The sequence below is a fragment of the Patagioenas fasciata genome, unplaced genomic scaffold (genome assembly GCF_037038585.1).
Source record: "Patagioenas fasciata isolate bPatFas1 unplaced genomic scaffold, bPatFas1.hap1 Unplaced_1, whole genome shotgun sequence".
NCBI classification, from domain to species: Eukaryota; Metazoa; Chordata; class Aves; order Columbiformes; family Columbidae; genus Patagioenas; species Patagioenas fasciata.
Window position 1 is genome coordinate 3,116,631 of NW_027288510.1, and position 143,865 is coordinate 3,260,495.

General features: G+C 54.4%; 1 protein-coding gene, 1 long non-coding RNA gene and 1 pseudogene across 3 annotated transcripts; 1 reads left to right on the forward strand and 2 right to left on the reverse strand.

Moving 5' to 3' along the window:
• Positions 1-5,436: 5,436 nt before the first annotated feature.
• On the reverse strand, positions 5,437-57,835 carry LOC139826693 (dynein axonemal heavy chain 9-like; annotated as a pseudogene).
• A 232-nt stretch (positions 57,836-58,067) lies between these two features.
• On the reverse strand, positions 58,068-73,467 carry LOC139826717 (dynein axonemal heavy chain 9-like). 2 transcript variants are annotated; one of them, XM_071803121.1, is made up of 9 exons: positions 73,226-73,459; positions 68,745-68,941; positions 67,933-68,091; positions 66,320-66,450; positions 64,476-64,687; positions 64,049-64,282; positions 61,373-61,540; positions 59,376-59,492; positions 58,068-58,651 (listed from the first exon to the last, which is right to left on the reverse strand). In XM_071803121.1, exons 1-9 carry the CDS (start codon positions 73,376-73,378, stop codon positions 58,493-58,495), a joined length of 1,530 nt encoding a protein of 509 aa, XP_071659222.1. In that variant the 5' UTR covers positions 73,379-73,459; the 3' UTR covers positions 58,068-58,492. The 2 variants fall into 2 exon arrangements, with proteins under 2 accessions (XP_071659222.1, XP_071659224.1); XM_071803123.1 differs by lacking the exons at positions 58,068-58,651; positions 59,376-59,492 and adding an exon at positions 59,808-60,199 and having other exon boundaries at positions 73,226-73,467.
• Positions 73,468-83,397: 9,930 nt separating this feature from the next.
• On the forward strand, positions 83,398-118,437 carry LOC139826711 (uncharacterized). The gene is made up of 2 exons (XR_011736865.1): positions 83,398-83,793; positions 117,850-118,437. It is a non-coding gene; the product is annotated as an uncharacterized lncRNA (long non-coding RNA).
• Positions 118,438-143,865: the final 25,428 nt, after the last annotated feature.

Sequence of the window (143,865 nt, forward strand, 5' to 3'; positions counted from 1 at the left end):
ACTGCTTGTCTAGTATAACTTATAAATAAATGCTATTTATCCCGTCTACATTCTTGTTTGTAGTTACCTACCAAAACAAAAAGGACTCAGAACCCGCAGCTAACTTGACTTCTTGCTTTGTGTTCCTTGGGGACTCCTCTGGGGACCCCAATCTAATTGAAATAAACCCTGTCATCAGAGGAAAGCCCTCAACTCCTTTTTCTGTTGCCCTGATGGATCACAGTGTTCAAATGCCAGGGTAAAAGGAATTTCCAATTGTACGACGTCACAGGTACCTTCCCAGTGGGGGATAAAATGGAATGAAGTGTCATCTTCCCACAGTACCACCAAAGATCCACTCAAGAAGCATTTGAGGACATATGAGGACCAACTTCCCGTGTCTCTGCACACCTACTCATGTTCCTAGGAACTTGGTATCATTCCTGCCGCGTCGTGAGAGACAGGCAGTATGATTTCCAATTATTCCTGAAAATGCCAGGGGAATTTTGATATTTTTCCCTGCAAAGCTGGAAACAGTAGGGAGAGAGTACGACACGACTTATTTCTCCATGCCGTAGAGTCTTGGCATAAGGCTAAGACGCACTCCATCCCCTGTCAATCTTCGCTCCACCCCAGAGGGAAGGGTACCACTTGGGCCACAGGCCTTCCTGCCGCACAGGCATAGCAATTGCTCGTTTAGGCTTTGCACCATATATTTGATCCATTCTACCCAGGCATTTGTACCTCCATATATTTTGAACCTTCCCAGGGCATCTTTTCTACTAATGTCTATTTGTGATCCATAAACCCCACTTACTGAATCATCTGCTCTCTGTCTTGCAATTAGCAAAGGGTTGCACTGCAGAGACTCACATCCTGGGAGAGACTGTCCTTTAGATAGGGTCATTTTTCTTTGCAACTCTATAACCGTTCATTGCTCACTGTCCATCCCCTAAACTCTGTGCTCCAAATAACACTGTACCAGGAGGGGCAATGAGAGACAGTAACAAAAACTGTGCACTTATTTAAATCATCCTTAGACTCAGGCCCCTTGGACACGTTTCTTTTCATAACTCTATTCTTTTTAGCTCTGTACATCCCCACAGTTAAGGATGTGGCAATCATCTACTCAAATTGGTAGGGAACCTTCAGTTTCAGTGACGTTTGTTAAGTAACCCATTTGTAAATTCTACATACACAGGATTAACAATCCCCAAAGGTTTCATTTCATTTTCATCTCTGTATCTTTAGTCGAAGGGGGTCATCAGTTGTCAATACTTGCCACTCGTCATTGTCCTTTGGAGGTTCGATTGGCTCTTTAATCCGTGTCTAATGAGTCCACCCTTTCTCAGCTGGTCGTACCACTGTCTCGGTGAGCAGCAGAACTTGAAATGCTCCTTCCCAATCTGGCTGAAGCTTCCGTTTCTTTCCAGGATTTGACCAGGACCCAGTTTTCAGGCTGAAACTTGTGAGCTGCAAACTCTAAAGGCAGAGTTTGTGCCAGAAGGCCTTGTGCCTGAGAGAAGATAGGCAAGACAACCCGAGTATACAGTTTTTGAGAAATAAATCCTTAGTTTCAAACTGTGGAGGTCCACCTGTTATTAAACTTTTGCTACCACTGCTGCTGCGGCAGTGCTCAGGAGGAAAGCTTCTCCCCATCTGGCAAGGTGATCAACCAACACTAGTATGTATTTAATTCCACCAGCTACAGGCAAATCACCTTGAATATTTTGAGAGAGTTGTAAACTTGGACCCTGCCCTCCTGCAGGCTGCTTTTTAAGTGCCTTTTTATTTATTCTTTTACAAACCACCCATCTTTCACAAATTTGCTTGGCTATACTATAAATTCCCGTATTACGTCACACATTGCTTGTGTTCCCCAATAACTCTCCTGATGTAGAATCGCTAATACCTCCCTCATGATTTGCTTATTTAACATTTCTCTACCATCTGGGAGTACCCATTTCCCACTCTGTTCCCTGGCTCCTCATTCTTGGAGGACTTCTTCTTATTTTTCATCAAAAACTGGAATTTCCTGTGAGGCCAGGACCTCAAGCGTGAGATAACTTACAGTTATCACTTCAGGTTTTAAGGCTGCTTCTCAGGCCATTTCATCTGATAACCAATCTCCCCTGACACAAAAGGAGTTTCCCCTCTGATGTCCCAATGGACATCATGCACTACAGCCACTTCTATTGGTGACATCAGATTATGTAACACTTGTCCAACTGGTTCTTCACAAACCAATTCTTTCCCTTTGCTATTAATTAGACCCCATTCTTCCCAGATTTTCCCAAAGGTGTGCACTACTCCAAATGCATATCTAGAACCGTTACAGATGGTACCTTCTTTTCCATCTAACATTTGCAGTGCCTGATTGACAGCGTATAGCTGGCATGTTTGAGCTGACCAGTTATTAGGTAACCTGCCCGTTTCTTATTTCACCACTCACACCTTCAACGATGGCACACCCATTGTGTCTTTTCCCCTGAATTATCCCTGAAGTCCCATCTATGAGGAGGTGCAGCCCATTGTCATCTCTCCTCAGGAAAGCAGCAGGGTTTAATTTCCTGCTTTCTTTCACCAGAAGAGCGGTGACTGCTGCAGTTTGCACACACTCAAGACACTGGCTCTAAGAGCTTAGATAAGTGTGCCACTGGCTGTCGCTTCCCCCCAGCCCACTTGCTGGTGGAGCAGTGTGGGAGGCAGAACAGGCCACCCTGTGCAAGCATTGCTCAACAGTACCAAAAACATCTCTGTATTATCAACACTGCTTTTAGCACGAATCAAAAAACATAGTCCCATACTAGGTACCACAAAGAACATTAACTCCACCCTGGCCAAAACCAACACAAACTTCCAGGTAATAGAATAGCTCTCAAATTTTCTCCTTATCACCCCCCCAGGCAGTAACTGTGCTTCCACACCCAGAGCCTGTAAAACGTTTGTCTCTAATAAATAAGCTGGGGAATCTTCCACTAATATATTCCTTCCCCACACACTTTTAATTCTTATTATCACAGATAGGGCTGGAGCGCCGCTCCCCGCGGCCGCCGTCCTGTCCGCGCCAGAGACCGCCCCGCCGCCATCTCTAGTGAGGGCACAGCGGCCGCGCTCTCCCCGCCCCGCCACAGACACCTCATCAGCCACCGCCCGATCGGCGCCGGTACCCGAGGAGGAGGACTCGAAGGACGTTAACTCCCCCTCCTCGGCGGGGTGCGCCGCCCGCTTCCCAAGAGCGGCTCCCAGAGCGACCAGCTCCCCTCCTCCCCGGCGGCACGGGGCACGGCCTCAGTGCGGCGGCTTCACTGCCCGCGCCCAAGATGGCGGCGCGACGGGAGCGGGAAAGCGTGAGGCGCTGCAGGCGTCAGGCCCGGCCCGGGAGCCCCCAGCCGCTCCTGCTCCCACGCACCCCCCCCATTTGCTTTACATTTGTGTATCGTATATAAATGCAGGGACAAGGAGCAGCGGCACGGAGCAGGCTGCTGGGTACGAGGTGTTCCCTCAGCACACACACCCACACCCCCCCGTCCCGGGCCGGGCCGCTCCGCGCGAAAGGGAAGGTGAGGGAAAAACAAAAACTAAAGGCACAGAGGCGTCCCGGCTGAAGCCGAGCTGTGCTCATCTACCCTTTGAATGACAATTCCAAAGGCACATCCCCACTCACGAAAGCTGGCGGCTCCGCAGGGTCCCCAGCAGACACAACCACCGGCCGGCGGGGCGGGGGGGGCTCTGCCCGGGGAGCTCCCGCAGGGTCCGCAGTCTGAGAACAACGCTCCGCCCGCAGCCCCGCACCGAAACCGCCGGAAGGTCCCACAGCCTCCTTGTCAAGCCCAAGGGAATTCGAGCTCGGCCCGTATACGGTCAGTGCTCCAGAAGCTTCTCCGCTCCCAGGCGTTTCACTAAACGTCTGTCAGCCGAGGGCTGTGGGCGTGACCAGAGCGCCCATCAACCGGAAGTGCCGGGCGCTTTCCTGCGGCTGCAAAGTGCTGCGACATGGGGCTGTGGGCCCCCCGGGGCGGGGCGCGGAGCTGCTGCGTCCCCCCAGTTCTGGGTCCCCCGACCCAGAGCAAAGCGCTCCCCTTCTCCGGCTGCCGACAGTCAGCCCGGCTTCTTGCACAGCCCCCTGGTTACCCCCTCACCCCGTCCCCCCAGTTAGTCCCAGGGGGTGTTTCCCTGTACGTTGCTGCATCCCCCCGCACCTCGCTGCATCCCCTGTACGTTGCTGCATCCCCCCGCACCTCGCTGCATCCCCTGTACGTTGCTGCATCCGCCCGCACCTCGCTGCATCCCCTGTACGTTGCTGCATCCGCCCGCACCTCGCTGCATCCCCTGTACGTTGCTGCATCCCACCGCACCTCGCTGCATCCCCTGTACGTTGCTGCATCGCCCCGCACCTCGCTGCATCCCCTGTACGTTGCTGCATCCCCCCGCACCTCGCTGCATCCCCTGTACGTTGCTGCATCCGCCCACACCTCGCTGCATCCCCTGTACGTTGCTGCATCCCACCGCACCTCGCTGCATCCCCCATGCCTCACTCCATCCCCCACACCTCGTTGCATCCCTCTGCGCCTCACTGCATCCCCCTACTCCTCGCTGCAGCCCCTTGTGCCTCCAACGCTCCCTCGCAGCTCCCTCACCCTCTATCTGCCTGACTTCCCTGACACCCACAGCCCAAGATTTCTGCCTCCGCTCCACTGTCTCTGTTCCTCGGAAGCTTTTGGCAGAGCTCAGGCATGCACACAGCTGAGGAGAGTGGAAATTGCAATGCGTCCCTGCCCTGTATTCCCTGTGCAGAGATGCAAATATTCATGTCCCACACAGAGCTGCTGGCTAAAGTGTAAAACACACCAATCTCCTTCCAAAACAGTCACTGCTTTTCCTTCAAATCCCCTCTGCCTAGATAATGGTTGTTTGCTGCTGCCTGACAGAAGACAATGTTAGGTGCTCACAGCAGGGGGGTTCACCCCAGCTGAGGCCAAATCCACAGCCGCCTCTGCTCTCAGCGTCGCGGGGCAGCAAGGCCGAGCATCGCGCTCCCCTCGCAGGCTTTGCACTGGGACCACAGTCACAAGCCACAGCAAGAGCAGAGCAAAGCTCCTCTCAACCCAGCTATGAGTAAGCAATCAAGCGGTATTAAAGAAGCGATGGACAACGTCCTCGGACACACGGTGTGAACTGTGGGGTTGTCCTGTGCAGGGACAGGAGCTGGACTCGATGATCCTTGCGGGTCCCTTCCAGCTCAGGACGTTTTGTGATTCTAAGTGAATTTGTTTGCTGGGGACAGGGGAAGCCCTGAGGGTGCTCAACTCTCAGTTCACCCAGAGCCTCCCAACCAGCTCTAGCCCAGCAGTATGCAATGGGAAGAGGGACCCACGCTTTGAGATTCTCTCAAACCCACTCCCCAGCACTGGAGCTGAACAAAAAGGTCTCCGACAACCAAGCCCAAGCAGGCTCCTACCAGTGGCCGTAGTCCAGGTGCTGCCGGATCAGCGTATGGGGCTGCACTGTCCCGTAAGCGTCCACCTCGGGCATGTTGAGATCATCAATGAAGTACACGAGCTTCTTGGTACCTGGAGGGCCATAATTCCTACCAGCCTTTTTCTCCAGAGGTTTCTCAAGCATACCTGTAGGGAGGCAGAGGTGCAAAGCTCATCTACTGGGAGAGCAACTGCTGCAAAATAAAAATGATTTCTCAGCCCAGCTCAATGCTGTGCTGTGTGTAGCTACAGCGGCCCCTCAAGGAGCTGAGATGTCCCCCAGCTGCAGCTGTATGAGGAGCAGCTGAGGGGCCTGGGGGTTCAGCTGGAGAACAGGAGCTGAGGGGAGACCTTCTGATCTCTGAACTGCCTGAAAGGAGCTTGGAGCCAGGGGGGGTCGGGCTCTGCTCCCCAGGAACAAGCACCAGGAGCAGAGGAAACGGCCTCAAGTTGCACCAGGGGAGGCTGAGGCTGGATCTGGGGAACAATTTCTTCCCCAAAGGGCTGTGGGGCATTGGAACAGGCTGCCCAGGGCAGTGCTGGAGTCACCAGCCCTGGAGGGTTGGACAGACGTGGAGATGAGGTTCTCAGGGACTAGAGTGCTAGAGCTGGGTTACGGTTGGACTCGATGATCCTGAAGGTCTCTTCCAACCAAACTGATTCTATGATTCTACAGTGCAGCTGGGAGCCCTGCAGGGACCCTTGGTCAGCACTTTGGTTTGACTTAAATCAGAAAGCTCTCAACTCTTCCTTCCAAACAAAAATACAACAAACTTCGTCTGCTACAAAACATGTCTACCTCAGAGCAAACAAGAGCTTTTCATGCAAGATAAAGCCTTTTGAATCTCTTCTGCATAATTTTTTAAACGAAATCTTGCTTGCAGAGGTGGCTGTGCCAGAGCAGTGAGCATCCCCTGCTGCCTGCCCCGGCGATGCGGCAACTGCAGCGTGGCCAGGGCAGCAGGCACTGGGCGCTGCGATGGAGAAAGGGAGATGGATGCTGTGGGCACAGAAGCCCACGAGCAAAGCTGCTGGTTTTGTGAATATATGCATCTTTTACCCTGTTAGACAAAAATAGGCGATCTCAGGGCCAAATTCCTGGACATCTTCAGAACAACCAACATGACACTTTTATTTAAATGCATCAAATAATCATAAGTTCCCTGATCTTCTCACCAGCGTTACCCAACCCTCCAGATAACGTGACAAGACTTAATTCCAACACGAGCTGTCAAATTACCACCTGGTTTCAAGTAGGGTCACGCACACGCAAAGGAAAGCACGGAGAGAACAGTTTCGCATTTCAAAGCCTTGGAAGACTTTAATTTGTTTTAGCAGAAGGCTGGGGTCATATGTTGCTCTAGCTCATAAAACGTGGGGAATATTTATAATCCTGGGCTGATATTTAATAAAAATCACCCCACGTCGCTGCACATCATGTTCTATAGGTTATTGATTCCTCTGATTGCAGCCCAGGCAACCTTTACTGTCTCAGTAAGTGGAAAAGCAAACGGAAGCAACGCTCCTCTGCCCAGACCCCGGGTGGGTTTTCTGCCCTGTGCTTACTCGAAGAATTTGTTTCATTAGCAGTTTTGGGTTGGCAACAGACCTATAAGGTGCTATAAAGCAGCACACGGTAAGTAGCAATTCTTTGTAATTAGGGAAGACTGGCAAATGTAAACGGGACTGGGAGTTTTTTTAAGCCATTTATTATCACGTGCAAAAGTTGTTAAGGAAGATTTATATTCCGTCGGTTTGTTTCAGATCACAGACCTTTCAAAACGCTGGGTTTTTCCTGCTTGGGTGCACTGCAGACAGCTCGCCTTGCTCACCACTCAAAGTGCAGCTGATTTCTTGTCACAGACAGCTGCTGCACAAAGGAATGGATTGTGCTACGAAAAATGATGAATCTTTCCTCAGCGGAGCCTCTCTCCCCGTTCAATAAAACCACAATATTTGAAATTTCTGGTAGCAAGTTAAATTAAGTGTTTCAAATAAGCATTTAATTTAAATTTAATTAGTCCCTAATTAACATATAAAATCAGCCCTTTTTGAGGTTAAACAAGTATGCAAGAGATTCATCACACTGAAATGCAATTACTGGGGATCAAGTGACATGTTCGTGGAAGTGGTATTTTAATTCAAAGCCGTATCTCACAATAATAATAAGGGGCGGTGTGTCTGTGTGAGATCCTGACACATACTCAAACCAGCACCTCAAGGAAACAGTCTGGACACCTCGTACCTTCTGGTTGGTGAGCAAGGGAGAGGGAAAAAAAGAACCCAAACAAAAAAAACCACAAGATTTATTGCAATTTCTCTGAATGACAGAAGTCAGGGCTACATCTGATGGAGGGGCAGAGGCCCAAGAGGGCACGAAGCAGAGCGAGGCCCAGGGCAAATGCCACAGAATGTGGTATTTAGTCACAATAAACTACAGAAAATCCCCAAACTGGCCCCAGGTTCAGGCAGAGAGAGTGTTGGGCTCCTTTTAACCCCTGTGCACATGGCGCTTCTGGAAGCCACAGGATGCAGGGATGGGCTGAACAACAACTCTGCTTCCCCTAAGGGCTGCATCTTATACATCTCTGCAGCAACAGGCACCTTGTCTAAGGAACTACTGGAACTCAGGTTAGGATCTTTTTTAAGTAAGAAAAAATCCAAAATTACTTTGTGCCCATGTTTTACAAATTTAAAGATGTGCCTGCTGGGGAAAAGAATAAAGCAGCCAAGTGACAAACTACACAAAAAGGGACAAATTAACTCTAAAAAATGAGCAGCAGGGATCCAGGCCAAGCAGTATAAATCATGCTTCTCAATGCAAATCTCACCACCACATCTTCATCCACACACAAGACAACTTGCTCCTCTGTGCAGGGGAAGAAAATCACTGACTCAGCCCACAGCTCATGACCAGGGACACGGTGCCAGGTCTGCCTGTACAAATAACACCTGCACACACTCGCCCATCCAGCTGGAGACAAACGGCTGCACATTCACAGAATCACAGGATCCCAGGCTGGTTGGGCTGAAGGGACCTCTGCAGATCCCCCAGTCCAAGCCCTGCTCACGCAGGGTCACAGAGCAGATCACACAGGTGGGTCCAGGCGGGTTTCAATGTCTCAGAGAAGGAGACTCCACACCCGCTCTGGGCAGCCTGGGCCAGGCTCTGGCACCTCCCAGCAAACAAGTTTCTGCTCATGTTCAGATGGAGCCTCCTGTGTTTCAGTCTGTGCCCGCTGCCCCTCACCCTGGTGCTGGGCACCACTGAACAGAGTCTGGTCCATCCTCTGACAGCCACCCTGAGATATTGATCCCATTGATCAGATCCCTCTCAGCTTCTCTTCTCCAGCTCAACAGCCCCAGAGCTCTCAGTCTCTCCCCATAAGAAAGAATCTCTAGGTCCCTCAGCATCTTTGTCCCCCACCCAGGCAGCTGGACAGAGAGACAGACAGACAGACAGACAGACAGCCAGACAGCTCAGCCCATTTAGCAGCTCAAGGGCATTTTGCAGAGACCCCAACACAGGGAAAAAAGCAAAGGGGCACCTGGGAGGGAGGAGGGAGACTGCAGCCATCACACACTAGCAAGACCCAAAACCCTTCAGACCTGCCCCAGAAAGCTGCCGTGACTCCACGACACAGCCCCAGGTGACACAGCGTGGGCTGAGCCTGTGCTGTCACCTCTGCGAGTGGATCAGTCCCACAGGGCAACTTTAAACTCTGACACCTTCCTTAAAACATCTGCAGTGTCGGGAGCCCAGCAGAGCACAGACAGGGGCTGTGATGCTCATGGCCGTGAGCGTGTTCGCCCCAGGGCCACCTGGCCAGGAAAAACCCACATGGTGAAGGTTAAAACCTTGGTCTCACTGGTGCTGGTCCTGTAGAGGGAGTAAAGGGATTTCAGGACACTTGGGTCAGACCAAACTCCATAAAGGAAGTTATTTTGGTTTACAGTGACCCACAGCTGTTGTTCAACTCAAAACAAGCAAGGTTGTTTCATTCCTGATTAATAAATACATGTAGAAAATTATCCTCTCTCTTTAGGTCAACTGAAAGTGAAAATACCATTCCAAAATGAGTCACTTTTCAACAATTCCCTCTTTCTCTTCATCTGTGAAAAGACTACACAGCAGAACTGACCTTATCCTGGTCTCAAACTTCATCTTTCACTGATGTGCCAAAATCCTCATCAAAGATATTCTCATGGGCTTCCCCAGGTCAGAGCCTCCCAGGGTCAGCAGCCGTGTCCCCTGGGGCGGTGGGATGTGGCACCCGCTCCGTGGGAGCACACGGGGCTGCATCAGGATGCGGGGGACAGCCCAGGAACCAGCAGCACCTGCACATCCCCATTAGCACTGTCCTCACTGACAACTGGGATGCAATTCCCATCATTGCACTCTGAGGACAGCTTAGATCCCAGCCAAGCAGCCCATTCTATTCAGCACGGGCTTAAATTCAAGCGTATTAAAGACACACCTCAAGTCAAGTACGAGCTGTGTGCTGTAGAGAACAGCAGCAGATTTAAGTGTGTGCTTTGCACAGCCCTGAACCAGAGTCGTGGTGTTCAGAATTCAATCCCTCATGTTGGGAAATGCCATTTTCCATAAAACCAGGAGTCTGCGGACCAGTGAGTTTCACAGTGGGATTTAAGAGTCAGTGGGTGCCAGTGCAGTGCCCACAGTGCACACCCAGCTCCAAACCCCGACGGACACCCCAGGAATTTGGTGACCTGCCAGGCAGAAGTCCCACATCTCAGCCATTGTCTTACCTTGCAGCATGGCAGAGGTGGTGTAGTAGTTAAACGGGACCTTCTTCACCACATAGGCATCTGTATCCAGTGAGCAGAGCTTGTCCCCCACCAGCACAGACTTCCCCGTGCCGGCGTTGCCCACCAGCATCACGGGGCGCCGGCGCTCCAGGAGCCTGTCCATGAAGTACCGCACACGGACCGTCTCGGTGGTGGGCACCAGGCAAGCCTGAGAGGGGCAAAACGAGCAGGTAAGTGTACCCATCTGTGGCACCACCCCACTGCCATGTTCTGAGGAGACATCAAACTGGGAGAGCCAGGAATGAGTGCGGTGACCTGAGTTTCTAGATGGCGCTAGGAAGGGAACAATACACTGCTACCAACCATTCAAGTCAAACTATCTGTACAGATGAAACAATGACAGCGGGATGCTGAGAGCAACATCTGGATCTCCCCGCAAACACACATTTTGCTAAAATGGTAACAATTTTTACAAGTCATCTGCTCACTGTGGCACCTCTAAAAGGAAAGAAAGGCATAGCTGGCAAACGCAATTCACTACCTGCAGCAACTCTCATTTTTCGTCCAAATCATATAAACAACCCTATTTTCAGCCACGCAGAATGACGAGATGGTGTCTCAGGGACTTTGTCACTACGTTGTCCCACATCCTGCTTCTCTCTGCAGGCCAAACGCACCTCCATCCCGCACCCTGGGCACACCAGCCCTGGCTCATAGGTGTCTCTGAGCCTGCGCCTCATGTACATCACTCAGCTCTGGAAGATGGATGGAGGATGAGTCTTCACAGTCAAAGTACAGTAAAGAAAGATGGGTAATTGAGTTGTACTTCATAAAGAATGTGTCAAGGGTTTTGATTGTGGGGTGACAATACAACCATGGCAGATGTGTTGTTAGCCCCCTCTCCCCCACCTTCAGCCCCTCTCTCTCCCCCATTCCCACTCAGGACAGGTGATTGGGAGGGAAAGAAGGATAGATAGAAGAGAATTGGAAAAATTAAAAATGTTTTACTAATGCTACTAATAAGAATAGAGAAAATAATACAAAATATACAAAACCAATCTTGAAAGCCCCAGGAACTGCAGAGCTGGCACCTGAAGTCCTGGACTGGACTGTGCAGCCAACCGGAGCTGGATTCAGTCTGTCATGAGGCCTCAGTTCGCAGGGACGACCAGCAAGGTCCTCTCCTAATCTCGGCCATAAGCAAAATGGACGAGATCCTCGTGATCTCCCACTTTTATATGAAGTGTTCACGTGAATGGGATGTTATACTCTGTTTGTCAGTTTCTTGGTCACCTGTTTCTCATTGCCCCTCTCGCGAGATGCGAATCTGTCCTTATCAATAACCTCACATTCCATTGCTATGTTTACCAAAACATGGATCTGGTTCTCCAGGAAAACGCAGCTGATATGAAGGTTTTACCTGACAGGCAAATTCACTAAAAGAGAAACTTGTTTTTAACAAAACCAGGACGGAATGCCATTCTTATTATGAAGTGCTTGACCTCGAATGAGACTTCAATTGAAATGCCTGCATACAGTCACTAAAATGCATGTGCTCTTCCCAGACAAAACACGTGCAAGGTTCACATACCTGTAAGGGCATTTCTGGATCAAATTCAAACTGAGGAATAAGTTTAGACCAAGGTTCAAACTTCTTCGTTTCTGGATCAATGTAGAAGTCAAAGACTGTGCCCTGAGAGGGAAACTTGATAGTCTTGAATTCTGCCACCCACCACTTGCTGAACTCCACTCTGTAGTCCACAAGCTATAAGACAAAAAGTGGAGAAAATACACTAATCTGGATCAATTAATTAGTAATGGAGAATGTTATCTATCCCAGTCCACCAGAGCGGGATTAGTCCTTAAAATATATTCCACAGCATAAAGTTCTTATCATTTTTCCTGCTATTAAGCCTAATTTTTCATTTTCTTCATTTCTGCTCATCAGTCCTATTTATTCATCTAAATAATTCATCCTCTGTGTTGATCACTCTTGGTATGTCTGAGACTAGATAGATGGATCAATTTGAAAAAGAGAAATACGTGCCTATGACTAAACAGACCACTTGATTGATTCTTGGTGCCTACTTCTTCCAACAGACAAGGACACAACATCCGTCTACATCTGTGCTCATGGTCAGTCACAGCATGCATACCAAAGCCTTTCCTCATCAATCACACCACTCTATTCAGAGTGAGTTGTTGTCTTCTGGCTTCTTTTCAAGCCACAACGTTTCAGACAAGCAGGACTGCAGACACCAGCGTACCAAAGCAGCAGCGAGGGTCTGCCCCTCTGACCCCGCCGTGATTCTGCGCTGCCACATTCCCCTCAAAGCACCCGTTTCCTTGCTTTTCCCCATTGTATCTTTCTACACATGGAGATTTTGGAGCATCTGAATTTTTTCAACTGGGGTGACAGTTTTGCTTTAGATGCTGGGTCAGGACTCACCAAATGTGCTTAGTCCCCTCCTCTGCCCTAGGTCTCCTGTATGACATTGGGCCAGCCATTCTGCCCAAACACCTTCCCATGTGGACAATGGGAACTGGAGAGAGGTGGAGGGGAGGAGGAGAGGAAAATTGCTGTGAGAAAGATGTTTGTGAAATACCGGACGCATCATTTAGCCCGTTTTAACAGCACAGTTTCTTCCTGGGGTGTCTGCGGGTCTCTCCTCCCCATAGCCATACAATGTGGGGTCACCAACACATTGTCCATAGGCTGCTCGGCCTCCATAAGGAAACCTGGGTTTGTTGCTGAACTGAACCAAGTGTCCTCCATAAAGCCTCCTGAGCCACAGTCCCTCAAAAGACCAGTGGATTTGAAAAACACATTAATAGTATCCACGATTTTGCAGACTCATGCTATTCAGAGAGGCAGGATCCCTGTAATTCTCCATTCTCCTGTTGTTATAACTCCTCAGCAGCGGCAGCAGAGTAGCCCGCAGTGGAGCGGGACGTGCGTGGCTGCTAAAAGCTTTCCCACAAGGGTGCCCTTACCCCGCACAGCCAAACCGCCTGCAAGCGCGCTGTGCCGCGCTGCCCGCCCTCCCTGACCCCGTGGTTAAATGGAGCCACTCCAGCCCCAGCTCTATTGCCAGAACGGTGTGGAATTCAAACCACTTCCTTAATAAAAACCCCATATGGATTACCGCTAATTTCAGAGCCAGGAAATGGCGAATCTATCATCTGTTTTTATACAGGGGCCCCGCTACCCACCAACAAGCACCGAGTAGTGGGAAGCCTCCCAGACTGTTTCTCCTGACATTTCGGCCGCGAAAGGTCAGCGCGAAGGGCACCTTCGGTGGAAAGCAATAAACAGATTTTATATTGGATCATTTTTCATCAGGCTCCCCATTGCTCGGACTGCTGTATCCTCGCACTCTCAGCTCTGACATTTACAGAGCATCGCGGGCAGTAACGCACAGCCAGGCTCCCGGCGGAGCCTCCCGGAGGGTCGCTGTGCCTGCAGCTGCTCCTGCAGCCCACCCAGAGCCACTACCGCAGGCAGGAGCCCGGCCTGATGCACCCGAGACTGACTGTGCGGCATGGGGAACACAGCGGCCAGCTGCCACAGCACCGCACACCAGCATACTTGCGCTTGTACTGCTGAAGCAAAGACAAGTAGTGCTTCCCAGGCTTTATTGTGCTTTGTTTTGTTTCTTTAAGTCATCCTAGACTGGCAACACTAAGGCTGAGTATTTCCCAGCTGGCACATGGGAAATGGAGGCTCCACAAGGACCAAGGAAGCTGGTCTCGCACAGCTCATTCAATGGTCACAAGGTGTGATGGCACCAAGTGAGCACCCAGCTGAGCTTGAGCTGTGTTGTTCAGCACTTCCTGAAGCATCTGATCCTTGGCATGGAGCAAATCTGAAGAGACCAGCAGACACTCTAGGTCTGGCGTTAAGGTACATGAAAACACACAAAGAGACCCCTGGGAGCACTTGAGCAGCCATCAAGAACGGCAGTGCCTCCACCCGAGCTGGGGAGGGGTGTCTGGTGTTACATTCGTGGAGAGACCTCCCGCATAGTCCAGACAACACAGAGTTTGACACAAGCCCAGCGGAGATCAGACGTGGATCTCCAAGCCCTTGACAGCAGTGCAGTGTGGGCAGACCCAGACATCAGGACTACACACTTTAGATCTGAGGATAAGGCGTCCTCTGACTAGGGGATGCAACCACCCAAGAGTAGGTGTGCCCCTGTGGCCACGAAAGTCAATGGCACCTGGGGTGCCTTAGGAAAAGTATGACCAGCAGGTCAAGGGAGGTTGTTCCTCCGGCTCTGCTCTGCCCTGGTGACAAAACACCGGCTGGTTTGTGTTATGTAGCACGTCTACCTGTGCAGTCAGAAGGCTGAAAGACTGCTCCACTGATACATCCATCTGATAAATCAGTCTTAATTTGATCACATTATGCACATCCACAGGCTTCTATAAGTTAACCTTATGTTTCTCCCCAGTGAAATGCATCTGCATAAGCAAACATCCCTCCACCTTTACCACTGACCCCTCAGCTGTTCTCCGGTGGTGTTACACCCTGGATAACGAGGCCTTTCGTAAAAGGAATTGTTGTGTTTCTAGTTTATTATCACCTATATGAGAGCCCCAGGAAAACAGCATTACTGGCATAGCACTATGTTTCAGAAAGTATGAAGAAATCAAAACAACACAAAACCACACAAACAAACTGTGTGAAAGATGCTGAAGAGGCATCTTCCGTCTTACCTGATCTCGAAACATTGATCCACCAAAGGCCCAGACGGCAGCAAAGACAAAGTAAAGTTCATAAAGCTCCTTGGGACAGTCAGGAGGTGTGTTCTCCTCTGCCAGGAGACGTTCAAGGAGGTAGCACAACATCTGAACCATACTCTGTTCAGGAATGGGAATAATCTTCTTAAATCTAAGGGATGGAAATTAGAAAGCAATACGTCCATCACAACCCAGGAAGACTAGAAATGCTCTTTCAGAATACTGGCATTCTGCTTGTCAGCGGTACGTGTCCTATTCCCAGGTACAATAAAGAGAACACCCATTCTCACACTCAGACCCGCTGGCACCGGCACATATACAAGTAATAACAATAATCAGAAGTTTCAAGCATTTTAAAACTTTGATCTTCTTGAAAGAAGCAGAATGGAAGACTTGCTAAAGGCAATGATTTCCTGCGAGCACGATGAGTTCAAAAGCGGTCAAATAGAGGAGTAATAAAATAAACCCTTTCATCTTGCCACTTTACATTCATTTAAGCTACACTTACAGAATTCCAAACTAATATTGTAGCTGCACTGAAGTCCTCCATACAGTAATTATAGCTATTTGAAAGGTTGGTTCTACGATTTCTGAATTAAGCAAGCTACCAAAACACTCAGCTCAGGGTTGCCTGCAGCTAATCCCGTGGATTTCACGCTCTGAGACAATGTTCAGCAAACAGAATGGGAAACGTCCGATTGACTTTGCTACCAACAGTCAAAACCAACTTGGTCCCACAGAGAGAAGTTCCCTAGCACAATGTTTAAGTCCTGATTCCAGACCCTTCTGACACATCCCCCTTTTGGCTGACATCTCCCATGCTCACTGATTTTTCTTTTGTTTTTAAAGGAAAGTGCAACTATAGGAAGCAAGTAGAGGATGGGAGATGCTCCCTTAAGTTTTCTGGGACTCTACTTTGGCCAGTCCTCACCACAGTATGAGAAAGAGAATGGTTTCACATGATGATAAGCAAGAACCACATGACTTCCCTGTGGACACTGCTTTAAAGCCAAATCAAGCCAAGAAGCACTAGGACCCTTCCAAATACCCAAGTTCTTAATGAAAAATAACTTGTGGAGTGGGCTCAGGTCTAGCCTGACACATCAGGAGGCTGAAAAGCTTTCTCTTTGGGATCTGCCGGAATTATTTTCCAAGAGATAGAGAGTTGATACAGGAAATACAATAAAAATCAAATCAAAATCAGATGAAAACCAGATCTGACCAACACGATACAGGCAGGAGCGTCACTTTGCCCACCTCGCCCTGCTGGTTCTCTGAGCTTAAGCCAATGATGCTCAGGGCTTCCAGGGGCAAGGAGGATCATGTGCAGCACAACCCAGCGCAGCACAGCTGGGCTGGACAGTGGCAGGTGTCCCCATGCCCTCACCACGGGTGACACAATCACTCATCAGATGGTACCTTGTTCTGAGGGTGTCCAGGCAAATGGGCAGGTACTTATCAAACAAAACGGTCAGGTTGGCTCTTTCGGACTGGATCTCTCGCCTGTCGATCCAGCTGCTCACTGGAGGATTCCAGCCCAGATCCGACGGGTTGATGTACAGGATCCCTTTAGGCCCAGGGTAAGAGAGAACATATAGTAAAGACATAGCAGAAACTGTTCCTTTCTTCCAGCAGAGTTTACCAGGTACTTTCACACAACTAAAACCCTATCAAATATGACGGGACGTCCCATTACCTGCCCCCTTTTCCTGCCCCACTGCAGAGTAGAAACATGAACAGTGAAGAAACTTCACCCTTGAAACCACGGCGCTTTTCATGACCTTGCCCTAAATTCAGAACATTGTCTTGTCTGAGCAGTTTCATTGCTCTGGGCCCCATTTCCCCATGTGTAAAACTAGGGGACACCTCCATTCCCTTCTCCCATACTTCATGCACTTCTTCAGAAGATCAAGAACTCTTTGAGACAGATACTGTCCTTCTCCTCATAAAGTCCATCCAAAGGGCTTTGCACAACAGGAGCACTCAGCAACGCTGAAGCCATGATCACCCACCAACAGTCAGAGTGCTCTGGGTAAATCTCCAGGATGATGACAGCTCCACATGTGCATTTGGGGTCAGGATCCTCAGTTTGTCTGTCAGAAACCTGCCCTGTCCACCCACGGCCGCTGTGATCTCAGGTTGGGTACTTGCAACAGGAGTCAAGTTGGCCAACAGAAGACTGGTTAATGGCACTAGATCCTCCTGGGTTCACGGCAAATCCCAGTGCGGAGCTCAGGCCAGGACTCACCCGCTCGGGACACGGTTGCTGGGGTGGCTGTGCGCAGGTGGCTGATCTCAAACACCAACCGCATCGTTGGGTTCAGAGGGATTCTCTCATTGCTCGCCAGGGTCAGCACCTGCATTGGGCAGACAGACAGACAGAATGACATCTTCCCCAGGAACAGGAATGAAAAGCATTCAGCACTTTGCACTAAAAAGCTTGGTTGCTGCCAGCACAGTTCCTTGAGGGAATGCAGCTGATTTCCAGCAGGTAGTAGAACTGTCTTCCATGACTCAAAGGAACAGCACTCCCTTCGAGCGGCGGAAAAAGGTGTGGAATTATGACCCCACCCTATTTTTGAAGGGCCTGGAGTTACAATCAGGACATCTGTGATTATCCATGAGCCCAGTTCCAGGAAGGGAAATTACAATGAAACCATGATTTGAGCTATTTCCCCTCATGCACCATTTTCTATATGTGATATTGTTTGGTGTATCTGAAGAAACACAACCGCATTATTCTAGGAGGTGTTATTTCAGCATCTGCATTTTTAGGCTGAACCATGCCATGCAGTCAAAGAATATCTCCTTCTTTAACTTATATTCATTACCTTATTATCATCCAGCACAGTATTAAGAGACTCAATCCACATTGGATCAATATCTCCATCTAGTACCATCCACTTGGGACCGTCATGCGTGATGTTGGCCAGCTCTCGCATGATTGATGAAAACAGGCCTGGGAGGGTGACAGGAAGATGGTGATGAACACTGAACTTGACACCTGCTCTAACGGTTTTCTCCAGCAACACAGTAAAAATTACTCTAATTAATGCTTTCCTCTCAAACATGCAAAACTCTACGTGCCTATACGTAAATATTACTATATCACAATACGGTTCTAGTTTGCTTTAAAGTGAAAAAAGGGTTATCAGTTATCACTACTGAAAATGATTGCAGACCTACGCACGAGCTTCATTCCCACCGAGAATCATAAGGGATAAGAAAAATGTAGAGTAGCTACTCAAAGGCAAAAGGCGGCATGAGTTATACAATGCAGAGAAAACCACCTGAATATGCCTAGGAAATCCTTATAAATATTTTTTTGTGGCTCAAAGTATATCAGGGCAATCAAGATGCATTAAACGCTGGGTCATGGCTTTAGTGAGACTGAGGGGAGAACAAGCACAGAATGACATTGAATGACAGAACAAAATGTTGGTAAAATCAAGGAGAGAGAGGATACAGAGTCTCAAGGGGAGTAAATAATGAATGTTAAGAAGACCACGAAGGCTGGGAATAGAGCAGCAGCACTGCAGAGCAAATGAAAACTCCACAAAACTATTGCTCTCCTCTACATGTGAAAATACCTCGGGAGACGCTGGTCTTCATGAAAAAACATCAGGCAAACATTAAAAAAAAGCCTCTCTTCCAGTGAATTGTGACAAGAACTCTTTTTTTTTTTCTTTTTTTCTCCAGGACAAGCTATTTCTTTGTGATCCAGATCAGGAACAGCTGGTGGCACCATCTGACTGAAGACAAAGCTTGTGCTCAGCAAATGCAGAACGGCTCACCTGGAACAGGTGTGTGATCCCGAGACTGGGTCAACAAAAATAACGCTTCAGCGCCTCTGCCTCCAGCCAGTTCCTTACGTGTTGGACACACGCCTTGGGAACCACTCCGACATTATTAGCATCAGAAACAGTTGCTGTCTCAGGGCATCAGGGCTTCCCTCGGATACACCGCGGCAGCGGGGAGAGGAAAGCGCCTCTGTCCTGACCTTGTGCATCCACAGCACACGGCTCTCTTGGGGTTTAAAAGAAGAGTTTTGTTCTGCAAAGAACACTTTTGGGATTCCCATATGGGACCTTTTACCACCTAACATGTAGGACCTTTTCAACTTCTGATAATGTGACAGGATAAAACTGGGGAGCGGAAAAGCAGGGGCTGATCTGTAAGGGAACAGGTCACCTCTTGCTAGGCTGTGGTGAAGATTGCCTTGCTGGTCTTTGACAACATGAAACAACATTTTCAGGAATGGTTACTGCAGAAAATATCTGCCTTGAAAGCTCAGGGAGGAGTGCCACTATTTCATTTAAACCATCGCAGGCCAGAAACCACTGGACAGTCACCTGTAAAATGTCCCTCCTGCTGTTCGGTGTCACCGCTGCCCTCGATCTGCAGCCACTGCTGCAGCCAGTCTGCACAGTTCAGGCTGTACCCTGCACGTCCCTCTGCCACTTTGATTTAGGCTCCCTAATTACAATTAGAAAGAAATTAACCTGGCATTGGAGCAAAGCAGGGGGTCGGGAAGGGTCCATGGCGGGGCCAGGGGAGGTGGGTGGCAGCTCATCTGCTGCTGTGGATGATTCATGGTAATGTCTTCCCTCACCTCCCCCACACCTCCCAAACCCGCCGCACACGTAAATCGAAGCTGCCTTTATGTATCAGTCACAACCCAACATTTCCACTCCAGATTTTCTGTAATCTTCCAGCAAGTTTGAAATGTTCCTCAGGAGTAAGCAGGATCAACAGCTTGGCAAACGCTGGTGTGCTACAGAGATCGGGCAGCCATACTGAGTGGAAAAACTGACGTTAAGGCTGCTGTGCATGCTATCAGCAATGAAAACCTGGGGATGGGACATTTTTTGGGGTCCCAGTGCACACCACAGTGCAGGAGGGACATCTCTTCCATCACTGGTCCAGCCAACTCCCAAAAACTGCCTGCCCCACTTAGGAACTGGTAAGTGTTGGTATTAATGGGCATTAAAATTATTCTTAGGGCAATAGGATCAAGTAGGCTTATGCTATATTTCCCATTTGAAGATCAAAGAGCTAAAACATCCTGTGTATCCTTTCAACAACAAACTGTCATGTGGCTGTAGGCAGCAGACAAGCACCTGGGCTCTCAGACCTGCACATGAAGAACCAGTCACCCTGCTGCTGCTCGGGAAATTCATTAAAAATACCCGTCTTTATCTACATATTTCAGACATGAAATGACATTTACCGTCTTTCCATTCTCTTGTTGCTGGGTTAATGATGCCAAAGAGCTCATCATTGGTGACTGCCTTGGGGTTGAGGTCTGTCCAGACAGGACGTCGCTTCATTATCTGGTAAGTCCTGTTCAGGGATCTCATCACCTGAGACTTGCCCGTGCCCGCGTTACCCACCACGAAGACAGAGTGCCGGACCGTCAGCAACTCCTCCAGCTGCACCACCTGAGAAAAACACTCCCAAATTTTAGACAAAGATGCCAAACTGAAGTTCAGGTCTATAAAATAGGTCCCACTGGGCCACCTCTTTAGAAAGATGTGACCCTGAGACACAAGCAGATTTGACAATTGAGTTTGGTCCAGCCACTCTAATCACAATGGGTGAAATCCTCAGCCTGCAGATAAACTTTCAGCGCTGTTTATACTTGACAACCACCACCTGATGAGGCCCTGCTCTCCAGGGGCTACACTTTCATGAGCCTACAAAAGTTGGCCCCTTTGGAAGCCCAGAGACTGATCCAGTGCTGACTTCAGGAGCAGGTGCAACTGCCTCAGACCCAGCACAGCTGACTGCCCTCCAGCGAGATCTGCCTGCAAGGACAATGCTGTGCAGAGCTCTCTTTGTAGAAGCAAAGCTGTTTGAGAAAACCCAAATGATTTGATGGCGATGTGGGTGTAGCAGAAGATCTCTTGGTCTTACTTTGAGCACAAAGTTGTCCTCAGCCTGCAGCCGGAGGTCCAGCACAGCCTGCCTCACAAACGACTCAAAATTCAGGTCACGCTTCCGAGGCACATCCAGTGCAGGGAATAGATCCCCAATCAGCCCCATAAACACCGGCACATCATCCGTCACAATCTTGGGGATGTTGAAGTCACGAAGAGAGCGCATCAGAACCTGGTCTTCGGGTCGCTCTGGGTCATCTCGCTTGAGGGAGCCAGCAACAACTAGCACTGACTTAATGGCACGCAAGCCCCAGTCGTAGTGATCCTACACCAGAGGAAGAAAAAAAAAGAGGCATGAGTTTATGCTTAGACAGCACCATGTAGGGTGAAGAACCACCATTCCCAAACTGCCAGACTAGTAAGCAATGAAAATACATCTAAATCTGTTATTTGCATTGTGGCCAGAGACCTTCTCCAGCCTGAGTGACCTGGTTTCCATCTCAGTAGGTGAGATTCCCGTCAGGGACAGTATTAAAGAGTCAAATAATTCAGCTGTTCAGACCATCACATGGGCTCACAGTTGGCAGTAAGACAGCAGCAGGATTTGCACTCCAGAGACCAAAGCAATTTGTTTCACCTAAATCATAAAGCACCTATAGCAAGGCCAGCCAGCCCCCTGCATCTGCAGGAGCCACCAAGGTGAAAGGCTTGTTAGTCCATTATGAGGCCCCAAAGACCCAAGTTTCTCCACCCTGCCCATCACAAGATGACAAGCCTGTTTGGTCTCAGAGGAGGTCCAGGAATAAGGGGTCAGTAAAGACATTGCTGAAAAAGTACCACAAAACGGCATGAGAAGAACTCTCAAGCCAACAAACAACTGTTCATATTTCTGTCCTGTTAACACCCTCCAGAGCACAGCTCGACAGCTGACTGCTCTGTGTGGGAGGCCATGGCTTCCACCAGGCCCCTCAAGGCACAGCACCAAGTTTCTGCGACAGAGCATATCCCACCCAGCCTCATGCTGGCACAGCCAAGATCAGGTTTGTATCATCAGGAATCCTGATTCAGGTCTCCTCTGGACCCAGCTTCGATCTACACAAATAATGACAAGGAAAAATCTGATTTGCTTTGCACTGACAGTAACTCTAACAAGACCTGGAACCAGCCTAAGGCTGAACTCAGAGAGGGACACCATAAACCCTTTGCAGGCAGGAGAATCAATAGGAAGAGACTGGAAAGCAAAAGGTCACTGAATACTACCCCAAACATGGTGTCATTTAAACTCACTGAAAGGTCTCCCACTAATGCAGCTGGTCAAATGCTTTTGTCCCTGCAGATGCTCCAGTAAAGCAGTCTGAAAATTTTATTGCTCCGATGATCACCAACCCTCTCCTCCCCCAGCAGCCAGTGCAAATGCAGTCATTAAATAAAAGCTGTGAAACGTTAGCCATGGAGCTGAGCAGCACAGTGCCATGTTTCTGCTGATTTTGGAGATTCATCATACCACTCAGCCACAGAATCAGGCTCACCTGCTTGGACAGGAGCTCTTTGCAGAGTTGGTAGAGAGTAATGAACTTCCTGGCTAACACCCGGGCCTCGATGAATCCCTCAGCCACCAACATAATTTCACAGATCAGCTCAAAGTCTGGCACAACCATCGCACACGGCCTAAAATGACAGGTGAGGAGGCATTGCAGAACAAGTATTTCTTGACTACAGGCCTTACAGGCAGCGCATTTGCAGCTTCATCTTCTAGGCCTTCTTTTATGAGCCAGGTCACCCTCTGCCTTCCCCACGACAAGGGACAGAGCTCCTTTGCCCTGCCTGTGCGTGCCCAGACCCAGGCCTGTTGTGCAAGGCTTAAACTACCTGCGAATGCCCTATGCAAGTGAATTCCCCAAGGACATGAGGTCGAGCCTGGATGTTCCAAAAGACAGTTTCTGCCAGGTCACAAACCCTGACCTGGACTCACCTGAAGAGAGCTTTTAAATTCTCAGGTAGCTCTGTTCGCCCTGCGTAACCAGGGTTCATGGTGATGAAAATGCCTACTGATGGTACTAAGTTGATGTCTTCTCCAAGAAAATTGAAGGATTTCTTCTTCTCCCGTATTGCATCCTGCACGCTCTTCACCTAGAAATCAAGACAGTACTATAGTATCAGCGTTCACTTATGAAAAACACATCAGACAACGGTGCTTCCTTCGTTACTCTTGGCCCCGTGACAAATGGGGCTAATCACTGTTTTATTTTTTACCGGCAGCATAAAGCTTTATACACTGTTTGGAGTACATCAGCATGGCAATATCAATTTCCCATCTCAGTCAAACTCTGGCAAAGCAGAAAAAAGAGCTGAAGAGAGCGGAAAGTCAAAATGCAAAGGAGTTGCAAGACTTCACACCTTTGCTCCATGAGACAATGATGAACGTGGGTCAGGAAGAGCAACTCAGGAGCGGGAAATGTCCCCAGCACTGCCTGCATTCACCTTGGCTTTTGACATCACCTGTGGGACACTGCTCAGCACATCTCACAGCAAAAACACCACCAGAGGCTCCACCATCTCTGAACCAGCCAGCCCAGCAGAGGTCTGATGTGTGAGAGAGACACAGGGCAGTACAGGTATCCACAACACAGCCAACACCCAAACGCACTCCCCAAAGTCTATCACAATATGGGCCCATTATTCCCTTTACCCATCTCACCTCTCCCCACACAGCGTTGCTCTTCAGGACATCCCAAAACCCTCCTGTGCCTGCTCCGTTCCCTGACCAGGCCCAGAGAAGGGGTAGCACCTCCCAATAAGCTTGGCCTCAGCTCAGTTGTAAACTGACCACTTGATATCACTTTTAAAGATTTTGGGACATCAGATGTTTGATTTAAAACCAAAACCAGAAGGCAGAAGCTGTAAAACCTCTCCTAACACCTTCACTCACTAATATTATATTGTTTTTTATATTTGCCTGATTGCAGCTTTGTTCTGCTCATTCCTCTCCTTCCGAAGAGTTCACCTCTCTGCAAACAGCACCTCAGCGAGGGGCAAATCTCTCTCTATTCACCGCTCTAACCTCACTACTGTTTGCCATCTCAAAGTAAAGCAATTAATCGAATTTTTCCCTGTAAGGAACCATATCGACATCAGCTGCATGAGTAAGACAGCCAATTAAACATCGCCATGCTAACACTCCTAATAGCAGCCAGGAGACACCATGACGGAATGACGGCCGTGCCGCTTTCTTCAGCTGCCACGCTCCAGCCAGGAGCGAGGGAACCATCAGCAGTTGAGTCATTCCTGGGCTTCTTTTGTTCAGCTTCCCTTTTTATTTCAAGATCCTCAAAGACTTTTTTTCAATGACAACTTTAAACTAGGACCTGACGGAAGAGAAATTGAGAGGGAATGATACATAAACTCTTGTACCTGCCTGGGGCTTCTCTGGGATGCCACATAAGGTACCAATTATGAGTGAAACAGATGAGAAGAATGAGGAGTTCATGGAGGGGTTCAGAACAATGTCTTTGACCGAAACATTTACAGAAGTGTAGAAACTTCTGAGCTTTATATCTTTCTATAACACTGAGCCCAAAAGGGAGTCCAGGAACAATTCAGCACCTCAATCAGATATTAGGATCCTAAAACACGCACTCAGCTGACAGTTGGATCCTGAAGAACTTGGGCACTTTGGCACCTCAGTTTTCTGCACTGAAGCCCCCCAAGGCTTCCCCTGTATAAAATAATGCCAGGTTTCCTCATGGGCTGGTAAGAGGAGGGGAAGGAGGACGCGAAGTGACAGATTATATATATAAGCACGAGAGCACAGGACTTTCTGGCACGATGGGGAGGCCAGTCTCCCTTCCAGCCCTTCTCCAGGGATGCTGCTGCGCTTCACACGAGACTCACCAACACAATGCACTGAGCAGCTAAACTACAGAGGAGATGAGAAACCATTCGCCAGGGGAAACACCCATGCCCAGCTGGGCACCGCTCCAATAGCTCTGTCCCAGGTTTAATCCCACGGTGTCAGGGTACCCTGGGCAAGCGCGTCAGCAAGGGCCGCAGATCTGCCCCAGATTCCAGCTCCCGAGTGTCACCAGCTGACACTGGCTTTTGGGAGCACCACGGGGCTGCACACATTCCTCCAAGGAATGGTGCCAGTTGGCCAGGAATACCTTCCAAAGCCACTTGGCAGAGCTGTCGTTACAGACACCAGAACTAAATCCACAGCCATATAGTTTTGGAGACAGGTTAAGAAAATTAATCCTGAATGTATTCCCATTTCCTGAGTATGACACACAACCTGTGCCTGACCAGGGGTGATAAGGAACCCCCAGAAGTCCAGCGGATCTGCCCCAAACACCCCTCTTCCCCTCTGTGAAAATTATTCCCTACATTGCAGACTGAGCAGCCGCAAGTCAAGGCAGCTTCTCTGTCTTGAAACGATGTGCTGCAATTATCTCACAGCAGATTAATGACACGAGTGCTTTCCTGAGGAGGAACAGGTACAGAGCCATGGTGCGTAGTGGTCTGGGAAAAGATGCTACAAAGAATTGTCTTGGCACAAATGCTGTAACTGGGGCAAGAAAAGTGACAAATATCTTTGCAGCACGTAACTGCGACATCTTGGCAGTGCTGTGATATTCATGTGATTAATCTTGAGATCTAATCCCACACCTGCCTATACACAGAACTGAAACCGGCAATATGCAATTGCCATTTTTACCCTTGCTCCAAAGACTGCAGAATGGCTCTGCTCTGTTTGTATTTATTTATGAGTGTTTCTCCACTCACCTGTACAGCAACCACAGAAAGGACCTCAACTGAGATCCTGTTAAATTCATCAAAACAGCCCCAGGCTCCCGTCTGGGAAAGGCCTTTGTAAATATTCCCACAAGACTGGAAAAACAAAACAAAAACAAAGATCACAAGAGTGAAATCATAAATGGAATCAACTCCAGCAAAAAATTGATTTTATTTCCCAGCCTGTTTATTTATAGCAATTTACAGTCTATTGTGGGTATTTAGAAAAGTGCATGGAAACAGCAGGCACAACTCAATTATAATATTTATAGCTCTGCGCAGCTTGCCACTTTATCTGCTAATTGCACTTTCTCGATATATCTGTGCACCAGTTTCATTTAAAGGTCACTTGTGCTGAATTACTGATGGTCCCGTTTCCTGGGAGAGCCCATAAGCTAAATGAAATATGATCCGAGGCTACCAAAATCACTGTACCGTGCCAGACTGGCAGAGAGCAAGACTCAGCCTAATGATTCAGTGCTCTGTAGCGGCTGAAGGTTCACTATGTTTTGGGTTTATTCTGGGAGAGGATCCTGAGAAAACCAGGACAGGTCCCTCCCCGTGCCAGGGGCTGCCAGGTCGCGAGCACGCCGAGAAGAAACGACCAGGGTCCAACTATCAGCACAGCCTTGGTCTCAACTGAACAGACCAACATTTTTGAAGAATTGCACATGAAATCTAACTCCAGAAAGGAAGGGAAATGCATAATGAGGCAGAGAAGATAGTTCGGGTCTCTGCCTCCTGAAGAACCTTGTGCAAATCTTAGAGAAGGAACGGGAGGAGAAGGAAAAGGCATTCAGCTTAAAGGAGTGTAGCAGGGATTTGGAGAGAGGTGATCACAGAATCCCAGCCTGGTGGGGCTGAAGGGACCTCTGCAGATCCCCCAGTCCAAGCCCTGCTCACGCAGGGTCACAGAGCAGATCACACAGGTGGGTCCAGGCGGGTTTCAATGTCTCAGAGAAGGAGACTCCACACCCGCTCTGGGCAGCCTGGGCCAGGCTCTGGCACCTCCCAGCAAACAAGTTTCTGCTCATGTTCAGATGGAGCCTCCTGTGTTTCAGTCTGTGCCCGTTGTCCCTCACCCTGGCGTTGGGCACCACTGAACAGACTCTGGTCCATCCTCTGACACCCACCCTGAGATATTGATCCATTGATCAGATCCCTCTCAGCTTCTCTTCTCCAGCTCAACAGCTCCAGCTCTCTCAGTCTCTCCTCACAAGAAAGAAGCTCCAGACCCCTCAGCATCTTTGTAGCCCACTGCTGGACTCTGTGCAGTTATTCCTTCTTAAACTGGGGAGCCCAGAACTGGACACAACTCCAGATGTGGCATCACCGGGGCAGAGCAGAGCGGAAGGAACAACCTCCCTTGACCTGCTGGTCATACCTCTCCTAATGCACCCCAGGTACCATTGGATTACTCTCATCCTTCAGGTTTGCTCGGGCCCTGAGCATCCCCAGCCCCATGTGACCGCACTGCAGCCGAGGTGGGAGCCATACCTTGTAGTCCATCTGCTCGGAGCAGTTAAACACGTACACCATGATGCCCAGGGCTCGCCCCAAATCTTTCGTAGTCTCCGTCTTGCCAGTGCCCGCAGGGCCTGCAGGTGCTCCGCTCATGGTCAGGTGCAGTGACTGGGTCAGGGTGATGTAACATCTTTCACAGTGAATGATGAATGAAAAAAGGAAATATGTCCAATAGGTCAACTGTGGGCTGCAGGGCAATAGCACTAGAGCATTTCTGAAAAGCTGTACGTGAGCAGGGGTCATGTCTGAGCTGAAAGCCTTCTTGGCATTAATTACCACCTCTGCTCAGCTCTGTTTTCTCCAAGAGATACTCATCTTCCACCAAGGTCTGCCCAAACCTCTTCATGTCCAGCTTGTGTTCTCTCTGGATCCTCATACAACTCATGGATATTGGGCACATCTCAGGCAGTATGAGAAAAGGACAGCTTTTCTGGAAGACCTGTCACTGACAGAAACCTGCTCAGGTGGCCTATGAGTGAACCCAACTCAAAGCTGCAGCAAGTCCCAAAGTTTCTCCATCATGTTGATGATGGACACTGGGGTGGTGTCCACATGTGAGTATCTATACTACCTGTATAAGCCACAGAGGTGTAGTCAATATAGCCAACAAAACCTGATGATACCTGGGGGCTTGACGCAGCTGACTAACACAGGTGACTAGAGCCACCTGAGATGCTCTTGGTTGCTGAAATGTCACATAGGGTGGAGAGATATGACAAGGGGTCCATAGGAGACTTTTACACTTCTGGATTGGCAGCTGGAAGCCAGGTGGGACAACACAGAGTATCTCAAGTAACCCTAGGTGTCCCCACTGAGGCAACCAGGTAGATGTCTGCTTCAAGATGGGATGAAAGCTCTCTAGACTCACCAGCTTTATGGACTGTGGACATCTTGTGCACAGGAAGACACCCACAAGTGTTTTAATGTGTGAGCTGAATCCCACCCAGGGATCTGATGTACAAATTCCCCAGAGGGTACCACCAAAAACCAGATAAGAGTTAGAGCTCGACCACTGGAGTGCTGGGACATGGAGACAGAACAAGAGGGATACAGGTGTCTGAACTAAATCCATCTTTGGTTGGCATCTCTCTCTCTACCTGTGTGGCAAAGCCCAGCTATGACATTGTGTCCCAGGGACTTACCTGTCGGTCAGCGGAGTGATCACAAGCCGAGGGGTATTGCCAAGGTATTCATAGGAGTACAGGAACTGGGCGTCACAGATGTTGGCAAAGCAGTGCCGTTCCTCATCTGACCATCTGTGCCGGAGCTGTGACAGCCAAATGAAGGCCTGGGCATTGTCCACCTGCAACACACCCACAAACACCATCACAGGAAGGCCGGGGATGCCAGACACATGCAGCTCGGGGGCCAAAATAGCGACTGCTATAAAATTTTCATGGGGGATGACTGGTCCTCACTGCAAGGCAGGTGTGGTGAGGAATGCGGTGAGAAATGTCACCTCCCCATCTCCCATCAGTAAAGGGGAGGAACCAAATTAGTGACCACATTGGTGGGAGAGGAAAAAATTAATGGCCAAGAGAAAGAGCCTTACAAAAAGACTCCTGAATAGATTTAAGAAGCAGCAAGTCATGAAGAAGGTCTCATAACGCAACCAGAGTGAGAGAAGGAGCAGAGGCCATCTAGACAAGGAAGAGGTTGCAGACAGCACCAAGGAAACAGACTGGGGACAGGTGGACAAAGACAGGCATGGCCAGCGCTCTCTGCACAACCAGCAGGCAGGTCCAGATGCATCACTTCACCCCAGGCTGGACCGAGGCACCACTGAGCCCAGCTGAGCCTTGAAGACAGAAACCCTGTGAGCAGCCTGGCTGCCTCTGAGATGACACAGATGAGGGAAGAGCCACAACCCAATACATTCAGGGCATCTTCCCACCCACCTGCAAGGCTAAACACTTGGCATGGTGTCAGGGACAGGGGAGTAGTGTGGGAGAGGTGTTGCAGGAGAAGGGAGTCCCACATAAGTCCCTGTGGCCCCACACCAGACAAAGGACGCTACAAAGAACAAAGCTTGAATGCTTTTTCTTACTTTCTAAAGTCAAAACTGAGACTGAGTCCAGCAGCCTCCCAACACACCACCATCATCCACCAGCACATGTCTTGGCACCAGGACGCAGTGCCGCGCTCTCACTCCTGGTGTGAATCTGCAGCAACTACAAGTTGGTGTTGCAGGGCCATGACACAGCACAGCTCTGCAGGCTTACAGGGGCTTTCTGCACACTTACTACAAACATTGTAGAAATAAATTTAGTCATACGTCTCCCACTGAGACCGGCAGTGATCTGAATGGCCAGTGGTTGGGCCCCCTGAAGCCCCCTCTCCAGCACCCACAGAACTGTGCTGAACTGCCAACACCAACCTTCTGTGCTATCATCTTTGCCACCACATCCCGAGCATGCACGTCGATGGTGCAAATGGTCATGATTTTCTGTCTGTCGCCCTTGGAGAGCTGCCCGATCAGCATGGTAACGAGGGTGTTCAGCTGGGTCACTTGCTTCTTGTGCTATTCCTTCATCGCATTCTCGTAGCCTTCCTCCACCCTGGCAAAGGCAATCCCAACCTCGGTTGTCCACCAGATCTGGGTGCAGCAAAGCGCCACCTAGGGAAATAGGCTGGTTCAGTATCAGGGAAAATACCAAAGCTTCCTTATGTTCAAGAGTGTCGGATCCACAGGGAGATCAAGGATGAAACATCCGTGACATGAAATTAAGTATTTTTTCATACAGTAGTCACAGCAGACAGTACAACAAGGATCTGCTCCATGACATCCATTTAAAACACCATATCAGTGATAGACACATTTAGCAGCTAGTTATAAGTAAATCAGCACCTTTCACATGCCTGACACAGCAGAGGAGGAAGAGCTGGAGACCACGAGGTTGTCAGAGGTGCATCTGAGGGGCTCTTCACTCTTATCAGGCCTCACCACTTTGCCTTCCTGCTGCACCTCTCACTGCTCTGGCTGTACAGACTGCACTGCCCAAGCCCCTGGGCTCTGTCACCCAACCAAGAGCCCCAACCAGAGCATGGAGCTCAGCCTGAAAACTCCATCAGGAGACCGCCAGGATAAAGGACAACTCATCCTCCCTCTCTCCTGGATAGCAAGGTGGAGGCCAGAAACATGCCTGTCCACAGCTGCTGAAAGAAGGGAAGGGCAGGACTGATGGGGAACCCAAGAGCTACCTTTCCACGAGCCAGCCTGAGTGGTGATAAGAAGCAGTGGCAGATACCTGGGCAGGATAGTCAAAGAGCCATTGTTCCCTTGGTTTTTCCTCATAAGCCATGACGGCTTCTGTCATCTCATCTCTCACAGTAGCCCTCATGCTGTCTAGTACATGACTGAGCCAGACTTCAACCTGGAAAAGAGATTAAATCCCAGTAACACATTTGCTCTTCTTAAGTGCCTTTGGTAATTAGTGAAGATAGGAAATGAGGCAAGCATCTCAGTTCTCTTTAGACTGGACATGAGGGAAAGGTTCTTCACCCAGAGGTGCTGGACACTGAACAGGCTCCCAGGGAGGGGTCACAGCCCCAACCTGACAGTGTTCAAGGAGAGACTGGACAACGTCCTCAGACACACGGGGTGACCTGTGGGGTTGTCACTGCAGGGACAGGACTTGGACTCCATGATCCTGGTGGGTCCCTTCCAGCTCAGGACATTCTATGAGTTAACCAAACCTCACAGCCTCCTTCAGACTGGGTAGATTTGGCTAATTCTGGTACTGTAGGATTAGCATCTACTTCCAGACACCAAGAACAGAAGACAGATTTTTTTCTTGAACTCTAGCTACAGGAGGAACCAAAATGAACTCCGTCAATGAATAATTTGGTCAGGTGTGTTCCACCTCCAGGCCATGACAGAATCCCTGGTGGGATGTGGGCAGTCTGCCAGCAGCAGAAGAAAGATGCTGCCAAACTTGGGAACACAATTCCTGCTGAATTTCATATTTCACAGGCAAAGCCCTCAACAAGAAGACAGACTGAACGCAGCAAGCTCCATTGCTGGGGAGCTCAGTAGCCGGTATTACGTACTTTAGCTTCCTGTAACAGACCGTGCAGAAAGGTGAAACTACCAGGATAGATAAGCTGAGCAGTAGCTTGATTCTTACATTTCATACTTTCACTCGTGGTATGAAATAATGAAGACTTGAGAAACAGGTAAAAGGCCTTCTCCTGCCAAACACACCCGTGCAGAGGTACTATGGAATAGCTTAGTCTCTTTTCAGTCTGCATCCCCTCCCTCACCGAGGATATTTGTAGCAAGCTTTAAGACTAACCTTCAAAAGGTCTTAGAAAAAATCAAATTAAAAACCTAGTCAGAAAAATGGCACAGCTCTTTCTCTCACAGTGGACTGCGACATCCACGTCCCCCCTTAGTGAGGACCTATCCAGAGTGACACGAAAGGTTGCGGTGTAAGGAGGTACTAAATCACCACCTCTTCCAGCTTTTCTCATGCACCAAGGGAGAGCAGTGAAGCTCTGTGACGTCTTGGCAAGGGATCTCACACGAGGGGCAGGGGAGCAGACTCCACCGGACAGTTCTGATAGACAAGGACTTCCCTCTCACCTGCCCACTGCAGTCCCAGGGCTCGCTGAAGCTGACGTACTCCTCCTCTCTACTGTACATTCCCAGGCCAACCTTGGTTGGCTTTTGCTCAGAGTCCAGCTGGAATTTCATCCTGGCCAAGCTGTCAAAGAGTTTGGAAAGATGACGTTGCACCTGCAAAACGGGTTGTATAAATAAAGCAACCGAGATCGGACGAGCGGAATGAAGATCACTATACATGTCACAAGCAAAATCATGTTAACAAAATATCTTGGATATTTAGGTAGCACCACATCTTCTCAAATGTGGCCAACATACTGCCAACAAAAGCCTCTTGCTGTCTCTTGTAATACTTCCACCTATTTCTACGGAATTTAGAAAACAGACATGCCTTAATAAATCATGTTTCTCCATTGGGAAATCTTCCATACAGAGCAAAAGCATAGAAAACATTGAAACACCTCATGACTCCTACCCCAAATTTCCCTACATGTAGTGATGAGAAGTCTGTAGCCATTTCTCCACCTCATCCTATTCTCAGCACAACGTGAAGTTTTCTTCACTATGAACTTTCCTGTTTTTCCACTACTAGAAACTGATTTTGTGCTAGTGAAATATCCTAAATTCTCTTTCATGGAGAAGAAAGATCTTTATTTCTGCCTAAGACCTATGATAAACAGCCCAGACCTCCTATAGAACAACCATGTTCACCAAAAGCACTCTTCCAGAAGGAAAAGAATAATTCAGTTCTTTCCTGTTCACCTCCATCTGAGTCTGCAAAGCCAACAGGGAGATGCTGTGGGCTCTCAACATCAGCATCTGCCTGCTGGGAGCTGAGCAGGTCACCAGCACTTCTTCCAGACCACTGCGTAACACACAACTGCATCACTGCGCGCCCCACGCCAATGAAGGTGAGATTCTCCTAGGATTGACGTCCCCACAGAAAGGGGAAGCTCCCAAAGCAGTCCCAGACAGGAGCTGCCTCTCTCAATTACAGCAGAGAGGTAGAAAAACTCCCATAGGGGAGATGAGAAATGAGGGAAAGGGACCTGGGGGTCCTGGGGACAGCAGGGTGACCACGAGCCAGCACTGGGCCCTTGTGGCCAGGAAGGCCAATGGTACCTGGGGTGGGTTAGAAGGGGGTGGTCAGTAGGTCAGAGAGGTTCTCCTGCCCCTCTGCTCTGCCCTGGGGAGACCACACCTGGAATATTGTGTCCAGTTGTGGCCCCTCAGCTCCAGAAGGACAGGGAACTGCTGGAGAGAGTCCAGCGCAGCCACCAAGATGCTGAAGGGAGTGGAGCATCTCCCGTGTGAGGAAAGGCTGAGGGAGCTGGGGCTCTGGAGCTGGAGAAGAGGAGACTGAGGGGGGACTCATTCATGTTTACAGATATATAAAGGGGGAGTGTCAGGAGAATGGAGCCAGGCTCTCCTCGGTGACAACCAGTGATAGGACAAGGGGGAATGGGTTCAAACTGGAACACAGGAGGTTTCACTTAAATTTGAGAAGAAACTTGTTCCTGGTGAGGGTGTCAGAGCCTGGCCCAGGCTGCCCAGGGAGGTTGTGGAGTCTCCTTCTCTGCAGACATTCAAACCCGCCTGGACCCCTTCCTGTGGAACCTCAGCTGGGTGTTCCTGCTCCATGGGGGATTGCACTGGATGAGCTTTCCAGGGCCCTTCCAACCCTGACATTCTGGGATTCTGCGTGAGATGCCCAATGCTCTGATGCTTTCAGAGAAGGAAGGGTGGAGGTGGATTTGTCCATCTAATTCTGACTCACTGACTCACAAAGAACTACAACCCTCCCTCTCATGAGCTGTGCTGCAAGTGGACGCAGCTTCTCACACACATACAAGCAGGGCCAAACCCTGGGAGGTGCTAAGTGACTCTGAGAAGCACAGGGCACTCAGCATCCCCCCAGATCACAGAATCATTTTGGGTGGAAGAAACCCTCAGGATCAAGTCCAGCCATAGCCTAGCTCTGGCACTAATCCATGTCCCTAAGAACCTCGTCTAAATGTCTTTTAAACCCCTCCAGGGATGGTGACTCCAGCACTGCCCTGGGCAGCCTGTTCCCATGCCCCACAGCCCTTTCTGGGAAGAATTTTTTTACAATATCCAATCTGAACCTCCCCTGGCACAACTTGAGGCCATTAAGCGTATCTTGAGGCCATAAGCTTATCTCTTTTCAAACCGTAAGTAAACCGTAGAAACTTTTTCTTACATGTAGAAGCTTCTGGTCACAAATCCCCAGCTGCCCCTTCCCAGACCCTGTCCAGTCTGGAGGGTTCGGACACAACCCCAGCACTTGCTGCGATCCTGCTGCCAGAGCCCGAACGCACCTGAATCTGCACAAGTTCAGCACCCAGTTCACGAGGATAATGTCATTGTGTATTTAATCCTCCTTTAGGAATCATCAGACTTTGAAACTACATTGGGAAGGCTGAGAGTGTATCTATGTATGATACTGCTTGACATTTACTTTGATTTTACTGCAAATACTTTTGAATAACAGAAAACACCAGGAATTTCTTCTTACTCAACAGAGCATTTCAACACAGTATCTTTGCTTCCTGTGTTTTTTTTTTCCTCTTCATTTTAAATATCAATCAACTATGTATTTATGATACTCTGTGGGCTGAAATCACCCAGCAGCAGACACAGATAGAAGCAGCGTTAAAGGTTAGAGGTAAACAACAGCATTTCCAAATACACATGCAAACCTGCTCCATTCCTGTGCTCACACCAATACTGAAAATGGTGGAAAGCCTGAAGAAAGTGAAAATACTCGCTACCAAAAGACAGAATTAGGACTTTGTTCATCATCCAACACTCGCCTTTTGCTGTGAACGTTTTGACTGGTTTTATGCACCAACCTCTGAATAAAAGATGCATCCCAAACAAGGCCAAGCAGAGCTGTGCAGGGGTGGGTGGCAACCCAAGGAAGTCCTGCCTTGGCCACAGCCACTGTCTGACCACCAGCTGTCTTACCTCTTCCAGGCTGTGTTCTGCTCTTCCCCTGTAAACAGGCCATCCCAAAGACCTTTGCATGGGGGAAGGAAGAAGTGGCTGACTAGCAGATGTCTCCTCTGCCTAAAAACAGAGACGTCTCCAAGCCCTCAGTTGTCAACACTGTCACATTTGAATGATCGGTCTGTGGCTCTTTCAACAACAGATGCTGTTTGCTGGCATCCCAGCTTGGGGAACCAAGCTCAGCAACAAGTTTTGGCTGAGATCCTCAAGAAATGGTTTCCCCCAACCTCACTGTATCCCAGCAGAAACAAACCCACTGTTTTTATGGTATCAAGAACATAGCTCTGCTCTGTGCAGTGCTTTCAGAACCATCTGCAAGCATCACCAGGGACAGATGGGACAACATACAGTGTGCGCATTGCCTTTCAGAGACGACAGATGAAGGCCAGCAGTGAAAGAGTTATTGTTAATCCAAGTGAGGGTGGGAGAAAAGGCACTCAAGAAAGGATAAGCTACAGCTGAGTCCCTAGACAGCATCTTCCACCCTGACATTACTGACAGCTGGAAAATGTGAAGGTGACATAGTGCAAGGCTTACCAGCTGTGGGGTGGTGCCATTGGAAAGAATATCCAATAAATCTGCTGAAGAAACAAAGTAAAATCTGGGAAAGGCCAATCTTTTCATGTCCAAATATTCAGCCAAAGCCTTCTCACACAGGGACAACCTGGGGAGAAGAGCAGAAAAATAGAGCCCAGGACAGGCGGGTGAATATCCTTTAATGTGTCGTGCTACAGTTTGGGTTATCGAGCAGATTCTCCCCTCCCATGGGGAAATGCCAGACATGAGCTGAGCCTGCAGGCTGCTCCTTTACAGCATTTTCCAAATAGATAACAAAGCACATAGTAACTCATAGATCTCTCTCCACTCCCAAGGGTCAAACAGACAAAGAGTCAGAGAATCCTCACCAAAAAGCAGAAACACAGGTGGAAGAAGAGGCTAGAAAGGCTTTGCAGTCTGACTTACTGTTTTAGACAAGCTCTCAACTGCCACAGGTGATTTCACACTAGGATGAAAGTTTCCAAAACTGCTTTTATTCTAATGAGCACATTTTAAAGTCTGATTCAAACCTACTCAGCTTTTTGTGCTTGTGAAGCCTGAAAAGAAACTTGTTTGCTCCGTTCTAAAATGAATCTCTCAGTGTTTACATGTTAAACTGCTGCTGAGCTTTCAAAGTTCATAAATAACATGCAGTTAGTCCTCTGTGGGGAACACGGGCCTTATCTGTTTAGGAAGTAAAATTAGATCTCTATTTTAAATGGATAGTTATTACTGACACAACAGCTCTCACGTTAACTTGTTAGGTGTGTTCCAGGTAGAGTAGCTCATATGTTAGGTGAGAACTGTATCCATCTCTGGACATTAAGGTCTTTCTCAGGGAGTTTAGTTATACCATCTGTGAAGGGTACACACACAAAGATAATTTTGTTAATTAAAGCACATGGGATCAGCTCTGCTGCAGATATCCCTGCTTGGACTGCTAAATAGATATTTAAGACACCAAATTTGGGGTGGCAGTGAGGCCACATGTTATTAAAACCAACTGAGTGCCTAGCTTTGTATGTGTGCAAATCAATATTCAAGATAAGAGTTTGCACATACGCAAAGCCAGAATCCACCTTGGGGGCTTCAGGGTGATGGATCATGAATAAAAAGACTCAATGTGTGAATGCAAAGAACGCACAGTCCAGAAGGAAAGCCTTGGAGCACAGGTTAAACCAACTTATTAGAGCTGATCCCAGTCTCTGACAAAATCCTGGGACTGAAGTTGTACCTACCTACTCTGAATGTCCTCCAGTTGTTGGGACAGACCTGGTTTATTCGTGGCCTCAACCACATTTGGGGTTTTCTGAGTTTCATAGGCCAGTTCTTTAAAGTCCGCATCAATCCCTTCAAAGCGTTTGGAGTCCTAAAAAGCAACACAAACATGCTCATGGTAAAACATGGATTTTGTGCTAAAGGTCTCCATCCTCTGGGTGCTGTCTTTGGGTTGAGGGGAAAACCTTCTGTCCAGTGCAGACAGGGACCCCTCCACCATTCCAGAATGGCTCTTCCACTGACTTGCCTGAAACTAGTCTGCAAACAGGCACTTGCCTTCTTGTCACTGTATCCCAAAGGGGTTGTGGATAAAGTGCTCCATGCAGGAGGCAATGTCTAGGACCAACCATTTCCATGGGATTTAATTCCCCTTGGAAAACCTCATAAATCTCTCTCTCCCATGTCCAGGTGAAGTACCAAGTTTCCCTGGCTGCAGCAGCAGGAGATGCTCCCACACCGTGGAAAGGCTCCCAGCCTCATGTGAGTGCACTCCTCCCCTCCTGCTACAGCACAGGAATCCCAACACCCATCCACAAAACGGGTATGATGACTCTTGTAGAGGAGAGCCCTTCCTTGCCTTCAATGAGGGTATGGAAACCCCATGTCAGCACCGGAGGCCCACATCAACAATTATGCTCCATATCTAACAGGGACTCTGAATTTCTGGAGCTAAACACTGAAGAATAAAGCAAGCTATGTTCAAAACATCTCTGCTCCTCCCTTCTTCCCAGGTCAGGCCTCCTAAGTGAGGCGGGACACTGAACAAGTGTTCCAAGCAGTCCAGGTAACACTTCCACGCTACCCTGTGTTCAGCCCCAGGAGCAAGGCTCCATCTGGAAGGTTGAGCCCTCCCTACACTCACGCCACAGATCCAGCTCCAGGTGAGCATCCCACAGCCTGTCAGCACATCCCCCCAGCCCTGGATGCATCCTGAGGGTGCTCAGCTACAGAGACTTTGAGCTTCAGTCTTTCTTTTACGGAAGAGAAGCTGCTGACTGAGCCACCTGTGTCCCTGGAGCCAAGAGGGCCCCGTGTCCTGGTGCATCCAGCACAGCACGGCCAGCCGGGCAGGGAGGGGATTGTCCCGCTCTGCTCTGTGCTGGGGCGGCCTCACCTGGAGCATTCACTGTGTGCAGGGCTGGGGACACAGGAGAAAAGGAGATAAAGCTACTGGAGAGTGTCCAGAGGGACATGAACTTGGTGAAGGGTTCGGAGGGGAAACCGTATGAGGAGCGGCTGAAGTCCCTGGGTTTGCTCAGCTGGAGCAGAGCAGACTGAGGGCAGAGCTCATGGGGCTGCAGGTTCCTCAGCAGGAGCAGGAGGGGCAGGGCTGAGCTCTTCTCTGTGACAGTGACAGAACCCCAGGGAATGGCAGAAGATGTGCCAGGGAGGGCAGTGGGACATGAGGAAAAGGTTCTTCACCCAGAGGTGCTGGACACTGAACAGGCTCCCAGGGAGGGGTCACAGCCCCAACCTGACAGTGTTCAAGGAGAGACTGGACAACGACCTCAGACACATGGGGTGAATTGTGGGGTGTCCTGTGCAGGGACAGGAGTTGGACTTGACAATCCTGATGGGTCCTTCCAAGTCAGGACATCCTATGGTTCTATGGTTCATACCACTGCCAGACAGCTACTGAGATGCAGACAGCTGCCCAGCAGGATGCAAATGTAAATCATGATGCAATTTCATACATGACATTAGATAGCTCCTGGATATTAAGAGCTTGCTGGCACATGGTACAGCCTCAGGGCACTGGTTATCAGCACCTGTATATATTGCCCAGTGAGCGAGGTGTGCCCAGAATCATAGAATCATTTAGCTGGAGGAGACCATTGAGATCACTGAGTCCGACCATAACCTAAATCTAGTACTAAACCATGTTCCTCATCTATACATCTTCCAGGGATGGTGACTCCAGCACTGCCCTGGGCAGCCTGTTCCAATGCCCCACAGCCCTTTGGGGAAGAAATTGTTCCCCAGATCCAAGCTCAGCCTCCCCTGGCGCAACTTGAGGCCGTTTCCTCTCATCCTGGCGCTTGTTCCTGGGGAGCAGAGCCCGACCCCCCTGGCTCCAAGCTCCTTTCAGGCAGTGCAGAGATCAGAAGGTCTCCCCTCAGCTCCTGTTCTCCAGCTGAACCCCCCAGGTCCCTCAGCCGCTCCCATCACACTTGTGCTCCAGCCCCTCACCAGCTCCGTTCCCTTCTCTCAACTTGCTCCAGCACCACAAGGGCTTTCTTGGTGTGAGGGGCCAAAAACTGCCCCCAGGACACTCAGCACAGCGTGCTCTCTGAAGCAGATGGAGGAACAGTCCAAGCAGAGCAGAGTGCAGGGTTGGAGACAGAACAGTGTGTTGTCCAGGGGTCAATGGGCTGCGCACATCCCCTCGTGGGTGTTCGTCCCACAGTGGTGCTGTCAGCGATGCTGCTCGTGAACAGGGACGGGGGTCACACAGCCAACTGTGGGTCACTCGTGAGTGAAAGGCAGGTTCCTCCACAGGGCTGCGAGTGGTCCAGCGGGGCCAGGAACAAGCTTGGAAGATTTTCTAAATAATCAAGAGAATAGGGAATAAGACTGGAAGCTGGACTCAAAGACAGCCCTGAGGAGGTCACAACCCTGAGGAGGGCATCAGTGACAACTCTGCTCAATTTTCTGAAGCTGAAGTGGGAGAAGAGCTGCTCTCCTGCTGCACCAGCACTGGAGGCAGGGAAGCGGATACTGCAAAGCTGCCTGGTCCAGCTCTGATTTGACAATTTGCACCATCTGAGTAATTATCTCCGTCTTCTCCCCTCCAAGGAAAGAGGGAACATGCCTGTATCACTGAAGGAAGCCAGCAGCCTCCTGCTCAGCCTCCAGGAACTCTGCATCTGCTGTGCAATGGTGGAGGGGAGGAAAAACAGTTTCTCAGCAGGGTTCAGGCACAACCAACAGTACAAAAACATCCTGGGGCAACACTGGGGAAACTGCTGTAGCATTAAGGGAGCCTCCAAGAAAGCAATGCAGCAAGAGAACAGTCCTGCTTGGGGGAACACGGCAATATAGACAACCTTCTTCTGTGTAATGGAGGCTCTTCTTCAACGCTTTCCACACAGGAAAAATAGGATTTGGGATTTCATACCTTAGGAAGCTGTGCCCGTATATCTTCTGAGCCTATGAATATGCTCTCCAAGTGAGACCACGTACGCTGCACTTCGAACCAGAGAGAAATGACGGAATCTGTTGTGGACAGCTTCCTCTGCCATATGGACACTTCCTCCAAGAAGAAAGCAATACATTTGGATGTCATTAAATTCTGCAGCTGCACCTGGTTGTCTTCTAAAGTTTCTATGAGTTCCTCGTCTGACTTCAGCAACGGGATGTTCGTCCGGGGGTGAGGCTCATACTGAAACTCCATGGTGCTCCAAGTCATTTTTAGCTCCTTCAGGACTTTCTCCATACTCATTTCTCGTACCGCTTTGTCCACAATGCCACGAACCTCATCCTCAAAGTTATGGAGGTTGAGCTTCAGGAGGTCAGCCAGCGTGGTGTCCGAGTCCATCACAAACCTCACACCCGTCACCTGCATCAGCTGATTCCAGTGCCTTTCCCTAATGGCGGGATTTTGAAGTTCTGCCACAGCTTTCAGGGCCGTCAGCATGTTCTTCACCTTGCTGTCCAGCCCAGTGAAAGCATCCCACGCCCTCACCTCCTTATCCAAATTCCGAATCTCTCTTGCAAACTTTTTACACTCCAGATCCATGTTTTCCACGTTAATATCCGCCCATTTGGTGGTCTGCCAGTCATCAAGGCAAGTGCCCACAAGGGAGATCATAGCCCAGAGCTCTTTGAGAAGACACAGCTCCTTTCGGCACTGCTTCAGTTGTTTATAGTCTGGCACTATGACTTCAAACAGACCAGCTGATTCATAAATCGAGGTCATGGCTGACTCCATTTGTTTAATCTCAATGTGCTTTGTATCCAGCAGTTGATAAGGCTTTTTGGGGTCAAACCTAGAAAGAAACGTTTATTCTTCGTAAGTGATATTGTAACAACTTCTAAAGAAAACATAAAACAAATGGTGCCTCTGAGACACAAAGCAGACATGATACATCTATAGTACCCATTGATGGTGCAGCCACATGGCACTGCTGACAACCCCTTTAAGCAATATTGTGCACTCAGCATCCAGATTGAATCTCTTGCTAACACCTTACAGTGTTTGCAGGGACAAAACACCCAGGGCATAACAGATACAACACCGTGAGCAGGTAGGAAATGTATGCAAGGGTTCAAGAACACATCCTCAGGACACTCCGAGATGATCCCATGAAGCTTTTCTTCCTCAGGGCTTCTCTGATGTTATAATTTCACTGTACCTGAATGGTGCTTCTTTCCGAAATCGCTCTCTGAATCTGTGTTGCTCAACATCAAACGCCGCACAGCTCTTGCGCACAACTGTCATTTCGTTCGCCTGCAGAGGAGCCACATGCTGCTTCACAGCTATCGCCAGCTTCTTTATATTGTTCCATTTTTCTGGCAGCTCCTGCAAGCAAAATTTAAATGACGGTAGGCAGTATTTGCTATTTGATATAAGATGTGACTGATCTGTTTATGGACAATCACAGAACAGGAAAAGCAACAGATTCCATGCCTAAAACTGCTAGGAAGTTTTGTTGTGATGCAAAAGCTAAACACAATTTGGGATAAAACTTATCAGTTATCCACAATTTTGAAGACGAATGAAGACTGAGACTTTAAAACTGACTGCTCTGATTGCAAAAACATGTTAAATAACTTCAGAAGAAGGGTCCCAGACCAGATCCTGGGCTCCCAGGATGGCTCGGTGGTTGAGAGAGCACAGTTCTCCTGACACCGAGCCCAGCGGGACCCAGAGCTGGCTGGAGGCAGGAGGGTGGGCTGAGGATGCAAGTTCATCAGATCGTCCGGCTTCCCAGAGCTAATTAAGAAACAGAGCCTGGGAAATTTCCAGCCAGCTCTTAGAGCAGAAGATATTATGCCAGAAGGACTTCTACAGAGCTTTCTGGGGCAAATCCCTCCAGCCTGCCTGTATAATATTAGTACTAAATAAGACAGTTTCTTTCTCAGGACTGCATCCAAGCTGCTGGTGCACAGCACTGCTAACAATCCACCCTTTGCACCTGGGATTTTATTTAGAAAGAGATTTGATTTCTTCTCTTCTCACTAGACTTCTCGAGCCAAATCCTCACCCCAGACAGTGACACCAGCCAGGGCTCTGCTGTCCTCAAGTCCCACAGCTTTGCTCTCCCACTTCCCCAGGTACTGTGCCAGCCTACAGGAAAGACTTTGGGCTTCTTTTCATCCCAGTGCACATAGTTGAGAAGACTAATGGAGATGCACCAACACTATGCAAAGAAGCGAAATAACCTGGAGGCAGCAGAGGCGGCCAGAGCAGGGCCAGTCCCTCCTGAGGGGTCTCTTTCTGGCACTTCATGTTCCAGTCTCTGTAGAAATCACTATCCATGACCATAGCAGGGCACACATGGAGCTGCTTCCTTGTCCTTCTCATACAAACTATCAGCTCCAGCCCATCCATCTTCATGGCCATGGAGGGAGCGGTACCTGGAGGAACTTACTTTGGTTTTCCTACTGTGTACAGCAGTGAATGAATTATTCAACTATGTGTTGCTGTCACTTGCCAGAAAGAACGAAACTGGTTTGTTATCTCCTACATCTGAATGGCTGCCCTGCATACCTCATTTCTTCTGTCAGAAAAATAAATCAGTTGTTCAAATCTACACGCACAAACAGGCACCAAGCAAGCAGCTCTTGGGCAGAGGAATCAGCAGAGCTGGGTTCCCCATAGCACCATTTTTTATGCTGAACTGAAGCTGCTGTAGCAGCCAAAACATTCATTTAATGCAGCTCTTCTGTTTTTCAGGGTGTCTGTAGGAATCCAGTTATCTTTAGGACCCTTACCCGTGTCAGATTTGGTGATACAACCATCCGTGGATCACGGCTGCACCAGCAGAAAACTGGGGGATTGCTAAACCCCGCTCAGGTCCCATCCAAGCCTGCAGCAGAGGGAGGAACTTCTCCCCAAAAAGCTCTGCCTTAAACCTGGTGTCCTACACAGAGCCCTCTGCACACAACGCCCCGTGACTAAGGGGTATCCATCAGTATGCAGCCACACGCTCCTCCACCGTAACATGGTGACTGCTGCCAGTTCCCCAAGGCTGGCTGGGCATCCCACAGGCTTTTCCAACCTTCACCTCATGGTCCCCTGTCCAGAAATGAGAAGAATTCCCCAAAGAAAAATTGATTCATCAGGGCCAGATGTGGAAAGGTGCTGAAATACTTTCATAACGTGCTCCCAGTGATGTCCTTTGGGTCAAGCAGATTGGGTGTTATAGACCTAGTGGAGGACTGAAGTCCTATGAGAAGGCGACTCCTCTGCCAACATTATCCTTCCCATCTCCACAGTTGCCAAGAACTGGCTTATTTAAAAATAATTATAATTCAAACTAATTAACAGATGTATTTGAAAATGCATTAATTTTTTTCAAGAGTAATCGCTGAGAGTTGGAGCAGGCAATTCTATGTTTTTCATACATAACAAAAGGCTTAATCTCTGCTTTAAAAGAAAAATCTCAATATAACTCCAAAATTTAGAGCTATTAAGGCACATCCCACAATAGTAAAATACTATCCACTGAGGCCCTCTAATGACAGGGAGTGGGGCTTTAAATATTCCTGCAATGCTCTTAAGCTCATACTCTTTGACGCTGGCTACTTGGCAAACCGCCGTGTCCACCGCAGCTTTTCACCCACCTCCAGTTGCTTATAGACTTCCTCCGGCAGCTCTTGCTCATACGTCTTCAGCAGTTCGACGGTTTGCTTCAGGGGCTCGAACATGGCATCGGTGACACTGTGCCTTTCCTTAACGGCCAGGAGATGCCCCATGATCTCCACCAAACCATCATAATCGCCTTTTTCAACCTTTTTGCTCAAACCTTTGTCAGCAGTTTTTATGAACTCGTCCAGGTCAGACAAGCTGTAGAACACAAAACAGGAAAGCACCAAATGAGAGCAGTTCCTACCGGAATCATCCAGGCAGCTGGACTGGCACGGAGAGGGAAAGGCCTGGCTAACTCTGCCCATCACATGGCAACATGCTGAGGGCATCAGAACCACAGTTCATGCTCACAGGGATCCATAGATGTGGTACAGCTTCCTGTGAGGAACGGATAAATGGGTTGGGACTTCACAGGTTGGAGAAAAGGCATTTGAGGAGCACAAGTCTTACGAGGAGCAGCTGAGGGAGCTGGGGCTGTTCAGCCTGGAGAACAGGAGATGAGGGGAGACCTGATCTCTGCAACTGTCTGAAAGGAGGTTGGAGCATGGAGGGGGTTGGTCTCTTCTCTCAGGTAGCAAGTGATAAGATAAAATGGCCTCAAATTTCTCCAGGGGAGGTTCAGATTGGGTATTAGGAAAAAAATTATTCACAGAAATGGCTGTCGGGCCTTGGAACAGGCTGCCCTGGGCAGTGGTGGAGTCACCATCCCTGGAGGGGTTGGATAGACATATAGATGAGGTTCTCAGGGACATGGGGTAGTGCCAGAGTTAGGTTATGGTTGGACTCTGTGATCTTGATGGTCTCTTCCAACCAAACAGATTCTATGACTCTATCCTATGATTCTATAAGGGAGACCTGTGAGCTCGGGTCTGTGGTCTGAAGAGAGTGAATTTGAAAGGACAGTTTTCATGTCATCTCTTCCAATACAAGAATTCAACAAATGAACCTGGCAGGTTGTAAAGCTACAACAAACAGGGATTCTTCTTCGCACGCTGCCTTATTTCAGAGGGTAAGTCTCTGCTGCAGAAGGATGCAGATGTTAAAAATTCACAGCGGTTCAGAAAAGCAACCGAACATTTGTGGGAGAAAAAAAAATCCATCCAGGTCTTTAGATACAAAGGTACAACCCATGACTCTCAAAGTCCTCAGGTATGAATGGTTAGAGACAAGGAGACTATTTGGGGGAAGTTTCCCTACCTGCTTCTTGATCTCACCAGCTGCTGGACACTGTTAGCAGAGCTTGATGGGCTCCTGGATCTTTGGTCCTTTCCATTCTTCCCTTCTCAAAACGCTTACTTTTGAAGTGCCCGCTTAAATTCTGTGGATGCTGCTGGACCAAAACATAGCCCTAAACACTTCACCTATTAAAGACTAAACTGCTGAGTCAGGAGCTCTTAATAAGAACTCCTAAATGCCTGTTCTAACCTATGCAAAAACCTCTTTGCACAGGAATTATCGTGCTGAAAAGAACACAAGAGATCACAGCAGCCACCACACGCAGCAGCCTTCACTAGTACATATGTCTGTAAATATTTCTTCGTAAGCATCCAAGCCCTGTGGCATCCTTCAGCTGCTACTACTCAAATAAATCACCTAACACATCATCCTGCAGAGACCAGGCGGCTGAGCAGCTATTCAGAGCAGGGAACACATGTTAATTCAAAACTTACATCCAAAGCTCCTCCTTTTTGTAACCTTGAAACTGCCTCCCCATGACTGCTCATGCCAGGCAACCCAAATTACTTTTTTTACAAAGAGTGCACTCAAAAGAGCACTGCATTTAGAAACGGAGCAAGTATCTCATGGCATTAATGCAGCTTTACTGATGGCAAATTCAACAAAATAAGCATAGAGCCCTAGAAGAGATTAGATTAGTTGGACCAGGATGAACAGACAAACAGACATCCTGTCCAACACCACACAGTAGGTCGTAGGAGCATCAGCTCGCAGGATGTCGATGGTACCGAGTTCGTGGAACTGTTTGCACTTTACACACTCAGCTGGACCAGCTGCTCCCAGCAGAGACGAGGGGATGAAAGTTAGCAGAGATGCGATGGAGCTGGCAGGGGGTGTGTGCCCCCTCCTCTTGCTCCTGTATTAGCCTTTTGCTTATCAGTGTGAAATGATAAAGCCCAGCCAACACAAGAGAAACCCACTTTGGTTCTGGGAAGAAGAGGTAGAACGGTTCCTACCTGTGCATGACGTGGTCCATGAGATGCTGCTTGAACACCAAGCTCCACCGTTTAATCACATTCAGCAGAGACGCTTTGAAAGGCCGAGCATCAACTTTCATCCAACTCTGGAAAATGCTGATGGGCTCGATGCGATTCACCTCCTCATAGATCTTCTCGTAGGAGTCAATCTGCTCTCGGAACTGCTGCAGCGTGGGAGGTGACTCAGGGACCCCGTTCTCTGCATGGGCCTCGATTTCTGCCGCAGTGAGAATGTGCCCGTAGAGGAGGAACTGGCGGAAGAACTCCTTTCTGTCCTCCCCGTACAGGTAGGAGTAGTGGTCGAAGGCACTGCGGTAATCACAGCAGGCCGCCATCACGGCCTGCACACGCCCCATCAGCTCATGGCGCATGTCGGCCAGGTCAGCCATGTCCTCCACGTCAGCCTGGAGAGAAGAGGAGAGGAGCTCGCAGTGATGCGGGGGCAGCGTGGCACCTCCTCACTGCCACACAGCGTGAGGGAGCTCCACAGCCACGGACCTGGTAGTGGAGGAAGCCGCTGTGCTCAGCCAGCCTGGGCACCAGCGATGAGATCCGGTAGATGTCGTTGAGAAGACCTTCCACCACGTCGTAGAAGCCATCGTTTGTGCCAGGGTCCAAGGAGGGTTGAAATATCAAATCTGGGATCACCAAATCCAGCTGCACCTCAAACAGGGGAGGAAGCCCTGCCTTGGGATCTGGTAGGGAAGAACAGAGGTGCCAGGTTATTTTTGAAGGGGAGAAAAGTGATCTAGAGCCACCACTAACATCCCACCACAAGACACACACATGCCCCACAGGGACACCAGGCAGGTGGGACACCCACTCGCTGGGTCCAGTGACATTGTGTCTGCATACAACGCAGAGGGGAGGCTGCCAAACCAGCTGGTGTTCTGGTACCCACAGGAGATACTGGAGAACAGATGAGACACAAGTGATTTAAGGACCGGAAAAATGCTGTGGAGGGAAGCCTTAAAGAGACCAGGCTCTTCAGCTAATCAAAAGGGAGTCTGAGAGCTGAACAATTACAGCGCATAAGTACTTAAAGAGGAGAAAAACAACAGGAACCAAGAGGCTCTTTAATTTAGTGGAGAAAGGCATGAAAAAATAAAACACCAACTGGTTTCACAAATGTGAAATTATGTGCTTGTTTTTAACAAGATGGTGAGGAACTGGATGCAATTCTCCAGCTCAGTGTGCCTCCACATCCAGGAGGGAAGCGTTCTGAAGATGTGCTTTAGCTGGACACAGCTGCTCTCAGCAGAGTGACCCTCCGTGGCAGCCTTAGGCAGGAGCTCTGCTTTGGTGACCCCTCTCCTCACTCCTCAGTGATGGAGGTTTTTCTTTCATGTCTTTCATCCACAGAACCAACTCTTGAGACTCTCCACAAACGAAAGGTTGTGTCACCTTGATGCTTTGTGCATGGGAGGTCAGGAGATGGCTGATGCCCAAGAACAGACTGGGAATGATGCCTCAATTTTGTCTGTTCACAAATCCCAGCAAATGGTGCACAGTCATCTCTGTCCCTTCCCTTGAGCAAGGCTTTGCTCCAGTGACCAGGGGACAGAGTTACCCTCTGAGTCTGGAGGCTCCTCCAGCACTTGCTGTAGACAATGCAAGAGGCAGAGTAGAAAGACCACCACAAGTCAAAGCACAAAACAGAAACTTCCTTTTGGTGAGACTGAAGATGGTATCACGGCCAGAGCTGAGGAACCAGCAGTTACCTGTGTTTTCGAGGAGGTACTTGAGTGAGCACTCAATGGCAGTGAAGAATCCATCCAGAACTATCTCATCCACGTAATCCACATAGGCCTTCCAGATGTCAGATGCTGGGTCTGCAAGTAAGAGGCTCTGGTTTTCCTGGAAGAAAAAGACGACACTTTGAAATACAGCGGGGCTGAGTCTGTCCTACAAGAGCTGCCCACAGCTGAGGACTCATGGCAATGAGCACACAGGTACCAGCCCTGCGGGGGGTGAGAAACCAGACAGACGGATGTTGCTGCTGGTAGCATGGCCACAATTTTCTCCTTCTGTCAAGGGCTGCTTTGTCATCTGAAGCAACTCAAAATAATCACAAGGTAAAAATGGAGTGCGTGAGAGACTTAGCAGCCCTGCAACCTTCTCCTCCCTCTTCTCTGAGGCCAAAGGGCTCAAGGGTGCTTTGCAGACCTGGGCCAAAGGCTCATCCCAATGCATGAAGCCTCAGTCCTTGTGGCCTGTATAATGTTACCTTGGGTGGATGAGTCCTTCCAAGTGGACTGCTTACACCTCTGCCCTACAAATGGTCATCTCAAAACAAGAGAACTTTAAAATTCAGAAAAGGGTTTTTAAATAAACCAAGTGAAAATAGTTAAAGATTGGGATCAGAAGACAAAGGGTTGGCTTACAGCCTCCCTTCTCAGCTTATTGCGTTCCTTACCTCCAGGCAAGTTCACAGTCAGGAAATTCACGGTTTTCTAGGCCACAGAATGGCCCCATCCTTCTTGCGTCTCCTCTTCCACACCCACAAGACCAGCCTGGGTATCCATCCCCTGCACCTCCCAGGCTCTGCCGTGATCCTGTTCCGGCCTTGCTATGCCCTCTGAGGGCTCTTTCTCCTAAGCCTGCCAGGGGCTCTCAACACAGGCACGGGCTCAAAAAAAACGTAAGGTCCAGCTTGCAGTCTGCTGCCAGGGGTTCAAAGCTGGCTGTATTTCATCTCTGGGGACACAGGAGAGGGTGCCATTCCCAGTGGCATGGCAGCTTGGCACACATGAGATCATAGAATCATTCTGGTTGGAAGAGACCCTCAAGATCATCGAATCCAACCATAACCTAACTCCACCACTAACCCATGTCCCTAAGAACCCCATCTGTACATTTGTTAACACCTCCAGGGATGTGACTCCACCACTGCTCTGGGCAGCCTATTCCAAAGCTTCACAATCCTCTCTGTGAATTATTTTTTCCTAATATCCAATCTGAACTTTCCTTGGTGCAACTTGAGGCCACTTCCTCTCATCCTATCTCTTACTACTTGGGAGAAGAGACCAACCCCCTCCATGCTCCAACCTCCTTTCAGACAGTTGCAGAGAGCAAGAAGGTCTGGCCTCAGCCTCCTCAAGATAGAGTGGCATTGCCAATTGGGCTTGAGTCAACCCAGAGTTGCTGCTCCCCAACTTTACACATCAACGCTGAGTGATTAAACTGTTAACAGAGCAAGCCAGGGCTCTGGTGCCTTGCAGACTCACCTCCACATTTTGCTGACACAAGAGAAAGGGGAACTTCACAGGACTGAACACTATGGGAATGCCCATTTGAAAGCACCACCCCCTCTTCACCGTCCCATGCCCTTGTATTTGACAATGCCCCCTTGTCACTGGTGTTCTACTGAACCTTTACTCCAGAGGCCTCATCCTGGTGCAAAAGGGCAATGCAAGCCAGCATCTCACTGTCCTGCCTGTGCTTGTGGGTGCACGTACCCAAACTCTCTGTGCTCTTCTCTCAGCAGCCTCAAGACTCACCTGCTCAAAAGAAGACCTGAACACCCAAGGGAAACACAGCAGACCAGCTCTTGGCCCCTTTGCTGCTGTTCCTCCAGGTTTGACCAGCACAGCAGGACAGAGGCATGGGGACATCCTATTTTGGGCCACGGTGCCTTTCCCTCCCCAGGACCTTCATGCTGCTTTGCAGTTGGTCCTGCCCTGTGAGCCACCAGAGCAGCGGTGCCAGCCCTTCTGCCTTGGCTACAGCCCCATGTTCTCTCCGGTCAATTTAGGAAGTGTTCCCATCTTTTGGGTGTAGCTGGAGGTGGTTGAGCCTGTCACAGCTGTAGCAGCAGGACAACGTGGGCATAGTAAAATCCTCGCCGTGGGTTCAGAGGGTACAGAAGTGGGTCAGAAGCCCAAGGCTGAGTGCAGACAGTGAAGTAAGGTGAGCAACAAGGGCTCAGTGTCCCAGAGAGGGTCAGCCCAGTCTCTCCAGAGTCCAAAGCCAGATGGTGACCCTCAGGAGTGGGCTGGACCTAAAATCCATCTGCCTTCCAGCCAAGGTGCTGTCCCTGACACGCTAAAACCTCTGGGCAGGTGAGGCGCAGAGATTTGGGCTTTCTCCTGCTCTGCAAAGAGGACTCTCAGCTCTGGCAAAGCCACTGGAAAAAACCCAGGGTTCAGACAGCAGCTTTTTTCTTGTTACTCAGCTTCTCCCTGGACTGACAGCGTCACCTCCTGCTCCCACAGAGGAACAACAAGCCTAAAGCAGAAAGGTCAGCCACAGCCAGCTGCCTCTCCATTTTAAGGTGAATATTTCGGAGGAGTTTTTCCTCTGAGCAGGATCCCAAAGCCTGATGCACGACTCCCCTCTAGTGGCTTCACAAGAACCAGGACTGGGAGCCAGACTGGGCTGCATCGGCTCCCGCTCCTGCTCCAAACTCGGTGCCTGGTCAGCAGCCCCGCACACTCAGCTGTACCAGCTCACCCATCAAAGTATTCCTTAATCAACAACAGGTAAGTTTTTCAAACGAGTTAAGGGAGTTAATTTTAAGGTGAAGCAGCTCTGGACATTTTCACCAGAGCGGAGAGACACCCAGAGCCTATGAAGAGTCAACAAACCCCTGGAGAAGGTCCCCCCTCACCTTCACCAGCAGATGAATCCTCTGCCCTGACTCTCGGACAAGGCTGTAACGCCGTTCCAGGCGGTCCTGACAGTCCTCCAGGCTCAGCAGCGATTCTCTTTTACAATCTCTTCTCACAAATATGGGCGACGCCCACGATCCCACGATGGTCTGGATCTCCTCAACATTGTTTTTGGCTTTCTGTATCCTCTGCTCGAGGTCATGGACATCATCCATCACCATGGAGATGTGATCCCAGACACCTGGTAAAAAATGAGATGATTGACTACTTTTTTTCAGAGCTGCATGGCCAAGCTCTTGTGCACTCTCCATAAGACTTTTCCCCCACGGTTTCATGTATTTCTCACCCATCATTAACACAAGAGACTTACCACCTCAACCAAAAGAGTCACTTCTAGCTCCCTCCTACCCCAACAATCCATGGTACAGCTGCAGCCTCTGTTTTCTGCCAGGAGCACCAGCACCGTGGGGACGTCTGACACTTCCCCCTTTCCCGTACCCAGATTTAATCTGCTACCAGAGAGAGAACAAGGACAACAGGCTGAGTGTTCCTGCCACTGTCACTAGAGCAGGGACCCACAGCCCCACAAACACAGGCTGTGACAGCCCAAGGTACCAGCGAGGGCTGCATTTAGATTCAGGGAACTTCATCTGCAGGAAAGTCCCTTCATCTTTGGTGTGCAATGGAGAAAGAGTTTTTCAGCATGAGGAATTCTGCTTTGCAAGTTCCCAAGGGAGGACACTTGTTCCTGTTCATACCACAAGCCTGATGACAGAAATATATATTCCAACAGCGAGCAGTTTGCTTTCACCAAGAGGAAACAAATTGTCTTCCTCCATTCTGCTTTGCAGTTAAAACTGATCAAGCAAGAACACTGGTTAAATCATCCCAAAGTCACGGTGCACAAACCTCACCACTAACCACAGTATTTCATCTGGCTGGAAAGGATAACGAGGTGGCCCTGGCCCCCACCGGGAGAAGTCTGTCCCAAGCCAGATGGCTGGGCCAAGGGGTCCCAGTCCCTGCACAACTCAGGGAGAAAGCAGTGCCTTGGGGACACAGGGACATGACCACACAGTGGGTCACTTGGGCTGGCACGGGCAGGGAGCAGACTCTTCAACCCCAGCCTTGCCAGCTCTCACAAACCCCAATCTTGCCGTTTCCCCAGCATCACTGCTTACAGGGCAGCCTCTCTTCCCCAAAAGCCCAGAGGGAAGCTGAAGGGATCAGGATCCTGTCCCCAGCCCAAGCAGATCAAGGTAAGATGGGAAGGAGCAGGCAGGCTGGGGGCTGCCCTTTGTCTCCCCAGTGCTGGCTCTGCTGGAGAGTCCCCTGCCCTGCTGTGAACTGTCACTGGGAACCAGGTGATGGAGGCTGGGGACATGGGAGGAATCTGATGAGACCCAAGTGAGCAGGTTAACCATGAGCAATGTGCCCTGTGGCCAAGAAGGTTGATGGTACCTGGGCTGCGTGAGTAGGAGTGTGGCCAGCAGGTCGAGGGAGGTGAATCCTCCCCCTCTGCTCTGCACTCGTGAGGCCCCATCTGAGTGGTGTGTCCAGTTCTGGGCACCCCAGTTTAAGAAGGACAAGGAATTACTGGGGAGAGCCCAGCGGTGGCTACCAAGATGCTGAGGGGTCTAGAGCATTTTTCTTCTGAGGAAAGGCTGAGAGAGCTGGGGCTGTTGAGCTGGAGAAGAGAAGCTGAGAGGGATCTGATCAATGGGATCAATATCTCAGGGTGGCTGTCAGAGGATGGACCAGACTCTGTTCAGTGGTGCCCAGCACCAGGGTGAGGGGCAACAGGCACAGACTGAAACACAGGAGGCTCCATCTGAACATGAGCAGAAACTTGTTTGCTGGGAGGTGCCAGAGCCTGGCCCAGGCTGCCCAGAGCGGGTGTGGAGTCTCCTTCTGTGAGACATTGAAACCCGCCTGGACCCACCTGTGTGATCTGCTCTGTGACCCTGCGTGAGCAGGGGGGTTGGACTGGGAGATCTCCAGAGGTCTCTTCAGCCCTCACCAGTCTGGGATTCTGTGAAATCCTGTACGGCCTCTTTTGCCCTAACACAGAGCTAGCTCACCCTCCATCTTCCAGTTGAGTGTTTCTTCTGCCTTCTTCAGCTTCAAGTTAATATCCCACAGCTGCTCCTGTATGAGAGGGTATTCGACCTCCAGGACTGTCTTCAGGACCTTGTTGTATCTGTTCACCATCAGCTCCAAGCTGGCCGCCAGCTGCCGGTATGACTCCTTGGAGGAATAGATTTCTGCTGCCGTGGGTGGGATGGCTCCCAGCCGGCTGCCAGACAGGTAGCTCAGCTCCCTCAGCACCGACACCAGCTGCAGAAACAAGGCAGAGAGCTGAATGCGAGACAATCCTCCCCATTCACCTGGTAGACACCCTCCCGTCAATTCTGGGGATCTTAGGGGGTTCCTGCTGTTTTATTCACAAAGCAGTACGCTCTGAGAAGGGCCTGGACACCTCCTAGTCCAGACCATCTCCCTCCCATTGATCTTTGCCTCTGATTTGCTTCCCAATCAAAGACATATAGCTCTGTTAACTACCCAGCCAGCAAACCCTGTGCAGCCTCTAAAAGCCATGATGATCTCTGGTCTTCTCAGCTATCCTCATCAATACAGTCTTTCAGCAATACTGTGCCTGCAGGAGGAGGCACAACCAAAAGCATCTTTGAGTTGTGATGGAACGGGATTGAGTGGGTTATTAAACTATAAACCCAAGTAGAAGTGAGTCCCTGCAACAAACGGAGCAGCAAGGTCTTCCAACGCAATATATCACTTCTAAGACAAAAAAAAAAAATCTTTGCTCAGTTTAGTGGCTTGTGAGAGGGAAAATGCTCCTGAAACTGCACATTTTGGCTGGGTGACAGAAATTCAGTATATTGTATGGGCAATGGCAGGGGTGAGGAGTATCTACAATACTAAAGTGACTATGTCCACAATGACAAGAAGAGGAAAGAAAGACGGAGCGCAGAAGGGTGAAGGGAGCAGTTTGAGGAGGTGGATGGAAGAGGATGGGATGGGAGGAAGGGAAAAGCAGGGGACTGAGGGAGCAGGAGGCCAAGTGAGATAGAACCAAACTCCCCTCCCTTTTATGCACTGGAATGTCTGAGACATCCCCACCATGGTGTCAAGGATGTCTTACCCTCTTTCCCTCTCCTCCATGGAAGGTGAGCTCTGGAAGATTCTTTAATGTTGAAGGGTTGCAAATACATCCTCCCTTTAGGCAAAATGAGGTGCTCCTATCTGCTCTGAAGGGCATGAAGGGGCTGCTAAGCAGGCACCTGAGGACATGAGGCAGTCCTCAGTATGGAAAGCTGAGAGCAGCGCAGAAGCACTCAGAGACTGGAGCTGAGAACATGCTCAGCACGTCACAGGCTCCAAACCCTGGCACCAGGGTGAAGGGTGGAAAACATCCCCTGGGGCCATTTGCTTCCCACCTTAGCAAGGAGATTCCAAGGAGCTGGACAAATCCTTTGTCTGAGAGCCAAGCTGGAATGAGCTCTGGAACCTCAACACTTTTCTCTAACAGCAGCAAGTCCCAGGGAAAGGGGGAAGTGTTTGATGTTTTCCCAGGCCCCTGAGATTCAGCACCTCCGCAGCAAATGGCATTTCACATTTGAGAGGCCCCAGCTCTCATCAGGCCCCAGAACCTTTGAATCCACCTCTGCACTCTGCTGGCTTGGACCCTGCCTCTGCTTTGGGCAGGGGGATGGTCAGGCCTCCCTGTGCTGGAGAGGGCAGCCCTAGGGAACAGAGACCTACTGGAAGCCTCCTGCACCACAATTAAGGAAATCCAACAGCCACAACACTGAAGTAACAAAACAAACCTTTCCTGGGATTTTTATACCCTTTCAGGAAGCTCAGATTTCAGGTAAACATAACACGAACCCACGTCTGTAGGATGATGCTCCTACGCTCCCCACACCAGCGTCAAACCAACCTGCTCTGGAGATGTTGACACCAGTTAACATCTGGCTACTCACAGACTTTCTGGCTTTAATTACAATCTGCGCTGCTTAAACTGTAATCCTGATATTTTACCAGGAGACAGAGCCCACAAAGGGGATGGTTAATTCATGTCACCCGTAACAGATGCTCCAGGGACCTCAGCAGAACAGATCTAGTAGCGATCCCACCAGACTTGCCATGCACGGTGGGGCACAGCTTGGAGACGTGCCCTCCAGCAGACAGGAAAGCTAGTTCTTACCTGGGGATCAAAATTAACTGTGATCAGGTTGGTTTCTGGATCTCGCCGGATAAGCGGTTGAGTAAGGTTGTACTGTGATTTTTCAGAGACTGTCTGGGACCAGTCTGCATAGAGCTTCTCCTGATACCTGCCGAAAAACAAACAAACAAATTAAAACATCCACCACGTAGCTGCCAAGCCCGCACACCAAGACATAGAACCAAATAAAAGCCAAGTCCACTTCTGAGGGCTGAAGAACATCAAGGAATATTTAAAACCCACCCACACCACCTCCATAAAGATCTTGGCTTCAAAGACAAACACCTGAAAACCAGTGACAGCATCAAGTCAGGAAAACAAAGATCCCCCAAGTACCATTCTTAGCAGAGGATTCAAATTTGGGGACAAACATTCAAAAGCTCAGAGCAATCAGTTCAGTTTTAGCATCAAACATTAAGATATTAAGTGAGGTGCAACGAATCCCACTCCCACTTGTGGAATACACACATTACAGCCACGGTAAGTACACTGTGAATGGGCACAAGTGGATTGAGACTTCTGGTCAGCTCAGGTTTTCTACCACAGCATCTCCTACATCCAAAAGAATCTCGTTCCAACATTTCTGCTGGGCTGCACAGCCCCTGTCCCTCCCATGCAAACTTCTCATTTCAAGATATCACAGAAAGACTGTGGTGTGTAGCAAAGGATTCCTCCTCCTCTCTCATCACAAAATTCCTTCTGGCTTAGAAAGAGACATTCTCAGGCCCTGGGCTTGCAAATGTGCTGAAAGGTGGTTTAGAGAAGGAGAAGGAAATGGCCTCAAGTTGCACCAGGGGAGGTTCAGACTGGATATTAGGAAACATTTCTTCCCCAAAGGGCTGTCGGGCATTGGAACAGGCTGCGAGGGCAGTGGTGGAGTCACCATCCCTGGAGGGGTGGACAGACGTGGAGACGAGGTTCTCAGGGACACGGGGCAGTGCCAGGGTTGTGTTAATGGATGGACATGAGGGTCTCTTCCAACCAAAACAATTCTATGATTCTATAAGGTTTGGCTTTTTTTCATATAGTTACAGTCATGCCTGAGCCACCACTTACCTGTCGAGCAGCTGGATCATTTCTTCATACTTCTCTATCACCCTTCTTCCTTCAGCAGAGTCCAAGCAGCTGGTGGCACAACAGACAAGCTCAGCGTTACATTTAGCCCTGTGAGGCTGCAGTCTCTATTTACCCCTTCCCAAAACCACCCACCACCTTGCAGGCAGAGCCTGGCTGGGGATCTTACATTCCAACCCCACCATATCGCCCAAAACCATTTCACTGCACAAAAGCTCTCCAAGCCCCAGTGCGCCCTTTTGCGGGTGTTTGCATGGCAACTGGCAAATGAGAACCACGTCCTGGGGGAAGAACAAGGGCCCAGAGCTGCTGGAGGAACACTGGTCTCCGTAACATACTCAATGCTCCGGTGTTTGCACAGAGCAGGGCAACCTCTGCTCACCAGCCACCACTTTCTGAGGTCAAAGAGGCACAGAAAGAAGCAGAGTGTGGCTCCCGGCAGATGAAGCTCTTGGCGGTGCCCAATTCATGCCCCTCAAACCGAAGAGCAAAGGTGTCCCAGAGTGCGGGAGGCAGAGCCCTGGCCACGCTGCCAGGGCTGTACAGCCCAGGGAACAGCAGGCCAGAGGAATTCTTATCATGCTGTCTTTTCCCCACTGTTTCATCTACAATATCCAAGTTTTCCTCAAGATGGTTGTTGATTTTGGAGGACATATTGACAAAACTTGAATTAACTTAACCAAAAGCTGGAAAAAAGGAGCGCCTGAGCAGTCACCGCTGGGCAAGTGCTGAGAAACCTGCTGGAAGTAAACAAGTCCTCTGAGCAAATCCAAGTAAATCCCAGCAAAACCACTTTTGTTTCTCCTTTTTAATCCTTTTTCCCTTTCAACAGCATCATGTCACCACCGTTGCAGAGCATGTTATTAACTACTCTAAACAGAGGACAGAAAATCAGTGTGAAATGCAGATCTGGGTCCTTCATGGTGGACAAAAATTTGCCATTTGGGTTCAAATCAGACATGATAACCTGGGCTCTGTGCTGGGAACAGCCCAAGAGTTTGTTTCATTGCACCAATGTCTTTGCTGCTGCAGAATAACTGTGCACTTAAAGACACTTAATGGCAAGATACAGCGAGAGAAGGTTACAAACATGGTACAGTGACGGTCAAGTTATTTTGGTCAAGTACATTAAAAAAGTGGATCCATTTACACAGAATCCTGACCAGCACACGTGAAGCCATTCCTGTGAGCTACCAGGTGCAGTCCCTAGAACACCCTCAGTTGTCATAAGTCCAACACTGCCTTGCTTACAGAGCTCTTAAATGTTGTCTCATGTGGTGCCAGCTGTGAGTATGAGGCCATACTTCCCTGACACCATCCGTTATAACAAGCATTTGGGTGATAAATATACCAGCATTGGTTTCTTTCCTTGATCTTGGGAGATGGCTCCTTTGTTTAACGCTGAGAAAGTTTTCTTCTGCCCAACAAAATGCTCGTCTGCTCCCCAACATGCAAACCCAGCTCCATCGATCCATCTCAGCTGAGTCCAGCCCAGCACTTCTCTGCTATTCACAGTTTGGATGATGCCAGAACCAGGACTTGCAGCTGAGGAGGTCCTGGAGAACATGCTGAGTGGGATTGCAGCAGGAAAGGTTCTGATACCTCTTTCAATTGCAACCCGGGAACCATGTCTGAAAGCTGAATAGCCCACTGTGCCTCTTAATCGCTTCAAAACAAATCCAGTTAATGAGTTTCTTAAAAAAAATAATGATCACAAGGAAGCTGAAAAGCACCAGTGCGACCACTTCACACCTCTTTGACTAAGAATTATTTCAGCTATAACCATGGGATAATGTTCACCACAGAAAGAAAATCAGATTGATTACAGAGAAGATAGCAAGGTGGTCATAAAGCAGCTTAGCTGGAACAGACACGCACAGATGTGGGATGTGCCTGAAGTGATCAAACGGCACCTGGATTCGCGCTCGCAGCTCCTGCGCCCAGCGCAGCGCTCCAGCCACCGGCGGCATGTTCTTGTGCACAGGGGGGATCCTGGGGAGGGCACATTGGAACAGCATTTGACTGAACGCTGCACTTGTAACCCCAAAGATGCAACAACAGAACCTCATTTGCAGAAAACTGCTCTGATTTCCCAGCTTCCTTCCTTAAATCCAACATCTGCCACACTGATGTAGGTCTGTGACCAAGGCAAGTGCCTCTGGATCTTGAATAAGGAGCTGAGATCGAACGAGAAGCCCAGACTATGTCCAAACCTGAGCTGATGTGAGGTGTCCCTTGCCTGGGACACATTCCCCGCCCCTCACAAACACTGACATAGGGATTTCTGACCAGGAGTTACTTCTGTCCGTCTTATCTAACAGCCACAGAACAATAACCACAAATTCACAGCAAATGATTCTCTCCATGATTCTCTCCAGTCCAGGACTTGTCTCGTTCCAGTATGATCTTTCTGAGGCAAGTAAATAGGTTATTGTTCAAAATGACACACTTGAATCCTCATAATCTGATAGAAATCCACCCATTCCCCCCTGTGCCAACAGTCACGGGGAATAATAAACTTGGAAAAGGCTGATTAAACCCTTGGTTACAAAGTCCCACTCGCATACTTTGCATTTTAAGCATTGTAAGGGAAACAAAATAAATTCATTCTGAGGAGCACATGAGTGGGTTTGCAGGTCCCATGGGGTGTTGGAGGCAGCACACAAATGTGCAGAGAAACCTCCTGTCACAGCCTCGCTGGGAGAAAAGCTCAGCATGTGTCTCCATTCCCAGTCACATATCATGCATACACATTTGAAAAAGGGTATTTTTACTCCTAACCAATTATTTGCTTTAATACTAAGAACAGAGCTTTCCCAGGCATTTCCATTGCCACTAGGAGCTACAGAGGCTGAAAACATCTGCAATTTGTAAAGTTTTGGGTTCCTTAGAAAAATAAATCATTTCCCCCCCAAATTAATCTCAATCAAACTCCCTGCAAAACCCATTTTACTCAGCACGTTCTACCTACCGAGCTTCAGCTCTGCCTGGATGTGCCGGGAGTAGATCAGCCTGGCGTGGTCCAGGGCCCTGCTGAACATGCTGATGAGGACGGAGTATTTGCCAGCAGCATCTGCAGCGACTACCGGTCGCTCCAAAAGGCTCCCGAACATGTCCAGCAGCTGTTGGGGTGAACACGCAGGAAAAGAAGAGGGGAAAAATTTCCAACCCCGACTCCTGCAGAGAGATCAGCTGGGACCTTCCTCCCCAGCCCAGAGGCTTCAATACTGTCCGCACCGATGGGCACTTTGGAAAAAGGAAATTTGCTCCCTTTGTTACGGGGCCTCTCAGACTTTCTCTGGGGTTGGACCACATTCCAACTGTTGTTCTTCAAATGCTTCAAGATTTTCTATTTTTTTCAAAAAACTTACAAAGATAAACACTGTCACTTGCTAAAGGCTTTTCTACAAATGCTTATATTGATTTTTTTAAAAAAATACCATTTATTATTTCTGCAAGATAGATTAATTGATAAATAAACCAGCTTTGTTTCTAGAAAACCTGTTTCCAAAACTGAAACAGATCCATGTATTAATAATATTAACAAATTGATACTAACAATATCAATTCTCACCAGGAAATCCTAGAAAAAGCATGATTTCCCCCAACTTGCAGAGAGAGACACAAATATATCTCCTGGCATCCAAAAGCTTTGTGAGGGACCCACCAGCCTGAGCATCCCAAACCAAGAGCAGCCCAAAAGCTACAAGTCCCACTGTCCCACCAGCAAACACCAGCCCCATGTGCCTGTGGCTCCAGCACTGCCTGGTCTCCTCAGCGTGATTCTCACCGAGCCGGGTGCCCTGATTTCCCTTTTAGGGAAGAGCAAGGGAGCGATAAACAAACCTTGAAGGCGTGGTCCAAGTTGGAGGCGTCATCAAAAGCCTGGATGAAAATGGTGCCCAGCCGACGGTCCATGTCTTCTACTTTCTGCTGGAAACCAAAGGCATCCTGCTCAAAGTCCTGCACAAAGGCAAAACACAAGCTGTGAGGCTGCAAGATGGCACTAGGAAGGTACCTGTAACTCCTCGATCCAGAGATGCCCTCTCTTATTCACCGTGAACTAAGCCACTCCTCTGGCCAATCTTCAGCCATCGCAACGTGGCAAAGTCCTCACGAAGCTTGAGAACATTTCTGTGCTGTCCCATGGCTGAGATGTTGGCCCTTTCTCTGGGAGGGACCCTTTGGTCCTGAGGGCTTTCCACAGCCCACATGGCACTATCTTCAGCCTACAGGCAAGATGGACTATTTCCACACCCTCTCCCCCACCACTTGGCCTGAAGACCACACCATCATCCAGAAAACCCACGGATGCACCTGCTGAGTCCCAAATCCAACCTACTTTCAAGTCAAAACAAGCCTGTGGTTCCATGGTGAGCTGGTTGTGAGTGAGGCAGTTTCAAAACACTCGCACAGGTTGCCCAGAGAGGCTGTGGAGTCTCCACACTTGGACATAGGTAATCTTGGAGATATTTCACCTGACCAGTCACAGTCCTGCTCTAGCTGAGCCTGCTTTGAGCAGGGAAGGTGGACTGGGTGATCTCCAGAGGTCCTTTTCAAACTCAACAGTACTGGGTTTCTGTAATTTCCGTCATCTTCTTGCACTGCTTTTCTTGCTTCAATTGTAATAAATCCTTTGAACTTCAAGAGTAACATCTATATTTGTTTTCCTACACGTAAAAGAGTCCAAATCAAAGACTGAACTTGACAGTCCGTGACAGTCCTTCTGTTCTAGCTTGGACAAAACCACTAAAAATGAGGTCATGTGTCTCTTTTCCAAAGGACAAAGTGCAAGGAAATAGCTTTTACTATTGCTACTGCTGAGCTCCAGCAGATCCAGATGCCATGTTTTAGCTAAAAAAAACGGCTCCAGCAGTGGCAGAGGGTGCAAAACTAGAGCACTGAAAGAACAAACATGACTCAGAGTCACACAAATGGCCATGGGGTCACCAAACCCAAGCCACCTCCTGCAGAGCCACTGTCACCTCTCCTCTGTGCCTGCCCTGCTGAAGGAGGGGTGCTATGGAGCAAGCAGCTTTCCAGCAAGAAACACTGGGGACGTGCCACCCCCTGCAGAGATGTACTGGGAGCTGCAGGAAGCAAAGCACGAGCCACCCATCCCCACACCAGGCAGGTCCCAGAGGGCTGGGAATATTCCTTTAATTAAAGCACTACTGATAATAAAATAGAGCATCCTTGAATTCTGAGAGCCCCAGATGCCATGTGTTCATCTAGGCAGGAGCGAACACATCCCAGAGATGATCTGAGTTGGCCCTCATCAGGCAAACTACCTTGTTTTTCCAAAACTAAGACAGAGTCTTATATTAATTTTTGCTGCAAAAGATGCTTACTTTTTTACATGTATAGCTGCCTGGACCCTATTTAAATTGACTTTTTTAGGAACTGTAACTAGGGCTAATTTTTTGAATAGGGTTCATATTTCAAGCATCCTGAAAAATCATGCTATAGCTTGTTTTTGGGGTAGGTCTTATTTTTGGGGAAACATGGTAAATACCAAGAGCAGGAAAGCAAAGAGATGTGGGTGTTGGTATAGCTCTTATACCTCAGCAAGCACCATGTACAGCAAAAGCTTGTGCATAACTCATGGAAATCCCAGTTTCCCAGCTGCACTGATCTAAGGTGCTGATCTAGCAAGATATGTTAGATATAGACGTGCAAGAAGTCCCAAATCTCTGCAGGAAAGGCCAGCGGCTCCCTGTTCCCTCCAGTACCAGATCAGATCATAATGAAAGGAGGAAAGAGCTGGGAAGAAGATAGCAGGAAACTGCTGCTTTGGAAACATGCACATGTTCCTGATGTTCCCGCAAACTGGTCCCACCTACCGTGTTGGTCAGGTCAAGACAGTCAGAGGTTCGCTCTGAAAACACCTTGTATGCCTCCTGGAATTCCTCATACATGTCCAGGACCTGCTGGCCCAGGGTCTTCCCTTTAATCCCACTGAATTCAATTTTCTCCAGCTTCATCAAGTCCAAGGAAGTTGCCAGGAGATCCTTCAAAGTCAACGGAGGGAGACACAGGTCATGATGTTGACAAAAGAAGATGACAACAGTTGTCACGACAGAGTTGCACTTGCTGAGGGACCTTCCCAAGCACAGCGCTGGTGCTCAGGCTGGGTGGCAGGGATGGGAAGGGGGGAGCCTGATCTGCCTGTCCTGAGCATCAGTGGCTGCTCATAACACGTCCCTGCCCAGTGAGACCTGCTGCAGCCACTAGAAATACCATGACAACTGTAAAATCGCTTTTAAGTGTATTTAAAGGACAGATCCAAAGCAGGATATGAGACTCTTCTATGTCATCCAGCATAGCTAAGAATCCCAATTTTATAGGTATTAACCAAGGACAGATTTCTAATATTTACAGGTACCCAAACTGTCCAAAGCTCCTGCGCAGTCAAACCTCCACGTGTCCAAGTGGGTGTTGCAGCACCTGCCCCGCTGGCCCTCTCTGCTGAGGTGGCACACGGGTCCTTCCCTTCCCTTCCCATCCTCTGCAGCCTGGCAGTGTCACCTCTTGGGAAAATGTCCCGCTCCCCCAGTGGTGGTGGCAGCACTGGGCAGCTCTGCTGCCATCCCACCTCATCTGTCTCCCTAGGTAGGGCCAAGTAAGGGCTGGTTGAACATCCATTGTCTCAGAGGACCAGGAGAAATGTGCACAGGAATGTACTGGTGGCCACTCTCTGCTTGCACTTGTCCTGGGGCCACCCGAGCAGGGCAGCAGGTTTTACCACAGACACGTAATATGAAACAGTGCAACGAACCAAAGGAAAGGGATCCTTCCCTCTTCACGTGCTCATGGGCTACCCATGCACCAGTGTAACTGCAGCTTTTATGAAAATTCGAAAACAAATGCACATATGCATTCATATTCACTTCGACACACCAGCACATCCGCTTGAACAAATACCTAGTAAGGCAAAAAAATAATGTGGAAATACCAGTTGTCCCTTGCTTTGTCTTGCAAGGTTGCTTGAAATGAAGTGATGAGGGGAAATTGAGACGGAGAGAGATGCAGCAGTTTTCCTCATTAACAGGCTGGTGTGCACTATGCTTTTAATTATTGTTTTACAGCTCACTCCGCAGGCTCTCCCTCTGACTCCAGATACTGCAGCTTCTACTGTCCCTGGAGTGTGGGACAGCCACGGAAGGAGGAAACAGACACTGGTCAAAACGCACAGTGCCCCAGCTCAAAACCTCCCCACTGGCTTTTGTCTGCAGCCCATATCCACAGTGTGCCCATGGCATCCACGGAATCCCAGCAGTCAGTGCCCCAGAGCCTTTACAGGGTCCCAGTAAACCTGTCACCAACACTGTCCTCATGATAACCTGCAGTTATTCCTGTGTCTATTTATATTCCTCTCTACACTGACCAGCATAATTTGGTTTATTTCACATCAAACCCTACTGGAAACCATCATTATGAATACTTTTAAAATAGGCACCAGTCATGACAGTTTTCAACATAGTTAATTAAGGAACACATAAAAGTATATGGCACATTTAAAGCAGTAAAACTGCAAACACCAGCAACCTGTACACTGGCCATCCAACCCTACACACTGAGAACGCAGCAACAATCAACAAAGAAATTCATTTGGGATGTGTGTGGAGAGCAGATGAATGTGTGTGGTTAGCCACGTGAGAGATAACAGGTACATGCAAGGTCTGTACAAGAGGTACATACAGTATCTGTATAAGAGGTATATACAGTGTCTGTATAACAGGTACATATGGTGTCTGTATGTCTGTGGTCTCCAGACACAGCCATGTGGTAAGGAGAGCATAGGGAGCTCCCACATTCACACTCAGACCTGCTCTCTGCAGAACATCTCCTGTGGCTCAAGGAGCCCTTGGCCACACTGGGAGCTCAGGGATGACACCCCAATGTCCCTGCCTCAGGTGACAGATCTGGCAAACAGGGACACCCCTGAGCCACAGCACCCCAGTTTGATGGACTATGAGGATGCGAAGGGACAACCTGGTGAGGAACGTGTCCCTGCTCCTCCCCAGGCCCACGTGGCACAGCCAAGGGGATCCTGCCATCTGGCCTCTCCAAGACAGGCAGGACCCAGCTCTAGGGTGTCATAGAATCATAGAACCATTTCAGTTGGAAGAGACCCTTAAGATCATTGAGTCCAACCATAACCTAAATCTGTCTCTGATGGCACCAGGAGACCTGGGAGATTACATTGCTTTATTTACAGCTGTGCAAACCACACCTCCAGTAATCCTCCTTTTCTTGCCCCAACAGGAGCAAGGAGTCCAACGGGACTCCTGAGAGCAAAAAACACACCTATCAACCTGACCAGCTTACATATGCACTGAGCAGGACATAGTAAAACACAGTCTTAGACTCGCTGTAACAGGAGACCTAACAGCAAAAGAGTGGCCCCATTCCCTGGTATCAGGTGAAGCTATAGAAAGGAAAGATGCCAGCAAGTGATCTCCTGGCTACAGAGTTCTCCTGACGGTTTGCAATGTTTTTCAAGACCAGAGTCTCACCTCCACCATCTCCAGTCTCTTCAGGAAGGTGTCCAGCCTCGCAAACACCATCGTGGAGCTGAAGTCCCACTCCCTCACTTCTTGGCCTGGTTCATAATACATGTGCAGTTTTTCCCTTCTCTCCTCAAATGCCTCTTTGAACATGTTCAGGATACCGAGCACCATTCGCACCTTGCCCAGGCTCTCCTCCATGTCCCCTTTCAGAAGGTCTTCTGGAGACAGGTACACCAGGGCCTGGAAGAGCAAAATCACACCTGAGAGGTCACTTCTGCCATCATGGAAAACAAGGACTTCTTGTGTTGAACACATTTGAACCTGTTTATTAAGTTAAATGTTGCCTAAAGAATCACTTTTCCAGGGAAGGACAATAGGAAGAAGGGGAGAGGGGACACAGGGGACTGCAAACACAGGCATCACAGCCACAGACCTGCTCAATGAGAAGGTTGCAGATCTCCTGGAGCAGCACCACTATCCGCACGGGCATGTTGTAGTGCTTGGAGGTGACCCAGATCAAACACACCACGTGGAGCAGGGGGAGCAGGAAAGGCTTCACCTCGCTGAACTCAACCCTCTCTACGTCTTCCAAGCGGCGCTTGAGGGGTGTCAGGTGCAGGTGAACGTCCTGAGCTTCAGTCAAAGCTGTGTTGAGAGACGTGAGAAGCGGTAAGAACCACCCAGCTGCGGTGTGCTGGGTTCCCAGCTAGGTGCTGGCCTCACCACATGGAAAAGTGCCTGGGAAAAGAAACTGTCCTGACAAGCACTGAGCACCCTCAGCCACCTGTGTGCTGCAGGTCACTCACTCGTGAACATCACTCACCTGCGGCAGTAACCAGAACAGAAATAAGCTGATGTGATGGCAGGGGACAGGGAGCTGGGACAGGGCTTCGTGGAGAGCCTGAGTCCACAACTGCTAAAAAGTCACACGGAATTTGCCCAACAGCACCAAAAATACAGTGCTGCCATGGCTGTGAGCCATGGCCTTGCTGTACAGCACGACAGGCTGTACAGCCTTGGCCTGAGCCCTTTTTAGCTCAGTTTTGGCTCAAGCAACTCCTTGTCCAGTGGGCAGATGACGACGGCCCCACTAGTCCTGACTGTAATAGAAAACCTGTCAACAGTAAAGCAACTGATGTCTGACTCGTCGAAAGCTTTAGCTTAGCTCTGTACAGCTGTGTGGTTTTACCCTGAAGAATTACCCCAGAGCGCAAGCATTAATAAAACCAGATCGTTGTGCAATTAAACCTGTGGACCAACAAGAAGTGACAGAAGTGCTTGAATGCATGCAAAAATAACCCCTAAGGCCCAAGACCAAGGAAGAAGAGACTCCCACTATCAGCATCACCCTCCCAGCAAATCCACCAACAGCAGCCACACCAGTACAATGCCAGGGAAAGGGGCAGAGACTTAAAAGCAGGTGCACACAAATCTGAACTGCGCTGTAATGGAAATTAACAATTATAGTCCAAATTATCCAATTAGGGTTAGTATCGCTGTAGCCGGATTAAAACCAAATATTTGTTGTATTTTGATTAAACCCTTAAAGTATTAATTAGTTTAACAATGAACCCTTGGCTCCTTATATAAGGGGTGTTTCTCCAGCCCATTTAAACTGCACAACGCAGAGTGTGACACAGATCCTTAAGAGATTCAATGTTTGCACGTGAAGTGGTGAAGAACAGTGTTTTCTGCCAGCACGTGCACAGCTAACACAGTCTAGATGGTTTCATTGTGCCAGAGAGCAGCTGGGTTGGACATGGATGTCCAGCTGTGTTGGTCTGCAGGGACAGACCAGCAGGACTACACTGTTTTTCACTACAGACAGGGATTTGCAATATTTCCTTGGGCTGCGCTCAACTCCCCTAAGCAAAGCAAAGCAAGGAAATTCGGGCTGCAGTGGCCAAAGCCTGAGAAGCAGCGCTCTAACAAAGCAGTCTTAGGTACAAGATCTGTCCTCTTAGTCTGAACTCCCGTTCCTGCATAATAACACCAGAGGAGCTGGTGGAAGTTGAGGTGAGTCCTGTTAGAGTAATGCAAACACTTTATTACAGCAGAATAAATTCCCAAACCCATTCACCCTGAACTTTGGCAAGAGTCTGGCTCAACAGACCAGCGATGGAGCTTGTCCCAGCCTGGAAACAAAAGCCTAGACTCAAGCACAAGCAGCCCAGTCTCAATTCACAAACTAGAAAGATTTGGCTTGAAATCAGTCACACCAGGCCATGAAGAAAGGCCAGAAGCCAGCACTGTGGTAAAGTTGCCCCAGCATCTCACCTGCCTCAACATCCATTAGCATGGTTTTGAAGGCTGGGATGTAGCTGCTCTCAACTCTCTCCAGCAGCTCCATCACGTTCCTGACCTTCCTCGTTGTCAGCTGGTTGTAAATGCATTCCAGGTCATCACACCTACAGCAACCGAGACACAGAATCACAGAATCAGTTGGTTGGAAGAGACCCTCAAGATCATCGAGTCCAACCATAACCTAACCCCTGGCACTGCCCCATGTCCCTGAGAATGTCATCTCTGTGACTGTTCAACCCCTCCAGGAATGGTGACTCCACCACTGCCCTGGGCAGCCTGTTCCAATGCTTCACAACCCCTTCTGGGAAGAAATGTTTCCTAATATCCAACCTCAGCCTCCCCTGGCGCAACTTGAGGCCGTTTCCTCTGCTCCTGGCGCTTGTTCCTGGGGAGCAGAGCCCGACCCCCCCTGGCTCCAAGCTCCTTTCAGCCAGTTCAGAGATCAGAAGGTCTCCCCTCAGCTCCTGTTCTCCAGCTGAACCCCCCAGGTCCCTCAGCCACTCCCATCACACTTGTGCTCCAGCCCCTCACCAGCTCTATTCCCTTCTCTCAACTCACTCCACTACCTCAAGGTCTTTCTTGGCCTGAGGGGCCCAAAACTGATTTGAGGTTTGGCTTTCCCAGCGCTGAGTACAGTGGGACAGTCATTGCCCTGGGCCTGCTGGCCACACTGTTCTTGATGCACACCAGGATGCTGGTGGCCATGTTACCCACCTACACTGGGCCATCAGCTGTCCCCCAACATCATCTGTTTCCCCTGGGCCTGATTCAGGGCTTCCTCCAGCTACACATGGACTGTGGAAATGGGAGAAAGCTGCATGAGGCACAGACAAACCCTACAGGACAGAAAGTGCTGAGTTCAGCATGACAGCAGCTCTGCTACTGACAGAACATCGCTGAAAAAAAGCCATCGTGTTTCTGCAGGCATTAGCAACAGCTCTCCAGCCAGCAGGGCTTTGCCCCGAGTCAGCCTGAACCAGTACAGCACAAAGGTTTTCAAAGGACAGGAGGAAATACCACTCCCAGGCTCCTGAGCATCTAAAGCCCCTCTGGCCCTGACAGATGAACAGCAGCCAGCTGAGATGCACCATTTCCAGACAGCCCCCAGCAGGTGTCCATCAGCAATTACTCCTGTGGATGGCTCCTAGTGAACAGTGACGAAAGAGTGCCCAGAGCGGGTGTGGAGTCTCCTTCTCTGAGACATTCGAACCCGCCTGGACCCACCTGTGTGATCTGCTCTGTGACCCTGCGTGAGCAGGGCTTGGACTGGGGGATCTGCAGAGGTCCCTTCAGCCCAACCAGCCTGGGATCCTGTAAAGGGCATTTCTGAAAAAAGTCCCTTGAGGTGTAGCCCCTGTGGTGGGGCTAAGTTAAAACACAGCCAGCTGCCCAGTGACCTCCCAGGCACTTTGCAGATCATGATGATTTTCTGTGCGGGAGCAATTTTCCTTAGTTGAAGCCTACATGAACCCCAAGTGGCCTGTTCTTCTCAACTCATGGAATTAGCAGCTCCACCACCAGCACTCTCCCTCTACACAAAACCAGCACCACAGGGCACCGTGCACTGGCCAGGCTGCTCTGGGTACCTGTTCTTCCAGAACTCCAGCTCCACCTTCGGGTTCGGATTGCTGCCTTGCAGGAGAGGCTCTGAAGACTCTTTCTTCAGTGCCTCCTGGATCTGGTGGCTCCAGTCTATGATGGCCGACTCCATGGCATACACCAGAGATTTATCCATCCGTTCCATGCTGTAGTAAACAGAGTACGTGATTAACTTTGTTGATGTGCATTGCTCAGTTGGATCTACTTCCAATGGCCGTGTGGGCAGCTGGATTTTACAGGGTTTCACATTTCAAAACCACAAAACAATCAAACCCCATAAGATTTTGTCACTGGTTTAATATAGGAATTACACTCTGGAGAAAATGGCTGAATGTCTGCAGCAGTGTGGGCAACAACACTGTTCATAAAGTGAATGGTGGAAATGAAGAGCCAGTCGCCACCTCTCTGCACAGCCAGTCATTGTCACATCAGATCCATTCAGGTTCAGGATCTGACCTGGAGACTCACACATCCAGCAAGATTCTCTCTCCCCATACCATTCTCCCTCAAAATATTCTACATCCCTGCAGTCATTAACTCACTTAATTCAGCAAGAAACACCACCAAGTGGGCTGGGAAGCTGAGGACAGGTCACCCCACTGCCTTGGAAGCAGTAACTTCTCACAAAATCCCACCCGCACCACGTCCTGTCTGAGGAGTGATTCATTCCACTGCACCCACACATCTCCTGGGGTTCCACAGGGGCACGCACGCAGCCCAGACACGATGACAACTTGATGTACAAACGCATCTGCTTCTCTGGACCTTCCAGAACCTGTTATTTTGGGGTGGTACTCACGATTTCTCATTTTCCAGATCAATGTCCTCAATTCCCTCTGAGCCAGCTGGGAGAGGCAGCAAGGTCTTGCCGTCTACTTGGCCAACAACTGTGAAAATGGTACTTTTGAGGTTGTGGACATGACGCACGATGTCTTGTGACACCACTTGTGGCCAGCCCTGATGGTTCTTCTTGTTCGTTAGGATGGGCACGATCACCTACAGCGGGAGTCACGGAAGACCAATGGAGAAAAAAGTGCAGCAGGAGACGGACGGGCCACCAGGCTCTGAGGTCTGTGCTTGGCCAAGCCTGGAGACCCATATTCATTGCTGTCTCAAGCAGTTCCCATGTGAAATAGAGGCAGCTGATGATGAATGGGCATCTCTACAGGCCCACTTTATACAGCAGAACACCCTTTTCCCCAAATCCAAGCAGCCAAGGAGGGTGGAAGCCAGTAGGCAAAGTGAGCAGCCCCATCCCCAGGCTCTCCCAGCCTTTCAAGCCCGCAACTGGAGATGGCCCCATGGGCTGCTGTCCCTTGCCCTCACAACTGTCCCCGGTGCTTGGTCCCCATGTCCCTGCCCATGGGCACAGCCGTCAGGCTGCCCTTTGAGCCTGCCAGGGCTGGGCTGAGCTCAGTGTGCTGCAAGGGAAGGTCTGCTGGTACCCCCTGGGATACACTGGTGGTGAGGGTCCCCCAGGTCCCAGCTGCAGCCCACCAAACAGGAGCTTTGCCTTTATCAGCACTTTTACTGACCCGGCAGCATGGGGTTGTGGGGCTGGTCGGGGTTTGCCCAGATTTGAGCTGCTTTTGGCTTGTTTGAGCTGTGACAGCAACACCGTGTCTGTCACCTATCCTGGCTGGCTCTGCACTGGGACCAGCCTGTGGCAACAGCCTAACAAAGCCAGGTTGTCCCTAGTGACAAACAACAGCCCTTTGTGTTACTGGACTCAGGGTGGGGGTAGGGGAGGGGGGGGAGGTGACTAAAGGCATAAAAATAGCTGCAAATGGACATAAAATTGAAACGCAATAAAGCAGCTCAGCACCTCCATGGTGCTGTCCCAGGATGCTGAAGACTCTTTGGAACTGTGGCTGGCTCTGTAGACCCGAAGAAGACCCGACCAGCCACCTTCGTGCCCAGGGAGCCGTGGGAAGGGGGAGCACAACCCCAGGGAACACACGGGCAGGTGCTGACGAGTTCACCTTCAGCAGTTTTAGCTGCATTATTAGCAAGATGTGTCTCTATTACTTAAAGCATGTGGACTGCTAATGCCAGTGATGTTGTAACCAGGCAAATGATAGCCGTTCATTTTCTTTCTGACTGTTAAAATGATAACTGGACTCAGGATGAAGCCCCAGCCCACAGAGCAGGTGTGTTCCCTTCGGCACCGCAGGAGTGAAGCAACAAGTGGACAAGGTCACCAGCTGTGACCCCTCACTGAATAAAGACAAAGTGTGGGCAGAGGAACACACGACCCCAACCCCAGGAAATTCAAGACCTTTTTCACCTTCACGCAGACCCACCCCATCTGCCTGACCCAGCACCACCGCTGCTTTTGCCTTCAAGTGAAGCTTGAGAGGAAAATAGGATGAAAACCAGGCACAATCTGCTCCCTGCGGAAATACTGCATGTCTGCACAGGGGAGAGCAAAGCCTGCAAACACGCAGCTGGGACGCACAATCCCGGCTCCCAAAGGCATTCAGAAAACAGGATTTAACAGGATCTGCCAAAGTGTTCCTACCCCACCATCTACCCATAGCAGACGGTGCTTGCAATGCTATTGGCCAGCCGTGATGCAAAACCACTGTTTGTGCAGACTTCGCAAGACCACGGGGCTCATCAAAACAAAAGCTCCCCGTATAAATCATGTGTTTTCTCACAAAACCAGGATAACCAGTCTGGCAGCCTGCTCTTGGGAATCCAATCTATCAGTCACCATCTTAATATACCAAACATCATGATCAGAGCTTCTCAAATCCAGCAGCTCCTCTGCTTTCCCATTACAGCCTCATTCCTGAGACTTCTCCCGGTGAGGAGCCATCAGGAATAAACCGAAACAACATTGTCTAGTTCAGGCTAATAACACAGCAAAGCAAAAGCACTCGAACCTCTTGACGATCTCTTTAAGAAAACATCAGCCCACCTGAGATAACCCGACACTGAGCTACAGGAGGCTCCTGAACATCACAAAACACTTTTTCACTATGAGAGTAATCGAGCACTGGCCCAGGTTGCTCAAAGAGGTTGTGAAGTCTCCATCCTTAGAGATAATGAAGAGCTACCTGGACATGGCCCTGGGCAACTGGCTCTGGATGGCCCTGCTTGAGCAGGGGTTTGGAGTAGGTGACCTGCAGATGTCCCCTCCAGCACCTGTGGGTACATCAGTCCCACAAGGACCCCACTGATAGACAGAGCTGATGTGGATCAGCATTCAGGTGGTTTATATGAGTTCTAAAGCCGTCCATGGTACTGCAAAGGGCAGAGTTAAGGGTACAAGTGCATCAGCAGAGAAGGGAGGGAGGCCAAGGAGCCTGTCTGTAGGAGGGGACACCTTCCCCGCTGCCATGTGCGAGGGGCACCCGGTACTCATGGGTGCCAGGGCTCCCTCTGCACCTCCGGGGCTGCCCAGGCCTCACAGGATCCCAGCCTGGTTAGGTTGAAGGGATCTCTGCAGATCCCCCAGCCCAAGCCCTGCTCACGCAGGGTCACAGAGCAGATCACACAGGTGGGTCCAGGCGGGTTTCAATGTCTCAGAGAAGGAGACTCCACACCCGCCCTGGGCAGCCTGGGCCAGGCTCTGCCATCTCCCAGCAAACAAATTTCTCCTCATGTTGAGCCTGCCCCCGTGGCCCCTCATCCTCACCTCCTCCACGAGGGCGGCAAAGTGCCGCAGGGCATCGGCGGGCAGGTCCCCGCAGAGCAGCTCCCCGGGGCCGGCGCCGGGGGCCCGCAGGAAGAACAGCCCCTTGCGGCAGGCGGCGGGGGGCGGCGGGGGCGGCCCCAGCTCCAGCTCCCCGGCCGGGCCCCGCCAGAGCAGCAGCGCCGGCCCCGCCGGCCCCGCCAGGAAGCTCCGCAGCAGCGGCCCCGCCGCCTCCCCGCCTGCCCAGCGCTCCCAGCGCTCCGCCGGCACCCCCAGCCCCCGCGCCGCGCACCGGCACAGCCGCTCGGCGCCGGGCACCGGCTCCACCGCCTGCTCCATCCGGCCGGCACCGGCGGGTGTTTGCGGGGAAGAGCCGCGTTGCCCGGGGGAAGGGACACTGCGAGGAGCCGGGGGCGGGCCGGGGCGGGACCCAGCTCGCCTGGGAGACGCAGCTGCCCCAGGCAACCACGGGTATCAACACAAGCTGGGGATGGAGGGCCTGAGAGCAGCCCTGCGAAGGACTTGGGGGTGCTGGGGGATGCTCCCTCTGGGGGGGGTCTGGATACCACTGGATCCACCTGGGCACCCCCAAAGTGGCTTTCTAGCACTTATTTTTCTCCTGAAAAAGCAAACACAGTGGGGCTTTCTCCCATCCTGCCCCATGGAACCCCACTCAGACCACACCAGTGCTTGGTTGCCCATCACCATTTATTGCAGCTGCTGCCTGCTCAGCGCCCAGGGCAGTGGGACCGGGCCCGAGACCCCCATCCTGCCCGGCTGTCAGGGAGTGATTCACTGCGGGGGGTGGAAACTGGGGATCCCGTACCCCTATATATATGCTAAACCAAATTATTCGGTTGCAAGCAGTGGTTGAAATAATAAGCAACCAGACGGCTGAGGCACCGAATCTCATAGCGAGACAATTGTCTCAGACCAGAGCTGCAGTGTACCAAAATCAGGGAGCGTGAGATTGGCTTTTAGCTGAAGAGAGGGGGGCGTCTGTGGGAAACTGAACACTTCGGAGTGTTGTTTGGAAAGAGATAACGATGGGGAAGCCATAATGAAAATAGCAGAGGAGATAAAACGCGTTGCACATGTACCAGTACAGAAGTGGAATTCTGTACTTACTAGCCATTGGTGGGGTAACTTATTTGGGGGAGCCTGGTGGAAGAAAATAGGCTTCATGATAGTATGTGCATTTCTGGGTTTACTGTTTGTGCCACGTACGACCCCGTGCTTTGTTCAGTTAATACATTCAGTAGTCCAAGTCCTCCCCACCCCCCGCCAGCGAGTTCGCCTCCCCCCCGGGAAGCCGGGGCGTCCCTGCCGGCTCCGTGCCCGGGGTGGACGGGGGTGGACGGCGGGGGGGGGTGGACGGGGGCGGGGGGGGCACGCGGGCGTCCCGCGGTTTCTCAGCCCCGCTGTCGGAGGCCTAACCCCCTCACCTGCCCGTGCTGCCGCCTCCCGCGCTTCTTCCTCGGTGGCTCGCTCGCTCGGTCCCTCGGCCCGCTGCCCGCCCCGGCCGCGGGCTGAAGAAGAAACCGACCCCGCCAGCGGCTTTGCCTCCCCCCGGGGAGGCATAGAGACACCGCGTCCCCGTCCCCGTCTCCCCGTCCCGGCCCGCCTGCCTCCCTGCCTACCCGCGCGCGGGGTTCCTCGGCCGATCGGCAAGACGCTCCCGCGCTGGCCTCCCCGCGACCGCCCGCCCGACGGGCTTGACTCCGAGCGACTGACCGTTGGGCACCTGGCGGGGGGCAGGGGGCCGGTTGCCGGGCGGCGGGGAGAGCGCGCATGCGCGGCGCGCGCAGTTGCCGACCCCCTCCGGCCCTTCCCGCGGGTGGGCCGGAGGGGGCGGGGGGCAAGGCGAGGGCGGGAGAGACCGCGCTTTGGGGTGCGGGCGGGGGGGGGGTGTTTGTGCTCGCCGTGCAGTCTGAGCCGGAACACGAAGTGAAATTATACGGCGGCGGCGGCGGCGGCAGGTGCGGGTGGGGGGCACGACGACACCACCACGACCCCGCCGCCCCCGCCGAAATAAACCCCCACCAAAAAAAAAAAAAAACACCGCCACGAAACCCGCATCCCCACGCCACGCGCGAGCCCCGAAACTCCAGACACGGACTCGCCGAGCGTGTGCACGGATCGCGAGGGTCGAAAAGCTCGACTCGTAGAGTCGCGTACACTGTCCCGCAGCCACCCGCGAGAGGCTCGCTCGGTCGCGTCCAGCTCCTGTCTCTGCGTAGGACCAACCGCCCCGCCGTTCCGGTTCAGTCCTTGCCCGCCGGTCCCACTTACTTAGAGTAAGCCTAAAATGCACAGATCTCTCCATAAGGATGGGTTTTATACTCTACTTCCACAATCTGCTGGCAGTACAAAAGAATAAGCGGCAGATCTACTTAGGCTGAGTCACGGTGCTTTGCTCCTAAGACCATGCATACCATGGGAATATTTCAGCTGCATGTCCCACCCCAACCCCAGAGAGCAAGAGCTCCAGGAACAGGTGGAGAAACAGGGAAGAACACTGCAGTGCTTCTGAGAAATAAAGCAAGGACAGAAAGGCAGACGGGCATGCTGTGGAACCTTCTCCTTACCCGGCTGTGCTGCTGCCACTCATGAAATGACACTGTAGAGCAAGTACTTTTAGCACCTTTTTTGTGTTTCACGTTCCAGGAACCCTTCCCCTGGAGGTCCAGCTGCTGAGGTGGAGACTCAGGACCTGGACCCCATTGCTTCGGGGCAGAGGCTCTGATGGAGAGGAGAGGAGACCAGGGGTTGCACTGGGAAATGTGTCTGCACTGCAGGGGATGTGAGAGAGGTTCCTAAATCCCATCTCCAGCATTTCTGGTAGCAGTTAACTCTTCCTGCCCATGGCTGTGCTGCCTGCAGCTGTGTCTCTGTCCCTGGGTCTGCTCCCTGTCCGTGTCACAGACCCCGTCCCACCCGCTGTGTGCTCAGCTCTGTCCTGCTCACACCTCCTGGCACTGCCCAGGGGCAGCTCTGTGTGTGCAGGGGCTCAGGAGCAGCTCAGACAAGTCCTAACGAGAACTGGGGTCTCAGTGTCTTCTCCAAAGAGAGAAATAAATCCCCATCTCCCACTGCACACCCAGACAACCAAGAGTGGAAAACTGAAAGCACAGACTCCTTCCCTTGCAGCTGTTGCTGTCTTGATGTCCTTGTTCAGAAGGACTCTCTGCCATGTCCGTGGGGTTGATCTGGCGCTCTGAGCAGCCTTGACCCACACAGCACCCTCCAACCCCACAAGGTCCCTGCCTGCCCTGCCGGGGGTCGCTCCTTCCACCCACAGCTGCTGCCATGGGATCTCCCTGGGCAGGCTGAGCGCTGACCCTGGCAGGCGGCAGAGTCCCTGCCCCGGCACAGCCCTGGGGTGCAGGGACCCTGGTCTGCAGGACAGCCCTGGGCACCCCTGGGGGCTCACCCGGCTTCACAGCTGTTCAAAATTGAGGTGCAAGATCCCCCACCTTACAGATCCCACCAGCTGTGCCTGTGCCAGTTTTAGGAGATGCCTCCAGGAGCTACAGCTGCATTGCTCTGCACCCAGAGACTTACCATGGCAAGGGCTGCAAAGGTTTCTCCTCCAGTGAGCTCTCAGTCATCCTCCCAGTCCTGACCACCTTTAATCTCTCTCTGCCTTGCTCGTCTCCCTGAGATCCCCAGGCAGAGCCCTCAGCCCTGCTGCGTGTGCAGAGGAGCTGCTCCTGGGCAGAGCTGTCTCTCTGCAGCGCTGCCGCTTGCCAGGAGCTCCCTCTGTCCCAGGAGCCCAGCCCAGATCAGCAGCACAGGAGCAGCCCAAGGCGCTTTAATGACCCCTCTGGTGGCTTTGGTGCTGAGTCCATGAACCTCAGACCCTGAGGGCAAGTTGAAGAAGTCAAACTCAGATCTAAACTTCAAAGTTTCCTGTAATGTTAAAGAATCCCACTGAGGGACACAGCTGAGAAACCATCCCCAGGGCAGCTGGGACAGAAAACTTGAAGCAGAACAAAGGGTAATGAAGTGAAAGGTGGCTCTGATGCTGAGTAAACCTGAATGTGTTTCATTAACCAAAGGGCCAAGCCCTGACCCCCAGCCCTGGGAAGGCAGATCCTGTCCCTCACACGTTGCCCAGGGCCCTTCCTGGCCAGTGTGATGTGGGGCTGTGCAAGGCCAAGGGCAGGACTATGGTCCCACACCTCCCAGGTTCCTGGCTGGGGACAAGGAGGGTTTTGGAGCTCATTGACAACGTCTTCCTGACATGGGTGACTCAGGAGTCAGTGAGGTGAGGTGCCCAGCCACTCTCACTCCCAGTTCCAAGACTTAGCCATGTACATCCAGTTGGATGTTACAAATTACTTGACCGTGGAGAAGAAATGGAAAACATCTTCTGTCAGCAACCTTAGGATGTCTCCAGTCAATGAGCAGGTTCCTATGGAGAACTGTAATGACCCTGACACTCACTGGCCAGGAGGTGATCTTGGGCCGACTTCTTAACATGTCTGCCTGGTGGGCCAATAGGGGTGATGTTCACCTGGATCTATTCCTGATCAAGAAGGAAGAGCTGGTGAGGGATGTGAACGTCAGTGTCCACCTTGGCTGTTGTGACCAGGAAACAGTGGGGTCCCAGTCACCAGAGGGGAGGGAGGAAGGCCAGCAGCAGAGCACAGGCTGGTGGGCTCCAGAGAAGGCTTTGACGTACTGGGGGATGGCAGATGAGGTGGTTACGTGGAAGCAGGCCTGAAAGGTGAAGAAGCTCAGGAAACCAGAGCAGCCTTACAGGACAGGCTGCTCCAAGCACAAGAATGATTTCTTTGAGAACCCATGAAAAGAAGCATTTATCTTGTGAGGCTGCTCATCTGAACTGATGGAGCTCCAGGACAAAAAGGCAGCACACAGGAGGTGGAAGCAGGGGAAGCTGCAGAGGAGGAATTCAGAAACCTTGTCCATCGATGTAAAGATGATGCCAAAGCTGATCTGAACTTCATAGCTGCAGGGGAGAATGAAGGCAGCAAGACGAGCTTACACAGTTTCCTTAAAATAAGAGACATGGGCCTCCTGCTGAACTTTGTAAGAGTACAATCAGACAGGACTGAGGTTCTTCACGGCTTCTTTGCCCCCATCTTCACCAGCAAGGTCTCCTGGGAGTTCATTCCTAAACTCAGGAGTCTGGAGAAAACCCAGCAATGGATGGGGCTCAAGTCAGGGTGACCTGAGGCAACTCAGATGCTCAGACACCATTACAGAAAATGAAAACTGAGCATGGAAGGAAATAGAAGAAATTTAGCTTTATTGCTATTTATTATGGAAATGCTCTCTGTTTTACTATTTCTGAAATCTCCCTAATCATCAACAACAGACTTGAAGCCTTTAGGAAAAAGATGCACAGAGCCTTGCCTTGTAAGAGCATTTCAGATGTTAATGAGCCCTCTGCTGCCATGATCCTGAACTGCAGATGCTGAAACAATGAACAAACCTCTCATGAAGTGAAAGGCAGAAGCGAACCCCAAGTTTCTGAGGGTGTGTGGGACACCATGAAGGGCCATCACTGACACAGCTGTGAAGGAAACAACCAGTGCAGGTCCCTGTCCCTGGAGGCTGGTGAAGGAAAGACTTGGAGACACTGGTTACAGGTGGTGAGGGCCGTGTGGAGGTGGCTCTGATGCCATGTGAGCCCTTGATGCTGGTTCATCACCAGAATGGCTGAGCCCTGACCCCTGGGACCTGGTAGATTTTTCTCCAATGTTTTCCAAGGCTTTTCCTGTGGTCAGTGTGAGTGTTTTGTGTTTTGGGGTGGGTTTTCTGTGCTGTTGTTTTAAGTGCAAGGCTCTGGTTTTCTGTGGAGCTGCAAATGCCTGTGAGTTCTTCACAACTCACCCAACTTCTTTCATACACCTGGCAATGGTCACCAATCACCTCAATGTCCCAGTCCCAAACTTGCTTGAATCCTCTATTTGGATCCATACCCATCACTCCAGGAGGTTCATGGATCCACCAGGCTCATGGATGATTCCTGAGGCCCATCCAGTGTGGGCAGTGTGAGAGAGGAGCAGAGCAGGGTCAGCTCATGGGCCATGACTGAGCACAAACACCCCAGCAGCAGCCATTCCCCACCTCCCAGGCACAGCCATGCCCACAGGATGGAAATGTCACTGCCATACATGATCAGCCCAAGAGAGGCCTTTCTTCCTTCCATATTCCCAGGAAAATCTTCCTCCTGTTCCTCCTCCACCTGCAGACATCAACTGCTTTCCATTTCTGGGCTCAGACATGGCTGGAAGGGTTCACTGAAGCCATCAGCCATCTCACTGCTTCTCCCTGACAGGCCCTGACCCTCTCCCACACCTACACATGGCCAAGCACGGCTGCTCAGGGCCTCCCACTCTTCAGAAGACGCCTTAAGCTTCTTGGTTCTTCCTGGTGCTTATTATAAACTTCCTCTCTCTCTCCAGAGTTCATGGTGAGCTTTCTTGTCCATAACAGCCCCTTCATGACCATGCTGTACTAAATGGTTGTCTTTGTATGATCATTTGTGGAGAAAGGGCAGTCACAGGACAGCACCCAATGTGTCAAAACTGATGCCGAGGGAAATGCCGTCAAGACCTGATGAGTTCCCCCTGTGTCTGTGTCTCTCCTGGAAGGAATCTGTCCCGAGAAGGGGACCCAGCTCCTGCCACTCTCTGCAGAGGCACATGAGCAGTGTCCGTGCACCTGGGGACACAAAGGTGACGTTTGCCAGACCACCCTTCATCTGAACCACTTAGATGTCTGCTTGTGGGTGGGGTATCATGCCTTATAGTGCAAATATCTATTTAATTGTCATTGCCAGAGGGGCTACCACGGATACAGAGTACTATTTTACAGATATTTAAATATTAGCCTGTTAAACTTTTATTTTTCTTTAAAAACTGACATTCCTAGACGTATTACACAAACACTTGAAGGATGCTTTTTAACATGATTGTCCACAGAAGCCCACCAGCTGTGCAGCTCAAGGAATGGGATTTCAAGGGCAGGATGGTTTGGGCTCTGTCCTGGGATCTGGAAACTGAAACGCGCTCCCATCTCCCACCCCCTGCCCTCCTCAGTGGGGCTGTGAGACATTCTGCCAGCAGGAAACACAGGTCAACCAGGAGTGGTGGTGGAGCTGCTCTCTATGTGAGAGAGCAACTGCAATGTACTAAATTCTGCCCAGGAGCGGATGAGGAACGAGTTGAGAGTGTATGGGTCAGGATCAAGGGACAGGCTGGCAGGGGTGATACTGTTGTAGGTGTCTATTACAGGCCACCAGATCAGGCTGAGGAAGTTGATGAGGCCTTCTATGCGCAGCTGAGAGTGGCCTCACAGTCACAGGCCCTGGTTGTTGTGGGTGATTTTAACTCCCCTGATGTTTGCTGGAAGGACCATTCAGCCAGCCAGCACAGCCCAGGAGGTTCCTCCAGCGCATTGATGATAACTTCCTCATGCAGATGGTGGAGGAGCCGACCAGGAGAGGTGCACTGCTGGATCTCATCCTCACTAACAAAGAGGGTCTGGTCGAAGCAGTAAAGGTTGAGGGCTGCCTGGGTTGCAGTGACCACGAGATGGTGGAGTTCAGCATCTCGTGTGGCAGGAACAGAATAGCAAGTAGAATTGCAACCCTGGACTTTGGCAGGGCTAATTTCGGCCTTTTCAAGCAATTGCTGGGGGCAATCCCATGGGCAAGACTGCTTGAAGGAAAAGGGGCCCAAGAGAGCTGGATTGCATTCAGAGATTGCTTCTTCCATGCTCAGGATCAGAGCATCCCCACACGTAGGAAGTCGAGGAAGGGAGCCAGGAGGCCTGCGTGGTTGAATAGGGATCTGTTGGGTATGCTCAAGCAGAAGAGGCGAGTTTACAGGTCATGGAAGCAGGGACTGGCCACTTGGGAGGAATATAAGGCTGCTGTTAGAGGATGCAGGAGGGCAGCTAGGGTAGCCAAGGCCTCCTTAGAATTACAGCTGGCGAGAGGGGTCAAGGACAGCAAGAAGAACTTTTTCAAATACATAGCAGATAAAACTAATACCAGAGGCAATGTAGGCCCACTGATGAATGAGGTGGGTGCCCTGGTGGCAGAAGACACAGAGAAGGCAGAATTGCTGAATGCCGCCTTTGTCTCTGTCTACTCCGCTGGAGGCTGTCCTGGGGAGCCCTGTACCCCTGAGACCCCGGATGAAGCCAGGTCAATGGAGGAGTTTGCTTTAGTCGATGAGGACTGGGTTAGGGAACAATAAAGTAGTCTGGACGTCCATAAATCCATGGGTCCAGATGGGATGCATCCGCGGGTGCTGAGGGAGCTGGCTGAGGTCATTGCTGGACCGCTCTCCATCATTTTTACCAAGTCTTGGGAAACGGGAGAGGTGCCCGAGGATTGGAGGAAAGCAAATGTCACTGCAGTCTTCAAAAAGGGCAAGAAGGAGGACCCGGGTAATTATAGACCGGTCAGCCTCACCTCTGTCCCTGGGAAAGTAATGGAACAGCTTATCCTTGGTGCCATCTCAAGGCACATCAGGGATAAGAGGGTCATTAGGGGCAGTCAGCATGGCTTTACCAAGGGTAAGTCATGCTTGACCAACCTCATAGCCTTTAATGAGAATGTACCAAGGTGGATGGATGATGGCAGAGCGGTGGATGTGGTCTACCTTGACTTCAGTAAAGCCTTTGACACAGTCCCTCACAGCATCCTCACAGCTAAATTGAGGAGGTGTGGTCTGGACAATAGAGTAGTGAGGTGGGTTGCAAACTGGCTTAAAGAGAGAAGCCAGAGAGTGGTGGTCAATGGTGCGGAGTCCAGTTGGAGGCCAGTATCTAGTGGAGTGCCTCAGGGGTCAGTACTGGGGCCAATATTATTCAATATATTCATTAATGATTTAGTCGAGGGAATTGAGTGTACTATCGGCAAGTTTGCTGATGACACTAAGCTGGGAGGAGTGGCTGACACTGGAAGCTGTGCTGCCATCCAGCGGGACCTGGACAGGCTGGAGAGTTGGGCGGGGGATAACCTGATGGAATTTAACAAGGGAAAGTGTAGAGTCCTGCATCTGGGCAGGAACAATCCCAAGTTCCAGTATAGGTTGGGGCATGACCTATTAGAGAGCAGTGTAGGGGAAAGGGACCTGGGGGTCCTGGTGGACAACAGGATGACCATGAGCCAGCACTGTGCCCTTGTGGCCAGGAAGGCCAATGGCATCCTTGGGTGTATTACAAGGGGGGTGGTCAGTAGATCGAGAGAGGTCCTCCTTCCCCTCTACTCCGCCCTGGTGAGACCCCATCTGGAATATTGTGTCCAGTTCTGGGCCCCTCAGTTCAAGAAGGACAGGGAACTGCTGGAGAGGGTCCAGCGTAGGGCAACAAAGATGATGAAGGGAGTGGAGCATCTCCCTTATGAAGAAAGGCTGAGGGAGCTGGGGCTCTTTAGTTTGGAGAAGAGGAGACTGAGGGGTGACCTTATTAATGTTTGTAAATATATAAAGGGTGAGTGCCAGGAGGATGGAGTCAGGCTCTTCTCAGTGGCAAACAATGATAGGACAAGGGGCAATGGGATCAAGCTGGAACACAAGAGGTTCCACTTAAATTTGAGAAAGAACTTCTTCTCAGTGAGGGTAACAGAGCACTGGAACAGGCTGCCCAGGGAGGTTGTGGAGTCTCCTTCCCTGGAGACATTCAAAGCCCGCGTGGACACATTCCTGTGCGACCTCACCTAGGCGTTCCTGCTCCAGCAGGGGGATTGGACTAGATGATCTTTTGAGGTCCCTTCCAATCCCAAACATACTGTGATACTGTGATACTGTGACCCCGCTGACTCCCATTGACCCCCATTGACCCATTGATCCCCATTGATCCCATTGACGCATTGACCCCTTTGACTCCCATTGACTCCCATTGACTCCCATTGACCCCATTGACCCCCATTGATCCCATTGACCCATTGACTCCCATTGACCCCCATTGACCCCGTTGACTCATTGATCCCCATTGCCCCCCATTGCCCCCCATTGATCCCCATTGATCCCCATTGACCCCATTGACCCCCATTGACACCCATTGACCCCATTGACCCCCATTGATCCCATTGATCCCATTGACCCATTGACCCCATTGACTCCCATTGACCCATTGACCCCATTGACCCATTGATCCCCATTGACCCCATTGACCCCCATTGACCCCATTGACTCCCATTGATCCCCATTGATCCCCATTGACCCCATTGACTCCCATTGCCCCATTGACCCCATTGACCCCATTGCCCCATTGACCCCCATTGACCCATTGATCCCCATTGACCCCATTGACCCCCATTGATCCCATTGACCCATTGACCCCATTGACTCCCATTGACCCATTGACCCCATTGACCCATTGATCCCCATTGACCCCATTGACCCCCATTGACCCCATTGACTCCCATTGACCCATTGATCCCCATTGACCCATTGACCCCATTGACCCCATTGCCCCATTGACCCCCATTGATCCCATTGACCCCATTGACCCCGCTGACTCCCATTGACCCCCATTGACCCCATTGATCCCCATTGACCCCATTGACCCCCATTGATCCCATTGACCCATTGACCCCATTGACTCCCATTGACCCCATTGACCCCCATTGACCCCATTGACCCATTGACCCCATTGACCCCATTGACCCATTGACTCCCATTGACCCCCATTGACCCCGTTGACTCATTGATCCCCATTGCCCCCCATTGCCCCCCATTGATCCTCATTGATCCCCATTGCCCCCCATTGATCCCCATTGCCCCCATTGCCCCCCATTGATCCCCATTGCCCCCATTGACTCCCATTGCCCCCCATTGCCCCCATTGTCCCATTTCAGGTAAAAGAGGATATAAACAAGAGAGAAAAAACAAAACACAACACATTTGGGTACTCCTGGGTCCTTTGGGGCACTCCTGGGTCCTTTGGGGCACTCCTGGGTCCCTCCTGAACTCCTGGGTCCTTTGGGGTACTCCTGGGTCCCTTGGGGTACTCCTGGGTCCCTCCTGAACTCCCCATAGACCCCCATAATTTCCCCCTTAGGGACCCAGGAGTGCCGCATAGTGACCCATAAGTGACTCATGGAGCCCCCTAAGTGCGTTCGGGTCCCCTCGGGTCCCTTCGGGTGAGTTCGGGCCCCACTCGGGTCCCTTCGGGTCCCTTCGGGTGTGTTCGGGTCCCCTCGGGTCCCTTCGGGTGCGTTCGGGTCCCACTCGGGTCCCTTCGGGTGCGTTCGGGTCCCTTCGGGTGCGTTCGGGTCCCTTCGGGTGCCTTCGGGTCCCCTCGGGTGCGTTCGGGCCCCACTCGGGTCCCTTCGGGTGCGTTCGGGTCCCTTCGGGTGCGTTCGGGTCCCCTCGGGTCCCTTCGGCTCCCTTCGTGTATCTTCGGCTCCTCTCGGAGCCGCCTCTGCGCACGCCACGCACAGTGGGCGTGGCCACGCACCCCCCCCCCTTCCCATTGGCCGCCGCCTGAGGAAGGGGGCGTGGCCTCGCTCGCAGCCGCCGCCGCGGCGGGAAAAGATCGTGAGGCGGAAAAAGGGGGAAAAAGTGGGGGGGGGGGAGGAAGAGGAGGGGCCGGGGGGGGAGCGGAACACGGGTTTTGGGGTAAAAAGGGGGGGATTTGGGAGTTTGGCGCCTTTTGGGGCACTTTCGGGTGGGTTCGGGTCCCTTCGGGGAGACTTCGGGCCCCTTCGGGTGGGTGCGGGTCCACTCGGGTGGGTTCGGGCTCCTTCGGGTGGGTTCCGGCCCCTTCGGGTGGGTTCGGGTCCACTCGGGTGGGTTCGGGTCCCTTCGGGTGCGTTCGGCTCCACTCGGACCCCTTCGGGAAGACTTCGGGTCCCTTCGGGTGCGTTCGGCCCCGGCCGGGACTCGGGCGCCGTTCGGCTCCGCTCGGGCGCCGCTCGGCTCCGCTCGGGCGCCGCTCGGCTCCGCTCGGGCCCATTCGGCTCCGCTCGGCTCTTTCCGTCTCCGCTCGTTTTCCCGCGGTTTCCCTCAGAGCGCGAAACGAAGCGCGGGGACCCCCGGGGCCGCTTTTTTCGCGCTTTTCCCGAGGTGACAACAGCGGGGGCTTTGGGGACACAGCTCGGGGAGCCTCAGCGGGAGGGTTTTGGGTTGAAAAAGCGCTATTTTGGGTCAATTTTGAGGTGGTTTGTGGCCCTCCCGGCGGGGCAAGATGGCGGCTGCGGACATCGAGGGGCTGCTGGGTGAGTAATGAGGGGGAATTAGGGGTGATTAGCGCGAATTAGGGGGTAATTAGGGGGCAGCGGGGATATGGGGGGGTGGGGGGGGTGTTAATTAGCGCTGCTGAGGGTGTTAATTGTTAATGAATGCAGAGGAGGAGCCGTTCCCCAGGGCCATTGTCCCCAGGGCCCATTGTGACATCCTCTGCACCCCCTTGTCCCCAGGGCCCATTCTGACATTCAGGGGACCCCTCTTTGTCCCCAGGGCCCATTGTGACATCCTGGGGATCCCTCATTGTCCCCAGGGCCCATTGTGACGTCCCAGGACCCCCCATTGTCCCCAGGACCTATTGTGACATTCAGGGGGCCCCTTTGTCACTGGGGCCCATTGTGACACCATGGAGACCCCCGCTTGTCCTCAGGGTCCATTGTGACATCCTGGGCACCCCCCATTTTCCCCAGGACCCATTGTGACATCCTGGCCACCCCCTTGCTCCCAGGGCCCGTTGTGGCACCATGGGGACACCCCCTTTGTCCCCAGGGCCCATTGTGACATCCCAGGACCCCCCTTTGTCCCCAGGGCCATTGTAGCACCATGGCAACCCCTTTTGTCCCCAGGGCCCATTGTGGCATTCTTGGACCCCACTTTGTCCCCAGGGCCTATTGTGACACCATGGGGACCCCTCCTTGTCACTGGGGACCCATTGTGACACCATGGGGACCTCCCCTTGTCCTCAGGACTCATTCTCACATCCTGGACACCCCCCATTGTCCCCAGGGCCCATTGTGACATCCACTGCACCCCCTTGTCCCCAGGGCCCATTGTGACATTCAGGGGACCCCTCTTTGTCCCCAGGGCCCATTGTGACATGCTGGGGACGCTCTTTGTCTCCAGGGCCCATTGTGATGTCCCAGGACCCCCCACTGTCCCCAGGGCCCATTGTAACATTCAGGGGACCCCCCTTTGTCCCCAGGGCCCATTCTGATACCGTGGGGACCCCCTTTGTCCCCAGGGCCCATTGTGACATGCTGGGGACGCTCTTTGTCCACAGGGCCCATTGTGACATCCTGGGGACCCTCCTTGTCCCCAGAGCCCATTGTGACATCCAGGGGACCCCCTTTGTCCCGAGGGCCCATTGTGGCACCATGAGGACCCTCTTTGTCACTGGGCCCCATTGTGACATCCCAGGACCCCCCTTTGTCCCCAGGGCCCATTGTGACATCCTGGGGACCCTCCTTGTCCCCAGAGCCCATTGTGACATCCCAGGACCCCACTTTGTCCCCAGGGCTTATTCTGACACCATGGGGATCTCCCTTGTCCCCAGGGCCCATTGTGACATCCCATGACCCCCCTTTGTCCCCAGTGCTATTGTGAAATCCTGGGGACCCCTTTTGTCCCCAGGGCCCATTGTGACACCATGGGGAACCCCTTTGTCACTGGGGGCCATTGTGACATTCCAGGATTCCACTTTGTCCCCAGGGCTCGTTCTGACACCTTGGGGACTCCCATTGTCCCCAGGGCCCATTGTGACATCCTGGGCAACCCCATTGTCCCCAGGGCCCATTGTGACATCCTGGGCAACCCCATTGTCCCCAAGGCCCATTGTGACATTCCAGGACCCCCCATTGTCCCCAAGGCCCATTGTGACATCCACTGCACCCCCTTGTCCCCAGGGCCCATTGTGACATCCTGGGGATCCCTTCTTGTCCCCAGGGCCCATTGCGATATCTGGGGGACCCCTTTGTCCCCAGGGCCCATTGTGACACCATGGGGACCCCCCTTTTCCCCAGTGCCCATCGTGACATCCTGGGGACCCCCTTTGTCCCCAGGGCCCATTGTGACATCCCAGGACCCCCCATTGTCCCCAGGGCCCATTGTGACATCCCAGGACCCCCCTTTGTTTCCAGGGTCCATTGTGACATCCTGGGGTCCCCCCTTTGTCCCCAGGGCCCATTGAAATGTCCCAGGAAAACCCTTTGTCCCCAGGGTTCATTGTGACATCCTGCGGACCCCATTTGTCCCCAGGGCCCATTGTGGCACCATGGGGACCCCCTTTGTCACTGGGGCCCATTGTGACATCCCAGGACCCCACTTTGTCCCCAGGGCTTATTGTGACACCATGGGGATCTCCCTTGTCCCCAGGGCCCATTGTGACATCCCATGACCCCCCTTTGTCCCCAGTGCTATTGTGAAATCCTGGGGACCCCTTTTGTCCCCAGGGCCCATTGTGGCACCATGGGGAACCCCTTTGTCACTGGGGGCCATTGTGACATTCCAGGATTCCCCTTTGTCCCCAGGGCTCGTTCTGACACCTTGGGGACTCCCATTGTCCCCAGGGCCCATTGTGACATCCTGGGCAACCCCATTGTCCCCAGGGCCCATTGTGACATCTGGGGGACGCCCTTGTCCCCAGGACCCATCGTGGCACCGTGGGAACCTCCTTGTCACTTGGGCCCATTGTGACACCATGGGGACCCACCCTTTGTCCCCAGTGCCCATTGTGACATCCTGCGGACCCCCCGTTGTCCCCAGGGCCCATTGTGATATTCAGGGGACCCACCATTGTCCTCAGGGCCCATTGTGACGTCCCAGGACCCCCCATTGTCCCCAGGGCCCATTGTGACATTCAGGGGCCCCCGTTTGTCACTGGGGCCCATTGTGACATCCCAGGACCCCACATTGTCCCCAGGGCCCATTGTGACATCCTGGGGACCCCACTTGTCCCCAGGACCCATTGTGACACTATAGGGACCCCCCCTTGTGCCCAGTGCCCATTGTGACACCGTGGGTACCACCCTTGTCCCCAGGGCCCATTGTGACATTCAGTGGACCCCTCTTTGTCCCCAGGGCCCATTGTCACATCCTGGGGACCCCCGTTGTCACTGGGGCCCATTGTGACGTCGCAGGACCCCCCGTTGTCCCCAGGACCCATTGTGACATTCAGGGGGCCCCTTTGTCACTGGGACCCATTGTGACATCCCAGGACCCCACATTGTCCCCAGGACACATTGTGACATCCTGGGGACCCCACTTGTCCCCAGGACCCATTGTGACACTATGGGGACCCCCCCTTGTTCCCAGGGCCCATTGTGACACCGTGGGTACCACCCTTGTCCGCAGGGCTCATTGTGACATCCCAGGACCCACATTTGTCCCCAGGGCCCATTCTGATACCGTGGGGATCCCCTTTGTCCCCAGAGCCCATTGTGACATCCAGGGGACCCCCTTTGTCCCCAGGGCCCATTGTGACATCGCAGGACCCCCCTGGGCTCCAGGGCGCATTTTGACATCCTGGGGATGCCCCCTTGTCACCGGGACCCATTGTGACGTCCCAGGACCCCCCATTGTCTCCAGGGCCCATTGTGACATCCTGGGGATCCCTGCTTGGCCCCAGAGCCCATTGTGACGTCTTAGGACCCCCCCTTGTCCCCAGGGCCCATTGCGACATTCAGGGGACGCCTCTTTGTACCCAGGGCACATTGTGACATCCTGGGCCCCCCCCTTGTCCCCAGGGCCCATTGTGACATCCTGGGGATCCCTCCTTGTCCCCAGGGTCCATTGTGACGTCCCAGGACCCCCATTGTCCTCAGGACCCATTGTAACATTCAGGGAACCCCTTTGTCACTGGGGCCCATTGTGACATCCCAGGACCCCACATTGTCCCCAGGACCCATTGTGTCACTATGGGGAACCCCACTTGTTCCCAGGGCCCATTGTGACACTGTGGGTACCACCCTTGACCGCAGGGCTCATTGTGACATCGCAGGACCCCCCTTTGTCCCCAGAGCCCATTGTGAAAACCAGGGGACACCCTTTGTCCCCAGGGCCCATTGTGACATCGCAGGACCACCCTGGTCCCCAGGGCCCATTGTGACATCCTGGGCACCCCTTTTGTCCCCACGGCCCATTGTGGCACCATGGGGACCCCCTTTGTCACTGGGGCCCATTGTGACATCCCAGGACCCCACTTTGTCCCCAGGGCTGATTGTGACGTCCCAGGGCCCCTCTGTGTCCCCAGGGCCCATTGTGACACTTTAGGGACCCCTCTTTGTCCCCAGGGCCCGTTGTGACATCCTGGAGACCCCCGCTTGTCCCCAGGGCCCATTGTGACGTCCCAGGACCTCCCATTGTTCCCAGGGCCCATTGTGATGTCCTGGGGAGCCCCCTCTGTTCCCAGGGCTCATTGTGACTTTCAGGGGACCCCCCGTTGTCCCCAGGGCTGATTGTGACGTCCTAGGGCCCCTCTGTGTCCCCAAGGCCCATTGTGACATCCCATGACCCCCTTTGTCCCCAGTGCTATTGTGAAATCCTGGGGACCCCTTTTGTCCCCAGGGCCCATTGTGACACCATGGGGAACCCCGTTGTCACTGGGGGCCATTGTGACATTCCAGGATTCCACTTTGTCCCCAGGGCTCGTTCTGACACCTTGGGGACTCCCATTGTCCCCAGGGCCCATTGTGACATCCTGGGCAACCCCATTGTCCCCAGGGCCCATTGTGACATCCTGGGGACCCCCATTGTCCCCAAGGCCCATTGTGACATTCCAGGACCCCCCATTGTCCCAAGGGCCCATTGTGACATCCACTGCACCCCCTTGTCCCCAGGGCCCATTGTGACATCGTGGGGATCCCTCCTTGTCCCCAGGGCCCATTGTGACGTCTTAGGACCCCCCATTTTCCCCAGGCCCCATTGTGACAATCAGGGCACCCCCTTGTCCCCAGGGCCCATTGTGACATTCCGGGGACGCCTCTTTGTACCCAGGGCACACTGTGACATCCTGGGGACCCCCCCTTGTCACTGGGGCCCATTGTGACGTCCCAGGACCCCCCATTGTCCCCAGGGCCCATTGTGACATCCCAGGACCCCCCTTTGTTTCCAGGGTCCATTGTGACATCCTGGGGTCCCCCCTTTGTCCCCAGGGCCCATTGAAATGTCCCAGGAAAACCCTTTGTCCCCAGGGTTCATTGTGACATCCTGCGGACCCCATTTGTCCCCAGGGCCCATTGTGGCACCATGGGGACCCCCTTTGTCACTGGGGCCCATTGTGACATCCCAGGACCCCACTTTGTCCCCAGGGCTTATTGTGACACCATGGGGATCTCCCTTGTCCCCAGGGCCCATTGTGACATCCCATGACCCCCCTTTGTCCCCAGTGCTATTGTGAAATCCTGGGGACCCCTTTTGTCCCCAGGGCCCATTGTGGCACCATGGGGAACCCCTTTGTCACTGGGGGCCATTGTGACATTCCAGGATTCCACTTTGTCCCCAGGGCTCGTTCTGACACCTTGGGGACTCCCATTGTCCCCAGGGCCCATTGTGACATCCTGGGCAACCCCATTGTCCCCAGGGCCCATTGTGACATCTGGGGGACGCCCTTGTCCCCAGGACCCATCGTGGCACCGTGGGAACCTCCTTGTCACTTGGGCCCATTGTGACACCATGGGGACCCACCCTTTGTCCCCAGTGCCCATTGTGACATCCTGCGGACCCCCCGTTGTCCCCAGGGCCCATTGTGATATTCAGGGGACCCACCATTGTCCTCAGGGCCCATTGTGACGTCCCAGGACCCCCCATTGTCCCCAGGGCCCATTGTGACATTCAGGGGCCCCCGTTTGTCACTGGGGCCCATTGTGACATCCCAGGACCCCACATTGTCCCCAGGGCCCATTGTGACATCCTGGGGACCCCACTTGTCCCCAGGACCCATTGTGACACTATAGGGACCCCCCCTTGTGCCCAGTGCCCATTGTGACACCGTGGGTACCACCCTTGTCCCCAGGGCCCATTGTGACATTCAGTGGACCCCTCTTTGTCCCCAGGGCCCATTGTCACATCCTGGGGACCCCCGTTGTCACTGGGGCCCATTGTGACGTCGCAGGACCCCCCGTTGTCCCCAGGACCCATTGTGACATTCAGGGGGCCCCTTTGTCACTGGGACCCATTGTGACATCCCAGGACCCCACATTGTCCCCAGGACACATTGTGACATCCTGGGGACCCCACTTGTCCCCAGGACCCATTGTGACACTATGGGGACCCCCCCTTGTTCCCAGGGCCCATTGTGACACCGTGGGTACCACCCTTGTCCGCAGGGCTCATTGTGACATCCCAGGACCCACATTTGTCCCCAGGGCCCATTCTGATACCGTGGGGATCCCCTTTGTCCCCAGAGCCCATTGTGACATCCAGGGGACCCCCTTTGTCCCCAGGGCCCATTGTGACATCGCAGGACCCCCCTGGGCTCCAGGGCGCATTTTGACATCCTGGGGATGCCCCCTTGTCACCGGGACCCATTGTGACGTCCCAGGACCCCCCATTGTCTCCAGGGCCCATTGTGACATCCTGGGGATCCCTGCTTGGCCCCAGAGCCCATTGTGACGTCTTAGGACCCCCCCTTGTCCCCAGGGCCCATTGCGACATTCAGGGGACGCCTCTTTGTACCCAGGGCACATTGTGACATCCTGGGCCCCCCCCTTGTCCCCAGGGCCCATTGTGACATCCTGGGGATCCCTCCTTGTCCCCAGGGTCCATTGTGACGTCCCAGGACCCCCATTGTCCTCAGGACCCATTGTAACATTCAGGGAACCCCTTTGTCACTGGGGCCCATTGTGACATCCCAGGACCCCACATTGTCCCCAGGACCCATTGTGTCACTATGGGGAACCCCACTTGTTCCCAGGGCCCATTGTGACACTGTGGGTACCACCCTTGACCGCAGGGCTCATTGTGACATCGCAGGACCCCCCTTTGTCCCCAGAGCCCATTGTGAAAACCAGGGGACACCCTTTGTCCCCAGGGCCCATTGTGACATCGCAGGACCACCCTGGTCCCCAGGGCCCATTGTGACATCCTGGGCACCCCTTTTGTCCCCACGGCCCATTGTGGCACCATGGGGACCCCCTTTGTCACTGGGGCCCATTGTGACATCCCAGGACCCCACTTTGTCCCCAGGGCTGATTGTGACGTCCCAGGGCCCCTCTGTGTCCCCAGGGCCCATTGTGACACTTTAGGGACCCCTCTTTGTCCCCAGGGCCCGTTGTGACATCCTGGAGACCCCCGCTTGTCCCCAGGGCCCATTGTGACGTCCCAGGACCTCCCATTGTTCCCAGGGCCCATTGTGATGTCCTGGGGAGCCCCCTCTGTTCCCAGGGCTCATTGTGACTTTCAGGGGACCCCCCGTTGTCCCCAGGGCTGATTGTGACGTCCTAGGGCCCCTCTGTGTCCCCAAGGCCCATTGTGACATCCCATGACCCCCTTTGTCCCCAGTGCTATTGTGAAATCCTGGGGACCCCTTTTGTCCCCAGGGCCCATTGTGACACCATGGGGAACCCCGTTGTCACTGGGGGCCATTGTGACATTCCAGGATTCCACTTTGTCCCCAGGGCTCGTTCTGACACCTTGGGGACTCCCATTGTCCCCAGGGCCCATTGTGACATCCTGGGCAACCCCATTGTCCCCAGGGCCCATTGTGACATCCTGGGGACCCCCATTGTCCCCAAGGCCCATTGTGACATTCCAGGACCCCCCATTGTCCCCAGGGCCCATTGTGACATCCACTGCACCCCCTTGTCCCCAGGGCCCATTGTGACATCGTGGGGATCCCTCCTTGTCCCCAGGGCCCATTGTGACGTCTTAGGACCCCCCATTTTCCCCAGGCCCCATTGTGACAATCAGGGCACCCCCTTGTCCCCAGGGCCCATTGTGACATTCCGGGGACGCCTCTTTGTACCCAGGGCACACTGTGACATCCTGGGGACCCCCCCTTGTCACTGGGGCCCATTGTGACGTCCCAGGACCCCCCATTGTCCCCAGGGCCCATTGTGACATCCCAGGACCCCCCTTTGTTTCCAGGGTCCATTGTGACATCCTGGGGTCCCCCCTTTGTCCCCAGGGCCCATTGAAATGTCCCAGGAAAACCCTTTGTCCCCAGGGTTCATTGTGACATCCTGCGGACCCCATTTGTCCCCAGGGCCCATTGTGGCACCATGGGGACCCCCTTTGTCACTGGGGCCCATTGTGACATCCCAGGACCCCACTTTGTCCCCAGGGCTTATTGTGACACCATGGGGATCTCCCTTGTCCCCAGGGCCCATTGTGACATCCCATGACCCCCCTTTGTCCCCAGTGCTATTGTGAAATCCTGGGGACCCCTTTTGTCCCCAGGGCCCATTGTGGCACCATGGGGAACCCCTTTGTCACTGGGGGCCATTGTGACATTCCAGGATTCCACTTTGTCCCCAGGGCTCGTTCTGACACCTTGGGGACTCCCATTGTCCCCAGGGCCCATTGTGACATCCTGGGCAACCCCATTGTCCCCAGGGCCCATTGTGACATCTGGGGGACGCCCTTGTCCCCAGGACCCATCGTGGCACCGTGGGAACCTCCTTGTCACTTGGGCCCATTGTGACACCATGGGGACCCACCCTTTGTCCCCAGTGCCCATTGTGACATCCTGCGGACCCCCCGTTGTCCCCAGGGCCCATTGTGATATTCAGGGGACCCACCATTGTCCTCAGGGCCCATTGTGACGTCCCAGGACCCCCCATTGTCCCCAGGGCCCATTGTGACATTCAGGGGCCCCCGTTTGTCACTGGGGCCCATTGTGACATCCCAGGACCCCACATTGTCCCCAGGGCCCATTGTGACATCCTGGGGACCCCACTTGTCCCCAGGACCCATTGTGACACTATAGGGACCCCCCCTTGTGCCCAGTGCCCATTGTGACACCGTGGGTACCACCCTTGTCCCCAGGGCCCATTGTGACATTCAGTGGACCCCTCTTTGTCCCCAGGGCCCATTGTCACATCCTGGGGACCCCCGTTGTCACTGGGGCCCATTGTGACGTCGCAGGACCCCCCGTTGTCCCCAGGACCCATTGTGACATTCAGGGGGCCCCTTTGTCACTGGGACCCATTGTGACATCCCAGGACCCCACATTGTCCCCAGGACACATTGTGACATCCTGGGGACCCCACTTGTCCCCAGGACCCATTGTGACACTATGGGGACCCCCCCTTGTTCCCAGGGCCCATTGTGACACCGTGGGTACCACCCTTGTCCGCAGGGCTCATTGTGACATCCCAGGACCCACATTTGTCCCCAGGGCCCATTCTGATACCGTGGGGATCCCCTTTGTCCCCAGAGCCCATTGTGACATCCAGGGGACCCCCTTTGTCCCCAGGGCCCATTGTGACATCGCAGGACCCCCCTGGGCTCCAGGGCGCATTTTGACATCCTGGGGATGCCCCCTTGTCACCGGGACCCATTGTGACGTCCCAGGACCCCCCATTGTCTCCAGGGCCCATTGTGACATCCTGGGGATCCCTGCTTGGCCCCAGAGCCCATTGTGACGTCTTAGGACCCCCCCTTGTCCCCAGGGCCCATTGCGACATTCAGGGGACGCCTCTTTGTACCCAGGGCACATTGTGACATCCTGGGCCCCCCCCTTGTCCCCAGGGCCCATTGTGACATCCTGGGGATCCCTCCTTGTCCCCAGGGTCCATTGTGACGTCCCAGGACCCCCATTGTCCTCAGGACCCATTGTAACATTCAGGGAACCCCTTTGTCACTGGGGCCCATTGTGACATCCCAGGACCCCACATTGTCCCCAGGACCCATTGTGTCACTATGGGGAACCCCACTTGTTCCCAGGGCCCATTGTGACACTGTGGGTACCACCCTTGACCGCAGGGCTCATTGTGACATCGCAGGACCCCCCTTTGTCCCCAGAGCCCATTGTGAAAACCAGGGGACACCCTTTGTCCCCAGGGCCCATTGTGACATCGCAGGACCACCCTGGTCCCCAGGGCCCATTGTGACATCCTGGGCACCCCTTTTGTCCCCACGGCCCATTGTGGCACCATGGGGACCCCCTTTGTCACTGGGGCCCATTGTGACATCCCAGGACCCCACTTTGTCCCCAGGGCTGATTGTGACGTCCCAGGGCCCCTCTGTGTCCCCAGGGCCCATTGTGACACTTTAGGGACCCCTCTTTGTCCCCAGGGCCCGTTGTGACATCCTGGAGACCCCCGCTTGTCCCCAGGGCCCATTGTGACGTCCCAGGACCTCCCATTGTTCCCAGGGCCCATTGTGATGTCCTGGGGAGCCCCCTCTGTTCCCAGGGCTCATTGTGACTTTCAGGGGACCCCCCGTTGTCCCCAGGGCTGATTGTGACGTCCTAGGGCCCCTCTGTGTCCCCAAGGCCCATTGTGACATCCCATGACCCCCTTTGTCCCCAGTGCTATTGTGAAATCCTGGGGACCCCTTTTGTCCCCAGGGCCCATTGTGACACCATGGGGAACCCCGTTGTCACTGGGGGCCATTGTGACATTCCAGGATTCCACTTTGTCCCCAGGGCTCGTTCTGACACCTTGGGGACTCCCATTGTCCCCAGGGCCCATTGTGACATCCTGGGCAACCCCATTGTCCCCAGGGCCCATTGTGACATCCTGGGGACCCCCATTGTCCCCAAGGCCCATTGTGACATTCCAGGACCCCCCATTGTCCCCAGGGCCCATTGTGACATCCACTGCACCCCCTTGTCCCCAGGGCCCATTGTGACATCGTGGGGATCCCTCCTTGTCCCCAGGGCCCATTGTGACGTCTTAGGACCCCCCATTTTCCCCAGGCCCCATTGTGACAATCAGGGCACCCCCTTGTCCCCAGGGCCCATTGTGACATTCCGGGGACGCCTCTTTGTACCCAGGGCACACTGTGACATCCTGGGGACCCCCCCTTGTCACTGGGGCCCATTGTGACGTCCCAGGACCCCCCATTGTCCCCAGGGCCCATTGTGACATTCAGGGGGCCCCTTTGTCCCCAGGGCCCATTGTGACATCCCAGGACCCCCCATTGTCCCCAGGGCCCATTGTGACGTCCCAGGACCCCCCATTGTCCCCAGGGCCCATTGTGACATCCTCAGCACCCCCTTGTCCCCAGGGCCCATTGTGACATTCAGGGGACCCCTCTTTTTCCCCAGGGCCCATTGTGATATCCTGGGGACCCCCCCTTGTCCCCAGGGCCCATTGTGACGTCCCAGGACCCGCCATTGTCCCCAGGGCCCATTGTGACATTCTGGGGATCCCTCCTTGTCCCCAGGGCCAATTGGGACGTCCCAGGACCCCCATTGTCCCCAGAGCCCATTGTGACATTCTGGGGATCCCTCCTTGTCACCAGGGCCAATTGGGACGTCCCAGGACCCCCATTGTCCCCAGGGCCCATTGTGACATTCAGGGGCCCCCGTTTGTCACTGGGGCCCATTGTGACATCCCAGGACCCCACATTGTCCCCAGGGCCCTTGTGACATCCTGGGGACACCCCCTTATCTCCAGGGCCCATTGTGACATCCTGGGAATCCCTCCTTGTCCCCAGGGCCCATTGTGACGTCCCAGGACCTCCCATTGTTCCCAGGGCCCATTGTGATGTCCTGGGGAGCCCCCTCTGTTCCCAGGGCTCATTGTGACTTTCAGGGGACCCCCCGTTGTCCCCAGGGCTGATTGTGACGTCCTAGGGCCCCTCTGTGTCCCCAAGGCCCATTGTGACATCCCATGACCCCCTTTGTCCCCAGTGCTATTGTGAAATCCTGGGGACCCCTTTTGTCCCCAGGGCCCATTGTGACACCATGGGGAACCCCGTTGTCACTGGGGGCCATTGTGACATTCCAGGATTCCACTTTGTCCCCAGGGCTCGTTCTGACACCTTGGGGACTCCCATTGTCCCCAGGGCCCATTGTGACATCCTGGGCAACCCCATTGTCCCCAGGGCCCATTGTGACATCCTGGGGACCCCCATTGTCCCCAAGGCCCATTGTGACATTCCAGGACCCCCCATTGTCCCCAGGGCCCATTGTGACATCCACTGCACCCCCTTGTCCCCAGGGCCCATTGTGACATCGTGGGGATCCCTCCTTGTCCCCAGGGCCCATTGTGACGTCTTAGGACCCCCCATTTTCCCCAGGCCCCATTGTGACAATCAGGGCACCCCCTTGTCCCCAGGGCCCATTGTGACATTCCGGGGACGCCTCTTTGTACCCAGGGCACACTGTGACATCCTGGGGACCCCCCCTTGTCACTGGGGCCCATTGTGACGTCCCAGGACCCCCCATTGTCCCCAGGGCCCATTGTGACATTCAGGGGGCCCCTTTGTCCCCAGGGCCCATTGTGACATCCCAGGACCCCCCATTGTCCCCAGGGCCCATTGTGACGTCCCAGGACCCCCCATTGTCCCCAGGGCCCATTGTGACATCCTCAGCACCCCCTTGTCCCCAGGGCCCATTGTGACATTCAGGGGACCCCTCTTTTTCCCCAGGGCCCATTGTGATATCCTGGGGACCCCCCCTTGTCCCCAGGGCCCATTGTGACGTCCCAGGACCCGCCATTGTCCCCAGGGCCCATTGTGACATTCTGGGGATCCCTCCTTGTCCCCAGGGCCAATTGGGACGTCCCAGGACCCCCATTGTCCCCAGAGCCCATTGTGACATTCTGGGGATCCCTCCTTGTCACCAGGGCCAATTGGGACGTCCCAGGACCCCCATTGTCCCCAGGGCCCATTGTGACATTCAGGGGCCCCCGTTTGTCACTGGGGCCCATTGTGACATCCCAGGACCCCACATTGTCCCCAGGGCCCTTGTGACATCCTGGGGACACCCCCTTATCTCCAGGGCCCATTGTGACATCCTGGGAATCCCTCCTTGTCCCCAGGGCCCATTTTGACATTCAGGGGACCCCCCATTGTCCCCAGGGCCCATTGTGACATCCTCGGCACCCCCTTGTCCCCAGGGCCCATTGTGACATTCAGGGGACCCCACATTGTCCCCAGGGCCCATTGTGACATCCTGGGGACCCCACTTGTCCCCAGGACCCATTGTGACCCTATGGGGACCCCCCATTGTCCCCAGGGCCCATTGTGACATTCAGGGGACCCCCCTTTGTCCCCAGGGCCCATTCTGATACCGTGGGGACCCCCTTTGTCCCCAGGGCCCATTGTGACATGCTGGGGACGCTCTTTGTCCCCAGGGCCCATTGTGACATCCTGGGGACCCACCTTGTCCCCAGAGCCCATTGTGACATCCAGGGGACCCCCTTTGTCCCCAGGGCCCATTGTGGCACAATAGGGACCCCCTTTGTCACTAGGGCCCATTGTGACATCCCAGGACCCCCCCTAGTCCCCAGGGCCCATTGTGACATCCTGCGGACCCTCCTTGTCCCCAGAGCCCATTGTGACATTCTGGGGATCCCTCCTTGTCACCAGGGCCAATTGGGACGTCCCAGGACCCCCATTGTCCCCAGGGCCCATTGTGACATTCAGGGGCCCCCGTTTGTCACTGGGGCCCATTGTGACATCCCAGGACCCCACATTGTCCCCAGGGCCCTTGTGACATCCTGGGGACACCCCCTTATCTCCAGGGCCCATTGTGACATCCTGGGAATCCCTCCTTGTCCCCAGGGCCCATTTTGACATTCAGGGGACCCCCCATTGTCCCCAGGGCCCATTGTGACATCCTCGGCACCCCCTTGTCCCCAGGGCCCATTGTGACATTCAGGGGACCCCCCTTTGTCCCCAGGGCCCATTCTGATACCGTGGGGACCCCCTTTGTCCCCAGGGCCCATTGTGACATGCTGGGGACGCTCTTTGTCCCCAGGGCCCATTGTGACATGCTGGGGACGCTCTTTGTCCCCAGGGCCCATTGTGACATCCAGGGGACCCCCTTTGTCCCCAGGGCCCATTGTGGCACAATAGGGACCCCCTTTGTCACTAGGGCCCATTGTGACATCCCAGGACCCCCCCTAGTCCCCAGGGCCCATTGTGACATCCTGCGGACCCTCCTTGTCCCCAGAGCCCATTGTGACATCCAGGGGACCCCCTTTGTCCCCAGGGCCCATTGTGGCACCATAGGGACCCCCTTTGTCACTGGGGCCCATTGTGACATCCCAGGACCCCCCCTGGTCCCCAGGCCCCATTGTGACATCCTGGGGACCCCTTTGTCCCAAGACTTCATTGTGACATCCTGGGGACCCCCCTTGTCCTCAGGGTCCATTGTGACAGCCCAGGACCTTACATTTTCCCCAGGACCCATTGTGACATCCTGGGGCCACCCCCTTGCTCCCAGGGCCCGTTGTGGCACCGTGGGGACACCCCGTTTGTCCCCAGGGCCCACTGTGACATCCCAGGACCCCCCTTTGTCCCCAGGGCCATTGTAGCACCATGGGGTCCCCTTTGTCCCCAGGGCCCATTGTGACACCATGGGGACCCCCCCTTGTCCTCAGGACTCATTCTCACATCCTGGACACCCCCCATTGTCCCCAGGGCCCATTGTGACATCCACTGCACCCCCTTGTCCCCAGGGCCCATTGTGACATTCAGGGGACCCCTCTTTGTCCCCAGGGCCCATTGTGACATCCTGGGGACCCCCCCTTGTCCCCAGGGCCCATTGTGACGTCCCAGGACCCCCCATTGTGTCCAGGGCCCATTGTGACATCCAGGGGATCCCTGCTTGGCCCCAGGGCCCATTGTGACGTCTTAGGACCCCCCGTTGTCCCCAGGGCCCATTGTGACATCCTGGGGACCCCCCCTGGTCCCCAGGGCCCATTGTGACATCCTGGGGATCCCTCCTTGTCCCCAGGGCCCATTGTGACATCCCAGGACCCCCCACTGTCCTCGGGACCCATTGTAACATTCAGGGTACCCCCTTTGTCACTGGGGCCCATTGTGACATCCCAGGACCCCACATTGTCCCCAGGGCCCATTGTGACATCCTGGGGACCCCATTTTCCCCAGGACCCATTGTGACACTATGGGTACCCCCCCTTGTTCCCAGGGCCCATTGTGACATCCTGGAGACCCGCCCTTGTCCCCAGGGCCAATTGTGACGTCCCAGGACCCCCCATTGTTCCCAGGGCCCATTGTGATGTCCTTGGGAGCCCCCTCTCTTCCCAGGGCTCATTGTGACTCTCAGGGGACCCCACCTTGTCCCCAGGACTGATTGTGACGTCCTAGGGCCCCTCTGTGTCCCCAGGGCCCATTGTGACGTCCCAGGACCCCCATTGTCCCCAGGGCCCATTGTGACATCCTCGGCACCCCCTTGTCCCCAGGGCCCATTGTGACATTCAGGGGACCCCTCTTTGTCCCCAGGGCCCATTGTGACATCCTGGGGACCCCCTCTTGTCCCCAGGGCCCATTGTGACGTCCCAGGACCCCCCATTGTCCCCAGGGCCCATTGTGACATCCTGGGGATCCCTCCTTGTCCCCAGGGCCCATTGTCACGTCCCAGGACCCCCCATTGTCCCCAGGGCCCATTGTGACATTCAGGGGACCCCCTTTGTCACTGGGGCCCATTGTGACATCCCAGGACCCCCCTTTGTCTCCAGGGCCCATTGTGACGTCCCAGGACCCCCCATTTTCCCCAGGGTCCATTGTTAAATCCTGGGGACCCCCTTGTCACTGGGACCCATCATGACACCATGGGGACCCTCCTTGTCACTGGGGACCCATTGTGACACCATGGGGACCCCCCCTTGTCCTCAGGGCCCATTGTGACATCCTGGGCATCCCCCCTGTCCCCCGGGACCATTGTAACACCGTGCGGACCCCCTTTGTCCCCAGGGCCCATTGTGACACTGTGGGGAACCCCCTTGTCCCGAGGGCCTATTGTTACGTCCCAGGAACCCCCATTGTCCCCAGGGCCCATTGTGACACCTTGGGGACCCCCTTGTCACTGGAGACCCATTGTGACAGCATGGGGACCACCCCTTGTCCTCAGGGCCTATTGTGAACATCCTGGGGAACCTCCATTGTCCCCAGAGCCCATTGTGAGTTCCTGGAGACCCCCTTGTCCCCATGTCCCATTGTGACATCCTGGGGAGCCTCTTTGTCCCCACGGCCCATTGTGACATCCTGGGGACCTCCTTGTCCCCAGGACCCATCCTGGCACCGTGGAGACCTCTCTTGTCACTGGGGACCCATTGTGACACCATGGGGACCTCCCATTGTCCTCAGGGCCCATTGAGACATCCTGGGGACCCCCTTTGTCACTGGGGACCCGTTGTGACATCCCAGGAACCCCATTGTCCCAAGGGCCCATTGTGACATCCTGGGGACCCCCCTTTGTCTCCAGGACATATTGTGACACCGTGGGGACCACATTAGTCCCCAGGGCCCATTGTGACATCCTAGGGATCCCCTCTTGTCCCCAGGGCCCATTGTGACGTCCCAGGACCCCCCATTGTCCCCAGGGCCCATTGTGACATCCTGGGGACGCCCTTTGTCCCCAGGGCCCATTTTGACACCGTCGACACCCCCCTTTGTCCCCAGGGCCCATTGTGACATCCTGGGGACCCTCCTTGTCCCCAGGGCCCATTGTGACATCCTGGGGTCCCCCCTTTGTCCCCGGGGCCCATTGTGATATCCTGGGGATCCCTCCTTGTCCCCAGGGCCCATTGTGACGTCCCAGGACCCCCCATTGTCCCCAGGGCCCATTGTGACATTCAGGGGACCCCCTTTGTCTCTGGGGCCCATTGTGACATCCCAGGACCCCCCTTTGTCCCCAGGGCCCATTGTGACATCCTGGGCATCCCCCCTGTCCCCCGGGACCATTGTAACACCGTGCGGACCCCCTTTGTCCCTAGGGCCCATTGTGACACTGTGGGGAAACCCCTTGTCCCCAGGGTCCATTGTGACATCCTAGGGATCCCCTCTTGTCCCCAGGGCCCATTGTGACGTCCCAGGACCGCCCATTGTCCCCAGGGCCCATTGTGACATCCTGGGGACGCCCTTTGTCCCCAGGGCCCATTTTGACACCGTCGACACCCCCCTTTGTCCCCAGTGCCCATTGTGACATCCTGGGGACCCTCCTTGTCCCCAGAGCCCATTGTGACATCCAGGGGACCCCCTTTGTCCCCAGGGCCCATTGTGACATCCTGGGGTACCCCCTTTGTCCCCAGGGCCCATTGAAATGTCCCAGGATCACCGTTTGTCCCCAGGGTTCATTGTGACATCCTGGGGACCCCATTTGTCCCCGCGGCCCATTGTGGTACCATGGGGAACCCATTTGTCACTGGGGCCCATTGTGACATCCCAGGACCCCACTTTGTCCCCAGGGCTTATTGTGACATCCCATGACCCCCCTTTATCCCCAGTGCTATTGTGAAATCCTGGGGACCCCTTTTGTCCCCAGGGCCCATTGTGGCACCATGGGGAACCCCTTTGTCAGTGGGGGCCATTGTGACGTCCCAGGATTCCACTTTGTCCCCAGGGCTCGTTCTGACACCTTGGGGACTCCCATTGTCCCCAGGGCCCATTGTGACATCCTGGGCAACCCCATTGTCCCCAGGGCCCATTGTGACATCTGGGGAACGCCCTTGTCCCCAGGAGCCATCGTGGCACTGTGAGGACCCTCCTTGTCACTTGGGCCCATTGTGACACCATGGGGACCCCCCCTTTGCCCCCAGGGTCCATTGTGACATCCTGGGCAACCCCATTGTCCCCAGGGCCCATTGTGAAATCTGGGGGACGCCCTTGTCCCCAGGACCCATCATGGCACCGTGGGGACCCTCCTTGTCACTTGGGCCCATTGTGACATTCAGGGGACCCCCCCTTTGTCTCCAGTACCCATTGTGACATCCTGGGGATCCCTCCTTGTCCCCAGGGCCCATTGTGACGTCCCAGGACCCCCCATTGTCCCCAGGACCCATTGTGACATTCGGGGACCCCCTTTGTCACTGGGGCCCATTGTGACATCCTGGGGACCCCACTTGTCCCCAGGACCCATTGTGACACTATGGGGACCCCCCCTTGTGCCCAGAGCCCATTGTGACACTGTGGGTACCACCCTTGTCCGCAGGGCTCATTGTGACATCCCAGGACCCCCCTTTGTCCCCAGGGCTCATTGTGACATTCTAGGACCCCACTTTGTCCCCAGGGCCTATTGTGACACCATGGGGAACCCTCCTTGTCACTGGGGACCCATTGTGACACCATGGGGACGCCCCCTTTGTTCCCAGTGCCCATTGTGACATCCTGCGCACCCCCCTTTGTCCCTAGGGTCCATTGTGACATCCTGGGCAACCCCATTGTCCCCAGGGCCCATTGTGACATCTAGGGGGACGCCCTTGTCCCCAGGACCCATCGTGGCACCGTGGGGACCCCCATTGTCCCCAGGGCCCGTTGTGACGTCCCAGGACCCCCATTGTCCCCAGGGCCCATTGTGACATCCCAGGACCCCACTTTGTCCCCAGGGCTTATTGTGACACCATGGGGATCTCCCTTGTCCCCAGGGCCCATTGTGACATTCAGGGGCCCCCGTTTGTCACTGGGGCCCATTGTGACATCCCAGGACCCCACATTGTCCCCAGGGCCCATTGTGACATCCTGGGAATCTCTCCTTGTCCCCAGGGCCCATTGTGACATCCAGGGGACCCCCCCTTGTCCCCAGGGCCCATTGTGACGTCCCAGGACCCGACATTGTCCCCAGGGCCAATTGTGACATCCTGGGGATCCCTCCTTGTCCCCAGGGCCCATTGTGACATCCCAGCACCCCGCATTGTCCCCAGGGCCCATTGTGACATTCAGGGCCCCCCGTTTGTCACTGGGGCCCATTGTGACATCCCAGGACCCCACATTGTCCCCAGGGCCCATTGTGACTTTCAGGGGACCCCACTTGTCCCCAGGACCCATTGTGACACTATAGGGACCCCCCCTTGTGCCCAGTGCCCATTGTGACACCGTGGGTACCACCCTTGTCCGCAGGGCCCATTGTGACATCCTGGGGACACCCCCTTGTCCCCAGGGCCCATTGTGACATCCTGGGGACCCCCCCTTTGTCCCCAGTGCCCATTGTGACATCCTGCGGACCCCACTTGTCCCCAGGGCCCATTTTGACATTCAGGGGACCCACCATTGTCCTCAGGGCCCATTGTGAGGTCCCAGGACCCGCCATTGTCCCCAGGGCCCATTGTGACATCCTCGGCACCCCCTTGTCCCCAGGGCCCATTGTGACATTCAGGGGACCCCACATTTTCCCCAGGGCCCATTGTGACATCCTGGGGACCCCACTTGTCCCCAGGACCCATTGTGACACTATGGGGACCCCCCCTTGTGCCCAGGGCCCATTGTGAAACCGTGGGTACCACCCTTGTCTGCAGGGCTCATTGTGACATCCCAGGACCCCCCATTGTCCCCAGGGCCCATTGTGACATTCAGGGGACCCCCCTTTGTCCCCAGGACCCATTCTGATACCGTGGGGACCCCCTTTGTCCCCAGGGCCCATTGTGACATGCTGGGGACGCTCTTTGTCCCCAGGGCCCATTGTGACATCCTGGGGACCCTCCTTGTCCCCAGAGCCCATTGTGACATCCAGGGGACCCCCTTTGTCCCCAGGGCCCATTGTGATATCCTGGGGACCCTCCTTGTTCCCAGAGCACATTGTGACATCCAGGGGACCCCCTTTGTCCCCAGGGCCCATTGTGGCACCATAGGGACCCCCTTTGTCACTGGGGCCCATTGTGACATCCAAGGACCCCCCATTGTCGCCAGGGCCCATTGTGATATCTGGGGGACCCCCTTCTTCCCAAGGCCCATTGTGACATCCTGGGGACCCCCCCTTGTCCCCAGGGCCCATTGTGACATCCCAGGACCCCCCATTGTCCCCAGGGCCCATTGTGACATCCTCGGAACCCCCTAGGTACCAGGGCCCATTGTGACATCCTGGGGACCCCCCCTTGTCCCCAGGGCCCATTGTGACGTCCCGGGACCCCCCATTGTCCCCAGGGCCCATTGTGGCACCATAGGGACCCCCCCTTGTCCCCAGGGCCCATTGTGACATCCCAGGACCCCTCCTGGTACCCAGGCCCCATTGTGACATCCTGGGGACCCCCCTTGTCCTCAGGGTCCATTGTGACAACCCAGGACCTTACATTGTCCCCAGGGCCCATTGTGATATCTGGGGGACCCCCTTGTTCCCAAGGCCCATTTTGACATCCTGGGGACCCACCCTTGTCCTCAGGGCCCATTGTGACATCCCAGGACCCCCCATTGTCCCCAGGGCCCATTGTGACATCCTCGGGACCCCCTTGTCCCCAGGGCCCACTGTGACATCCTGGGGACCCCCCCTTGTCCCCAGGGCCCATTGTGACGTCCCAGGACCCCCCATTGTCCCCAGGGCCCATTGTGACATCCTGGGGATGCCTCCTTGTCCCCAGGGCCCATTGTGATGTCCCAGGACCCCCCATTGTCCCCAGGGCCCATTGTGACATCCTCTGCACCCCCTTTGTCCCCAGGGCCCATTGTGACATTCAGGGGACCCCTCTTTGTCCCCAGGGCCCATTGTGACATCCTGGGGATCCCTCCTTGTCCCCAGGGCCCATTGTGACGTCCCAGGACCCCCCATTGTCCCCAGGACCTATTGTGACATTCAGGGGACCCCTTTGTCACTGGGGCCCATTGTGACACCATGCAGACCTCCGCTTGTCCTCAGGGTCCATTGTGACATCCTGGGCACCCCCCATTTTCCCCAGGACCCATTGTGACATCCTGGCCCCCCCCTTGCTCCCAGGGCCTGTTGTGGCACCATGGGGACACCCCCTTTGTCCCCAGGGCCCATTGTGACATCCTGGGGACCCTCCTTGTCCCCAGAGCCCATTGTGACATCCAGGGGACCCCCTTTGTCCCCAGGGCCCATTGTGGCACCATGAGGACCCTCTTTGTCACTGGAGCCCATTGTGACATCCCAGGACCCCCTTTGTCCCCAGGGCCCATTGTGACATCCTGGGGACCCTCCTTGTCCCCAGAGCCCATTGTGACATCCCAGGACCCCACTTTGTCCCCAGGGCTTATTGTGACACCATGGGGATCTCCCTTGTCCCCAGGGCCCATTGTGACATCCCATGACCCCCCTTTATCCCCAGTGCTATTGTGAAATCCTGGGGAACCCTTTTGTCCCCAGGGCCCATTGTGGCACCATGGGGAACCCCTTTGTCACTGGGGGCCATTGTGACATTCCAGGATTCCACTTTGACCCCAGGGCTCGTTCTGACACCTTGGGGCCTCCCATTGTCCCCAGGGCCCATTGTGACATCCTGGGCAACCCCATTGTGCCCAGGGCCCATTGTGACATCTGGGGGACGCCGTTGTCCCCAGGACCCATCGTGGCACCGTGGGGACCCTCCTTGTCACTTGGGCCCTTTGTGACACCATGGGGACCCCCCCTTTGTCCCCAGGGCCCATTGTGACATTCAGGGGACCCCTCTTTGTCCCCAGGGCCCATTCTGACATCCTGGGGATCCCTCCTTGTCCCCAGGGCCCATTGTGACGTCCCAGGACCCCCCATTGTCCCCAGGACCTATTGTGACATTCAGGGGACCCCCTTTGTCACTGGGGCCCATTGTGACACCATGGAGACCTCCGCTTGTCCTCAGGGTCCATTGTGACATCCTGGGCACCCCCCATTTTCCCCAGGACCCATTGTGACATCCTGGCCATCCCCTTGCTCCCAGGGCCCGTTGTGGCACCATGGGGACCCCCTTTTACCCCAGGGCCCATTGTGACATTCAGGGGACCCCTCTTTGTCCCCAGGGCCCATTGTGACATCCTGGGGACCCCCCCTTGTCCCCAGGGCCCATTGTGACGTCCCAGGACCCGACATTGTCCCCAGGGCCCATTGTGACATCCTCTGCACCCCCTTGTCCCCAGGGCCCATTGTGACGTCCCAGGACCCCCCATTGTCCCCAGGGCCCATTGTGACATTCAGGGGACCCCACTTTGTCCCCAGGGCCCATTGTGACATGCTGGGGACGCTCTTTGTCCCCAGGGCCCATTGTGACATCCTGGGGACCCTCCTTGTCCCCAGAGCCCATTGTGACATCCAGGGGACCCCCTTTGTCGCCAGGGCCCATTGTGGCACCATGAGGACCCTCTTTGTCACTGGAGCCCATTGTGACATCCCATGACCCCCCTTTGTCCCCAGTGCTATTGTGAAATCCCAGGACCCCTTTTGTCCCCAGGGCCCATTGTGGCACCATGGGGAACCCCTTTGTCACTGGGGGCCATTGTGACATTCCAGGATTCCACTTTGTCCCCAGGGCTCGTTCTGACACCTTGGGGACTCCTGTTGTTCCCAGGGCCCATTGTGACATCCTGGGCAACCCCATTGTCCCCAGGGCCCATTGCGACATCTGGGGGACCCCCTTGTCCCCAGGACCCATCGTGGCACCGTGGGGACCCTCCTTGTCACTTGGGCCCATTGTGATACCATGGGGACGCCCCCCTTTGTCCCCAGTGCCCATTGTGACATCCTGCGGACCCCCCTTTGTCCCCAGGGCCCATTGTGACATTCAGGGGACCCACCATTGTCCTCAGGGCCCATTGTGAGGTCCCAGGACCCCCCATTGTCCCCAGGGCCCATTGTGACATCCTCGGCACCCCCTTGTCCCCAGGGTCCATTGTGACACTATGGGGACCCCCCATTGTGCCCAGGGCCCATTGTGACACGGTGGGTACCACCCTTGTCCCCAGGGCTCATTGTGACATCCCAGGACCCCCCATTGTCCCCAGGGCCCATTGTGACATTCAGGGGACCCCCCTTGTCCCCAGGGCCCATTCTGACACCGTGGGGACCCCCTTTGTCCCCAGGGCCCTTTGTGACATCCTGGGGACCCCCTTTGTCCCAAGACTTCATTGTGACATCCTGGGGTCCCCCCTTGTCCTCAGGGTCCGTTGTGACAGCCCAGGACCTTACATTGTCCCCAGGGCCCATTGTGATATCTTGGGGACCCCCTTGTTCCCAAGGCCCATTGTGACATCCTGGGGACCCCCCCTTGTCCCCAGGGCCCATTGTGACATCCCAGGACCCCCCATTGTCCCCAGGGCCCATTGTGACATCCCAGGACCCCCCATTGTCCGCAGGACCCATTGTGACATCCTCGGCACGCCCTTGTCCCCAGGGCCCATTGTGACATCCTGGGGATCCCTCCTTGTCCCCAGGGCCCATTGTGATGTCCCAGGACCCCCCATTGTCCCCAGGGCCCATTGTGACATCCTGGGGACCCCCTTTATCCCAAGACTTCATTGTGACATCCTGGGGACCCCCCTTGTCCTCAGGGTCCATTGTGACAGCCCAGGACCTTACATTGTCCCCAGGGCACATTGTGATATCTGGGGGACCCACCCTTGTCCCCAGGGCCCATTGTGACATCCCAGGACCCCCCATTGTCCCAAGGGCCCATTGTGACATCCTCGGTACCCCCTTGTCCCCAGGGCCCATTGTGACATCCTGGGGATCCCTCCTTGTCCCCAGGGCCCATTGTGACGTCCCAGGACCCCCCATTGTCCCCCGGACCTATTGTGACATTCAGGGGACCCCCTTTGTCACTGGGGCCCATTGTGACACCATGGAGACCCCCGCTTGTCCTCAGGGTCCATTGTGACATCCTGGGCACCCCCCATTTTCCCCAGGACCCATTGTGACATCCTGGCCACCCCCTTGCTCCCAGGGCCCGTTGTGGCACCATGGGGACACCCCCTTTGTCCCCAGGGCCCATTGTAGCACCATGGGGACCCCCTTTGACCCCAGGGCCCATTGTGGCACCATGGCAACCCCTTTTGTCCCCAGGGCCCATTGTGACATTCTTGGACCCCACTTTGTCCCCAGGGGCTATTGTGACACCATGGGGAGCCCTCCTTGTCACTGGGGACCCATTGTGACACCATGGGGACCCCCCCTTATGCTCAGGACTCATTCTGACATCCTGGACACCCCCCATTGTCCCCAGGGCCCATTGTGACGTCCCAGGACCCCCCATTGTCCCCAGGGCCCATTGTGACGTCCCAGAACCCCCCATTGTCCCCAGGGCCCATTGTGACACTATGGGGACCCCCTGTTGTGCCCAGGGCCCATTGTGACACCGTGGGTAGCACCTTTGTCTGCAGGGCTCGTTGAGACATCCCAGGACCCCCCATTGTCCCCAGGGCCCATTGTGACATTCAGGGGACCCCCCTTGTCCCCAGGACCCATTGTGACATGCTGGGGACTCTCTTTGTCCCCAGGGCCCATTGTGACATCCTGGGGACCCTCCTTATCCCCAGAGCCCATTGTGACATCCTGGGGACCCCCCCTTGTCCCCAGGGCCCATTGTGATGTCCCAGGACCCCCCATTGTCCCCAGGGCCCATTGTGATATGCTGGGGATCCCTCTTTGTCCCCAGGGCCCATTGTGAAATTCAGGGGACCCCAACTTGTCCCCAGGGCCCATTGTGACACTATGGGGACCCCCCCTTGTCCGCAGGGCCCATTGTGACATCCTGGGGACACCCCCTTGTCCCCAGGGTCCATTGTGACATCCTGGGGATCCCTCCTTGTCCCCAGGGCCCATTGTGATATCTGGGGGACCCCCTTGTTCCCAAGGCCCATTGTGACATCCTGGGGACCCACCCGTGTCCCCAGGGCCCATTGTGACACCATGGGGACCCCCCCTTGTCCTCAGGACTCATTCTCACATCCTGGACACCCCCCATTGTCCCCAGGGCCCATTGTGACATCCACTGCACCCCCTTGTCCCCAGGGCCCATTGTGAGATCCTGGGGACCCCCCCTTGTCCCCAGGGCCCATTGTGACGTCCCAGGATCCCCCATTGTCCCCAGGGCCCATTGTGACATCCTCGGCACCCCCTTGTCCCCAGGGCCCATTGTGACATCCTGGGGACCCCCCCTTGTCCCCAGGGCCCATTGTGACGTCCCAGGACCCCCCATTGTCCCCAGGGCCCATTGTGACATACTGGGGATCCCTCCTTGTCCTCAGGGCCCATTGTGATGTCCCAGGACCCCCCATTGTCCCCAGGGCCCATTGTGACATCCTCTGCACCCCCTTGTCCCCAGGGCCCATTGTGACATTCAGGGGACCCCTCTTTGTCCCCAGGGCCCATTGTGACATCCTGGGGACCCCCCCTTGTCCCCAGGGCCCATTGTGACGTCCCAGGACCTGACATTGTCCCCAGGGCCCATTGTGACATTCTCTGCACCCCCTTGTCCCCAGGGCCCATTGTGACATTCAGGGGACCCCCCTTTGTCCCCAGGGCCCATTCTGATACCGTGGGGACCCCCTTTGTCCCCGGAGCCCATTGTGACATCCAGGCGACTCCCATTGTCCCCACGGCCCATTGTGGCACCATAGGGACCCCCTTTGTCACTGGGGCCCATTGTGACATCCCAGGATCCCCCCTAGTCCCCAGGGCCCATTGTGACATCCTGGGGACGCTCTTTGTCCCCAGGGCCCATTGTGATATCCTGGGGACCCTCCTTGTCCCCAGAGCCCATTGTGACATCCAGGGGACCCCCCCTTGTCCTCAGGACTCATTCTCACATCCCGGACACCCCCCATTGTCCCCAGGGCCCATTGTGACATCCACTGCACCCCCTTGTCCCCAGGGCCCATTGTGACATTCAGGGGACCCCTCTTTGTCCCCAGGGCCCATTGTGACATCCTGGGGACCCCCCCTTGTCCCCAGGGCCCATTGTGACGTCCCAGGACCTGACATTGTCCCCAGGGCCCATTGTGACATCCTGTGCACCCCCTTGTCCCCAGGGCCCATTGTGACATTCAGGGGACCCCCCTTTGTCCCCAGGGCCCATTCTGATACCGTGGGGACCCCCTTTGTCCCCAGAGCCCATTGTGACATCCAGGCGACTCCCATTGTCCCCACGGCCCATTGTGGCACCATAGGGACCCCCTTTGTCACTGGGGCCCATTGTGACATCCCAGGATCCCCCCTAGTCCCCAGGGCCCATTGTGACATCCTGGGGACCCCCTTTGTCCCAAGACTTCATTGTGACATCCTGGGGACCCCCCTTGTCCTCAGGGTCCATTGTGACAGCCCAGGACCTTACATTGTCCCCAGGGCCCATTGTGATATCTGGGGGACCCCCTTGTTCCCAAGGCCCATTGTGACATCCTGGGGACCCACCCTTGTCCCCAGGGCCCATTGTGACATCCCAAAACCCCCCATTGTCTCCAGGGCCCATTGTGACATCCTCGGCACCCCCTTGTCCCCAGGGCCCATTGTGACATCCTGTGGACCCCCCCTTGTCCCCAGGGCCCATTGTGACGTCCCAGGACCCCCCATTGTCCCCAGGGCCCATTGTGATGTCCCAGGACCCCCCATTGTCCCCAGGGCCCATTGTGACATCCTGGGCAACCCCATTGTCCCCAGGGCCCATTGTGACATCTGGGGGACGCCCTTGTCCCCAGGACCCATCCTGGCACCGTGGGGACCCTCCTTGTCATTTGGGCCCATTGTGACACCATGGGGACCCCCCCTTTGTCTCCAGTGCCCATTGTGACATTCTGCGGACCCCCCTTTGTCCCCAGGGCCCATTGTGACATTCAGGGGACCCACCATTGTCCCCAGGGCCCATTGTGACATCCTCGGCACCCCCTTGTCCCCAGGGCCCATTGTGACATTCAGGGGACCCCTCTTTGTCCCCAGGGCCCATTGTGACGTCCCAGGACCCCCCATTATCCCCAGGACCTATTGTGACATTCAGGGGATCCCCTTTGTCACTGGGGCCCATTGTGACACCATGGAGACCCCCGCTTGTCCTCAGGGTCCATTGTGACATCCTGGGCACCCCCCATTTTCCCCAGGACCCATTGTGACATCCTGGCCACCCCCTTGCTCCCAGGGCCCGTTGTGGCACCATGGGGACACCCCCTTTGTCCCCAGGGCCCATTGTGACATCCCAGGACCCCCCTTTGTCCCCAGGGCCCATTGTAGCACCATGGGGACCCCCTTTGACCCCAGGGCCCATTGTGGCACCATGGCAACCCCTTTTGTCCCCAGGGCCCATTGTGACATTCTTGGACCCCACTTTGTCCCCAGGGCCTATTGTGACACCATGGGGACCCCTCCTTGTCACTGGGGACCCATTGTGACACCATGGGGACCCCCCCTTGGCCTTCAGGACTCATTCTCACATCCTGGACACCCCGCATTGTCCCCAGGGCCCATTGTGACGTCCCAGGACCCCCCCTTGTCCCCAGGGCCCATTGTGACATTCAGGGGACCCCTCTTTGTCCCCAGGGCCCATTGTGAGATCCTGGGGACCCCCCCTTGTCCCCAGGGCCCATTGTGACGTCCCAGGACCCCCCATTGTCCCCAGGGCCCATTGTGACATCCTCTGCACCCCCTTGTCCCCAGGGCCCATTGTGACGTCCCAGGACCCCCCATTGTCCCCAGGGCCCATTGTGACATTCAGAGGACCCCCCTTTGTCCCCAGGGCCCATTCTGATACCGTGGGGACCCCCTTTGTCCCCAGGGCCCATTGTGACATGCTGGGGACGCTCTTTGTCCCCAGGGCCCATTGTGACATCCTGGGGACCCTCCTTGTCCCCAGAGCCCATTGTGACATCCAGGGGACCCCCTTTGTCCCCAGGGCCCATTGTGGCACCATGAGGCCCCTCTTTGTCACTGGGGGCCATTGTGACATCCCATGACCCCCCTTTGTCCCCAGTGCTATTGTGAAATCCTGGGGACCCCTTTCGTCCCTACGGCCCATTATGACACCATGGGGAACCCCTTTGTCACTGGGGGCCATTGTGACATTCCAGGATTCCACTTTGTCCCCAGGGCTCGTTCTGACACCTTGGGGACTCCCATTGTCCCGAGGGCCCATTGTGACATCCTGGGCAACCCCATTGTCCCCAGGGCCCATTGTGACATCCTCTGTACCCCCTTGTCCCCAGGGCCCATTGTGACATTCCGGGGACCCCTCTTTGTCCCCAGGGCCCATTGTGACATCCTGGGGACCTCCCCTTGTCCCCAGGGCCCATTGTGACGTCCCAGGACCTGACATTGTCCCCAGGGCCCATTGTGACATCCTCTGCACCCCCTTGACCCCAGGGCCCATTGTGACGTCCCAGGACCCCCCCTTGTCCCCAGGGCCCATTGTGACATTCAGGGGACCCCCCTTTGTCCCCAGGGCCCATTCTGATACCGTGGGGACCCCCTTTGTCCCCAGGGCCCATTGTGACATGCTGGGGACGCTCTTTGTCCCCAGGGCCCATTGTGACATCCTGGGGACCCTCCTTGTCCCCAGAGTCCATTGTGACATCCAGGGGACCCCCTTTGTACCCAGGGCCCATTGTGGCACCATAGGGACCCCCTTTGTCACTGGGGCCCATTGTGACATCCCAGGACCCCCCCTGGTCCCCAGGGCCCATTGTGACATCCTGGGGACCCCCTTTGTCCCAAGACTTCATTGTGACATCCAGGGGACCCCCCTTGTCCTCAGGGTCCATTGTGACAGCCCAGGACCTTACATTGTCCCCAGGGCCCATTGTGATATCTGGGGGACCCCCTTGTTCCCAAGGCCCATTGTGACATCCTGGGGACCCACCCTTGTCCCCAGGGCCCATTGTGACATCCCAAAACCCCCCATTGTCTCCAGGGCCCATTGTGACATCCTCGGCACCCCCTTGTCCCCAGGGCCCATTGTGACATCCTGGGGACCCCCCCTTGTCCCCAGGGCCCATTGTGACGTCCCAGGACCCCCCATTGTCCCCAGGGCCCATTGTAACGTCCTGGGGATCCCTCCTTGTCCCCAGGGCCCATTGTGATGTCCCAGGACCCCCCATTGTCCCCAGGGCCCATTGTGACATCCTGGGCAACCCCATTGTCCCCAGGGCCCATTGTGACATCTGGGGGACGCCCTTGTCCCCAGGACCCATCCTGGCACCGTGGGGACCCTCCTTGTCACTTGGGCCCATTGTGACACCATGGGGACCCCCCCTTTGTCCCCAGTGCCCATTGTGACATTCTGCGGACCCCCCTTTGTCCCCAGGGCCCATTGTGACATTCAGGGGACCCACCATTGTCCCCAGGGCCCATTGTGACATCCTCGGCACCCCCTTGTCCCCAGGGCCCATTGTGACATTCAGGGGACCCCTCTTTGTCCCCAGGGCCCATTGTGACATGCTGGGGATCCCTCCTTGTCCCCAGGGCCCATTGTGACGTCCCAGGACCCCCCATTATCCCCAGGACCTATTGTGACATTCAGGGGATCCCCTTTGTCACTGGGGCCCATTGTGACACCATGGAGACCCCCGCTTGTCCTCAGGGTCCATTGTGACATCCTGGGCACCCCCCATTTTCCCCAGGACCCATTGTGACATCCTGGCCACCCCCTTGCTCCCAGGGCCCGTTGTGGCACCATGGGGACACCCCCTTTGTCCCCAGGGCCCATTGTGACATCCCAGGACCCCCCTTTGTCCCCAGGGCCCATTGTAGCACCATGGGGACCCCCTTTGACCCCAGGGCCCATTGTGGCACCATGGCAACCCCTTTTGTCCCCAGGGCCCATTGTGACATTCTTGGAACCCACTTTGTCCCCAGGGCCTATTGTGACACCATGGGGACCCCTCCTTGTCACTGGGGACCCATTGTGACACCATGGGGACCCCCCCTTGGCCTTCAGGACTCATTCTCACATCCTGGACACCCCGCATTGTCCCCAGGGCCCATTGTGACGTCCCAGGACCCCCCCTTGTCCCCAGGGCCCATTGTGACATCCTGGGCAACCCCATTGTCCCCAGGGCCCATTGTGACATCTGGGGGACGCCCTTGTCCCCAGGACCCATCGTGGCACCGTGGGGACCCTCCTTGTCACTTGGGCCCATTGTGATACCATGGGGACGCCCCGCTTTGTCCCCAGTGCCCATTGTGACATCCTGCGGACCCCCCTTTGTCCCCAGGGCCCATTGTGACATTCAGGGATCCCCTCTTTGTCCTCAGGGCCCATTGTGACATCCTGGGGACCCCCCCTTGTCCCCAGGTCCCATTGTGACGTCCCAGGACCCGCCATTGTCCCCAGGGCCCATTGTGACATCCTGGGGATCCCTCCTTGTCCCCAGGGCCCATTGTGACGTCCCAGGACCCCCCATTGTCCCCAGGGCCCATTGTGAAATTCAGGGGCCCCCGTTTGTCACTGGGGCCCATTGTGACATCCCAGGACCCCACATTGTCCCCAGGGCCCATTGTGACTTTCAGGGGACCCCACTTGTCCCCAGGACCCATTTTGACACTATAGGGACCCCCCCTTGTGCCCAGTGACCATTGTGACACCGTGGGTACCACCCTTGTCCGCAGGGCCCATTGTGACATCCTGGGAACAGCCCCTTGTCCCCAGGGCCCATTGTGACATCCTGGGAATCCCTCCTTGTCCCCAGGGCCCATTGTGACGTCCCAGGACCCCCATTTTCCCCAGGGCCCATTGTGACATCCTCGGCACCCCCTTGTCCCCAGGGCCCATTGTGACATCGTGGGGACCCCCCCTTGTTCCCAGGGCCCACTGTGACGTCCCAGGACCCGCCATTGTCCCCAGGGCCCTGTGTGACATCCTGGGGTGCCCTCCTTGTCCCCAGGGCCCATTGTGACGTCCCAGGACCCCCCATTGTCCCCGGGGCCCATTGTGACATTCAGGGGACCCCCTTTGTCACTGGGGCCCTTTGTGACATCCCAGGACCCCACATTGTCCCCAGGACCTATTGTGACATCCTGGGGACCCCACTTGTCCCCAGGACCCATTGTGACACTATGGGGACCCCCCCTTGTGCCCAGGGCCCATTGTGACACCATGGGTACCCCCCTTGTCCGCAGGGCTCATTGTGACATCCCAGGACCTCCTATTGTCCCCAGGGCCCATGGTTACATCCTGGGGACCCCATTGTCCCCAGGGCCCATTGTGATATCCTGAGGACCGCCCTTTGTCCCCAGGGCCCATTGTGACGTCCCAGGACCCCCCATTGTCCCCAGGGCCCATTGTGACATTCAGGGGCCCCCGTTTGTCATTGGGGCCCATTGTGAGATCCCAGGACCCCACATTGTCCCAAGGGCCCATTGTGACTTTCAGGGGACTCCACTTGTCCCCAGGACCCATTGTGACACTATAGGGACCCCCCCTTGTGCCCAGTACCCATTGTGACACCGTGGGTACCACCCTTGTTAGCAGGGCCCATTGTGACATCCTGGGGACACCCTCTTGTCCCCAGGGCCTATTGTGACATTTTGGGCATCCCTCCTTGTCCCCAGGGCCCATTGTGACGTCCCAGGACCCCCCATTGTCCCCAGGACCCATTGTGACATCCTGGGGACCCCCCCTTTGTCCCCAGTGCCCATTGTGACATCCTGCGGACCCCCCTTTGTACCCAGGGCCCATTTTGACATTCAGGGGACCCACCATTGTCCTCAGGGCCCATTGTGAGGTCCCAGGACCCCCCATTGTCCCCAGGGCCCATTGTGACATCCTCGGCACCCACTTGTCCCCAGGACCCATTGTGACACTATGGGGACCCCTCCTTGTGCCCAGGGCCCATTGTGACACTGTGGGTACCACCCTTGTCTGCAGGGCTCATTGTGACATCCCAGGACCCCCCATTGTCCCCAGGGTCCATTGTGACATTCAGGGGACCCCCCTTGTCCCCAGGGCCCATTCTGATACCGTGGGGACCCCCTTTGTCCCCAGGGCCCATTGTGACATCCTGGGGACGCTCTTTGTTCCCAGGGCCCATTGTGACATCCTGGGCACCCCCTTTGTCCCCAGGGCCCATTTTGGCACCATAGGGACCCCCTTTGTCACTGGGGCCCATTGTGACATCCCAGGACCCCCCCTGGTCCCCAGGGCCCATTGTGACATCCTGGGGACCCCTTTGTCCCAAGACTTCATTGTGACATCCTGGGGACCCCCCTTGTCCTCAGGGTCCATTGTGACAGCCCAGGACCTTACATTGTCCCCAGGGCCCATTGTGATATCTGGGGGACCCCCTTGTTCCCAAGGCCCATTGTGACATCCTGGGGACCCCCCCTTGTCCCCAGGGCCCATTGTGACATCCCAGGACCTTACTTTGTCCCCAGGGCCCATTGTGACATTTTGGGAATCCCTCCTTGTCCCCCGGGCCCATTGTGACGTCCCAGGACCCCCCATTGTCCCCAGGGCCCATTGTGACATCCTGGGGATCCCTCCTTGTCCCCAGGGCCCATTGTTACATCCCAGGACCCCCCATTGTCCCCAGGGCCCATTGTGACATCCTCTGCACCCCCTTGTCCCCAGAGCTCATTGTGACATTCAGGGAACCTCTCTTTGTCCCCAGGGCCCATTGTGACATCCTGGGGACCCCCCCTTGTCCCCAGGGCCCACTGTGACGTCCCAGGAACCCCCATTGTCCCCAGGGCCCATTGTGACATCCTGGGGATCCCTCCTTGTCCCCAGGGCCCATTGTGACGTCCCAGGACCCCCCATTGTCCCCAGGACCTATTGTGACATTCAGGGGACCCCCTTTGTCCCCAGGGCCCATTGTGACATCCTGGGGACGCTCTTTGTTCCCAGGGCCCATTGTGACATCCTGGGCACCCCCTTTGTCCCCAGGGCCCATTTTGGCACCATAGGGACCCCCTTTGTCACTGGGGCCCATTGTGACATCCCAGGACCCCCCCTGGTCCCCAGGGCCCATTGTGACATCCTGGGGACCCCTTTGTCCCAAGACTTCATTGTGACATCCTGGGGACCCCCCTTGTCCTCAGGGTCCATTGTGACAGCCCAGGACCTTACATTGTCCCCAGGGCCCATTGTGATATCTGGGGGACCCCCTTGTTCCCAAGGCCCATTGTGACATCCTGGGGACCCCCCCTTGTCCCCAGGGCCCATTGTGACATCCCAGGACCTTACTTTGTCCCCAGGGCCCATTGTGACACTTTGGGAATCCCTCCTTGTCCCCCGGGCCCATTGTGACGTCCCAGGACCCCCCATTGTCCCCAGGGCCCATTGTGACATCCTGGGGATCCCTCCTTGTCCCCAGGGCCCATTGTTACATCCCAGGACCCCCCTTGTCCCCAGGGCCCATTGTGACATCCTCTGCACCCCCTTGTCCCCAGAGCTCATTGTGACATTCAGGGAACCCCTCTTTGTCCCCAGGGCCCATTGTGACATCCTGGGGACCCCCCCTTGTCCCCAGGGCCCACTGTGACGTCCCAGGAACCCCCATTGTCCCCAGGGCCCATTGTGACATCCTGGGGATCCCTCCTTGTCCCCAGGGCCCATTGTGACGTCCCAGGACCCCCCATTGTCCCCAGGACCTATTGTGACATTCAGGGGACCCCCTTTGTCACTGGGGCCCATTGTGACACCATGGAGACCCCCGCTTGTCCTCAGGGTCCATTGTGACATCCTGGGCACCCCCCATTTTCCCCAGGACCCATTTTGACATCCTGGCCACCCCCTTGCTCCCAGGGCCTGTTGTGGCACCATGGGGACACCCCCTTTGTCCCCAGGGCCCATTGTGACATCCCAGGACCCCCCTTTGTCCCCAGGGCCCATTGTGGCACCATGGCAACCCCTTTTGTCCCCAGGGCCCATTGTGACATTCTTGGACCCCACTTTGTCCCCAGGGCCTATTGTGACACCATGGGGAGCCCTCCTTGTCACTGGGGACCCATTGTGACACCATGGGGACCCCCCCTTGTCCTCAGGACTCATTCTGACATCCTGGACACCCCTCATTGTCCCCAGGGCCCATTGTGACATCCACTGCACCCCCTTGTCCCCGGGGCCCATTGTGACATTCAGGGGACCCCTCTTTGTCCCCAGGGCCCATTGTGACATCCTGGGGACCCCCCCTTGTCCCCAGGGCCCATTGTGACGTCCCAGGACCCCCCATTGTCCACAGGGCCCATTGTGACACTATGGGGACCCCCCCTTGTGCCCAGGGCCCATTGTGACACCGTGGGTACCACCCTTGTCCGCAGGGCCCATTGAGACATCCCAGGACCCCCCATTGTCCCCAGGGCCCATTGTGACATTCAGGGGACCCCTCTTTGTCCCCAGGGCCCATTGTGACATCCTGGGGACCCCATTGTCACCAGAGCCCATTGTGATATCCTGGCGACCACCCTTTGTCCCCAGGGCCCATTGTGACATTCCAGGGCCCTCTTTGTCCCTGTCGAGGGTTAAGATTGCGGGGTGACAATCAAACCCTGGCAGATGTGTTGTCAACGTCCTCTCCCCCCCCAATTCCCCCTTTTTCCCCTCCCTCTCCCCCTTTCCACTCAGCACAGGCGATCGGGAGGGGAAGAAGCACAGAGGGGAGAGAGCTGGAAAAGTTCAAGATGTTTTGCTGATGCTACTGATAAGAACAGAGAAAATAATACAAATATACAAAACCCATCTTGTAAGTCTGAGCAACTGCAGAGCCAGCACCCAAAGTCCTGGATTGGACTCTGTAGCCAACCGGAGCTGGATTCAGTCTCTCACTGGCCTCAGTTCACAGGGACGACCAGCAAGGTCCTCTCCTAATGTCGGCCATGAGGAGAAAAGGGCCGAGATCCTCGTGATCTCCCGCTTTTATATGAAGTATTCACGTGAACGGAATGTTATACACAGTTGGTCACCGGTTTCTCGTTGCCCCTCTCGCGAGATGTGCATCCGTGCTTATCAATAAGTTTTCATTCCCTTGCTGGGTTTAACCAAAACATGTGTCCGGTTCTCCAGGAAAATGCAGCTGATATGAAGCTTGAGCTGACAGGCAAATTCACTAAAAGAGAAACTTGTTTTTACCAAAACCAGGACATTCCACCCCTTATCATATGACATTCACTGAATACTTAAACCTTATCAATACAATCTATCAATACAATCTAATTAATCACTACTACTATATATATATATATATATATACATATGTACATATATACACAGGAGTAATTAATCAGTGGACCATCCTTTGAAAAGTTCATTAAGTTCATTTTGTCACCACAGTCTCCCAGGGCAGGGAAAATGGTCCAAGTGCATCTCATGACCCCTGTTGGTGGGTTAAGGACACCAACTTCGAAGAAGGTGTCGGGCGCCACTCGAAGAAGCCAGCGCTGGTTTCATCACCATTGTCTTGATCTGAAAGACACTTATTAAACATTGTTAGTGCGGCAGTTCACATCGTACAGTTCAGCATTGCACATTTTCACCTGAAATCAAATCCCCGTGAGGTGCACACCGAACTTCTCCATCCTTAAGCATCACCCACCAGGTGCTGCCAGGTCCCTGGGCGAAAACAATCCCACGAATAGGTTTGCCTGTGCCCGATGCAGGAGGAACCCAGACTGCCTTTCCTAAGATATTTTTCATGTGTACTACAGGGACTTTATCTCCTTCTACAGTCCATAGAATTTCTGATTGGGCAGGCCCGGCTCGATTGGTTGATCCCCTGGTGTTGACCAACCAAGTGGCTTTTGCTAAATGTGAATCCCAGTTTTTAAAGGCTCCACCACCAAGTGCCTTTAGTGTAGTTTTTAACAAACCATTGCACCTTTCAGTTTTCCCAGAGGCTGGTGCATGATACGGAATATGATACACCCACTCAATACCATGTTCTTTGGCCCAATTGTCTATAATACTGTTTTTGAAATGAGTACCATTGTCTGATTCAATTCTTTCTGGCGTACTGTGCCGCCAAAGGACTTGCTTCTCAAGGCCCAAGATGGTATTTCGGGCTGTAGCAGGAGGTGCGGCAGATGTTTCCAACCATCCAGTGGTTGCTTCCACCATTGTAAGTACATAACGCTTACCTTGGCGTGTTTGTGGAAGTGTAATATAATCAATCTGCCAAGCTTCTCCATACTTACACTTTAACCATCACCCCCCATACCATACAGGTTTTAACTGTTTTGCTTGTTTGATTTCGGCGCAAGTTTCACATTCATGAATAACGTGTGAAACAGTGTCCATAGTTAAATCCACCCCTCGATCACGAGCCCGTTTGTATGTTGCATCTCTACCTTGATGCCCTGAAGCACCATGGGCCCACCGAGCTAGGAAAAGTTCACCTTTATGTTGCCAGCCCAAGTCCACCTCAGCTACTTTAATCTTAGCAGCTTGATCCGCTTGTTGGTTGTTTCGATGTTCCTCGGTGGCTTGACTTTTAGGCACATGAGCATCTACATGACCAACTTCCCCAGGCAGGCTCTCCAGCCGAGCAGCAATGTCTTGCCACAGCGTGGTTCCCAATGGTTTCACCTCTGCGCTGCCAGTTACTTTTCTTCCATTGCTGTAGCCACCCCCACAAGGCATTTGCTCCCATCCATGAGTCAGTATAGAGACAAAGCATTGGCCACTTCTCTCGTTCGGCAATGTCCAAAGCCAGCTGGATGGCTTTCACTGCTGCAAACTGACTGGATTCACCTTGTCCTTCAGTGGCTTCTGTAACTTGTCGTGTGGGACTCCACACAGCAGCTTTCACCTTCGATGTTTTCCTACAGACGACAGGATCCATCTGTGAACAGTGCACACTGCTTATCGGTCTCTGAAAGCGGATTATATGGTGGTGCTTCTTCAGCACGTTTTACTTCCTCCTCATCTGGAGACATCCCAAAGTCTTTGCTTTCTGGCCAGTCTGTAATCACTTCCAAGATCCCTGGACGGTTGGGACTCCCAATTCGAGCTCATTGCGTGATCAGTGCAATCCATTTACTCCATGTAACTTCGGCTGCATGATGTGGAGAGGGAACCGTCCCTTTGCACACCCAGCTCAGCACCGGCAGTCGAGGTGCAGGAGGAGCTGTGCTTCAGTGCCCATCACTTCTGAAGCAGCTCCAACTCCTTCATATGCTGCCAGTATCTCCTTTTCAGTTGGAGTACAGTTGGCCTCAGATCCTTTGTATCCTCGACTCCAAAAACCTAAGGGTCGACCTCGGGTTTCTCCTGGTGCTTTCTGCCAGAGGCTCCAGGTAAGTCCATTATCTCCGGCTGCGGTGTAGAGCACATTTTTAACATCTGGTCCAGTTCGGACTGGTCCCAGGGCCACCGCATGAGTTATCTCACACTTCATTTGTTCAAAGGCTTGGCGTTCAGGGCCCCACTCAAATTGGTTCTTTTTACGAGTCACTCGATAGAGAGGGCTCACAATGTGGCTGTGGTCAGGAATGTGCATTCTCCAAAAACCTACAACGCCCAAGAAAGTCTGTGTCTCCTTTTTATTAGTAGGTGGAGACATTGCTGCAGTTTTGTTGATCACATCCACTGGGATCTGACGACGGCCATCTTGCCATTTGATTCCTAAAAACTGGATCTCCCGTGCATGTCCCTTGACCTTGCTTCGTTTTATGGCAAAACCAGCATCCAAAAGAACAGGAATTATTCTCTCACCTTTTTTGAAGACTTCTTTCGCTGTGTCGCCCCATACGATGATGTCATCAATGTATTGCAAGTGTTCTGGAGCTTCACCTTGCTCCAGCGTGGTCTGGATCAGCCCATGGCAGATGGTAGCACTGTGGTCCCTGGGGTCATTGGTTGGGTCATGGAGTCACTGGTTGGGTGATGGGGTCATTAGTTGAATAATGGGGTCATTGGTTGAATGATGGGGTCATTGGTTGAATGATGGGGTCATTGGTTGGGTCATGGGGTCACTGATTGCGTGATGGGGTCATTGGTTGAACGATGGAGTCATTGGTTGGGTTGTGGAGTCACTGATTGGGTGATGGGGTCACTGGTTGGGTTCAGGATTGGTTGGTTGGATGATGATGATGATGGTTGGATGATGATGGTGGTTGGATGATGATGGTGGTTGGATGATGATGGTGGTGGTTGGATGATGATGGTGGTGGTTGGATGATGATGGTGGTTGGATGATGATGGTGGTGGTTGGATGATGATGGTGGTGTTTGGATGATGATGGTGGTTGGATGATGATGGTGGTTGGATGATGATGGTGCTCTATGCCAAGGATGCACGGAGCATCTGGGCCAGTCACAAGAGGATGCTTTTGGATATTGGGGTGCAGGGCTTTGGTGTGAAGGTTCGGGAGACAGACTTTTGGGTGCAGGGATTTGGGCACCAAGAGTTCTGGGTGCAGCATTTGGGTCTGCAGGGTTCAGGTGTTCAGGACCTGGGGGTGCAGGACTTGTGGGCTGGAGGATTTGAGCGTGCAGGGATTTGGGGTGAGGGATTTCAGGGTGCCAGTTATGGGAGGGAAGGATCTGGGGTGCAGGGTTAAGGGGTTTAGGATTTTGGGGTGCAGAGTTTAGGGTGCACGTTCTGGGCATGTATGATTTGAGAGTGCAGGGCTTTGGGGTACAGGATTTGGGGTGCAGGGTTTTGGGGTCAGGATCTGGGGGTGCAGGGTGTTGGGGAGAAGGATTTGGGGGTGCAGCATTTTGAAGTGCAGGGTTTGGAGGAGGGAGGTTTTGGGGGTGAAGGATTTGGTGGTTCAGGTTTTGGGGGTGCAGTGTTAAGGGCGTGGAGGATTAGGGGTGCAGGATTTGTGGGGTTCAGGATTTGGGGCTCCAGGGTATGGGAGGGAAGGATCTGGGGCTTCAGGATTTGGGGGTGCACCGTTTGGGGGTGCAGGGTTTAGAAGTCAGGTCTAAGAGTGCAGAGTTTGGGGTGCAGGGATTTGGGGGGAAATTTAAGGTTGCAGAGTGTGGGGTGCACAGGACTGGGGCACAGGATTTGGGGGTGCGGGGTTTCAGGGTTCAGGATTTGGAGGTGTGGAGTTTTGGGGTGCAGGGGATGGGGGTGAAGGATTTGAGGCTGCAGGGTGGTGGGGGAAGGATTTGGGGGTGAGAGATTTGGGGTGCAGGATTTGGGGGTGCAGAGTTTTGGGAGGCAAGGATCTGGGGCTGCAGGATTTGGGGGTTCAGTGTTTAGGGCAGCACAATCTTGGGGTGCAGGGGTTTGCACTGAAGGGTTTGGTAGAGCAGGATTTGGGGGTGCAGGACTTTCGGGTGAGGTTTGGGGTGCAGGGGTCGTGTGTTCAGGGATAGGGGTGCAGGATTTGAGGGTGCAGGGCTCTGGGTGCAGAGTTTGGGAGTTCAGGGTTTGGGGTGCAGGGTTTTTGGCAGGAGGATCTGAGGGTGCAGGATCTGGGGGGCAGGATTTGGGGTTCAGCATTTTCAGTGCAGGTTTTGGGGGGACTTGATTTTAGGGTGCTCGCTTTGGGCTGCAGGATCTGGGTGCAGGATTTAGGGTTCGGGGTTCAGGGATGCAGTGAAGTGCGGGATCTGGGGTGCTCGATTTTGGGGTGCAGAGTCTTGCAGGAAGGATGTGGCGGTGCAGGGTTTAGGGTGCAGAATTCGGGGGTGTAGGGTTTTAGGGAGAAAGGCTTGGGGGTGCAGGTCTAGGGGGGTAAAATTTGGGGGCAAAGGGTTTGAAGGAGCAGGATTTGGGGTGCAGGATTTGGGGGTGCAGGGTTTGGGCGTGCAGTGCTAAGGTGGTGGAGGGTGCAGGGTTTGTAGTGAAGGTTTTGGGGTGCAGGATCTGGGGGTGCAGGATTTGGGCATGAATACTTTTGGGGTGCAGGATTTGAGGGTGCAAAATCTGATGGTGCAAGGTTTGGGTGTTCAAGATGTAGGCGAGCAGGATCTTGGGTTTTGGGGCACAGGGCTGGGTGAGGCCAGATTTGGGGTGCAGGTCTGGGTGAGGGATCTGGGGGTGCAGGGTTTGGTAGTGTGGGAATTGAGGGTGCAGAGTTTGGGGGGCAGGGCTTGGGGGAGCAGGAGTTTGGGGTTCAGAACCTGTGGGTGCAGAGTTTGGGGTGCAGAACCCGTGGGTACCGGGTTTGGGGAGGCAGAATTGGGGGTGCAGGGTTTTGGGGTTCAGGACATGGGGTTGAGGATTTGGGGGTGCAAGGTTTGGAAGTGCATTGATTAGGGGGAAGGATTTAGGGTGGTGGGATTTGGGGGCACGGGGTTTGGGGGTCAGCATTTGGGGGTGCAAAGCTTAGGGGGCAGCATTTTGAGTGCAAGTTGGGGGAGGACTTGATTTTAGGGTGCAGGGTTTGGGGTGCGAGTTTGGGGATGGCAGCATTTCGGGTATACAGTTTGGGGGTGCAGGGTTTTGGGGAGCAGTATCTGGGGGTACAGGATTATGGGATGTGCAGGGTTTGGGGGCGCAGGGTTCAGGGTTGCAGGGTTTGGTATCACAGGTTTGGGGGGTTCATGGCTTGGGAGGAAGGATTTGGGGGTGCAGAATTTAGGGGTGCACGTTTTAAGGGTGCAGAGCTTAGGGGGAAGAATCGGAGATGTAGGGGTTTTGGGGACATTATCTGGGGGTCAGGATTTGGGGTGCAGGGTTTTGAGGTGCAGGGTTCAAGTGTTCAGGGTTTGAGGGAAGGATCTGGAGGTGCAGGGTTTTGGAGTGGAGGATTTTGGGGTGCAGGGTTAGTTGGGATTTGGGGTTGCAGGGATTTGGGGTGCAGGGTTTGGTGGTGCATTGGTTTTGGGGGTGGAGGACTGGGGGACACAGGGTTTCAGGGTGCAGGATGTGGGGGTGCAGGATTTGGGAGTGCAGAGTTGGGGGGCAGAATTTTTGGTGCAGGGCTTTGGGGTACAGGACTTGGGGGTGCAGGGGTTTGGGTGGGGAATTTGGGGTGCAGGGTGCTGAGGAAGGATCTGGGGGTGCATTGTTTGGGGGGCTGGATGAGGAGGTGCACGATTTAGGGCTGCAGAGCCTGGGGGACAGGGGTTTGTTGGCAGAATGTGGGGGTGCGGGGTTCTGGGGTGCAGAGTTTGGGAGATCAGGGGTTTGGGGTGCAGGGGTTTGGGGGGAAATTTAACGTTGCGCAGTGTGGGTTGCATTGGTTTTGGGGTGAAGGATTTGGGGGTGCGGGGTTTGGGGGTCAGGATCTGGGGGTGAAAGGCAGTGGGGAAGGATCTGGGGGTGAGATATTTGGGGTGCAGGGTTTGGGATGCCAGGTTTGGGGTGAAGGGTTTGGGGGCAAGGATCTGGGGTGCAGGATTAGGGCAATCAGGGCTGGGGGGATAAGTTTGTGTGGGGCAGAATTTCGGGGTGCAGGGTCTGGGTGGGCAGGATTTCGGGGGATCCGGGCTTGGGAGTGCAGGATTTTGGAGTACAGGGTTTGGGGGTGCAGGCTTGGGGAGGCAGAATTTGGGGGTGCAGGTTTGGAAGGGTCAGGACCTCGGGGGGCACAGTTTGACAGCACAATGTGGGGTGCAGGATTTGGGAGAGAAGGATCTGGGGGGGCAGGGTTTGGGCTGAAGGGTTTGGTAGGGCAGGGGTTGGGGGGGCAGGATTTGCGGGTTCAGAACCTGAGGGTGCAGGGTATTGGGGAGCAGGATCTAGAAGGGCAGGGTTTGGGGGTGCAGGATTTTGGGGAGCAGAGTTTGGGGGTTCATGACGTGGGGATGGAGGAATTCGGGGCGCAGGGTTTGTGGGTGCAGGGTTCACATGTTTAGGACCTGGGGGTGCAGAATTTAGGTGTGCAGGGGTCTGGGGTGCTGGGTTTTGGGGTGCAGGATCAGGGGGTGCAGGGTTTGGGAAAGCAAGGTTTGGGGTTCCAGGATTTGGGGGTGCAGTGTTAGGGGGTGAATGCTTTCGAGGGGCAGGGTTTGGGGGTGTATGATCTGGGGGTGAAGGGTTTCAGGGTGCAGGGTCAGGGGGAAGGATTTGGGGGGCAGGGTTAGGTGGGATGTGGGGCTGCAGGGTTTAAGCGTGCAGGATTTTGGGGTGTAGGGGTTTGTAGTGCAAGGTTCGGTAGGGCAGGATTTGGGGGTGCAGGGCTTTGGGGTGAGGGATTTCAGGGTGCCGGGTTTGGGAGGGAAGGATCTGGGGGTACAGGTTTTGGGGCTTTGGGCTTTTAGGGTGCAATTTGTGGAGCACGGGGTTTCAGGGTGCAAAGTTCCGTGGTGTGGGGTTTGAGGGTGAAGAGTTTGGGGAGACAGAATTGGGGGTGCAGGGTTTGGGATTGCAGGGTGTGGGGGAAGGATCTAGGGGTACAAGGTTTGGGGTAGCAGGGTTTTGGGGAGCAGGGTTTCGGGGTCAGGCTTTAGGGGACAGGGTTTGGGGGGCAGGGCTGGGAGGGATGATGTGGGGGTGCAGGGTTTAGGGCAGGAGGATCTTGGGGTGAAGGGGTTTGGGCTGAAGGGTTGGGTAGGACAGGATTTGGGGTGCAGGATTTTAGGGTGCAACTTGTGGGGGCAGGATTTGGGGTACAGGAGGTTGGGGGTGCAGGGTTTGGGGTGTAGGATTTGTGGAGCAGGGACTGGGGGTGAAGGTCTTGTGGAGGCAGAATTGGGGGTGCAGATTTTGGGTGTTCAGGACCTGGGGCTTCAGGATTTGGGGGTGCACTGTTTGGGGGTGCAGGGTTTAGAAGTCAGGTCTAAGAGTGCAGCGTTTGGGGTGCAGAGTGTGGGGTGCACAGGACTGGGGCACAGGATTTGGGGGTGCAGGGTTTCAGGGTTCAGGATTTGGAGGTGTGGAGTTTTGGGGTGCAGGGGATGGGGGTGAAGGATCTGAGGGTGTAGGGTGGTGGGGGAAGGATTTGGGGGTGAGAGATTTGGGGTGCAGGATTTGGGGGTGCAGAGTTTTGGGAGGCAAGGATCTGGGGCTGCAGGATTTGGGGGTTCAGTGTTTAGGGCAGCACAATCTTGGGGTGCAGGGGTTTGCAGTGAAAGGTTTGGTAGGCAGGATTTGGGGTGCAGGATTCTGGGGTGCTGGTTTGGGGTACAGGATTTGGTGTTGCAGGGATGGGGTTGAAGGGCTTGGGTTTCCAGGCCTTTGAGGTGCAGGATTTGGAGGTGCAAGGTTTGGGAGGGAATTCTTTGGGGTGCAGGGTTTGGGGGCAGGGTTTGGGGCTGTAGGCAACGAGAAGAGAGGAGATGGAGAGAACAGTGGGGAGGTGGAGGAGCAGGAGTGGAGGTGAATACCAGAGAGAGCGAGTGTGTGCGGATCAGCAGTGATCACCCCAAACCTGCCCCGCAGACACGGCACCCAAAATCCTGCACCCCAAAATACTCTTCCCAAACCTGCACCCCAGATCCTGACCCCAAGCCCTGCACCAAAACCCTGCCCCTCAATCCTGCACCCCCAAATCCTCCACCCCGATCCTGTCTTCCCAAACCCTGCACCCCAAATCCTGCACCCCCAAATTCGGCCCTACCAAACTCTGCACCCCTAAACCCTACAACTGAAACCTTGCACCCCCTAATCCTGCCCTCCCTACCTTCCTGAACCCCGAAACCTGCACCCCAAACCCTGCATTCCCAAATCTTTCCGTCCTATACCCTACACCCCTAAACCTGCCCCCAAACCCTGCACCCCAAAGAATTCCCTCCCAAACCTTGCACCTCCAAATCCTGCACCTCAAAGGCCTGGAAACCCAAGCCCTTCAACCCCATCCCTGCAAAACCAAATCCTGTACCCCAAACCAGCACCCCAGAATCCTGCACCCCAAATCCTGCCTGCCAAACCTTTCACTGCAAACCCCTGCACCCCAAGATTGTGCTGCCCTAAACACTGAACCCCCAAATCCTGCAGCCCCAGATCCTTGCCTCCCAAAACTCTGCACCCCCAAATCCTGCACCCCAAATCTCTCACCCCCAAATCCTTCCCCCACCACCCTACACCCTCAGATCCTTCACCCCCATCCCCTGCACCCCAAAACTCCACACCTCCAAATCCTGAACCCTGAAACCCTGCACCCCCAAATCCTGTGCCCCAGTCCTGTGCACCCCACACTCTGCACCCCAAACGCTGCACTCTTAGACCTGACTTCTAAACCCTGCACCCCCAAACAGTGCACCCCCAAATCCTGAAGGCCCAGGTCCTGAACACCCAAAATCTGCACCCCCAATTCTGCCTCCACAAGACCTTCACCCCCAGTCCCTGCTCCACAAATCCTACACCCCAAACCCTGCACCCCCAACCTCCTGTACCCCAAATCCTGCCCCCACAAGTTGCACCCTAAAATCCTGCACCCCAAATCCTGTCCTACCCAACCCTTCAGCCCAAACCCCTTCACCCCAAGATCCTCCTGCCCTAAACCCTGCACCCCCACATCATCCCTCCCAGCCCTGCCCCCCAAACCCTGTCCCCTAAAGCCTGACCCCGAAACCCTGCTCCCCAAAACCCTGCTACCCCAAACCTTGTACCCCTAGATCCTTCCCCCACACCCTGCACCCCAAATCCTGCACCCCCAAATTCGGCCCTACCAAACTCTGCACCCCTAAACCCTACAACTGAAACCTTGCACCCCCTAATCCTGCCCTCCCTACCTTCCTGAACCCCGAAACCTGCACCCCAAACCCTGCATTCCCAAATCTTTCCGTCCTATACCCTCCACCACTAAACCTGCCCCCAAACCCTGCACCCCAAAGAATTCCCTCCCAAACCTTGCACCTCCAAATCCTGCACCTCAAAGGCCTGGAAACCCAAGCCCTTCAACCCCATCCCTGCAACAGCAAATCCTGTACCCCAAACCCAGCACCCCAGAATCCTGCACCCCAAATCCTGCCTACCAAACCTTTCACTGCAAACCCCTGCACCCCAAGATTGTGCTGCCCCAAACACTGAACCCCCAAATCCTGCAGCCCCAGATCCTTGCCTCCCAAAACTCTGCACCCCCAAATCCTGCACCCAAATCTCTCACCCCCACCACCCTGCACTCCCAACCCCTGCACCCCAAAGCTCCACACCTCCAAATCCTGAACCCTGAAACCCCGCACCCCCAAATCCTGTGCCCCAGTCCTGTGCACCCCACACTCTGCAACCTTAAATTTCCCCCCAAGCCCCTGCACCCCAAACGCTGCACTCTTAGACCTGACTTCTAAACCCTGCACCCCCAAACAGTGCACCCCCAAATCCTGAAGCCCCAGATCCTTCCCTCCCATACCCTGCAGCCCCAAATCCTGAACCCCCAGATCCTGAATTCCAGGATCTTGCACCCCCAGACCCTGCACCCCCAAATCAGACACACGAACACCCTGCACCCCCAAATCTTGCACCTCTAAGCCTCCACCCCTTAACACTGCACCCCCAAATCTTTCACCCCAAAACCTCAACCCAGAACCCTGTACCCCAAAACCCTACACCTCCAAATCCTGAACCCTTAAACCCTGCACCCCCAGATCCTCCCCCCAAAGGCATGAACCCCCAAAACCTGCACCCCCAGATCCTGCTGCCCCATACCCAGCACCCCAAACTCTGCACCCAGAAATCCTGCACTCTCATAACCCTGCACCTCAAACAATTCCCTCAACCCTGCACCCCCAAAACCTGTAACCCCAAATGCTGCACCCCCAGGTCCTGTCCCCACACTCTGCACTGCCAGATCCTGCCCCCCTAAACCCTTAAAGCCCAAATATTGCACCCTCAGATCCTTCCTCAACACCCTGCACCCCCAAATTCCCCACCGAAAACCTGCACCCCCAGATCCTGCACCACCAAGTTCTGTGCCCTGAAGCCCTGCACTGAAAATCCTGCCCCCTAACTCTGCACTTCCAAATCCTGCACCCCCAAATCCTGCATCCCTAAACCCTGCACCCCCAAATCCTTCAACCCCCAAAGCCAATGCACTGCCAAACCCTGGACCCCCAGATACTGCACCCCAGAACCCTGCACGTTGAAATCCTGCACCCCCAAACCCTGCAGCCCAGAACCCTGTACCCGATATCCTGCCGCCCCACAACTTGCACCCCCAAACCTGCAACCCCAAATACTGCACCCCAAATCCTGCATCTTGAAACCCTGCTCCCCTAAATCCTTCCTCCCAAGCCATGTTTCCCCAAAACCTGTAATACCAAATCCTGCACCCCCAAATCCTGCACTCCAAAATTGTTCCCCCAAACCATTCGCCCCCGAATCTTTTATGTCCAAACCTGTCCCCCAAAACCTTGCACCCCTGAACTCTGCTCCCCCAAAGCCGGCCTGCGAAACCTTGTCAACCAATTCCATCACCCCCAGATCCTGCTCCCCAAACCCTGCACCCAAAATCCTGCCCCACAAACCCTGCGCCCTCAGATCCTTCCTTACCCAACCCTGCACCCCCAAATCCTCCAACACCCAAGTCCTGAACACCTGAACCCTGCACCCCCAACTCCTCACCCCAAAGCCCTGCACCCCCAAATTCTGCCTCTAAACCCTGAACAACAAGGTTCTGCACCCCATATCCTGCTCCCCAGATCCTGCTCCCCAGATCCTGCACCCCAGAATCCTGCACCCCCATGCTGTGATCCCTGCACCCTGCACCCCCAGATCCTTCCCTCCCAAAACCCGTAGCCCGATAACCCTGCACCCCAAAACGCTGCACCTCCAGATCGTGAACCTTTAAACCCTGCACCCCAAATCCTTCCTCCCCAAAACCTGCACCCCAAAACCCTACAATCCCAGATATTGCACCTGCAAATCTCTGCACTCCACAACCTTGCACCCTCAAATCCTGCACCCCTATATCCTGCCCCCCAAAACCCTGGCACCTCCAGACCCTTGATCCGCAGATCCTGCAACCCTAAACCAGGCACCCCCAAACCCTTCCCCACCAAACCCTGCACCCCTCAGACCCTGAAGCCCAAATCCCTCTCCCAAAGCCCCTGCACCCCTGAAATCCTGTTCCCTAAGACCCTGCAGCCACAGGTCCTGAACCCCAAACCCCTGCACCCCAAAATACTGCACCCCAATCCCTGCAGGCCAACCCCGGCACCCCAGAGCCCTTCAACGCAAAATCCTGCACCCCCAGTTCCTGAACACGCAAATCCTGCCCTCCTAAACCCTGCACCCCAAAACCTGGCCCCCAACACTGCAGCCCAAAGCCCAGCACCCCAAGACCCTTCATCCCCAAACCCTGAGCCCCCAAATCATGCACCTCCAGATCCTGAACCCCAAACCCTTTACCCACAAACACTGCACCCCCATATCCTGCACCCCAAGATCCTGCTACCCTAAACCCTGAACCCCCAAATCCTGCACCCCCGATTCCTCTCTCACAAGCCCTGCACCCCAAAACTCTGCACCCCCAAATCCTCTCCCCCCAAACAATGCACCTGGAACCTTGAACCCGCAAAGCCTGCACGCCCAGGTCCTGAACACCTGAACCCTGCCCCCGCAAATCCTTTAAACCCCAAACCCAGCACCCCAAACCCTGTACCCCCAGATCGTTCCCCAAACACCCTGCACCCCCAAACCCTGCACCCCAAATTCCTGCCCTACCAAGCCCTTCACCCAAACCCCCGCACCCTTAAATCCTGCACCCCTAAACCCTGCACCCCCAAATCCTGCACCTCCAGATCCTTCTTTCCTTCCTTCCTTCCTAAAGCCTGCACCCCAAATCGTGCCCTACCAAACCCTTCACCCCAAACCCCTGCACCCCACAGTCTTGCTCCCCCTAATCCTGCCATCCCAAACCCTGCACCCCAAATTCTCCCCCCAAACCCCGATCCCTGAAACACTGCACCTCCAAACCCTGTACCCCCAAATCCTTCCCCAACACCCTGCACCCCCAAACCCTGCACCCCTAAGCCTGAACCCTAAATCCCTCACCCAAAACCCCTGCAGCCCCAAACCCTGCACCCCAAGATCCTGCTCCCCTAAATCTTGAACACCCAAACCTTGCACCCTCAAACCCTGCACCCCTAAATCCTGCAGCACCAAACCCTGCCCCCCAAATCCTGCACCCCTAAATTCATCCCTACCAAACTTTGCACCCCTAAATCCTGAAATCTTACACCCCCTAATGCTGCCCTCCCAAATCCTGAGCCCTGCACCCCCAAAGCCTGCATTCCCAAACGCAGCACCCCCGGTCCTGAACACCCAAACACTGCACCCCCAAATTAGGCAGCCCCAAACCCAGCACCCCAAAATCCTCTGTTCACAAACTCTGCACGCCCCGAACCTGGACCCCCACATGTGCACCCCCAAAATCATGCCCCCCGGAAACGCTGCACTTCAAAACCCTGCACCCCCAAATCCTTCCCCCAAAACCCTGCCCCCCCAAACCCTACACCCCAAGGTCCTTCCCCCACCTCCTGGAACCGCAAACCCTGCACCCCAAAGAATTCCCTCCCAAACCTTGCACCTCAAAGGCCTGGAAACCCAAGCCCTTCAACCCCATCCCTGCAACACCAAATCCTGTACCCCAAACCAGCACCCCAGAATCCTGCACCCCAAATCCTGCCCTACCAAACCTTTCACTGCAAACCCCTGCACCCCAAGATTGTGCTGCCCTAAACACTGAACCCCCAAATCCTGCAGACCCGGATCCTTGCCTCCCAAAACTCTGCACCCCCAAATCCTGCACCCCAAATCTCTCACCCCCAAATCCTTCCCCCACCGCCCTGCAGCCTCAGATCCTTCACCCCCATCCCCTGCACCCCAAAACTCCACACCTCCAAATCCTGAACCCTGACACCCCACACCCCCAAATCCTGTGCCCCAGTCCTGTGCACCCCACACTCTGCACCCCAAACGCTGCACTCTTAGACCTGACTTCTAAACCCTGCACCCCCAAATCGTGAAGTCCCAGATCCTTCCCTCCCATACTCTGCAGCCCCAAATCCTGAACCCCCAAATCCTGCACCCCTAATCCTCCACCCTCTTAACACTGTACCCCCAAAACCTGAACCACCAAATCTTTCACCCCCAAAACCTCCCTCCTCCAAACCCTGCACTTCAAAATGCTGCACCCCCAAATCCTTCTCCCCAACACCCTGCACCCCCAGATCCTGACCCCAAAACCCTGCACCCCAAATCCTGTACCCCAAAGCTCTGCACTCTCAAATCATACATGCCCAGAACGTGCACCCTAAACTGTGCACCCCAAAATCCTAAACCCCTTAACCCTGCACCCCCAAATCCTCCAGACCCATGTGCCGAACCCAGCACCCCAAAATCTACCCCCCAAAACCTACATCCCCAAATCCTGCACCCCCAGGTCCTGAACAGCCAAAATCTGCACCCCCAATTCTGCCTCCCCAAGACCTGCACCCCCAATTCTGCCTCCACAAGACCTTCACCCCCAGTCCCTGCTTCACTAAATCCTACACCCCCAAACCCTGCACCCCCAACCTCCTGGACCCCAAACCCTGCCCCCACAAGTTGCACCCTAAAATCGTGCACCCCAAATCCTGTCCTACCCACCCTTCACCCCAAACCCCTTCACCCCAAGATCCTGCTGCCCTAAACCCTGCACCCCCAAATCATCCCTCCCAGCCCTGCCCCCCAAACCCTGTCCCCCTAAAGCCTGACTCCGAAACCCTGCTCCCCAAAACCCTGCTACCCCCAATCTTGTACCCCCAGATCCTTCCCCCAACACCCTGCAATCCCAAACCCTGCACCCCCAATTCTGGCGCTAAACCCTGCACCCCCAAAGCCCTGCACCCCAAAACCTTCTACCCCATAATTTGCACCCCAAAGCCCTGCACCCCCAAATCCCTGCACCCCAAATCCTGCCTCTAAATGCTGAACTACAAGGTTCTGTACCCCAACAGCCTGCTCACCCAGATCCTGCACCCCAGAACCCTGCACCCCCATATTCTGATCCCTACAGCCTGCACCCCCAGCTCCTGCACCCCCAAAACCTGTACCCCTAAATCCTGCACCCTTCAACCCTGCAGCCCACAACGCTGCACCCCCAACCTCTGCAGCCCCAGTTCCTTAACGTGTGAAACCTGCGCCCCCAAGTCCTGCACCTCAAAACCTTACACCCGGAATCCTGCCCCCCAAACCATGCACCCCAAAATCAAGGCCCCTCAAACTTGCACTCAAAGGTCCACACCAAGAAACCCTCCCCGCCCAGTTCCTAAAGACATGGAACCTGCACCCCCAAATCCCGCACCCCAAAACCCTGCCCCCCAGTACCCCAGACCACCAAATCTTGCACCTCCAAATCCTGCCCCCTTTAGCCCTGCACTTAAAACCCTGCACCCCAAATCCTGCAACCAAACCCTGTACCCCAAATCCTGCAACCAGCCCTTGTACCCCTAAATCCTTGACCTCCACATCCCAAATCTCCAAACGCAGCAACCCCAAAACCCTACACCCCCAATCCCTGCACCCCCAAATCATTGTCCTTCAAATCCCACACACAAAGCTCGTACACCCCCAGATCTTGCACCCCAACACATTGCACCCCAAATCCTGCACCCCCAAATCCTCCAGCCCCATGTCCCAAACCCCCAAACCCTGCACCCTCAAGTCTTGCACCCTAATTCTGCCTCCCCAAGACCTGCACCCCCAAACCCTGCACCACTAAACCCTGCACCCCCAAACCCTGTACCCCAAATCCTGACCCCCACAAGTTGCACCCTAAAAACCTGCACCCCAAATCTTGTCCTACCCAACCCTTCACACCAAACCCCTTCACCCCAAGATCCTGCTGACCTAAACCCTGCACCCCAAAATCATCCCTCCCAGCCCTGCCCCCCAAACCATGTCCCCCTAAAGCCTGACCCCTAAACCCTGCTCCCCAAAACCCTGCTACCCCCAATCTTGCACCCCCCAACTCTGCACCCTCAGATCCTGCTGCTCCAAACCCTGCACCCCCAAATCCTCCAGCCCCACGTCCCGATCTCCCAAACCGTGCACCCCACAACCCTGCACCCCACAACCCCTTCACCCCCAAATCCTGCACCCCCAGCCCTACCCAATAAAATTTCCACCCCCAAATCCTGCCCTACCAAGCCCTCCACCCCAAACCCCTGCACCCCAAGATCCTGCTCTCCTATACCCTGCACCCCCATATCCTCCTTCCCCAAACCCTGCACCCCAAAACACTTCACTCCAAACCACTGCACCCCTAAATCCTGCAACCCCAAATCCTGGCCCCCAAACCCGGCAACCCAAACTCCTGCACCCAAATATCCTACTGCCCTAAACCCTGAACCCCCAAATCCTGCACCCCTGGAACCTGCAACCCCAGACTCTGCAGCCACAAATCAGGCCCCGCAAAATCCTTGCACCCCCAAATCCTGCACCACCTAATCCTCCAACCCCCTAACACAAACACCTAACCCCTTCTCCCCAGGGTCCATTGTGACACCCTGGGGATCCCCCTTGTCCCCAGGGCCCATTGTGACACCATGGGGGACCCCCTTCTCACTGAGGACCCATTGTGACATCGCAGGACCCACCCTGGTCCCCAGGGCCCATTGTGACATCCTGGGCACCCCTTTTGTCCCCAGGGCCCATTGTGGCACCATGGGGACCCCCTTTGTCCCCAGGGCCCATTGTGACATCCCAGGACCCCCCTTTGTCCCCAGGGCCCATTGTGACAGGGTGGAGATCCCCCTTGTCCCCAGGCCTGTTGTGATGTCCCAGGACTCCCCATTGTCCCCAGGGCCCATTGTGACACCTTGGGGACCCCCCTTGTCCTAAGGGCCCATTGTGACATCCTGGGGACCCCCTTGTCCCCAGGGCCCATAGTGAAGTCCCAGGACCCCCTTTGTCCCAAGGGCCCATTGTGACGTCCCCGGATCCCCCATTGTCCCCAGAGCCCATTGTGACATCCTGGGGACCCCCATTGTCCACAGGGCCCATTGTGACATTCAGGGGACAGCCTTGGTCCCTAGGGCCCATTGTGACACCGTCGGGACCCCCGTTGTCCCCAGGGCCCATTGTGACATCCCAGGACCCCCCCTTGTCTCCAGGGCCCATTGTGACATACTGGGGACTCCCCTTTGTCCCCAGAGCCCATTGTGACACCGTGGGGACCCCCTTTGTCCACAGGGCCCATTGTGGCATCTAAGGACCCCCCAATTGTGCCCAGGGTTCATTGTAACATATCAGGACGTCCCATTGTCCCCAGGGCCCATTGTGACGTCCCAGGACCCCCCGTCATCCCCAGGGCCCATTGTGTCATCCTGGGGACCTCCTTTGTCCCCAGAGCCCATTGTGACATCCTGGGGAACCCTTTGTCCCCAGGGCCCATTGTGACGTCCCAGGACCCCCCTTTGTCCCCAGGGTCCATTGTAAAATCCTGGGGACCCCTCTTTGTCCCCAGGGCCCATTTTGAAACCGTGGGTATCCCCCTTGTCCCCAGGACCCATTGTGACATCCTGAGGACCCCCTTTGTCCCCAGGGCCATTGTGAACACCGTGGGGTCCTTTTGTCCCCAGGGCCCATTGTGACAACCTGGGGACCCCCTTTGTCCCCAGGGCGCATTGTGACATCCCAGGACCCCCTTTGTCCCCAGCCCCATTGTGACATCCAAGGGACCCCCCTTTGTCCCTAGGGCCCATTGTGACATTCCAGGACCCCCCATTGTCCCCAGAGCCCATTGTGATATCCAGGGCACCATCCTTGATCCGCAGGGCCCATTGTGACATCCCAGGACCCCCTTTGTCCCCAGCCCCATTGTGACATCCAAGGGACCCCCCTTTGTCCCTAGGGCCCATTGTGACATTCCAGGACCCCCCATTGTCCCCAGAGCCCATTGTGATATCCAGGGCACCATCCTTGATCCGCAGGGCCCATTGTGACATCCTGGGGACCCTCTTTGCCCCAGGGCCCATTGTGACGTCCCCGGACCCCCCATTGTCCCCAGGGTCCATTGTGACATCCTGGGGACCCCCATTGTCCCCAGGGCCCATTGTGACATTCAGGGGACAGCCTTTGTCCCAAGGGCCCATTGTGACACCGTTGGGACCCCTGTTGTCCCCAGAGCCCATTGTGACATCCTGGAAACCCCCTTTGTGCCCAGGGCACATTGTGACCTCCCAGGACCCCCCTTTGTCACCAGGGCCCATTGTGACATCCTTGGGACGCCCCTGGTCCCCAGAGCCCGTTGTGACATCCTGGGGACTCCCCTCTGTCCCCTGGGCCCATTGTGACACCGTGGGGACCCCCTTTGTCCCCAGGGCCCATTGTGACATTTAGGGACCTCCCAGTTGTGCCCAGGGCTCATTGTGACATCCCAAGACCCCCCATTGTCCCCAGGGCCCATTGTGACGTCCCAGGACCCCCCGTCATCCCCAGGGCCCATTGTGACAGGGTGGGGACTCCCTTTGTCCTCAGGGGCCATTGTGATGTCCCAGGATCCCCGTTTGTCCCCAGGGCCCATTGTGACATCTCAGGACACCCCAATTGTTTCCAGGGCCCATTGTGACATCCTGGGGACCGCCCAGTTGTCCCCAGGGCCCATTGTGGCATCCTGGGTACCCCTTTTATCCCCAGGGCCCATTGTGACATCCTGGGGACTCCCCTTGTCACTGGGGACCCATTGTGACACCATGGGGACCACCCCTTTCTCCCCAGTGCCCATTGTGACATCCTGGGGACCCCTTTGTCCCCAGGGCCCATTGTGACATCCCAGGACCCCCCTTTGTCACCAGGGCCCATTGTGACGTCCCAGGACCCCTCTTTGTCCCCAGGGCCCATTGTGACATCCCCGGACCCCTCATTGTCCCCAGAACCCATTGTGACATCCTGGGGACCCCCCTTGTCACTGGGGACCCATTGTATACACCATGGGGACCCCCATTGTCCCCAGGGCCCATTGTGACATCCTGGGGACCCCCCCTTGTCACTGGTGACCCATTGTGACACCATGGGGACCCCCGTTTGTCCCCAGGGCTCATTGTGACATCCCAGGACCCCCCATTGTCCCAAGGACCCATTGTGACATATCAGGACCCCACTTGTCACTGGGGACCCATTGTGACACCATAGGGACCCCCGTTTGTCCCCAGGGCTCATTGTGACATCCCAGGACCTCCCATTGTCCCCAGGGCCCATTGTGACATCATGGGGACCGCCTTGTCCCTCTGGCCCGTTGTGGCACCGTGGGGACCTCCTTTGTCCCCAGGGCCCATTGTGACACCATGGGGACCCCTTTTGTCACTGTGGTCCAATGTGACATCCCAGGACCCCACTTTGTACCCAAGGCCCATTGTGACACCGTGGGGACCCCCCTTGTCACCAGAGCCCATTGTGACATCCTGGGGACCCCCTTGTTCCCCAGGGCCCACTGTGATGTCCCAGGACCCCCCCTTGTCCCCAGAGCCCATTGTGACATCCTGGGGACGCCCTTTTTCCCCAGGACCCATTGTGGCACCATTGGGACCCCCTTTGTCACTGGGGCCCATTGTGACTTCCCAGGACCTCACTTTGTCCCCAGGGCCCATTGTGACTTCCGGGGGACCCCCTTTGTCACCAGGGCCCATTGTGACGTCCCAGGACCCCTCCTTGTCCCCAGGGCCCATTGTGACGTCCCCGGACCCCCCATTGTTCCCAGACCCATTGTGACATCCTGGGGACCCCCTTTGTCCCCAGGGCCCATTGTGACATTCAGGGGACAGCCTTTGTCCCAAGGGCCCATTGTGACATCACAGGACCCCCTTTGTCCCCAGGACCCATTGTGACATCCTGGGCACCCCCTTTGTCCCCAGGGCCTATTGTGACAGTGTGGGGACTCCCTTTGTCCCCAGGGTCCATTGTGAAATTCTGGGGACCCCCTTTGTCCCCAGGGCCCATTGTGACATCTCAGGACCCCCCAATTGTTTCCAGGGCTTATTGTGACATCCTGGGGACCCCCCTTTGTCCCCAAGGCCCATTGTGATAGGGTGGGGAACCCCTTTGTCTCCAGGGCCCATTGTGCCATCCTGGGGACCCCACTTTGTTCCCAGGACCCATTGTGATGTCCACAATGGCCCCGTTGTCCCAAGGGGTCATTGTGACATCCTGGGGACCTCCTTTGTCCCCAGGGCCCATTGTGACGTCCCAGGACCCTCCATTTTTCCAAGAGCCCATTGTGACATCCTGGCGACCCTGCTTTTTCCTCAGGGCCCATTGTGGCACCATGGGGAGCCCCTCTGTCTCCAGGGCCCATTGTGACATTTAGGGGACTCCTCTTTGTCCCCAGGGCCCATTGTGACATCCCAGGATCGCCCAATTGTCCCCAGGGCCCATTGTGACATCCTCGGGACCCCCCTTTGTCCCCAGGGCCCATTGTGACACCGTGGGTACCCTGCTTGTCCCCAGGGCTCATTGTGACATCCTGGGGACCCCCCGTTGTCCCAGGTCCCATTGTGACATCCCAGGACCCCCCTTTTTCCCCAGGGCCCATTGTGACTTCCTGGGGACCCCCTTTGTCCCCAGGGCCCATTTTGGCACCATAGGGACGCCCTTTGTCACTGGGGCCCATTGTGACATCCCAGGACACCCCTTGTCTCCAGGGCCCATTGTGATATTCAGGGAACTGCTATTTGTCCCCAGGGTCCATTGTGACATCCCAGGACACCCCCTTGTCCCCAGGGCCCTTTGTGACATTCAGGGGACCCCTCTTTGTCCCCAGGGCCCGTTGTTGCATCCTCAGGTCCCCCCTTGTCCCCAGGGCCCATTTTGACATTCAGGAGAGCCCTCTTTGTCCCCAGGGCCTGTTGTGACATCCTGGGGACCCCCTTTGTCACTGGGGCCCATTGTTACATCCCAGGACCCCCCTTTGTCTGCAGGTCCCATTGTGACATTCAGGGGACCCCACTTTGTCCCCAGGGCCCACTGTGACGTCCTAGGACCTCCCTTTGTCCCCAGGGCCCATTGTGACACCGTGGGGACCCCCTGTTTTCCCCAGGACCCATTGTGACATCTGGTGGACCCCCTTGTCCCCAGGGCCCATTGTGGAACCGTGCGGACCCTCCTTGTCACTAGGGCCCATTGTGACACCATGGGGACCACCCCTTTCTCCCCAGTGCCCATTGTGACATCCTGGGGACCCCACTTATCCCCAGAGCCCATTATCACATCCTTGGGACCCCTGTGTCCCCAGAGCCCATTGTGACATCCTGGGGAGCCCCCTTTGTCCCCAGAACCCATTATCACATCCTGGGGACCCCTGTGTCCCCAGGGCCCATTGTGACGTCCCAGGAACCCCCATTGTCCTCAGGGTGCATTGTGACATTCAGGGGACCCCCATTTGTCCCCAGGGCCTATTGTGACATCCTGGGGAGTCCCCTTTGTCCCCAGAGCCCATTGTGACACCATGGGGAACCCCCTTTGTCCCCAGGGCCCATTGTGACATCCCAGGACCCCCCCTTGTCCTCAGGGCCCATTGTGACATCCTGGGGAGTCCCCTTTGTCCCCAGGGTCCATTGTGACATCCCAGGACCCCCCTTTTTCCCCAGGGCCCATTGTGACACCATGGGGAACCCCCTTGTCACTGGGGACGCATTGTGACACAATGGGGACCCCCCCTTTGTCTCAGGTGCCCATTGTGACATCCTGGGGACCCCCTTTATCCCCAGGACCCATTGTGACGTCCCAGGACCCTCCATAGTCCCCAGAGCCCATTGTGACATCCTGGGGTCCCCCCTTTCCCCCAGGGCCCATTGTGACATCCTGGGGACTCCTCTGTGTCCCCTGGGCCCATTATGACATCCTGGGCACCCCGTTTGTCCCCAGGGCCCATTGTGACATCCCAGGGCCCCACTTTGTCCCCAGGGCCCATTGTTACAGGGTGGGACCCCCCTTGTCCCCAGGGCCCATTGTGACATCCTGGTGACTCCCTTTGTCCCCAGGGCCCATTGTGGCACCATGGGGACCCTCTTTGTCACTGGGGCCCATTGTGACATCCCAGGACCCCACTTTGTCTTAGAAGGTCACTGATCGGACTACTGGTACATCCTGACTCTGCTTTCTCAATAAACATTGAAGAACACCTGGGGTTTGTTTGCTCCAAGGGAAAACTTCCCTGCCACGGTTCCTGGTTCCCGGTCCTGTTTCCCGGTCCGGTTTGGCTTCGCTATCAGAACAGCTGCTGCCTCCACAGCCGCGCTCAAAGTCCCCGTTGTGACACCGGGATGGCGGGAGAAGGGGGGTGGCGGGGGCGGCAGCGGCGGCGATTGGGGGGGGGCAGTCGGGGCTGGGCGGACAAGCGGCGGCTGCTGCGGCTCCTCAGGCAGCGACAGCAGCAGCGATCGGGGGGACGTGGGGGGCGGACAAGCGGCGGCTGCTGCGGCTCCTCAGGCAGCGACAGCAGCAGCGATCGGGGGGACGTGGGGGGCGGACAAGCGGCGGCTGCTGCGGCTCCTCAGGCAGCGACAGCAGCAGCGATCGGGGGGACGTGGGGGGCGGACAAGCGGCGGCTGCTGCGGCTCCTCAGGCAGCGACAGCAGCAGCGATCGGGGGGACGTGGGGGGCGGACAAGCGGCGGCTGCTGCGGCTCCTCAGGCAGCGACAGCAGCAGCGATCGGGGGGACGTGGGGGGCGGACAAGCGGCGGCTCCTGCGGCTCCTCAGGCAGCGACAGCAGCAGCGATCGGGGGGACGTGGGGGGCGGACAAGCGGCGGCTGCTGCGGCTCCTCAGGCAGCGACAGCAGCAGCGATCGGGGGGACGTGGGGGGCGGACAAGCGGCGGCTCCTGCGGCTCCTCAGGCAGCGACAGCAGCAGCGATCGGGGGGACGTGGGGGGCGGACAAGCGGCGGCTGCTGCGGCTCCTCAGGCAGCGACAGCAGCAGCGATCGGGGGGACGTGGGGGGCGGACAAGCGGCGGCTCCTCCGGCCGCGGCCAGGACGTGGCTTCGCCGGCACCGGGGCCCGAGACCGCGCGCTGTGGGGCTGCGGGGCGGGTGTGGGGCCGGGGGTCTCCGGGGGTCCCGCAGCGGCCGCTGTGGGGCGGGATGGGGCGGCTGTGGAATTACCTGTGGGGCACTCATGGGGCTGCTGTAGGGGCTCTTAAGAGGCATGTCTGGAGCACTTATGGGGCGACTATGGGGCAGGTGCTGGGCTGCTACAGCGGGACCTGTGGGGCAGCCATAGGGCTGCTATGGGGTTGGTTATGGGTCACAGATGGGAGGGGGCAGCTGGGTGTGGCCCCGCCTACATGGGGTGGGGTCAGTGCCGAGGGGCGGGTACTGAGAGGGCACGCCCACGGGGAGCCCCTCGGGGGGCGGAGCCTCTGTGTCACGCCCCATGGGAGGTGGTCTGGGGGCGGGCATTCTCTGGGGCACGCCCCCATGGGAGGAGCCTCTTGGGGTAGGGAGAGGGTGCGGTCAACATGGCACGGCCCCAAGGGGGCGTGGCTTAGCTCGGGAAGAGGTGGAGCCGAGAAGGGGCTGCCCGACCCGGCTCTCCAGGCGGCTCTGAGACGGAGCGGAGCGGGCCGGGCGGGGCCGGGCCGGGCACTCCCCGGGGCCTCGCAGAAACAGCGGCGCAGCGAGTCCGCTCCGGGCTCCAACGGTGCGCGCACGGGGCCGCCGAGAGCGCCCCGTGCACCTCGCAGCGCCCATTTCTGCGCATGCGCATTGGGAAGCCCTCGAGACAACCCTTCCCCCGCGGCCCGCCCCTTCTCTTGCCTCTCCGCAATCTGATTGGCCAGCTAAGCACGTCAATTTCCATTCTCTCCGCCTATCATCACCCGTCCCCGTTTGTCCCGCGCTGCGCTCTGATCCGGTGTCTATTTACACTTAAATACATTTAAACTTCCATTTTAACACTCAGGTATCTTTTCAAATTTACAGATTTTGACATATTTACAATTATATATATTTAGACTGGGATATCGATTTACATTTATTAATAAATTAAAGGTATGTATACGGGTGTGAGTGGATATATATAGATGATATTTATTACCTATTTAGACTATGTAACACGTAGTAATTATACATAGCTCTGCCTACTCACACTTTTTTCTATTTTAAGTTCCTATCTAGATATTTTTTTCTTTTTCAAGTCCTTCACTTTTTAATCTACAAATAGAGAAGATGTTTGTATTCTTAAAACCATCAACAGAAATTTTTTACATTCTAAAATCCTTTATATAACAGAGTAGAAAAGGGGTTTTATTTTAAAATCATTTTATATCTACATGAATACCATTCTGCAATATATAAATACAAACGACAGACTTCTCTCTGTTTGAAATTCTCACGCTCATATTTACAGGGTTTAATAAGTTTTATCCTCCCCCAGGAATTTTCAGGCATTTTTGGACTGTGACCCCCTCTTTTCAGGGGGACTCCCTTTTGAGCCCCACATTGTGGGGGATTTGAGGGATTTTCTTGCAGTCAGTGAACATTGTATGGAACTGAACTGAACTGAACAGGGCTCTGAGGCCTCTGTGTCCTGCAAGAGAGCAGGAGAGCAGGAGTGGAGCAGCCCCCGTGTCTACGTGACTGTACAGCCTTCTTCAGTGTTGGAACCGAGCTGCTTCGCCTTCTGTTTGTCCACGTGCACACACACCATTCCTCACTGGAAAACAGGCAGAAACCTTTCCACACGCACCCAGGTCTGTGCACCCAGGCCTTGTCTATTCCTGCCGGGTTTGCTGGGCTCTGTCAGGCTCCTCTGGCTCTGTCGTGCTGTGACAGCCTCTGTCAGGCCCTGCCAGACTCCACTGTTCGCTGTCAGGCGCTGTCGGGATTTGTCGGCCCCTGTTGAGTTCTATCAGGCTCTGTCAAGCCCTGTTGGGCTCTGTCGCGCTTTGTCAGGCTCTGCCTGGCTTTATCATGTTCCATAAGTGCTCCAAAAACTGGATGCTCTTGCGATGCTTGTATTCACACAATTATCGCATATTCATTACAATTTGGGGGAATTTTTAGCATCAAACGCATCTATAGTAAGAAAAAATGTCATAAACCTAGGGTTAGACTGAGGTTAATAATTTCATGGTCTTTGCTGCCATCTAGCGTCCCTTAAGAGAATGCACAGAACACACATTCGGAGGTGCCTGCAGGTATGTGCCTGTTCTTGGACGAACCTGTGCGCGAAAGCCTTAGTGCCTATAAACGTTGGTCTGTCCACATGTGAGTGCCTTGATGTCAGCTCCATTTATGCTAAAGCTGGAGCATCATCGTTCAGACGTGTGCGTGTGTGCAGTGTGCCAAACATCCACGCACGTGTTTACCCTCAAGCATGTCAGTACATTTCACGTACGTCTTTCTGTCAATAGATGGGACTGGGCACGCTTGTGGAAGTGTGCGTGTGTGTGGCCACGTGTTTGCTTACACATCAGTGTGTAGCTGCGTGTGCGTGCACGCGGTGCTGGGTGCACATACCTGGGTGCCCCACAGGTCCCGCTGTAGCAGCCCAGCACCTGCCCCATAGTCGCCCCATAAGTGCTCCAGACATGCCTCTTAAGACCCCTACAGCAGCCCCATGAGTGCCCCACAGGTAATTCCACAGCCGCCCCATCCCGCCCCACAGCAGCCGCTGCGGGACCCCCGGAGCCCCCCGGCCCCACAGCCGCCCCATCCCGCCCCACAGCGGCCTCTGCGGGACCCCTGGAGCCCCCCGGCCCCACAGCCGCCCCGCAGCCCCACAGCGCGCGGTCTCGGGCCCCGGTGCCGGCGAAGCCACGTCCTGGCCGCGGCCGGAGGAGCCGCCGCTTGTCCGCCCCCCACGTCCCCCCGATCGCTGCT

Excerpts from the sequence above, each read along its gene's own strand:
- LOC139826717 (XM_071803121.1), bottom strand. The coding sequence starts at position 73,378 with ATGCGCGCTCTCCCCGCCGCCCGGCAACCGGCCCCCTGCCCCCCGCCA. Across the intron at positions 68,092-68,744 it reads GATCTGGAAAATGAGAAATC|CATGGAACGGATGGATAAAT; the intron begins GTGAGTACCACC and ends TGTTTACTACAG. Across the intron at positions 64,688-66,319 it reads GCTAATGGATGTTGAGGCAG|CTTTGACTGAAGCTCAGGAC; the intron begins GTGAGATGCTGG and ends CTCTCAACACAG.